Below are 144,179 nucleotides of genomic sequence, written 5' to 3' on the forward strand. Positions count from 1 at the left end.
GTGCAGATCATTTCCTCGTCTGGATTCACAGAAGCGCTGGAGTCGACCTCTGATTCCCAGGCTATAGTATGAGTAAACAGCTCTGCAGACTCAACCATCTGTTCTACCTCATACTCAGACGGGCAGCTGGAGATTTGGGAGCTGTGAGGAAGCAAGTGCGATTTGGGTGACACCTTTGAGGACTGGAGTATTTGTGATGTTGAAGTTGATGTGGAGGAGAGCCCACTTAAAGGAGCACTTGATATCCGTTGAAGCACCTGCTGTTTTTGTGCCTCATCTGGAATTTGTAGCGATTGGCGTGGCCGTAAGAAAGGGATCTTATCACATTGTCCGCTAAAAGAAGTAGACATTTTAGTTTGGCTGGAAGATGGTCTTTCTTCTGCACCTACCCCACGGACACAACCTTTTTTCCCCTTCCCAACACGCCTATTCCCCTTTCCACCAGCAGCAGGCCTTTTTCCACTCATTTTGGTGGTTAACTAATTCACAACTCTGGAGTTGTTTGCACAAAAAAACAATGGATGGTAACCGAGCAGAGCTGAGTGGCCAAACTGTGGTATTAGGCCAAAACTATTGGCTGGGTTAGATGCAGAAAAAAATTATTTTTAATTTGCAACCTGATGGAGGTCAGTATAGATGGACTAATAGACCAAGTCCCACACACAGCTAGAAGCCCAAATATTTTTTCAGAGCTAGATGCAGAAAATTTTTTTATTCAATTTGCAACCTGATGGAGGTCAGTATAGATGGACTAATAGACCAAGTCCCACACACTGCTAGAAGCCCAAATATTTTTTCAGAGCTAGATGCAGAAAAAAATTATTTTTAATTTGCAACCTGATGGAGGTCAGTATAGATGGACTAATAGACCAAGTCCCACACACCGCTAGAAGCCCAAATATTTTTTCAGAGCTAGATGCAGAAAAAAATTATATTCAATTTGCAACCTGCTGGAGGTCAGTATAGAAGGACTAATAGAACAAGTCCCACACACTGCTAGAAGCCCAAATATTTTTTCAGAGCTAAATGAAGAAAAAAATTATTTTTAATTTGCAACCTGATGGAGGTCAGTATAGATGGACTAATAGACCAAGTCCCACACACTGCTAGAAGCCCAAATATTTTTTCAGAGCTAGATGCAGAAAAAAATTATTTTTAATTTGCAACCTGATGGAGGTCAGTATAGATGGACTAATAGACCAAGTCCCACACACTGCTAGAAGCCCAAATATTTTTTCAGAGCTAGATGCAGAAAAAAATTATTTTTAATTTGCAACCTGATGGAGGTCAGTATAGATGGACTAGTAGACCAAGTCCCACACACTGCTAGAAGCCCAAATATTTTTTCAGAGCTAGATGCAGAAAAAAATTATTTTTAATTTGCAACCTGATGGAGGTCAGTATAGATGGACTAATAGACCAAGTCCCACACACCGCTAGAAGCCCAAATATTTTTTCAGAGCTAGATGCAGAAAAAAAATTATATTTAATTTGCAACCTGCTGGAGGTCAGTATAGAAGGACTAATAGAACAAGTCCCACACACTGCTAGAAGCCCAAATATTTTTTCAGAGCTAAATGAAGAAAAAAATTATTTTTAATTTGCAACCTGATGGAGGTCAGTATAGAAGGACTAATAGAACAAGTCCCACACACTGCTAGAAGCCCAAATATTTTTTCAGAGCTAGATGCAGAAAAAAATTATTTTTAATTTGCAACCTGATGGAGGTCAGTATAGATGGACTAATAGACCAAGTCCCACACACCGCTAGAAGCCCAAATATTTTTTCAGAGCTAGATGCAGAAATTTTTTTTATTCAATTTGCAACCTGATGGAGGTCAGTATAGATGGACTAATAGACCAAGTCCCACACACTGCTAGAAGCCCAAATATTTTTTCAGAGCTAGATGCAGAAAAAAATTATTTTTAATTTGCAACCTGATGGAGGTCAGTATAGATGGACTAATAGACCAAGTCCCACACACTGCTAGAAGCCCAAATATTTTTTCAGAGCTAGATGCAGAAAAAAATTATTTTTAATTTGCAACCTGATGGAGGTCAGTATAGATGGACTAATAGAACAAGTCCCACACGCTGCTACAAGCCCAAATATTTTTTCAGAGATAAATGAAGAAAAAAATTATTTTTAATTTGCAACCTGATGGAGGTCAGTATAGATGGACTAATAGACCAAGTCCCACACACTGCTAGAAGCCCAAATATTTTTTCAGAGCTAGATGCAGAAAAAAATTATTTTTAATTTGCAACCTGATGGAGGTCAGTATAGATGGACTAATAGACCAAGTCCCACACACCGCTAGAAGCCCAAATATTTTTTCAGAGCTAGATGCAGAAAAAAATTATATTCAATTTGCAACCTGCTGGAGGTCAGTATAGAAGGACTAATAGAACAAGTCCCACACACTGCTAGAAGCCCAAATATTTTTTCAGAGCTAAATGAAGAAAAAAATTATTTTTAATTTGCAACCTGATGGAGGTCAGTATAGATGGACTAATAGACCAAGTCCCACACACAGCTAGAAGCCCAAATATTTTTTCAGAGCTAGATGCAGAAAAAAATTATATTCAGTTTGCAACCTGATGGAGGTCAGTATAGATGGACTAATAGAATGATGCTATGCCCAAAAGATTTTACTTCACTAGGTGCAGTAAAAAAATTGGTATTCTATACACAGGTGGTATATCTTGCAACACAGATAGGCTACTCCACTGACTAACACACTCTGCAATAGGCCAAAAAGGATTAGCTTTGCTAGATTCAGCCAAATGCTGTGAAAAAAACTTGCACAGCACTGGCACAGACCTGCCTGGCAAAAACTGATAGGAACTGATGTAACCTAGTCCTGAAAAGGACTCCAATTACAATTAGTCTTTACTCCCACAATCTATCTATTTAAGAGCACAGACCTGCCTGATAAAAGTCGTAGGAAATGCTGTAACCTAGTCCTTAAAAGGACTGCAATCACAACTATTCCCTACTCCCAAGCTATCTGTATATTTGTGCGAAAATTGGCTTGAAATTAACAAGGTATAGCGCACACAGCAACAGCGGTGCCGTCTAACACGCAGCTGCAGCAGTGAGAAAATGGTGGCGACGGGGAAAATGGCTTGGTCTTATAGGGCAAGGACATGTGACATACACTGCCAATGACACATGCCCTTGCTTGTGTGAAAAAAAGCACTTCGCTCCGTGTGTGCGCTGCTGATAGGCTGACAGATTGCACCTCCCCACTGCAAATGCGGGAAAGAGAAAAAAAAATGGAGATCTTCATTGTTCCTGCAGAGATCCATCCCCTGCCCCTCCCCCCGCCCCGCTGTACACTCAAACTGCGTATTAACATTAATTTTCATCATTACTGAGAAAAAATCCAGTTATGATTTTGGTGCACGAACAGTTATCGAACATAACCTCGAACAGCCGAATTTTTCTCAAATTGTTCGTGTTCGCCGACCGGCTCGAACACCGCCCAAAACAGCTCGAATTTGAGATTGGCGAACAGTTCGAGTAGAACAACGCTCATCTCTAATTGAGACTCTGGAGTCCTGACATAATCTCCCTAGACTTATTTAAGGCCTATTAAAAAACACACTTGTGTCTTGAGATTGAGACTCTGGAGTCTTGACATCATCTCCCTAGACTTATTTAAGGCTTATTAAGAAACACACTTGTGTCTTGGGATTGAGACTCTAGAGTTCTATGTTAGTGTGCTCCACTATCTGTGCATTCAACTTGCATTCATCCTTGCTGGGTTTTCACTTCATATGTCCTACTGCTCCTGAGATTCCTTATTGTCCAAGTCCTCTCAGATCCACGTGTGTTTAAGGAAGCTGAACCGACGCCCGAGGTCCAAGTGCCCTCCCGGACCTGAGGCTCAGTGGATCCTCCTCACCTGGTGAGCCTTACAATTTGCAATATATCTTTATCAGAGATAGAGGATTCTCTCTACTCCTGAGTTCATCAGTCACTCTGAAAAACGGGTAAAAACACTTTTGGATGACAGCGACAGTGCTGTGATGTATGAGATTACTGCTGCAAATTGAAGTCTATGGTGGATAGAGGAGGAAAGTGGGAAAACAGGCAGAGGGAGACACAGACAGATGGTGCTGCAGCTTTTTAGTATATGTCAAACTCACCCCACTGCTGTATGTACACTGTTCAGTCACACTGTCTAGTACTGCTTCTTGTGAAAATGTGCTGCATACAGACAGGAGAGCAGAAGTCGCTCATGTCTGTGTGTGCTCTATGTATGGGAGACACCATATTAGCTAGTTTCCACCCACTAGCTCAGAGACCCCTTTATAATAAGGTACAAAAAACACATCCTATTCCAATTTTGGCACAAATTATTTATAATATAAAGTCACAAATTTACATGAAAAATGAAGAAAATACAATGCCATAATTTCGATGTAAAACTGTCTATTTGGCACCTTGTTATTTATAGCAACCAGTGAAAGGCTTAGTGTACATTTGTAACCACTACTTTTGGTTATATATCACTTGCCATAGGTGGCACTCCTGTTTTTTTTTTTTGCAGAATTTAAACAGTTGGCCGAATAAACAAATATACACAATGAGATATACTTTATACTACACTGCTCAAAAAAATAAAGGGAACACTTAAACCACAGAATATAACTCAAAGTAAATCAGACTTCTGTGAAATCAAACTGTCCACTTAGGAAGCAACACTGATTGACAATCTATTTCACATGCTGTTGTGCAAATGGAATAGACAATAGATGGAAATTATTGGCAATTATCAAGACACCCTCAATAAAGGAGTGGTTCTGCAGGTGGAGACCACAGACCACATCTCAGTACCAATGCTTTCTGGCTGATGTTTTGGTCACTTTTGAATGTTGGTTGTGCTTTCACACTCGTGGTAGCATTAGACGGACTCTACAACCCACAGAAGTTGCTCAGGTAGTGCAGCTCATCCAGGATGGCACATCAATGCGAGCTGTGGCAAGAAGGTTTGCTGTGTCTGTCAGCGTAGTGTCCAGAGGCTGGAGGCGCTACCAGGAGACAGGCCAGTACACCAGGAGACGTGGAGGGGGCCGTAGGAGGGCAGAAACCCAGCAGCAACCCGCCTTTGTGCAAGGAGGAACAGGAGGAGCACTGCCAGAGCCCTGCAAAATGACCTCCAGCAGGCCACAAATGTGCATGTGTCTGCACAAACAGTTAGAAACCGACTCCATGAGGGTGGTATGAGGGCCCGACGTGCACAGATGGGGGTTGTGCTCACAGCCCAAAACCGTGCAGGACGCTTGGCATTTGCCACAGAACACCAGGATTGGCAAAGTCGCCACTGGTGCCCTGTGCTCTTCACAGATGAAAGCAGGGTCACACTGAGCACATGTGACAGACGTGACAGAGTCTGGAGACGCCATGGAGAGCGATCTGCTTCCTGCAACATCCTTCAGCATGACCGGTTTGGCAGTGGGTCAGTAATGGTGTGGGCGGCATTTATTTGGAAGGCCGCACAGCCCTCCATGTGCTCGCCAGAGGTAGCCTGACTGCCATTAGGTACTGAGATGAGATCCTCAGATCCCTTGTGAGACCATATGCTGGTGCGGTTGGCCCTGGGTTCCCCCTAATGCAGGACAATGCCAGACCTCATGTGGCTGGAGTGTGTCAGCAGTTCCTGCAAGATGAAGACATTGAAGCTATGGACTGGCCCGCCCGTTCCCTAGACCTGAATCCGATTGAGCACATCTGGGACATCATGTCTCGCTCCATCCACCAACGTCACGTTGCACCACAGACTGTCCAGGAGTTGGCGGATGCTTTAGTCCAGGTCTGGGAGGAGATCCCACCGGAGACCATCCGCAACCTCATCAGGAGCATGCCCAGGCATTGTAGGGAGGTCATACAGGCACGTGGAGGCCACACACAATACTCAGCCTCATTTTGATTTGTTTTAAGGACATTACATCAAAGTTGGATCAGCCTGTAGTGTGTTTTTCCACTTTAATTTTGGGGGTGACTCCAAATCCAGGCCTCCATTGGTTAATAAATGTGATTTCCATTGATGATTTTTGTGTGATTTTGTTGTCAGCACATTCAACTTTGTACAGAACAAAGTATTCAATGAGAATATCTCATTCATTCAGATCTAGGATGTGTTATTTGAGTGTTCCCTTTATTTTTTTGAGCAGTGTATATTAATTCTATAGCAAATCTTCTTCCTTGTATTTCTGCTCCTTGTTTATTTTAAGTTAGACCCGTATGTGTATTTTTTAAATTATTGCATTTTTTAGGATAAAATGTGAAGTAGTTCTCTGTCCAGACATCTAATGAAGCAGATCTTCCTGCCTCTAGCGCAGCAGCAAGTCCCAGTAAGATCAAAAGCACCAATTACTATTGGAATTATAGTCAATCAGTGACCTAGAAAGAAGACCTCATTTTCTGGAAACTCCTTCAGGCTGGATATCACCAAGACAAAGGAGCCTTGTCAAGACAAGTATTCTGCTTCCTAACCCAGTAGTAGTACAAATAAAGCCCTATTAGTCAAATAATGCCCCTTAAAAATAACTATGCTTCCTGAGTGCCAAAACCAAGAGTAACAATTCCACCTTTGTGCCACAATGCAAAAAAAAGTAAAGTTTATACTCGTCTAATCTGAGTCCTCATTTTCCGATAAACGTGGTACAATGAAAAGGAAAGCTCACATTTTGTAGGTCTACGGCAGCTTGTGGACTACAGGACAGAGAGTGGTGGGACCTATTGCTCCCTGCTCTACCACTGGACCGAAAAGCAGTGTTTTCATGTTGATGCCGATATAGTTCAAAGTGGCACCCACCCCGAGATCCTGGGTGCCCGGTCAGAAGTCTGGGGCACCCATACCAAGATCCAGGGCACCCGGCCAGAAGTCTGGGGCATTCACCCCAAGATCCGGGGCACCCTGCCAGAAGTCTGGGACACCCACACCGAGATTTGGGGCACCCAGCCAGAAGTTTGGGACACCCACACCGAGATCCGGGGCAACCGGCCAGAAGTCTGGGGAACTCACCCCGAGATCCAGGGCACCCGGCAAGAAGTCTGGGGAACTCACCCCGAGATCCAGGGCACCCAGCCAGAAGTCTGGGGTACCCACCCTGAGATTTGGTGCACCTGGCCAGAAGTCTGGAGCACCTGCCCCAAAATACAGGTCACCTGGCCAGAAGCCTGGGGCACCCACCCTGAGATCCGAAGCACTCGGCCAGAAGTCTGGGGCACCCTCACCGAGATCCAGGGCACCCGGCCAGAAGTCTGGGACACCCACCCTGATATCCGTGACACCCGGGCAGAAGTCTGGGGCACTTACTCCGAGATCCGGAGCAACCGGCCAGAAGTCTGGGACACTCATCCCGAGATCCAGGACACCTGGCCAGATGTCTGGAGTACCGGCCTTGAGATCCGGGGCACCCAGCCAGAAGTCTGGGGCACCAACCCCGAGATCCGGGGCACCGGGCCAGACGTCTGGGGCACCCACCCAGAGATCCTGGACACCTGTTCAGAAGTCTGGGGCACTCACCCTGAGATCCTGGACACCCGGCAAGAAATCTGGGGTTTGTGTTCTGCTGTATCGACAGCCTTTCTATTTTACTTTAAAATGTGCACCCATATAATTTTGTGCCTAGGGCAGCTGGCCATGTTGCCCTTCCACCATTTTTGTGATCTGATGGCAATTTGACAGGAGGTGTAAGTTCCATTGTTCCGAAAGTGCAAGAATGCAACACATGAATGAATATTTTCACCTTAGTGCATCATGGAGCTGATTCTGCATCCAATAATTAAATTTTACACCCTGGAATTTTTGGGTTCCTATCACTCCCTCTATGTCTAACATTATATTATGGGATACAAAATGCAGTCGTGGATTTTTGCAGCAAAATTTTGTATTGCTTCCAAACCTCTCTGCACGATGAGACTACACAGGGTTTGCTTGTATCCTGTATATTTACCTAAAACGGTAGTATTTTTCTAATCCTATAATAGTATTTGCTCCAAAATGGTTGCAATGGTGGAAATAGCCTTTAAATATCCTGAATAATAATACAATATCATATAAAAAATAATATATAAAATCTGCATATATTAATAGCCAAAATCAAAATTGTCCTCCGTGCTCTCCTCCGGTACATTGCTATGTCTTGGCATTGGTACGTTGCTATACAGTGACCTGTATTCAGAGAAGGCCCTCCTGCCACTACTGGTAGGATATCCGGAATAGTATTGCTGCCTAGTGTCGGGTTGCAAGCTGCTCCTTAAGTTCGGTTGGTATACGGATGGGATCGGTGACTGTGGGTATCGGGGGTTTGTAAAAAGATGAGAAGGTCCGGGAACTGGCGATGAGGATGCGGCAGTCTCTGGACTGTGGCAGGGACTATGAAGTATAGGACTGGGACTGAGAAGTAAATGACTGGGTTGTACGCAGGGACTATGAGGTATATGGGTAGGCTGCGTGCAGGAACTATGAGGTATATGACTGGGCTGTGGGCAGGGACTTCGGACTCTAGAATGAGTGTCTAATTTTGCAACCAGAGGCTTTCCAACGTCAATTGTCTTTCTTTCGTCCATCATATCGTCCACGCCTTTATACGTGTAGGTCAAGTATACGGTGAAGGTCAAGTTTTCCTGAAAGTAAAAAAAAACACACAAAAGTTGAATATCAAATAAAGTAAAACAGTTTGGGTAACTGGCCAGTAATGGTGACCCAAAGTCCTTCCACACAAGTCAATAATTATCCCACGAGTGCTCATAAAAACACTCATTGGCCTGGGTAAAGATGCCACCAATCAGTTCATTGACCGATCAGATCGTTTATTCAGGACAATAAATCATCGTTGTCATCAGCTGCCAATCTTTCTGTCCCCATGCGGTTTGTGTTAGCCTGTTTTAAAGGGGCCTCTAAGCGAGCGCTGATCGACTTGTATATGGTTGAGTGACGCTCGTTATGGGCAAAAACTGTCCCATGTTAGAAGACCTTTATGGAAGTTTCCTATGCTATATTGTCCTCAGGTCTTGTGCAAGAACATCATCTTACCCTTTCCTAGGATGGGTTAAAGGTCTGCTCCCTTACACAAGGAATGATGTTCCCACAATTGCCACGTGACGTGACATCAACTTCATAATTGAGAGATGCTCCTACTATGTTACGTCACAATCATAGAAGTCTAGTTGGGTCCAATCCACCAATATGTCATGATATCGTAAGCACGGACCATATGATACTAATAATAATTGGAGGGGTAACTTTAAGGTCTCAATGACAAATCTGTAACTTGGCCCCCTACCACCTACCATGAAATATTGTGTTACACTCACGCCGCTAGGTTCAGATAGGGGCGAGACAGGTTTCATGAATTCTTTGGAATCCTGGGGGAACCGTTACTCAGGGTGACCATAGACCATGTGCTGCAGCTTCTCTCAGGCACACAGGGGTATTGACCCTCAGGCACAGACACATAGGTTGTTTCACTTGCTGACCAGACACACTTGACAAGAGTCCTCATAAATGGTAGAACAGTAGCATTTAATAAGAAGCCGCACAGCCAGTGCAAGTTAACTCTTATGAGCAACAGGCTCCAGTGACAAACAGTACAGTTTCCTTAGCAGCACAGCAGTTCACAGTCTTCCCAGTAGTACAGGACAGCACAGTTCTAATGCAAAGGTACATTAATGAACACAGCATTCCTTACAGCACAGTGAGATGGAGGAGGGGGGAGGGTTTGCTGAGGGAGATGATCCCTGTGACACCCATTTTTTCCAGTCCTTATCTTTCTGCCTGACAATACTCTGCCCTACTAGTTCAGGAACTCTACCTGACCTGTGCTTAGCTTCACTCCTGACTTGAATCCTTTTCACTCGCAGGGGCGCTTCTGTGAGATACAGAACACACACACCACCTTTCTCTTCGGCTCCAGCCAGACAGTAAACAACTTCCCCACAATCCCCCTGTGGTTCTGCTAAAACACTCCACTTCTCCTGTGACTGTGTTAACCCCTCTAGTTGCTGAATGCTTTTAAAGCAACAGTGCTACTTCTGCATGTCACAATTGGCAAATACTTATGTAGTAGGGGGCCTTTTGTTTCACCTTAGACACCATGGCTGGGGGAGCAACTCCTAATTTCGAATCAGCTCCAGCTATAGCCATATGCCAAATGTCCTATTTTGCAACCCAAACCCAGAACCATGCAGGGTAAAAGTTGATAAGTATTTCCCGTTAATTGGAAACCTACTTGTCAAAACTTTTTTGCAATGTCGAAATCTGTCAGCCATGGAAGAGAGGGAAGTATTGCAAGAATTGGCTTGCAGAATAGCCAAGGGTCAGACACGACTGAATTGATAGAATGAGAAGAATCATTAGGCTACCTGGAAGTTTAAGGAGGAAGCATACGTTTGTGTAAGGGGTAGAGGTAGAAAGATGAAATAGTATTTCCCCTGTACTCTTTCCTTTTTCAACCAAAAACCTTCCATCTAATTTCCTGACAGCTGTGGTCTCATCAGCAATTTTGCCCCATTGTCCAGCTGCCTGTGGCGGAGCACCTTCGCCCAGTAGTAGAGTTCAAAGCTTGACCAATAAAGTCAAGGTTGATCTAGATGCAGTTGTCAGACATTTGAGGTGCCACATTTACAGACTGTATCTAAAGTGCTAATGTTTTGACAAATTGGTGCCCCATATAAAGTGAAGCTGAGCCTACAGTCATCTATTCAAAAGTTTTCCAAAGTTCGTCTCTTAATTTAGAATCATTAGTAGTTATCATACTTAGTGGGCAGGAGGTTTGTATTGAGGACCACAACTGGTTTTGTCATTCTCAATAAACCTTGTTGATTGGTATTTCACAGTGTGATGGTTCAAAGATGTACGGGATCCTCCACTATTAGCCAAATGGAGAGCGGCTACAAAGAGCGTCACTGTCTCTGGAGGACCCGTCCTGTCCAGCATTACACACAACCATTGCTGTGAATGGGCGCTGTTGTAATACTTAATTGGAGCTGTAGGAAAACTGAACACTTTTTGCCAGGTTTCCCCACATTTTACCACTGAAGTTTCCATACCTACCTTTAGTTTTTGCAGAGAACTCAGACGGGTGTATAGACAATGTTTTGGGAGGTTCTTCGATACCAAGAAACTTCCTGTTTCTTCTGGTGTGTCTTTATTTGTTTCTTTAGGGTCAATGTACAAATCCTGTATGAAGACAAATGAGAAAGAAAGTAATTTTCTTTAAGTTGGTTTTAGATTCTTAAAGAAGTTGTCCTGTCTTAGGCTACTAGTCTGCAGTCACTCTATGTGACTTCAGACTTGTGAATCCTCACATTGCGCTTACTTAGGAGATCCCATTAAACATAAAGCAAGAACATGAGGATCGTGGACAGATACTCACCAGAGGAAAGTCACCAACATTGGCCGTACAGTGGGTGATGTCGGGGAGTTTGTTAATAATTTGAGAGTAGATGATCATCACATTGGAGAATTCAGCAGCAAACCCCAACTTGATTTTTACACCACAGTTAAATTCAATGCACATGCTCTCCGGGAGTTCTGCAGATGGAAGAACGTTGTGAGGCTTAATGTTGTGTCTAATAACTTGAGACAAAGATGGAGCAAATTTGATCCAGGAATGAAAAGAGATCATAAATTCCCTGTAATACTAATACTTTCTGTAAAATGATGATTTTGGAGGATCCAGTTATGATACAGTGCACTACAGAAGTATTACAGTGCATTATCACCTGAGAGATCGAGCACACAGTGGGACTAAAATTAAAAGTAAGAAAAAAAAAAGTAATAAAATATTTTAAAATGAAAAAAAAATAAAAGATTGTCAATTCCCTGTAATACTTTCTTTAACATGATGATTTATGGGGATCCAGGTATGATATAGGGCACGACAAAAGTACTGCAATGTATTATATGGGAGATTGAGCGCACAGTGAAACTAAAAAGAAAAGTAAAAAAAAGAAATAAAAAAAATTTCAAAATGTAAAAAATTTAAAATATTGTAAATTCCCTGTAATACTAATACTTTCTTTAACATGATGATTTATGGGGATCCAGACGTGATACAGCACACTACAGAAGTACTACAGTGTATTTATTATATGAGAGATCGAGAGCACAGTGGGACTAAAAAGAAAAGTATGGAAAGAAAAAAAGAAAATATTTAAAAATGTAAAAAATAAAAAATATTGTAAATTCCCTGTAATACTAATACTTTCTTTAACATGATGATTTATGAGGATCCAGGTAGCATACAGCGCACTACAGAAGTATTACAGTGTATTTATATGAGAGATCGAGCTCACAGTGGAACTAAAAAGAAAAGTAAGAAAAAAAAAATATTTGAAAATGTAAAAAGTAAAAAACCCATGATGATATAAAAATATAAAAGGAAAAAAAATTACATCATTGGTATTGCCACGTCCATTACGACCCAAACTATTAAGGGGTTGTTCAGATGACCTTATTCTGGATAGCTTATGGACAGCAAATTCACATGACCCTTTTTACATGGTCTGTATGTTAAAAAATTGCAGCATGTTCTACTTTGATTCATTGGTTTAGATCAGACAAAAATATGGATCACATATCGGATCACATAACGGTTGCAATTATTAACATAGGAAATTGTATTTGGCGTATTATTTTAGAGTGTTTTAAAATGTTGATGTACAGAACGGATGCCATACGGATGCAAAAAAACTAACATATGGATGGCAGTCGGATAACAATATGGATAAAAAAATTGTCTTTTTTTTTCTAGATGAAAAATTGACAATTTTACATATGCTTGTATAAGCCCAGTATAAATCATCATTATTTGGCCCACATGGTGTTAAACAACATTAAAAAATAAAATACAATGCCAGAATTGCTGTTTTGACTTTACATAAAAAGGGAAGAAAAAGTGATGAAAAATCCTCTGAACCCCAAAAATGGCCGGAATAAAAGTTACAGCTCGTTCTGCAAAAAAAAAAAAAAGTTTTACGGATGAAAAAATTAAAAAGTTATGCCGCTCTCAAAAAATGGCAACATAAAAGCAAAATTTTTTTTTTTTTGCACAAAGTAGTAAAACATACAAAAATAAAATTATATTTCTATCCCTGCTATCACAACGAACTGCAGAACAAATATAACATGTTCTATATGCTACATGGTGAATGGGGAAACATTTATAATGCAATAAAAAGTGCCAGATTTTCTGTTGTTTTTTTTGTGTATTTCCCAGAGAGTGAATAAAAGTTAGAATATAAGTCATATGTACCCCAATAAGGTAAAAATTTGGCATTAAAAAGCTACTAATCACCCTAAAAATAAGGCAACATACAGCTACATCAAAGGAAAAAATAAAAAATGATGACTTTTTATATTTATATTTCTAAGATAAGCCTTGGGGAGATTTTATAAAAAAAACAAAAAGTATTTTAGTTCGGGCCATCCAAGGTTCTTACAAGTTGATGCATTATTTTGTGTTTCTGAGATCTCACCATTTGCCTTTGCCCATTGCAGATTCCTTGCCAGTGACTCTGGAGAACACGCTTTGTGCTGTATGGGGTCAGTCAGCGCTCTCCTGGCGGACAAGCTGCTGCGGATTTCTAGCGCTTGCATCCCTTTGGTGAGCAGGCAACGTCCCATATCTACAAAATAGTAAATAGAATAAATATTAAATGTGCCAGTCTTATACATCCCTGCTCCACTGGTGACCATAAGTGTCTATTTCCTACTCTGTGGGCCGTAAGGGTCACTGTGCAGGAAAATACCGCGAGGGTGAAGCGGAGCAGAATTAGTGCTGTGGCTTCTTTATTCTCAGGATTGGTCAAGGTTGTGGTATTTTGACCCCCACTTAAGCAATTTTCCATAACTTTAACAATATGTAATGCTGCACAGAATCAAAATGTGACAGCCACTGTCAGCCACATTTTGTGGCACCTAGCATCATAATGTCTTACCTTTCCACACATACAAGTAGAATGGATCTGGCACCAGATCACGAGCAATGTTCACATGTGCAAATGTATTTTCTGTAGCAGAAATCCAAGGTGGACCTTCTGATTTCCAAGGGGAAGCCCCTAATTTCCAAGGCAAACCATTTAATTTCCAAGGCTGAGCATCTAATTTCCAAGGCAGACTCTCTGATTTCCAAGGCAAACCCCCTGATTTCCAAGGCGAACCCCCTAATTTCCAAGGCGAACCCCCTGATTTCCAAGGCGAACCCCCTAATTTCCAAGGCGAACCCCCTGATTTCGAAGGCGAACGCTTTAATTTCCAAGGCAGACCCTCTGATTTCCAAGGCGAACCCCCTAATTTCCAAGGTGAACCCCCTGATTTCCAAGGCGAACCCTCTAATTTCCAAGGCTGACCCTCTGATTTCCAAAGCGGACCCTCTGATTTCCAAGGCTTACCCTCTGATTTCCAAGGCTTACCCTATGATTTCCAAGGCAGGCCCTATGATTTCCAAGGTGAACCCTCTGATTTTTAAGGTCGAACTCTCTTATTTCCAAGGCTAACCCTCTGATTTCCAAAGAGGACCTTCTGATTTCCAAGGTGAACCCTCTGATTTCTCCTGTGGATTTGCAGTTTACACTGCAGCGGATCCACACTGGTATTTAGACATTTGTTACTCCGTAGGGCTAAGATCATGTTCACACAGTTTTTTTATTACATGGTGTGGTAAAGCGACTTGCTCGTCTCTCCGGAGGCAGACACAGGACACACGGTTTGGGTAAAGTTCCTGCGAGTTTATTGTGCGGCATAAACTCCAGCAGCGTCCCATAAAAATAAACAGTCCCTCTTGGAGTTAATGGGAAAACAAAAGATGAAGTTGTGAAAACAGAAGATGTGAAGTTTCAGCAACACCAGTCCAAGCACCTTTACCCCATTAATGGACACAGCACACGCTTGCGGCCCCTCGCTGAGTCGACAGTCCACACTGCAGGCTGGATAAGCATAATAGGAGACCCGTCTGCCTAGGCTGCAGTCCATGGGTTCAGGGGACATACAGTACAGACCAAAAGTTTGGACACACCTTCTCATTTAAAGATTTTTCTGTATTTTCATGACTATGAAAATTGTACATTCACACTGAAGGCATCAAAGCTATGAATTAACACATGTGGAATTATATACTTAACAAAAAAGTGAACTGAAAATATGTCTTATATTCTAGGTTCTTCAAAGTAGCCACCTTTCGCTTTGATGACTGCTTTGCACACTCTTGGCATTCTTTTGATGAGCTTCAAGAGGTAGTCACTGGAAATGGTCTTCCAACAATCTTGAAGGAGTTCCCAGAGATGCTTACCACTTGCTGGCCCTTTTGCCTTCTCTCTGCGGTCCAGCTCACCCCAAACCATCTCGATTGGGTTCAGGTCTGGTGACTGTGGAGGCCAGGTCATCTGGCGTAGCACCCCATCACTCTCCTTCTTAGTCAAATAGCCCTTACACAGCCTGGAGGTGTGTTTGGGGTCATTGTCCTGTAGAAAAATAAATGATGGTCCAACTAAACGCAAACTGGATGGAATAGCATGCCGCTGCAAGATGCTGTGGTAGCCATGCTGGTTCAGTATGCCTTCAATTTTGAATAAATCCCCAACAGTGTCACCAGCAAAGCACCCCACACGATCGCACCTCCTCCTCCATGCTTCACGGTGGGTACCAGGCATGTAGAGTCCATCTGTTCACCTCTTCTGCGTCGCACAAAGACACGGTGGTTGGAACCAAAGATCTCAAATTTGGACTCATCAGATCAAAGCACAGATTTCCACTGGTCTAATGTCCATTCCTTGTGTTCTTTAGCCCAAACAAGTCTCTTCTGCTTGTTGCCTGTCCATAGCAGTGGTTTCCTAGCAGCTATTTTACCATGAAGGCCTGCTGCACAAAGCCTCCTCTTAACAGTTGTTGAAGAGATGTGTCTGCTGCTAGAACTCTGTGTGGCATTGACTAGGTCTCTAATCTGAGCTGCTGTTAACCTGCAATTTCTGAGGCTGGTGATTCGGATAAACTTATCCTCAGAAGCAGAGGTGACTCTTGGTCTTCCTTTCCTGGGGCGATCCTGTTTCTTTGTAGCGCTTGATGGTTTTTGCAACTGTACTTGGGGACACTTTCAAAGTTTTCCCAATTTGTCGGACTGACTGACCTTCATTTCGTAAAGTAATGATGGCCACTCGTTTTTCTTTACTTAGCTGATTTTTTCTTGCCATAATACAAATTCTAACAGTCTATTCAGTAGGACTATCAGCTGTGTATCCACCAGACTTCTGCACAACACAACTGATGGTCCCAACCACATTTATAAGGCAATAAATCCCACTTATTAAACCTGACAGGGCACAGCTGTAAAGTGAAAACCATTTCCGGTGACTACCTCTTGAAGCTCATCAAGAGAATGCCAAGAGTGTGCAAAGCAGTCATCAAAGCAAAAGGTGGCTACTTTGAAGAACCTAGAATATAAGACATATTTTCAGTTGTTTCACACTTTTTTGTTAAGTATATAATTCCACATGTGTTAATTCATAGTTTTGATGCCTTCAGTGTGAATGTACAATTTTTATAGTCATGAAAATACAGAAAAATCTTTAAATGAGAAGGTGTGTCCAAACTTTTGGTCTGTACTGTATGACACCTGGCGGCTACGTGCCCAGGGTTGTGACACCGCCAACAGACAATATCTTTAACAAGAGTCTTTGTGGCACCTTCAGTGGGAGTGGGACGCCCCCCAGTGGTGGCTCTAGACCCCTTCCGTGGTGAACCCGCCCCCTTTTGGGTATCCCAGTACAGAGAAGTGGCTATATCCGGTTTCCCGAGGGATTTCTCTGCATATGAACATACCCTCCATCCTCAAGATTTTCCATCTGGAAGTAATTTTTCTTCGTGGCGGCACAAAAATCCAGGTGGAAAGTTTCTAACGCAAGAGAACAATGTTGTGGAAATCCCCATTCACGTGCATGAAGAATCTGTACCAAAATTCGTATAAAAGCCAACATGTGTGAACATACTTTACCCCTTTCTTGACATCCATGTATAGCGTCTTTATGGTGACCATATAAAAAACCGACGCCAGCACCTGCCTCTAACAGAAGCTTGGAATTGGCCATAGGACAAAATACGTTCTCACCTTCTCCAACCTCGTCCAGCAGGACGGTGATCTTCTTATTTTCTAACAAACGTTTCTTGAGAAACTTCATAAAAATGCCATTTGCTAGATCTGAATGTTGAATTTCGAACGCCTCTGCCCCCTGGCACCTAGAAAATAAATAAGAGGAATGACAAGAAGAACCTCATAAACTTTATGATAGACCTTATAGTGTGAGTACCTCCCTTGTTGGTCCTCCCATGCATGAGGTCTCTGGATATTTGGGCACTGTGGGATTGTACATGCTCTCAAAATTATAATTCCTCCAAAAAACAGATTTAGTGTTCATGATACCAATACGAACGCATCAGAGTGCCTTACATTATGGTGGAACGTCTTACTTCTTAGTTCAATGACTTCTGCGGCCCCCACCCATTTATTTTCTACAACTGTGGTTCCTTTGAGGAGGGTCATTTGCACAGGCTCGCCTACTTGCAAATAATATAAGACCATCCAAGGCTACATTCTCCTAAACTGCTCATCATGAAAATAATGCTAGAGCCAGTTGCATACTGAAGTTTTACATTTCTAGATGTAGACTCTAGTGCAGAAGCCATACCTGAAATGTCACTGCACAGGATCTATCTATAGCACAACATTAAGGGGGTGTTAATATGTTTAATTAAACATATCCTTTTATAGTTAATAAACTTACTAATACAGTTACTAATAAAAAAAAGCGTATTTGGTATTGCGCATCTGTAAAGTCTGATCTAAAAAAAAAAAAAATAATAATAATTTAAACGAAACAGTAAAACCACAAAGGAAAGAAATCAACTCTGGAATTCTCAGTTTTTTGTCACTTTGTAACACTCAAAAACAAAATAAAAAGCAAACAAAAAGTCATATTCACAACCCCACCCCAATAAAAACCTCAAGTCGCCCATGTAGAAACAGTTCTTAAAAAGTTACGGGGCATAAAAAATGGTGAAATGAACCAAATAATTTTTACAATTTTTTAAAAGCAGTAAAATATTTAAAACTTCTGGCCACATTCCGACTAGAGGTGTCCGGCCTCGCTAAATTCACTTGTATTGCGCAAGGCCGGAAAAGTCTAGTTGGCATGTCACCGCATGTTTGTAAATTGCATACTTTTGGTCACAAGCAGTGGCATAACTAGAGTCCTGTAAAAATGGAGTAAAGAGGTATCTGATATTATATATTAATATTCTAATATAATATTGATTTCTTCCTTTATTCCAGTCCCAAGGATCGTCTAGTTTCCCACCTTTTTCCTTGTAGTAAAATATTTCTGTTACTTTGCAATTGTTGTATGTCACATGCTGATTCACGACACTTTGTTACAGTAAAATATAACAAGTTTATTGGCTAACAAGACTATGCTTAATTCACAATAAAAGAATATAATATTAGTGCATTTCATCATATAAGCATCAATATGACATCTATATACTAAATTATACCCAATTGCAACATAAACGAAAAAGCCAGTAAAAGTACCATCACCCACCTACTTATAAAGACACATACACACAGGTTTGGACTGGCCCACAGGAGAACAGGAGAATCCTCCGGTGGGCCCCCTCTTATATGAGAAGTACTTGGCACAATATACTTGAATCACTATATACAGACAAAAGCAGCATCTTATTTATTTCACAATTTACCCAGTTCATTGTTATATAAATTTGTGATTGAGGATAATGTCACATTTATGTAGCTGCAAACTGAAAAATGGGGTCCTTGTGTTGGTTACTGGTGGGCCCACAAACACAAACACAAGCAGCCTGCCCCAACCTGACAATACTAACTGTCCCTGTTCCTAAGGGGATTCAGGTATATAAAAAAGAGGGTTATGGGTAAAAGAAAGGGTTAGGGTGTAAGCAGAGGAAGACAAAGGAAGAGGAGACGGGTTTAATACTTATAAGGATCTGGGTCTGCTTGTGGTCCAGGAGGTGGATCTGGTGGATTCTCTTCTTCTCGTCACCTTGTTCTGATAGAATGTTTTCGTGAATTTCCAAATAAGGAACATTTTAATATCCCATCATTGTATTCTGGCATTTATGGCTGTCCTGTCCCCAGGCTGCTACCACAGGTGTGATATGGGTGCACAACAGAACGAGTTTTGTGAATGATAAAGATCACCTTCCTGTGTATTCCACCACAACTACCTGAGAGTTTCACCACTGTCCTGGGGTACAAAGATGTCTATCTAGCTGTGGACACAGTATCCATGAGCCTCATACACTGAACAGATGTCCAAACACACACGCATATACGTATATACTATATATATACTGTATATATTACACATACATATGCACACTTGTCCCGAAATAATCCTTGTCTAAGTATTTGATGGTTGTGTTGTCGACATAACGTCTCTACATATAAACATCTCATACCAGTATTATCTGACCAAGCTTCCTCCTGGGACAAATGTAGGAATGTCACTGGAATTAACTGGGGTGTGGTGGACCAGCAAAAAACACTTACAGGTGCGGTGAAAAGTTGACCGCAAGAACTTGAGGGCAAATACCTATATACATGTAGTAGTATACAGTGGTGGCCAAAAGTATTGGCACCCCTGCAATTCTGTCAGATAATACTCAGTTTCTTCCTGAAAATGATTGCAATCATAAATTCTTTGGTATTATTATCTTCATTTAATTTGTCTTCAATAAAAAAACACAAAAAGAATTGTCCTAAAGCCAAATTGGATATAATTCCACACCAAACCTAAAAAAGGGGGTGGACAAAAGTATTGGCACTGTTTGAAAAATCATGTGATGCTTCTCTAATTCGCGTAATTAACAGCACCTGTAACTTACCTGTGGCACCTAACAGGTGTTGGCAATAACTAAATCACACTTGCAGCCAGTTAACATGGATTAAAGTTGACTCAACCTCTGTCCTGTGTCCTTGTGTGTACCACATTGAGCATGGAGAAAAGAAAGAAGACGAAAGAACTGTCTGAGGACTTGAGAAACCAAATTGTGAAGAAGCATGAGCAATCTCAAGGCTACAAGTCCATCTCCAAAGACCTGAATGTTCCTGTGTCTTCCGTGCGCAGTGTCATCAAGAAGTTTAAAGCCCATGGCACTGTGGCTAACCTCCCTAGATGTGGACAGAAAAGAAAAATTGACGAGAGATTTCAACGCAAGATTGTGCGGATGGTGGATAAAGAACCTCGACTAACATCCAAACAAGTTCAAGCTGCCCTGCAGTCCGAGGGTACAACAGTGTCAACCCGTACTATCCGTCGAGTCTGAATGAAAAGGGACTGTATGGTAGGATACCCAGGAAGACCCCATTTCTTACCCCGAGACATAAAAAAGCCAGGCTGGAGTTTGACAAAACTTACCTGAGAAAGCCTAAAACGTTTTGGAAGAATGTTCTCTGGTCAGATGAGACAAAAGTAGAGCTTTTTGGGAAAAAGCATCAACATAGAGTGTACAGGAAAAAAAAAAGAGGCATTCAAAGAAAAGAACACAGTCCCTACAGTCAAACATGGCGGAGGTTCCCTGATGTTTTGGGGTTGCTTTGCTGCCTCTGGCACTGGACTGCTTGATCGTGTGCATGGCATTATGAAGTCTGAAGACTACCAACAAATTTGGCAGCATAATGTAGGGCCCAGTGTGAGAGAGCTGGGTCTCCCTCAGAGGTCATGGGTCTTCCAGCAGGACAATGACCCAAAACACACTTCCAAAAGCACTATAAAATGGTTTGAGAGAAAGCACTGGAGACTTCTAAGGTGGCCAGAAATGAGTCCAGAGCTGAATCCCATAGAACACCTGTGGAGAGATCTCAAAATGGCAGTTTGGAGAAGGCACCCTTCAAATATCAGGGACCTGGAGCAGTTTGCCAAAGAAGAATGGTCTACAATTCCAGCAGAGCATTGTAAGAAACTCATTAATGGTTACCGGAAGCGGTTGTTCGCAGTTATTTTGGCTATAGGTTGTGCAACCAAGTATTAGGCTGAGGGTGCCAATACTTTTGTCTGGCCCATTTTTGGAGTTTTGTGTAAAATGATCAATGATTTGATTTTTTCTTCATTCTCTTTTGTGTTTTTTCCTTGCAAGCAAATTAAATGAAGATAATAATACCAAAGAATTTGTGATTGCAATCATTTTCAGGAAGAAACTGAGTATTATCTGACAGAATTGCAGGGGTGACAATACTTTTGGCCACCACTGTATATAGTTGTATATACATATCAAGTCTATATATACAGATCCACACATACATATAAATATTGCAGATTTCTATACTTCCCTTTACAAGTCCGATGGGTTCAGGTGCAAAATTTGGATCTGGGCCCCCAAATTTGGATCTGGGCCCCCACCTGCATGTTGGTCAGATGTATGGGCCCTAGTAGCGTTCTAGATCCTATAGAGACATACATGTTTGCCCTCCCTATCTAATAATGCCCCCCGTCCTGGCTCCTTCTTATAATAATCTCCCCCATCCTCGCAAATTTTTCTGAGGTTGTTCCACAATTCTTCCACTTTTGTTCTCAGATTAGTGACCTCTGACCATCTTTGCTTCTGTGAAACTCTGCCTCTCTAACACGCTCTTTTTACCCACAGTCATGTGACTAAGTTTAAAATTCACCCCTTACTTTTCCAATATTTTGTTATCCCTGTCCCAACTTATTTGAGATGGGTCGCTGCCGTCAATTTCTAAATTGGATGATTTTTTAAAATGAAATGAAAAAATGGCCAACGTTCAACTTTTGATCTGTGATTTATGTTCCGTTAAATTAAATATGGCTGTAAGAAACATCTAAATCATTCCATTCTTGTTTTCTTTACATTGCTGTATATACAGTACATTCTTCTCATATACAATAGTGGCCTAAGTACCACCTTATTATATACATTATAGTGCCCTAGGTACCCTACATAATTCCTTATTATATACATTATAATTTCCTATAAACCCTATGTAATGCCTTATTATATACATTATAGTGCCCTGAGTACAGCCTTATTATACAGTTGTGCTGAAAAGTTTACATACCCCGGCAGAATTTTTCCTTTCTTGGCCTTGTTTCAGAGAATATGAATGATAACATAAAAACTTTCTCTCCACTCATGGTTATTAGTTGGGTGAAGCCATTTATTGTCAAACTACGGTGTTTTCTCTTTTTGAATCATAATGACAACCAAAAACATCTAAATGACCCTGATCAAAAGTTCACATACCCTGGTGATTTTGGCCTGTTAACATGCACAGAATTGGACACAAATGGGTTTCAATGGCTACTAAAGGTAACATCCTAACATGTGACCTGTTTGCTTGTAATCAGTGTGTGTGCATAAAAGCTGAGTAAGTTTCTGGGATCCAGACAGACTCTTGTATCTTTAATCCAGCCACTGTTGTTTCTGGATTGTTAGTCATGGGGAAAGCAAAAGAATTGTCAACGGATCTACGGGAAAAGGTAGTTGAACTGTATAACACAGGAAAGGGATACAAAAAGATATCCAAGAAATTGATAATGTCAGTCAGCAGCGTTCAAACTGTGATTAACAAATGGAAAATCAGGGGCTCTATAAAAACAAAACCACGGTCAGGTAGACCAACAAAAATTTTGGCCACAGCTGCCAAGAAAATAGTTTGGGATGCAAAGAAAACCCACAAATAACATCAGCTGAAACTCAAGACTCTAAAAACTAGCAGTGTGGCTGTTTCAAGATGCACAGTAAGGAGGCACTTGAAGAAAAATGGGCTGCATGGTCGAGTCACCAGAAGAAAGCCATTACTGCGCAAATGCTACAAAGTATTTCGCCTACAATATACCAAACAGCACAGAGACGAGCCTCAAAACTTCTGGAACAAGGTCATTTGGAGTGATGAGACCAAAATTGAACTTTTTGGCCTATGATGAAAGGAACACCATTCCTACAGTAAAGCACAGAGGTGGATCGCTGATGTTTTGGGGATGTGTGAGCTACAAAGGCACAGAAAACTTGGTAAAAGTTGAAGGAAAGATAAATGCAGCATGTTATCAGCAAATACTGGAGGCAAATTTGCACTCATCAGCCCGGAAGCTGCGCATGGGACGTACTTGGACGTTCCAACATGACAACGATCCAAAACACAAGGCGAAGTTGACCTGTCATTGGCTACAGCAGAATAAAGTGAAGGTTCTGGAGTGGCCATCTCAGTCTCCTGACCTCAATATCATTGAGCCTCTCTGGGGAGATCTCAAGTGCACAGTTCATGCTAGACAGCTCAGGAATTTACAGGAACTGGAGGCTTTTTGCTAAGAAGAATGGGAAGCTTTACCATCTGAGAAAATAAAGAACCTCATCCACAACTACCACAAAAGACTTCAAGCTGTCATTGATGTTAGAGGGGGCAATACACGGTATTAAGAACTGGGGTATGTGAACTTTTGATCAGGGTCATTTGGGTGTTTTTAGTTGTCATTAAGATTTAAAAAGAGAAAACACAGTAGACAATAAATGGCTTCACCCAACCAATAACCATGAGTGGAGAGAAAGTTTTTTGTTATCATTCATATTCTCTGAAACAAGGCCAAGAAAGGAAAAATTCTGCCGGGGTATGTAAACTTTTGAGCACAACTGTATACATTATAGTACCCTATGTACAGCCCTATTATATACACTCTAGTGCCCTATGTACCGCCTTATATACATTATAGTGCACCAATTATTCCCTTATTATATACATTATAGTGCCCTATGTACTGCATTATTATATACATTATAGTGCCCTATGTACCGCATTATTATATACATTATAGTGCCCTATGTACCCTATGTACATCCTTATTATATACATTATAGTGCCCTATGTTCCACCTTATTATGTACATCATAGTGCCCTATGTACCGCCTTATTATATACATCATAGTTCCCTGTGTGCCGCCTTATTATATACATCATAGTTCACTGTGTACCGCCTTATTATATACATTATAGTGCCCTAAGTACAGCCTTATTATATACATTATAGTGGCCTATGTACTGTATGTACAGCCATATTATATACATTATAGTGTCCTATGTACAACCTTATTATATACATTATAGTGCAGTATGTACCCCATGTACAGCCTTTTATATACAGTGGGTACGGAAAGTATTCAGACCCCTTTAAATGTTTCACTTTGTTTCATTGCAGCCATTTGGTAAATTCTAAAAAGTTCATTTTTTTCTCATTAAAGTACACTCTGCACCCCATCTTGACTGAAAAAAAAACAGAAATGTAGAAATTTTTGCAAATTTATTAAAAAAGAAAAACTGAAATATCACATGGTCATTGTATTCAGACCCTTTGCTCAGTATTGAGTAGAAGCCCCCTTTTGAGCTAGTACAGCCATGAGTCTTCTTGGGAATGATGCAACAAGTTTTTCACTCCTGGATTTGGGGATCCTCTGCCATTCTTCCTTGCAGATCCTCTCCAGTTCCGTCAGGTTGGATGGTGAACGTTGGTGGACTGCCATTTTCAGGTCTCTCCAGAGATGCTCAATTGGGTTTAGGTCAGGGCTCTGGCTGGGCCAGTCAAGAATGGTCACAGAGTTGTTCTTAAGCCACTCCTTTGTTATTTTAGCTGTGTGCTTAGGGTCATTGTCTTGTTGGAAGGTGAACCTTTGGCCAAGTCTGAGGTCCAGAGCACTCTGGAAAAAGTTTTCATCCAGGATATCTCTGTACTTGGCCGCATTCATGTTTCCTTCAATTGCAACCAGTCGTCCTGTCCCTGCAGCTGAAAAACACCCCCATAGCATGATGCTGCCATCACCATGTTTCACTGTTGGGATTGTATTTGGCAGGTGATGAGCAGTGCCTGGTTTTCTCCACACATACTGCTTAGAATTATCACCAAAAAGTTCTATCTTCATCTCATCAGACCAGAGAATCTTATTTCTCATAGTCTGGGAGTCCTTCATGTGTTTTTGAGCAAACTCTATGCGGGCTTTCATACGTCTTGCACTGAGGAGAGGCTTCCGTTGGGTCACTCTGCCATAAAGGCCCGACTGGTGGAGGGCTGCAGTGATAGTTGACTTTGTGGAACTTTCTCCCATCTTCCTACTGCATCTCTGGAGCTCAGCCACAGTGATCTTGGGGTTCTTCTTTACCTCTCTCACCAAGGCTCTTCTCCCACGATTGCTCAGTTTGGCTGGACGGCCAGGTCTAGGAAGACTTCTGGTGGTCCCAGACTTCTTCCATTTAAGGACTATGGAGGCCACTGTGCTCTTAGGAATCTTGAGTATTGCAGAAATTCTTTTGAAATCTTGGCCAGATCTGTGCCTTGCCACAATTCTGTCTCTGAGCTCCTTGGGCAGTTCCTTTGAGCTCATGATTCTCAATTGGTCTGACATGCTCTGTGAGCTGTGAGGTCTTATATAGACAGGTGTGTGCCTTTCCAAATCAAGTCCTATCAGTTTAATTAAACACAGCTGGACTCCAATGAAGGAGTAGAACCATCTCAAGGAGGATCACAAGGAAATGGACAGCATGTGACTTAAATATGAGTGTCTGAGCAAAGGGTCTGAATACTTATGACCATGTGATATTTCAGTTTTTCTTTTTTAATAAATTTCTTTTTCCAGTCAAGATGGGGTGCAGAGTGTACTTTAATGAGAAAAAAATGAACTTTTTAGAATTTACCAAATGGCTGCAATAAAACAAAGAGTGAAAATTTAAAGGGGTCTGAATACTTTCCGCACCCACTGTACATTATAGTGCCCTATAAAGTGCTGCGGAATATGTTGGGGCTATATAAATAAAAATTATTATTTATTACCCTATGTACAAGCTTATTATATACATTATAGTGCCCTACGTAAAGCCTTATTATATATATTAGTGTCCTATGTACAGTCTTATGATACACAACATTGTACATTATAGTGCCCTGTGTAAAGCTTTATGATAGGAGGAAGAAGTAACGTTGAGGAGTTATTTTACGCTTTCTATTTGCCCCTTGATGGAAGGGGGGTCAGCCCTGTATAACTTTCCCTGTTTGCCATGATACTGTTATAATAGCTACCTGAAGTCACCACATGGGGGAGCATACAGATGACAGAAGCTCTCACTGAGTTCTAAATTAGGTTGTATTAATCCACTTATATCTAGCTCCCCCTAGTGGTGGTTTTGTGCAGTCTGATTTATATAATTTATCAAGTCAGAAAAATAGACCTTTCCTAAAAATAGACCTCTTAGTGATTGGTCAATAAGGTCCATTCATGAGGTACGAAAACAAAAATGTGATGATACACTTACGTGGCGTATCCAAAGACAATGTTGGCAGTCACTTTCAGGTTTTCTGTAATTAAGATGGTGTCGTCATACTGGTTCCTGTAATTAAGGATATTTTGATGAAAGGCTGTTAAAAAAACATGGTCGTCAGGTATAGAAATTTTTTTTTCAAAAGTCCCTATATTCAGGAGAACAGAAAAATACAAACTCTGCCAAAAAAACATAAGAAAATTTACCACAAAATAAAACCTAAAAAATGCTTCAGAAACATTTACACAATTTTTGCATAAAGCACTTCAGGAAATGTTAAGGGTCTGTTCACACTGAATCTTTTAGCTGAGGAAACTCTCCAAAATTCTCGAATCTTGTCAAAACTTTCAGTTTTCGCTCCAAAAACTTGTCAATAGACTCATTGTAAAAGCACCCAAAAATATATCACATGAAGTTTTTTCATAAGTTTTTTGGAGCGGATCCTCTCTAAAACCCTCCTCAAAAACTACTCCAAAAACTCTTGGAAAAGTTGTCCAGTTAATTTCTATAGGAGACATTACGGTAAAAAAAGAAGTTTTGAGGGTTTTTTTTTTCCCTGAAGATGTGTAGAATAATGCCTGGTGGAAAAACATTTCAGGGAAAGAAAAATTCCTCCAAAAACTACCTAAAAATTAAGGAGAATTTCGTGAATTGGTTGCTGCTTGATAAACATGTTTTTTGAACTCCTCAAAAAACTGAATGTGAACACAGACTTGGGGTATGTGCATACGATGTCTTTTTCAGGCAGGTGTACCCACCACATTTTTTAAAGAAGACGTTTCAGAAAAGTCTTTAATTCATCTCTTTTCTCTGCTCTACGTAGAAACAGGAAGTCTCTTGTCCTTGCATTTATCATTCCCCTCTTAAACTCCTGACCCATCTGCTCCCTCCTCCCCCTTGTCAGGGACTTTTGCAGTGACTCATGACTCATGCAGGGAAAATTGACCTCCTGTTTCTACATAGAGCTTATAAGGATTCAGCTAGTCCGTTTTTAATCACGTGATGTCATAGACCTAATGGAAAAGAGAAGAATTAATGGGTAGAAAAGCAAAATGAGCAATTGTAAGTACACAGTGCTGTATAATATGATGATCGCAATATATTAAAAAAAACTTTTATGGGAGGAGGAGGAGGAGGAGTGCGTCTTTAAACCAATTCAGCCATTTTTTTCCTCCAGTCATTCACACTTTGGCACCTTTTTAGCTTCATCTCTCGATGACGGGCACAAGAGATGAAATATTTCCTCACCTTTTGCGGCACATGTCCAGTAGAAACACATTGAGTCCGGTTTCCTTCTCCTGCATCAGCCTTAGGATGCTATGGACACACAAGCAGTGGGAAGATCCGTAAGGTTTCGGGGCGTCGATGGGAACCATGAAGCTGTTTCCGTAGTTTTCATAACCATGACCGGCGTAGTACAGCAATCCTGCGAGTGAGACGTCACATATCGTATCTCATCATATTACTATGTCCAGTGCAATGAAAGGTGACGGAATAATAACGTTTTATTAGTCGTTGTACAAGAGGGAAGATGTGAGCTGTGACATCACCTATTCTAAATGGCAGATCCGGTGTTATCTACTGTATATAGAGGTGTTATCAGTCATTGTACAGGAGGAGGTGAGCTATGACATCACCTATTGTGAATGGTGGATCCGGTGTTATCTACTGTATATAGAGCTATTATCTGTAATTGTACAGGAGGAGGAGGTGAGCTGTGACATCACCTATTGTGAATGGTGGATCCTGTGTTATCTACTATATATAGAGGTGTTATCAGTCATTGTACAGGAGGAGGAGGAGGTGAGCTGTGACATCACCTATTGTGAATGGTGGATCCGGTGTTATCTACTGTATATAGAGCTATTATCTGTCATTGTACAGGAGGAGGAGGTGAGCTGTGACATCACCTATTGTGAATGGTGGATCCTGTGTTATCTACTGTATATAGAGGTGCTATCAGTCATTGTACAGGAGGGGGAGGAGGTGAGCTGTGACATCACCTATTGTGAATGGTGGATCCGGTGTTATCTACTGTATAGAGAGCTATTATCAGTCATTGTACAGGAGGAGGAGGTGAGCTGTAACATCACCTATTGTGAATGGTGGATCCGGTGTTATCTACTGTATAGAGAGCTATTATCAGTCATTGTACAGGAGGAGGAGATGACCTGTCACATACGAGTCTTTGTGGATTTTGGATGCTGTTTTATCTACGGTATATGGAGGTGTTATCAGGCATTGTAATCTTGGACATGTATGAGTCTATTATTACATCTAGTGGACAGTGAGAAGATCTCTAATTTTTTTTATTACTTATTTTCTCATACAAAACCTGATTTTAACAATTAGGTAACTTCCTAATGATACATTCTCTTTAGTGCACCCATTAAACACTTCCCACAAACTGTACATCCATTTTGGTAGCGCATTCGCACAAGTGGGAGAACAGTTATGTCTAGTTGATGGTAAGGGCAGAGGAGCTGTGCCCGCGCCATGTACAGCGGATGCCACTGTAGCACAGCCGGCCTCTCCCTTTCACACCAGCAATCAATGTCTCACACTGCGATCGACATGACATTTATTTTAGCGATTTACACATTTTATTCATTTTTGAATCAATTTAAAAAAAAATTTTCTCTACTGAAACAAACTTGGAGGTTTCATAAAAAGGAAAGAGGATTCCAGGATCTGGATTTATACATTTTATTTCCTATCCCCGTAGACAACAAAGTGAAATTAAGATATCCGCACATCATGGGTTAGTCATTTGCTTCCTGACAACTACATTGATCAGCAGATAAAATTATTACAAAAACAGGAAACTACATTCTGAAAAAAAAAAGAACCGAAGACAGAGAAATAAGTAGGAGAGGACGCATTTAAAGGGGACTTTCGTAGAAATTAAAGATATATTGACAAAATAATAATGTGGTCTTATAATAATATGTACATATATTTATTAATTTGTGCCAATATAACTCATTTTTTATAACAATCCTGTTTTGCATATATCACCCTCCTAAGGATACCCATCCAGGCTCTATTGGTTTAGGGTTGCAGTAAGACACGTGCGACCCTTACAATTCCACTACTTTTGGTCGAGTGTGCGCAGTGGTGTCTCCCTCAGCTGGCTTCATGCTATCTATCCAGCAATGACCTTTAGAACATACTCTGTGCTTCTGTATAGTACCCTGCCTGACTAATTTTATCTTTTGCCATCTACAACAGTTTAGCTTTGTGTTTTACATCATTATTGGATGGTTTCTCTCAGAACTCAACTCCCCTGCACTCCTCTACACTAAATCTTGTAATAACAACAGCTGGGCTGTGTTGGTTGCCTGCTGCTGCCAGATCATTAATGTGAAATTGCAAATGTTGCTCTGTTGATGCATGTGACAGAAGATAATCCTCTGCCATAGGCATCAATAGAGCGACATTTTCAGTTTCACATCACTGATCTCTCAGCAGCAGGCAACAAATACAGCTCAGCCCTGCACTGCCTATTTATTACAAGCTATGTAGTGGATGAGTGCAGGAGAGTTGAGCTCTGCCAGAAACCATCTAACAATGATGTAAAACACTCAGGATGCTAAACTAATGTAGCTGGCACAAGATAAAATCAGCCAGGCAGGACTCCGCTTTATTGCAAACATTAAATTTCCCTACATTGTCCCCACAGGGAAAATTAAACATTGCACAGTGTCTTTTGAAATCAATGAACTGTTTGTGCAATGCACGATACATGGGTCCTCTAGGGAGAGAGATGCTGTTGTAGATCTTCTCTCAGGCTAAGGGTTCAATCAGACATCAGCGATTTTTCATCAGAGCTTGAACGCCAAAACCAGGAGTGGAACTTACAGAGAAAAACTATAATTGAGAGATTGACACTTGTTCTGTGTTTTGGTGACACACTCCTGGGTTTGGCATACAAATACTGCTGAAAAATCACTGACGTCAGCATGGAGAATCCCAATAATTTTTTAAGGGGTTGGCTCAACATGATTAATAAAAGTGTCGGTAAAGTCAAGCAACTATTTTCAATTTACCACTTATTAAAAATCATCTCTGTTCTCAATCAAGGAGGATATTTAATTCTATGGTTTACTGCTCGTTGCCTTTGACTGCAGTGGGGGCCAGTAACAATCAGTGGTGGCTGGATTCTTAGACAAGGAGTATGCGCTTGGAAGCTCTTTGCTATAGAGCTTGAAGGCGCTGTTCTGATGATGGCCAGATCGCTGGATCGGACAACTTAATTGTTCCTTACAGCTCGACAGAGCACACAGTCTGGATCAGTGGTGCAGCCATGCCGCTTGTTCGAACTGTCAATCAGGAACGCATCACTCCCAGCAAGCAGAGGAGCGGCCTGCTCCTGAAAAAAGATCTTAAGAACAACCATTTATTCGTTTTTTTCTAAACCAGATAGCCCCTTTACCAATCAGTATAATGGGCTCATCATTGGATTGATTCTATTGAATATGAGCAGGATTTGCCTGGGATAAAAAAAATTGGTTATATAATTTCATTATCAAATTCAGCATTCAAGACTTCCCTTGGACACATACTTTTACAATATGAGAGAGTGAGATCATTTATAGTTTGCATACCTAGTAAATATTGCTTTTAATGGAGTAGTCACTGGCGTAGTGTGCAAATTCAAGAATCAGTAAGTAAAAAAAAATAAAAGGCAAGAACAGAACAATTGTACAACCCAGCAGAAGGAAGCCGAATATTATCAGTCTACTGTATCTTGCAAAGCAAAACCACAGGAAGTAAGGGTGGCGGCGAGAGACACTATGCACATGACACCACAATTATTACAGCACGTGGTACTGTACATACAGAGAGATGTAGATGGAAGAATAGATAGATAGTGTACAAAAGCAAGAGGTAAGGTCCTCGATACCAGATATGTGTCACCAAGGTGGTTGGTCTCTGTAATGTAAAATCTGTACCAGTAACACTAGGTTACTGAGAGAGTTTTCATTTGATTGGATTTTGGGTCCGGGATTTAGGAGCAACCAAAAGAGTCTGGGTGGGAAAGGTTATTCCCCTAATCCAGGCCTAATAACAGCAGCTGAGTTAGCTGGCCTAATAACAGCAGCTGAGTTAGCTCAGCAGAGTGGAGTTGTGCTGAAGGTGAACCGAAATGTTTGTCTGGTGAACTCATTTAATACTATTTGGGCTAATTCTGCCTGGAATACTGAGATTTGTGAGGCTGCTACATTTACTTTGTTCATTGTACCTGAAGAAAGGACTATTTATGTTATGCATTTGTACTGAAGGAAGGCTATTTTCATTCTCCAGCTATAATGTTTATGATGGACAATAAACCTTTGGCTGTTTTGATATAAAAGCCCTGTGCATGTGCGTCTCCTAGTTGCTATCAGAGAGCTGAACCCTATAATAGATAGATAGATACAGCTTTTCTGACCTTCCATTCTAAATTCATAGATATTAATATGGAGTTTTCCCCTCTGCAGATATTATAGCTCCTGCTCTTCTGGGAAGGATTTCTACATGATTTTGGAGGTGTCTGTGGGGCTGAGGTCCGGGCTCTGTGCGGCCGCTCATGTTCTCCCCTCCATGTCTGTATGGAGCTTGTGCACTGGGCACAGTCATGGGGAACAGAAAGGGCCTTCCCCAAACTGTTCCCACAAAGCTGGAGGCTACAATTGTCCACAATGTCTTGTGCTGAAGGATTAAGATTTCCCTTTCCAGGAAATAAGGGGCTGAGGCCGCCCCCTGATAACATTCCATACATTATCCTCCTCCACCATCTGTACCCAGACTCCTCCACCAGATGCCAGATAGAGAAGTGCGATCCGTTACTGCATAGAACACACCTCCTCCAGAATCCAGTCCTGGCGACTTTACACCACTCCATCCGATGCTTGGCATTGTGCCTGGTGATGTACAGCTGCATGCAGCTGCTCAGTCGTGAAGCTCCCGGCAGGGGCGCAGCAGAGTCAGCAGAGCGGTGGTGACTTTTCTGCCCTCTGCTCCTCAGCACTCGGCCCCCTGCTCTGCAACATTACGGGGTCTCCACTTCGTGGCTGAGTTGCTGCGATTCCTTCCACTTCTCAGTAATATCACTCACAGGTGATGGGGGAAGATTTATGAGAAGAAATGTCATGAACGGACTTGTTACCCCGGTGGCTCCTATTACAGGACCGCACTGGTATCGGTGATCCCTGGACCACCGGCCGATCTGTCACATGTTAGTAAAGGCAGACGGCATGGTGGGCGGCCGGGGGTTGTACACCGGGAGGCGAGGAGCCGGAGGTTATACACTGGGGGGCCGGATGTTATACACCAGCGCCAATGGGGCCGGATGTTATACACCGGGGAGCGAGGGGCCGGATATTATACACTAAGGGGCTGGAAGTTATACATTGGGGGCGAGGGGCTGGATGTAATACATGGAGGGGCGATGGGTCGGATATTATACACCGGGGGGCGGATGTTATACACCAGGGGCAAGGACTGGATGTTATAGGCTGGGGGCAATGGGGCCGGATGTTACATACATACTGGGGGCAATGGGACTAAATGTAAAACCTAAATACAATGGTTAAAACATGTGGCCCAGTACTGTTCTCCATACACTGTAGTGTTTGCCGCTTCATTCAAGCCATGAAAAGACTGTGCAAGAAAATATATATCTCTAGGATACAGAACCGGAAAGACATAAAAGAAAATAGTCTGTAAATCCAGGGATTAGCAGGCTGTCTTCTGCTGCTGGTCTTCACTGGGTACACAAGGTTAGTGAGGTTGGCGCAGACAGGTACATGCACATACACGGAGCTCCGTCTACAGCCCATAGTCACATCCATAGCATGCTCCTTACCATACACGCCTTTGTCCAGTAATAGTAGGAATTCGTTCACAGTATTCCTCATTTCCACCTCGGTGAGATCCAGCAGTGATACCACCTTGAAGTCGAGTTGTCGCAGCAGGTTTGTAAGCTCATATACATCCACCATCGGGGCTTTGAGCTGAGAATGGTTCTTGTAGGACATGTTCCCGATCAGCAATGCAACTTTGTCCGTTGCTGGAAAGATACACAAGCTGATTATTACAATAGGACACAATGCAACATGGCACATGTAATCCTGGGTATAGCGCAACCTGACACGTGCTACATGTAATCCACGGTACAGTGTACACCGTCCAGCCTGTGCATGCTCTCTACAATGCCAGAGTCTTGGCATAGGAGGTGCAATAATATTACTAGAAGACGCCAGCTGCGCCAAACCTCATACAACATAGATTGGCGCAGGTCTGCTCTGCTCATAGTGGGATTGGAAATAGTTCAGTTGTTTTTTTTTTTTTTACCCCATTCTGTTGGGGGACCACTGTGTGCACATTATAAGGTGTGGGGGCATCATACGGTGTGGAAGCACTATTGCAGTATAATACTGTTTGGGGGCAATGTGGGCCATCATACTGTGTGTGGGAGTGACTGTGAGGGCATCATATGGTTGAAGGGCCCTGTGGAAGCTTTATAACGTCTGTGGGCACTGTAGGGGCATCATACTGTGTGGAGGCATTATATTATTTGGAGCATTGTGGAAGGTAGGGGCAGTTTATTGTGTGAGGGTAATGTGGACCATCATGCTGTGTGTGGGGTTGACTATGGGAGCACAGTATAGATTGGGATGTACTGTGGAAGCTTTATAAAGTGCAGGGACACTATAGAGGCATGATGCTATGTGGGGGCATCAAACTCTTTGGGGGAAATATGGGCCATCATACTGTTTGAGGGGTACTGTGAAAGCTTAATGGTGTGCAGGGGTACTGTAGGGGAATCATACTGTGTGGAGGCATGATACAGTGTTTGGGGGTGATTTGAGGGGCATCATCCTATTTGAGGGGCATTGAGGGAGCTTCAAATGTTGCAGTACTGTAGGCAAATTATACTGTGTTGGATATTATACTATGTGGGGGCACTGTGGAGACATTATACTGTATGGGGGCACTGTGGGGACATTACTGTGTGGGGGCACTGTGGGGACATTATACTGTGTGGTGGCACTGTGGGGACATTATACTGTATGGGGGCACTGTGGGGACATTATACTGTATGGGGGCACTGTGGGGACATTATACTGTGTGGGGGCACTGTGGGGACATTATACTATGTGGGGGCACTGTGGGGACATTATACTATGTGGGGGCACTGTGGGAGCATCATACTGTGTGGGGGCATCATACTGTGTGGGGGCATCATACTGTGTAAAAGAATGCACTGTGGTGGGGCATAATACTGTGTGTGGGCATTGGAAGGAAACACTATAGGGTTTCATTAGGTGCACTGTTTCTGTGTGAGCGCACAAAATAGACTAGAAGAGGTTAGGGGAGCATTGCGTTGTGCTGCAATACTTGTCCCTCTTTCGTACGTTTCACAGTTGGGACGTATGGCTACATGTAATCTCAAAAACATTCATCATATAAACTGCAACTAGCAAATAAATGAACAAAAGTACCAAAACAAATACTTGTAAACTCAGGCATTTTAGTGCAATTCTACTAACAATTAAAGTAAGTCAAGCTGCTAAAAATAGTAATTAGTTGTTTTATCATTATTGTATCTGTCCCTGAAAAATGTAAGTGGCAGCCGATATACAGTATACGCCAGGGATTATTATTTCCTATAAATTCTAGAACTCTGAGCGAAAAATCTGCCTAACTATGCACCAACGTATCGATCCCCTGCTGCAACAATGATGCATAATTCGGCAGATTTGCTATTCAGGGACAAAATTGAATGATAGTTCCTATAGTAATAATATAATAGCCACATAGCGTGTCTCCGTGTTTTATGGGTTTTTCAAGCAAAACAAACAACAGAGTGTCAGGGCTTTTGAAAATAATCCCAAATTCGGCTTTTTGGGAGTTTTTGTGGGAATTTCTGGGCAGATACGTTTTTTTACCCATCTTTTCCAAAATAAAACATAAAGAAAACATATGGACTCACTTTATATCTATATGTAGCACAGAGCATAACTCCTCGGACTTATTAATAGTACAATTAGCAAAGTCATCAGACATGTGTCATAACGAAGTAATATAGTGATTGTAGGAGGAACGTATTGTGCAAGCAGCACACTGAGACATATGTACCCTGTGCCTCATAGTATGCCAGTCACTGTACAGGCCACGTGCTCCGGACTGGCCGCTATTATCTACAATCAGTGGCATCCCGCGACATTTGCATGGTCGCTACTTTCCGATTCTTCTGCTGTAATACAATATGTAGATCTACAAATGCTGCGGACTGTGAAGCAAGTACTACAGTCTGAAACATGTCTTACCAAAGAGGGGCTCGTCAGTGTCTGCTGCAAAAGAATAACATAATGGGTTAGATTTATATATTCTACATGACAAAATATTGAGAAAAAAATAAGAAAGAAAGAGAAAATAAAAGGAAACTAAAGCAGGAAAGAAGTTAAGAAGAAAACAAAAATAGAGGAAGTTGAGAAAAGAGGAAGATAACGAAAAAAATAAACTAAGAAATCAAGCAATGAAAATGTTAAAAAAGATTTTCAAAAATGAGAATAGAAGAGAGAGGTACAGAAAGAAATAGAAAGAAAATGAAATCAGAGAAAGAAAGAGAAAGAAATAGAGAAGGGATGAATGAAAGAAAAGAGAGAACAAAGAGAACAAGAGAGAAAGAGAAAAAGAGAGAAATAAAATGAGAGAAAAGAAACTAAGAGAAAAGAGAAAATAAAATGAAACTAAAGCAGGAAAGAAAGAAGTCAAAAAGGAAACCAGAAATAGAGGAAGTTGAGAAAAAAGGGAGATAAAGAAAAAAAGAAACTAAGAAATTAAGCCGTGAAAATGTAAAAAAAGAGTGAGGTACAGAAAGAAAAAGAAGGAAAAAAAGAGAGAGAAAATAGAGGGAACAAAAGAGATAAAGAAAAAAGACATCAGAACGAAGAGTAAAGCAACATGAGCAAAGAGAGAAAAAATAAGAGTGAGGGAGAGAAAATAAAAGAAAGAAGGATAGAAATGAAAGAAAAGAGATGGCAAAATAAATCAAGAAGAAAATAATTCAATATAAGAAAAACAATCAAGAATAAGAGAAAAAAATGAAATTAAGGAAAAGAAGGGAAGAAACAAAAGGGAAGGCAAAAATGAAGTAGAATAAAATGAAATACTTGGCACCGTATATAGATAAGCAGATAACCGGATAGAGGATATGAATTAGACAAATAGTTGATGACATTCAGCCCGTAGGCAGCATACAGGACGTGGTGCAGCCTTGTGTTACACCCCCATTTCTATCTCTCTCTCCTTGTACTGATTGTGGGCCATGCTGGGAGTATAGTATAGGTGTCAGAGCGTGTAAGAACTTGTCTAGGAAATTCTCTTTCCTATGTGATGAAATAGTTCAGGCAAGTTTAGAAAGCTCCCTGGATTCGACCTCTATTACATGCTCTCTTACAGCTTCTCCTTTACTGTGTAGTCTGGGTCATAGTCATCAGAGTCACCTCACTACTAGTTGAGGATGAGGCCGTTAAAGGAAGCATGTCGGCACATTTATTCTACCCTAACCATGACCATCATGAAATAGTGACAGGCGATGTTTAGGTGTCATTTAGTCTGACTATATGTGGTGAAAACACATAACTTCAAGAAGGGCTACTCTAAATGTGAATCTGCCCCTGGTTATGGCAGGATGAACCTGCTGACAGCTCCGTGGTGCTGCCGGAGCCCCAGATAAAGCAGATGAATAGCACTATACACAGATAAGGCTCGGTATGATCCTCCCCGGTAATCTCCTGGTGTCTGGGGGAGAGCTGTCCCCTATCACTTCCCGGACACTGTAGTTATCTATGGACATGTCCCGGCCAATTGACCCCCATTCACTGCAGCTGCCTTAGAGCCCACTCCTGCTATGTACCGTCTATACAGGAAATATAGAAAAAAAGTGAACTTCCAATAAAGTTGCCCCCAGGAAAATATATACATTTTTTTTCTAAATTTAGAGAGAAGTTCCCCTTCAAGATCATAAAAAAAACAAACTGCAACTTACCTTTAACAATTATGTCACTCAATTCATCTAAAACAAAAGTGAAGAACGTAAAAATGTAAAAAATCCTAAAACTTCAAATAAACAGAATAAAAAAAATGTGATTATTGTGATCATTTTACTATTGTTGTTCTTCTTTCCATATTTGCCAACAGTCTCAATTTTGACGGCTCTGTCCTGTGATTTGGAATTCAGGAGGGTAAAGTTGAGTGTCTTCTTGTAAGGGGGATTGTTTTGGGGCAAAAATGTATACATTTTTTTTTAACAGGTATTCTTTATTTTTTAAAGAATATCTTTGGGTATCTCCCTCGCTCTGGAGGACTCAGAATTACAATATCAATTTATAATTTTCAGTTGTAACTGAGTAATTCTTCACTTCTCCAGCAGGGGCACTGCAGGGAAATGAAACACTTTAGGCAAGGTTTCCCCACAGATCACAGCTGATCAATCTGTCTTTCTGATCAGCTTAGTGTTAAAGAGATTGTCCATTACTTGGACAACTCCTCGTTATACCCAATGTTTGGCCCCGATAAAATAAAAAGCTTATACTCCCTTCCCGTGCTGGCGCCGTACTCGCTCTCCCCTGGGTTCTCTTGCGGTTGTTATGACACGTGACCCTAGCGCCCATTTGTGATCTGTGGAGACACTTGGCACAAAGTGTTTCATTTCCCTGCAGTGCCCCCACTGGAGAAGTGAAGCATTACACAGTTACAACTGAAAATTATAAATTGATATTGTAATTCGGAGTCCTCCAGAGCGAGGGAGATACCCAAATATACTCTTTGTACTGCCTTTAAATGTTGACTAATTGATGGAGGTCTCAAATAAGAGTCTGCTCTCTACTAAAACAGAGGACCTCACAGTCCTTGTGGTTCATCATGATACTATTTTGGCTAAATCTCCTCTGCTGCCTATATGCTTATGCATATTCTAAAGACAGACTCTATAGATATTAAATAAATCTTTGGTCTCTGAGTTTTAGTGATTGGTGGAGGTCTCAGCACCCAGACCTCCACTGATCAAAACTTCTGACATGTCAACACTTTTTTAAAAAAATGCAGTTACATTTTAAAGAGAAACTGTCACCATGTTTTTGCTACTGAAAGCAGCATAATGTAGGGGCAGAGACCCTGATTCCAACGATGTATCACTTACTGAGCTGCTTGGTGTCATTTTGATGCAATCACAGTTTTCTCTGCTGCAGATCTAGCAGTTCTCTGAATGCTGAGCTTTGTATAACCCCGCCCACACCACTGATTGGCAGCTTTCTGTGTACACTGTGCATAGGCAGAAAGCTGCCCGTCAGAGATACAGGTGGGGTTACATAGAGAAGGAGGACTAGATGGCACGAGACAACTAGTCCTGTAGTGATAATCTTCTGCTGATACAACACTGATTTTATTGAAATCTGCTACAGGCTGTCTAGTAAGTGACAAATCACTGGAATCATGATGCTCTTAGATTACATAGCAAAAACCTGGTGACAGATTCCCTATAAAGGGGGTTGTCTCATCTTCTTAAATTTGTAAAGTTTCAAAGTGCTGGTAAAACCGAGCAACTTTGCAATTTATCTCTTATTAAAAATCATAGGACTCCATAGAACTTGGGATTTCTAATTTTGTAGTTTACTGCTCATTACCTAGGTAACTGGCCACCTTCTTCAGTTTCTCAGTGGTGGGCGTTTTCCTAGGCAAAAAGTACAGCACTTACAAGCTCTTTGCTATAGAGCTTGTCAGCGCTGCTCTGAAACTGGCAAGGATCCTTGTACGGTATCCAGCCAGCAACAGTGGCCCTATAGTACTGGAAAACTGCAGTACTGGAAAGTGCACTTAGGCCCAGCGGTGCAACCATGCCCCCGGCCTGAGCTGTCAATCTTCAGGAGCGTACCGTCCTCCCAGAAAGCAGGAACCCGGGAGGCAGAGGAACGGTGCGAACTTGAAGACAGAACATGGGACTAACCCTTTAAGTCCTGCAGACTGAGAGCTTATAGGACACTAACAGCATTATGAATGCAGACCTGGATGTGATTAGAGCATTAGTAACTGCTATTCGATACAATATAAGCAAAGTATCTGCAAGTTAGCCTATATTATATGCAACGCTCTTTTGTGATATAGGTCTTGGGATGGGGGAGGGATACAACTAAAGTGGCGGTACTACGTGTATCATCAAGTGACATATCTTTTCCAAGCCTCTAATGGCACAATATCAGTTCAAGACTTGGAAAGCTGGGTGACAAACCCTACGGGCGCTGTTACATTTATCACGTCAGTTGTACTCTGATTTTCTGAATTTAGGAGAAAAACGAATAGGGGGATATGATCAGAGGACGACTGAGGGACAGTTTATATTAATGGGGATCTTTTCCTATTTCATGCTGTTGATGAAAAAATACATATGTGTAGTTACACTTTGGGTCTGAGGGTGGCGCTGTTGTCACAGACATGCTTTGAGAATTCTGGACCTGATTAGCAAGATTCGATTTCCAATATGTCAAGGCTTGAGTATGTTTACTTGTGACACAAAATAAATGTCACCGTACAACAAAGCTCATCACCGCTCCAGACGACATCAGACAGAAAGCAGAAATGAAATTGGAAGGATGATCGGATAGGAAAGCCGTGTTCACACCACCCCGAGCTACAGTTACCAATTACCATACGTGCAAATAAGGCAAAGCCAAAAAGTAGCAGCAAAATAGTCTTTGTATTTCCTCTTTCCTTCTATAGTATTTGTAGTAATCTTTGCTTTGTGCATCTTTTGAGGGTTTTTGCCCTTTTGAGCCTCTGACCAATGTGGCACTATAATATATGGAATCTCTCTGTAGGGTTTGTCTTTGTAAGGGCAAAGAATAAACATACAAGTCTCTTAAAAAATCTAGTAGACTGGAAAAGTGAGCACGACCAGATGAACATCTCCTATGTGTGCTCCTCTGGCTGTTGTGTCAGCATACTGATGTATACTTTGTCATTGCCCCAAATGCCATTGCTCCAGGTTTCCCTCCTTTAGTTTCCTAACTATGGGTTTCCTCTCTTTGTGATGCTGCTTCAGGTGCTCTATGTATCTAATACCATATTACCACCTTTTAGTAGCTTTGAACCAGGTGCCCTTCTAGTGCCTCTGCTCCAGATGACTTTGTTTAGTGTCCCTGCATCAGGTAAATCCATCCTTCTATGGTGCTAGTGCTCCTGTGTCCCCCTTAGTGCCCCTGCTCCAGGTGCTCTCTGCTTCAATTATCCCTTTAAAAGTGCCTATATTACCAGGTGCTCCTCTAGTCCCCTTGTTCCAGATGCCCCCTTTAGTGTCCCTGCTTCAGATAAATCCCTCTACCTTTAATAATTGCTCCAGGTACTCCTACTCCAGGTGTCCCCTCTTAGTGCCCCTGCTCCAGGTGCACTTTTCTTCAATTATCCCTATAAAAGTGCCTATATTACCAGGTGCTCCTCTAGTACCCCTGTTCCAGATGCCCCCTTTAATGTTCCTGCTTCAGATAAATCCCTCTACCTTTAATAATTGCTCCAGGTACTCCTACTCCAGGTGTCCCCCCTTAGTGCCCCTGCTCCAGGTGCTCACTGCTTCAAATATCCCTGTAAAAGTGCCTATATTACCAGGTTCCCCTCCTCTAGTGCCCTAACTTTGTTTCCTCTCTTTGTGATACTGCTTCAGGTGTTCAATGTATATAATACCACACTATCCCCTTTTGAGCATCTTTGCCCTTTTTAACATCTGTCCATCGGGGCACTATCATGTATGGAATCTCTCTGTAGGGGTTGACTTTGTAAAGGCAAAGAATATACATGACAAGTCGCCTAAAAAAGTCTAGTAGACTCGAAAAGTCAGCATAACTAGATGAACATTTCCTATGTTTGGAAGCTGCATCATTAGGCTCAACACACAGGCACCACTCCTCATTTGCTCCTCTGGCTGATGTGTCAGCATACTGATGTATACTTTGGCATTGCCCCAGGTTCCCCTCCTCTAGTGCCCTAACTTTTGGTTTCCTTTCTGTGATGCTGCTTCAGGTGCTCTATGTATGTAGTATCACACTTTAGTGGCTTTGTACCAGGTGCCCCTCTAGTGTCTCTGCTCCCGATGACCTTGTCTAGTGTCCCAGCTTCAGGTAAATCCAGTGGTCCTGTGTTCCCCTTTAGTGCCCCTGCTCCAGGTGCTCTCTGCTTCAATTATCCCTGTAAAAGTGCCTCTTACCAGGTTCCCCTCCTCTGGTGCTCTAACTTTGTTTCCTCTCTTTGTGATGCTGCTTCAGGTGCTCAATGTATCTAATACCAGACTACTCCCTTTTGGTGGCTTTGTACCAGGTGCCCCTATAGTCACTCTGTTCCAGATGCCCTTAGTGTCCCTGCTTCAGATAAATCCCTCTACCTTCAGTGCTATTCCTCGAGGTACCAAGTGCTCTTTGCTTCAAATTTCCCCCGTAAAAGTGCTTTGGTTCCAGTCGCACCCCGGTTCTGGAGCCCAAAAGGTCCCTTTGACACATATGAAAAGACCAATGCTATTGAATATGTGTGGAATCTAGGAGCCATGTTGCAGATTTTGCGTCTGGTTTCAGCTCTGTACACTGTGTACATCCGGCTGTCATACGTCGGTGGAGAGGCCAGGTGACAACCCCCACCATTCTGATATTTATGACCTATCCCGAGGATGAGTCATCAGTATACAAGTCTTGGACATACTTTTAAAGACTCAGGAAGGCAACAATGTTCCTCTCCTATATTCCGCCCGCCATATGACTGCTTATAAGAAGACACAAGCTTACTGCCGTGCAGGAAGGTGACAGCGCAGCAGCGACAGATCATCCACCATCACTATAGATGACCATTCGTGTGAATTTATTTGATTTTTCATGCAAAATCAATACATCCTCAAGCCAGAACATGCAGGAATCACACATGCACCCTACCTTCCGTGCACTCCATAGCGACATTTGTCCAGAGCTTCGCACTTCCTTTTATTTTGAAAGAAAAACAACATTTAATATTTATCTATTAGATTTTCGTTTAGCAAAACATGACCACAGCTTATACATCATATCAACATCCTGAGCCATCCAACCCCGACCTGATGAGTGAGGCCACGATCAGTGATATGTAAAGAGGATACAATGTATCCTGATCTGTGCAGCTGCTGGTGATGTGTGCCCTCACAGAGCATTGTTCACACTGGATACAATGTATCCTGATCTGTGCAGCTACTGGTGATGTGTGCTGCTCACAGAGCATTGTCCACACTGGTGGATCCATTGTATCCAGATCTGCTGATGTGTGCTGCTCACAGAGCATTGTCCACACTGGTGGATACATTGTATCCAGATCTGCTGATCTGTGCAGCTCACAGAGCATTGTCCACACTGGTGGATACATTGTATCCAGATCTGCTGATCTGTGCAGCTCACAGAGCATTGTCCACACTGGTGGATACATTGTATCCAGATCTGCTGATCTGTGCAGCTCAGAGCATTGTCCACACTGGTAGATACATTGTATCCAGATCTGCTGATCTGTGCAGCTCAGAGCATTGTCCACACTGGTAGATACATTGTATCCAGATCTGCTGATCTGTGCAGCCCACAGAGTATTGTCCACACTGGTGGATACATTGTATCCAGATCTGCTGATCTGTGCAGCTCAGAGCATTGTCCACACTGGTAGATACATTGTATCCAGATCTGCTGATCTGTTAAGCTCACAGAGTATTGTCCACACTGGTAGATACATTGTATCCAGATCTGCTGATCTGTGCAGCTCACAGAGTATTGTCCACACTGGTGGATACATTGTATCCAGATCTGCTAATCTGTGCAGCTCACAGAGTATTGTCCACACTGGTAGATACATTGTATCCAGATCTGCTGATCTGTACAGCTCAGAGCATTGTCCACACTGGTGGATCCATTTTATCCAGATCTGCTGATCTGTGCAGCTCACAGAGCATTGTCCACACTGGTGGATCCATTTTATCCAGATCTGCTGATCTGTGCAGCTCACAGAGCATTGTCCACACTGGTGGATCCATTTTATCCAGATCTGCTGATCTGTGCAGCTCACAGAGCATTGTCCACACTGGTGGATACACTGTATCCAGATCTGCTGATCTGTGCAGCCCACAGAGCATTGTCCACACTGGTGGATACATTGTATCCAGATCTGCTGATCTGTGCAGCTCACAGAGCATTGTCCACACTGGTGGATCCATTGTGTCCAGATCTGTGCAGCTGCTGGTGATGTGTGCCCTCACAGAGCATTGTCCACACTGGATACAATGTATCCACTTCTCTGCTGAGAGTCGGACTAGTTGTGGCTGCAGCAGATGGCAAAGTTCTCATTCCCTGACAGTAAACACATATGAGGAATTGAAATGGAAAATAGAATTAAGGAAGTGGTGATGCTTCAACCATCCATTTATCTGATTTCCTTAAGTTGCTCTTATGTTATTCGTGTAACCGATCTGCCAAAATTCATGATTACTAATTTGCAGAAAGCCTGTGCTATCAGAAGGAGGATTGTTTTGATTTTTTTTGTTTTTCATGTGTTATATACTGTATATATCAGTCATTATACAGGAGGAGGAGGTGAGCTGTGACATCACCTATTGTGAATGGTGGGTTCTGTGTTATCTACTGTATATAGAGGTTATCAGTCATTGTACAGGAGGAGGAGGTGAGCTGTGATATCACCTATTGTGAATGGTGGATCCTGTGTTATCTACTGTATATAGAGCTGTTATCAGTCATTGTACAGTAGGAGGATGTGAGCTGTGATATCACCTATTGTGAATGGTGGATCCTGTGTTATCTACTGTATATAGATGTGCTATCAGTCATTATACAGGAGGAGGAGGACGTGAGCTGTGACATCACCTATTGTGAATGGTGGATCCTGTGTTATCTACTGTATATAGAGGTGTTATTATCAGTCATTATACAAGAGGAGGTGAGCTGTGACATCACCTATTGTGAATGGTGGATCCTGTGTTATCTACTGTATATAGAGGTGTTATTATCAGTCATTATACAAGAGGAGGTGAGCTGTGACATCACCTATTGTGAATGGTGGATCCGGTGTTATCTACTGTATATAGAGGTTATCAGTCATTGTACAGGAGGAGGTGAGCTGTGATATCACCTATTGTGAATGATGGCTCCTGTGTTATCTACTGTATATAGAGGTGCTATCAGTCATACAGGAGGAGGAGGAGGTGGTGAGCTGTGATATCACCTATTGTGAATGGTGGATCCTGTGTTATCTACTGTATATAGAGGTGTTATTATCAGTCATTGTACAAGAGGAGGTGAGCTGTGACATCACCTATTGTGAATGGTGGATCCGGTGTTATCTACTGTATATAGAGGTGTTATCAGTCATTGTACAGGAGGAGGAGGTGAGCTGTGACATCACCTATTGTGAATGGTGGATCCTGTGTTATCTACTGTATATAGAGGTTTTATCAGGCATTGTACAGGAGGAAGAACTGAGCTGTGATATCATCTATTGCGAATGGTGGATCCTGTTATCTACTTTATATAGAGGTGTTATTATTACTCATTGTCATTGTAACCTTGGCTGTTGTGCCTATGAGACTGTTGAATAATCATCTGTACAGAACAAAATGTGTAAGTCTCCTATTAATGACCAGTGTATAAATTGCTGCTTTCCCTTTTTTTTTTTTTTTTTTTTTTTTTTTAGGAAATAATGATATGGAAAACTGAAAAAGGAACATTATTATTATTTTTAAACATTAAAAGAAATATTTAAAGAATATGTAACATTCTAATGACAGATCCCCTTTAATTTTTCCAGGGTTTTTTTTTTTGCATGTTTTAGTCAAACAGCTATAATTTTTATTTATTCTGGGCAACTTTTGCATCTTTTTTTAGGCGTGGGGCAAATTTTATTTTACCATTTGCAATAAAATCTCATTTTTTTTGCAGTATTAGACTGTGTGGAAATAAAATAGTGAAAATATTTTTTTTTTTCATGCTCAAACTATTTTGTTAAATGAAGTCAAATAAAAAAGCTCTTTTTATTTCATCATTGTGTAACAAGTATCATACATTAATTGGTCATCATGACCTAATTAAGGTGTGCAGAATTATTAGGCAAGTTGTATTTTAGAGGATTATTTTTATTATTGATCAACAACTATGTTCTCAATCAGCCCAAAAGACTCATAAATATCCAAGCTTAATATTTTTGGAAGTTGGAGTGTTTTTTTTTTCGATTTGGCTATCTTAGGAGGATATCTGTTTGTGCAGGTAACTATTACTGTGCCGAATTATTAGGCAACTTAATAAAAACCAAATATAATCCCATCTCACTTGTTTATTTTCACCAGGTAAACCAATATCAGTGCACAAAATTTAGAAATAAACATTTCTGACATGCAAAAACAAAAAACAAAAAAATTAGTGATCAGTATAGCCACCTTTCTTTATGATGACACTCAATAGCCTTCCATCCATAGATTCTGTCAGTTGCTTGATCTGTTTTCGATCAACAATGCGTGCAGCAGCCACCACAGCCTCCCAGACACTGTTCCCAGAGGTGTACTGTTTTCCCTCCCTGTAGATCTCACATTTTATGATGGACCACAGGTTCTCTATGGGGTGCAGATCAGGTGAACAAGGGGGCCATGTCATTTTTTTTTCTTCTTTTAGACCTTTACTGGCCAGCCACGCTGTGGAGCAGTTGGATGCATGTGATGGAGCATTGTCCTGCATGAAAATCATGTTTTTCTTGATCAATACCGACTTCTTCCTGTACCACTGCTTGAAGAAGTTGTCTTCCAGAAACTGGCAGTAGGTCTGGGAGTTCAGCTTCACTCCATCCTCAACCCGAAAAGGTCCCATAAGTTCATCTTTGATGATACCAGCCCATACCAGTACCCCACCTCCACCTTGCTGGCGTCTGAGTCGGAGTGGAGCTCTCTGCCCTTTACTGATCCAGCCTTTGGCCCATCCATCTGGCCCATCAAGAGTCACTCTCATTTCACCAATCCATAAAACCTTTGAAAAATCAGTCTTAAGATATTTCTTGGCCCATTCTTGACGTTTTACCTTATGTTTCTTATTCAAAGGTGGTGGTTTTTCAGCCTTCCTTACCTTGGCCATGTCCCTGAGTATCGCACACCTTGTGCTTTTTGATACTTCAGTAACGTTGCAGCTCTGAAATATGGTAAAACTGGTGGTGAATGGCATCTTGGCAGCTTCACGCTTGATTTTCCTCAATTCATGGGCAGTTTTTTGCTCCTTTTTTGGCCAACACGCTTCTTGCGACCCTGTTGTCTATTTGCCATGAAACGCTTGATTGTTCGGTGATCACGCTTCAAAAGTTTGGAAATTTCAAGACTGCTGCATCCCTCTGCAAGACATCTCACAATTTTGGACTTTTCAGAGCCCGTCAAATCTCTCTTCTGGCCCATTTTGCCAAAGGAAAGGAATTTGCCTAATAATTAAGCACACCTTATATAGGGTGTTGATGTCATTAGTCAACACCCCTCCTCATTACAGAGATGCACATCCCCAGATTTACTTAATTGGTAGTTGGCTCTCAAGCCTATGCAGCTTGGAGTAGGACAACATGTATAAAAAGTATCATGTGATCAAAATACGCATTTGCCTAATAATTATGCACGCGGTGTGTATATATGTGTGTGTTTGTATATGTATATATATATATATACATATATATATATATAAAAAAAAAAAAAAATATATATATATATATATATATATACACACACACACACATATACATATATATATATTTATCTATTTATTTTTTCTACTTATGGCTGAATCCATAGGGACTGTCCATCCTTGTGTCATCTGCTTGACGACTTACCAACAACAACTTCCACCTTCTTACTGTCCTCAGTTTCGTGACCATTAGACACTCGGCAGTAGTAAGTGCCTTGATCTTCTGCCGAAATGCAGGGAATCTAGATATAAAACAAATGCAGGACGGATATGCGTTTTAAAAAAAAGTTTTTGCTCCGACAACGTAAAATTCACAAGAATAAGACCCACAGATCTGTGCGGCGTTCTAGTTTCACAGAACACAGTGGTGGTCAATGGTAGATTGTGTGGAACCACAGAAATAAAGAACTTCAGACAAAATGCCTAAATATATAGTACCTGAGCTGTAGTTTACTGGCACAGAATAAGTTAATGGGACCGCATGAAACTAGAGGAACAGCAGCTTTACTTCAGAAACAGCGCCCCCTCTTGTCCACAGGCTGCATCTAATATTGCAGTTTTGTGCCATTCATTGAACTATACACTCTGGGGATAAAAGTGGTGCTGTTTCTGGAAAAAAGGGTATAGCTGCAATACCATACACGGCCTCTGGACAAGAGTGGCGCTTTTATGAAAGCTGCAATAACAGATGTGGTTATAGATGTTATAGACATGGTTATAAAAAAAAATCAACTGTTACTATTTTCTATAGCGGCCACTACAGGTGAAACAAAGTATTACAAGTAGCAATTTAATGAATGTCCAGCAACATAGAACATCGGCCATTGTTTAATTTTTAGAAGCTCTCCACGCATGGTGGGGATCTGCCTAAGGCGTCCCTAGACCTTGGTACATCATATAGACAGGTGATGTCTTGTGAGACAGCATTGTTTTTAGGTATCTTAGGTGTGTGCAGAATTCTTTTGTGCTACTTCGCTATGGACTATGGGATTTTGTTGGATTCTGCTCTTCAGGAAGGAACATTAGGGTTGTAAGCAGGTCATTTAGAGAAGACCTTAAAGAACTTAAAGGGATTGTCCTCCTTTTGGGACTTTTTTTATTTTTATTTTTTTACTTAAATGCATGTATTTCCAGCTAAAATAATTTTTGCGATTGGGTTTCATTAAAATTTTTGTTTCCCTGCACATTCAACTTTAATGTGGTCTGTGTCCATAAATCAGCTTAGAAGAGCTTAGAAAAAGACACATAAAATAATTACTAACTTTCCCATGACATCGAGTTCACTGAAAAATTCTTTGTTCACTCATTCTGCAGCCAGCAACAAAAATTGCAACATAGAATCTATAAAAGGACATTAGGTCAATTTTTTTTTTAAATAAAACTCAATTGAAAAAAAAATATTATTTTTTTTAATCCCCAAAATACAGTGGTGCTTGAAAGTTTGTGACCCCTTTAGGAATTTCCATATTTCGGCATAAATTTGACCTAAAACTACATGAGTCCTAAGAGTAGGTAAAGAACGATATCAAACAAACAAATGAGTCAAAAATAGTAGACTGTCATTTTTTTTAAATGAGAAAAATGATATGACCTTATCAATATCACATGTCTGTGAGTAACAAAAGTATGTGAACCTTTTAACATTAGCAGATTATTGGAAGATGAAATCAGAGTCTGGTGTTTTCAATCAATGGGATGACAATCAGTTCTGAATGGATAATCTGTTGTATTTTAAAGGCTGGGCTCAATCAATTTTTGATCTCTACAAAACGTTTGAGGAAATGTATCATGGCGTGAGCAACTCTGAGAAGTTGTTAAGTTCGGCTGGAAAAGTTTAAAAAACATCTCTAAAGAGTAAGACAGATTGTGTACAAATGGAGGACATTTAAGACCATTATTACCCTTCCCAGAAGTGGTCACCCAACAAAGATCACTCAAAAAACAAGGCTTGTATTAGTCCATGAGATCACAAAGGAACCCAAGGTCACCTCTAAGCAACTAAAGGCCTTTCTCACATTAGATGTTAATGTTCATGAGTCCACTATCAGATGGAAACTGAACAACAATGCTGTGCATGACAGGACTGCAAGAAGAAAGCCTCAGCTCTCCAAAATGAACGTTGCTGCTTGTCTGCAGTTTACCAACGATCATCTCGACAAGCGAAAATTCTTTAGGAACAATGATTTTTGGACTGATGAGGCCAAAACGTTATGTTAGGAGAAAGAACAACAACGCTTTATAGCATAAAAACCTCATACCATCTGTGAAACTCGGTGGTGGTAGTGTCATGGTTTGGGTCTATTTTGCTGCATCTGGGCCAGGACAGGGACCATCAATGATGGAAATAAGAATTCTACCAGAAAATTCTAAAGGAACATGTCAGGAGGACATCTGTCCATGAGCAAAATCTCAAGAGAACGTGGGTCATGGAGCAAGACAACGACCAAAGCAACAAGTCGTTCCACAAAGAATGGTTAAAGATGAAGAAAGTAAAGTTTTGGAAAGGACAAGTCACAGTCCTGACCTTAATCCTATAGAAATGTTGTGGAAGGGCCTGAAGTTCATGGGGGAAACCCACCAACATCACAAAGTTGAAGTTGAATTCTTCCAGAAAATTCTAAAGGTAAATGTCAGGACATCTGTCCATGAGCTAAGTCTCAAAAGAACGTGGGTCATGCAGCAAGAAGACGACCAAAGCCACAAGTCGTTCTCCAAAGAATGGTTAAAGAAGAGGAAAGAAAGGAGAAGAAATTTCAAGTTTTGGAAAGGACAAGTCACACTCTTGACCTTAATCGTAAAGAAATGTTGTGGAAGGACCAGAAGCGAGACATTTATGGAGAAAACCCACCAACATAACAGGTGAAGCTGTTTTCTAGGAAGGAATGAGCTAAAATTCCTCCAAGCCAAAGTGCAGGACTAGTCCACAATTACTGGAAATGTTTAGATCAGGGGTCCTCAAACTACATGCGGCCCGCGGAGGACTTTTATCCAGCCCGCCGGGCTATGAGCGGAGGAGAGGAGAGCGGTGCCATTGCCCGCCCTTCCCCCCGCTTGCTCAGGGCTCCAGCAGGCGGGTACTTACCTCTCCCCGTGCCTCTGCAGATCCACTGTCTTCAGTGCTCTGAGCTTCCTGTGACGTCTCAGGTCAGAGGGCGTCACAGGCAGCGCAGAGCGGGACAACGCCGCCGCGACGCTGGAGTCCAGACCAGAGCAGCGGCAGCAAGTGAGAAGTGAGGTGAGTATTGGATTTTTTTTTTTTTTTTTTAATGTATGGAGGCATAGATCATTATATGGAGGGTGACATCCTGCAAGGGGTATAATATGGGGGGGTGACATCCTGCATGGGGCATGATATGGGGGGAAAGGGACATCCTGCATGGGGCATGATATGGGGGGGTGACATGCTGCATGGGGTATAATATGGGGGGGTGACATCCTGCATGGGGCATGATATGGGGGGAAAGGGACATCCTGCATGGGGCATAATATGGGGGGGTGACATCCTGCATGGGGTATAATATGGGGGGGTGACATCCTGCATGGGGTATAATATGGGGGGGTGACATCCTGCATGGGGTATAATATGGGGGGGTGACATCCTGCATGGGGCATGATATGGGGGGAAAGGGACATCCTGCATGGGGCATAATATGGGGGGGTGACATGCTGCATGGGGCATAATATGGGGGGGTGACATGCTGCATTGGGCATAATATGGGGGGGACATGCTGCATGGGGCTTAATATGGGGGGGTGACATGCTGCATGGGGCATAATATGGGGGGGGTGACATGCTGCATGGGGCATAATATGGGGGGGTGACATGCTGCATGGGGCATAATATGGGGGGGTGACATCATGCATGGGGCATTATATGGGGGGGTGACATCCTGCATGGGTAATTATATGGGGGGGTGACATGCTGCATGGAGAATTATATGGGGGGGTGACATGCTGCATGGGGCATTATATGGGGGGGGTGACATGCTGCATGGGTAATTATATGGGGGGGTAACATGCTGCATGGGGCATTATAAAGACAGGGGAGTAATATCCTGCATGGGGCATTATATGGGGGGTGACATCCTGCATGTGGCGTTATATGGGGGGGTGACATGCTGCATGGGGCATTATATGGGGGGGTGACATGCTGCATGGGGCATTATATGGGGGGGTGACATGCTGCATGGGGCATTATAAAGACAGGGGAGTGATATCCTGCATGGGGCATTATATGGGGGGTGACATCCTGCATGTGGCATTATATGGGGGGGTGACATGCTGCATGGGGCATTATATGGGAGGGGTGACATCCTGCATGGGGCATAATATGGGGGGGTGACATGCTGCATGGGGCATTATAAAGACAGGGGAGTGATATCCTGCATGGGGCATTATATGGGGGGGTGACATCCTGCATGGGGCATTATATGGGGGGTGACATCCTGCATGGGGCATGATATGGGGGGTGACATCCTGCATGGGGCATTATATGGGGGGGGAAGGGACATCCTGCATGGGGCATTATAAAGACAGGGGAGTGATATCTTGCATGGGGCATTATATGGTGTGAGAAAGGGACATCCTGCATGGGGCATTATATGGGGGGTGGCATCCAGCATGGGGCATTATAAGGGGGGAACAGCCTGCATGGGGCATTATAAGGGGGGAACAGCCTGCATATGGCATTATAAGGGGGAAACAGCCAACCTATTGGGAACATTTACCTGCCCATTGAGGGCTGCCTATTGGGTACATTTACCTGCCTATTGGGGACCTATGCTGCCTATTGGGAACATTTACCTGCCTATTGGGGACCTATGCTGCCTATTGGGGACCTATGCTGCCTATTGGGGACATTTACCTGCCGATTGGGGACCTATGCTGCCTATTGGGGACCTATGCTGCCTATTGGGGACATTTACCTGCCTATTGGGGACCTACGCTGCCTATTGGGGACCTATGCTGCCTATTGGGGACATTTACCTGCCTATTGGGGACCTACGCTGCCTATTGGGTACAGTTACCTACCTACTGAAATACCGGTTGATTTAACTTTACTTGTTCTTCATTTTAAATATTGTATTTGTTCCTGTATTGTTTTTTTTTACTTCAAAATAAGATATGTGCAGTGTGCATAGGAATTTGTTCATGTTTTTTTTTAAAAACTATATTCCGGCCCTCCAATGGTCTGAGGGACCGTGAACTGGCCCCCTGTTTAAAAAGTTTGAGGACCCCTGGTTTAGATAGATGAAGTTATTGCTGCATAAGTGGTCACACCAGGTACTGAAAGCAAAGGGTTCACATACTTTTCCCACTCACCGACATGTGATGTAATAAAAGAAAAGACAAAGTCTAATATCTTTGACTTGTTTTGTATGATTTGTTTTTTTTTGTCTTCTTTCAGGACTTGTGTGTGAAATCTGATAAAGTTTTAAGTCAACTTTTTGCAGAAAGATGGAGAATTCTGATGGGATCACAACCGTCAAAACACTACTTATGTAAAAAAAAGAAAACTGTCCCAAAAGATGAACAACCCTTTTAATAAACTGAACTTTGGACCCAATATATTAAGAAGGGCGTTGTAATTTTGTACAATGAAGGGGTTTTACGCCAGTTTTCTAATTATTTGGTAATTATTTTATCGAATTAGAGGGTCTTGTATAAGATACAGTGCCGGCAAAAAAAATCTTTACAAGTTCAATGAAACCACAAAATCTTAATATTCAAGTGGATTCAAGTGTTTTATTGTGGATATTTGATTACAATTAGTATTTTGTCATGTCACCCTTACATTTTATCACCATCTGCAGTCGTTTAGGCATGGACTCAGCAAGGCTGGCTAAGTAGGTGGAGTCCATGTTTACCCACAGTGTCTTCAGCACCTCCTTTAGATTGTTGATGTTGCTGGGTCGTGTCTCTTGAACCTTGTTTTTCATTAAATTCCAGGCATTTTCTATGGGGTTAAGGTCAGGGGAATTACCTGGCCACTCTAAAATGTTAATGTTATGGTCACTGAGAAACTTTCTCACGGCCTTGGCTTTGTGGACAGGGGCTCCATCATGCATAAAGTAATCACACTGATGTATGACCCAAAAAGTAAGCATGTGTTCTTCCAAAACAGTAATATAATTGCTTGCTTTCATAGTTACAATCTTGGGAAGGAAGTACAAACCTGCCCTGCCCATGCTTCCACTGATTGCACCCCTCACCATCACACTGTCAGGGTGTTTAACAGTCTTAACTGTATATTTTGGGTCATAACGTGACACTGTACTCGGACGACGCACAACCTTTGAGCCTCCCCTGACCAGCCTGAAAGTGCTCTCATCACTAAACATCACTTTCTTCCACTCTTCAGATGTCCAATCTTGATATTTCTTACAAAAGGCCAGCCTTTTCTTCTTCATTGCTGCTGTGAGCAGGGGCTTCTTTGCGGCACGGCAACTTGGTAGACCCAGGTCCTTCTGCAGGCGGTGACGAATTGTCCTAGTTGCGATGTTCTGGAGGAGCATAGAGTACTTATTTTTTATTTCAACGGCAGTTATAGAAGGATGTGACATCACTTCACGCTCCAGAAGCTTATCAGTCCTTGGTGAAGTCTTCTTAGGTGCGCCAGAGCCTGACTTCCTCTGCGGTACCATCCCAGGAGGCAATAATGCCGCCGACCGCTTCAGTTGAAAATTGCTTCTCTTGACACTCCCAGATCTCTAGCTACAGCAATCACTGAATCCCCCTTCTCGAGCAGAGTCAAGGCACGGGATTTCTCTTCCATTTTAAGCTTCTTTCGACCCATTGTGGGAGATAATATAAAACTGAGGGAGATAATAAAAGACTGCCTAATAGCAAAACTGGCTGAGCTGCACATAACAACCAATCAGAGTGCAGCTTTCGCTTGAACAGAGAAGTGAAAACTGAGCATTGATTGGTTGATATTTGCAACAAAGCCAGCTTTAATATTAGACAGTTTTTTATCATCTCCTCCATTGTGTACACTTTTAAAAAGTGAAATTATGATGTGGATTTTATATGTAAAGATTTTTTTTGCCGGCACTGTATTTGGAAAGCTGAGTGGAAACTCCTGTTGGAGCTAATGATGGTCTGCAGACAGTTGACTGACAAACATTGTAGAAGATGTGACAACTGCATTAATTAATTGTCACTCTATGAAGTGCATATAATATAATGAGCACGTATACCGTATACAGCCTGTTTGTCGCTTCCACAACTGCTGTGCCATTCCTGTACCACTGGTAACACGGCAGGGGTTTTCCTATGGCGGCACAGTCCAGCACCAGCTTGGCCCCTGCCTCCAGCGTTTGGGACTCTGGTTGGTTACAGATCTGAAGCCTGTAGTCTGGTAACATAGAGATTCCTAGGAAAAAGGAAATGATGTGTCACTCAGCTCAGAGCCACCGAACCCATTCACAGCATTTTTAGCTAGATTTTACTCATGCCCAGACTCATGTCGGCACAGCTGGTAATACACTAGAGATGCTGCATGTTTACACAGGATTTAAGAGGCAAGGCACATTACCTGTAGGAAGGGGGCAGCCAATAATTTTATTTAAAAGGTTGTTGAAGTTTTTGTTATAGCACTTATATTCTTGTACATAGGAGCAGTATTATAGTAGTTATATTCTTGTACATAGGGAGCAGTATTATAGTAGTTATATTCTTGTACATAGGGGGCAGTATTATAGTAGTTATATTCTTGTACATAAGGGCAGTATTATAGTAGTTATATTCTTGTACATAGGGACAGTATTATAGTAGTTATATTCTTGTACATAGGGGCAGTATTATAGTAGTTATATTCTAGTACATAGGGGCAGTATTATAGTAGTTATATTCTTGGACATAGGAGCAGTATTATAGTAGTTATATTCTTGTACATAGGAGCAGTATTATAGTAGTTATATTCTTGTACATAGGGGCAGTATTATAGTAGTTATATTCTTGTACATAGGGAGCAGTATTATAGTAGTTATATTCTTGTACATAGGGGCAGTATTATAGTAGTTATATTCTTGGACATAGGAGCAGTATTATAGTAGTTATATTCTTGTACATAGGAGCAGTATTATAGTAGTTATATTCTTGTACATAGGGGCAGTATTATAGTAGTTATATTCTTGGACATAGGAGCAGTATTATAGTAGTTATATTCTTGTACATAGGAGCAGTATTATAGTAGTTATATTCTTGTACATAGGGGCAGTATTATAGCAGTTATATTCTTGTATATAGGAGCAGTATTATAGTAGTTATATTCTTGTACATAGGAGCAGTATTATAGTAGTTATATTCTTGTACATAGGGGCAGTATTATAGCAGTTATATTCTTGTATATAGGAGCAGTATTATAGTAGTTATATTCTTGTACATAGGGGACAGTATTATAGTAGTTATATTCTTGTACATAGGAGCAGTATTATAGTAGTTATATTCTTGTACACAGGGGGCTGTATTATAGTAATTATATTCTTGTACATAGGGGCAGTAATATAGTAGTTATATTCTTGTACATAGGGGGAAGTATTATAATAGTTATATTCTTGTACATAGGAGCAGTATTATAGTAGTTATATTCTTGTACATAGGAGCAGTATTATAGTAGTTATATTCTTGTACATAGGGGCAGTATTATAGTAGTTATATTCTTGTACATAGGAGCAGTATTATAGTAGTTATATTCTTGGACATAGGAGCAGTATTATAGTAGTTATATTCTTGTACATAGGAGCAGTATTATAGTAGTTATATTCTTGTACATAGGGGCAGTATTATAGTAGTTATATTCTTGGACATAGGAGTAGTATTATAGTAGTTATATTCTTGTACATAGGAGCAGTATTATAGTAGTTATATTCTTGTACATAGGGGCAGTATTATAGCAGTTATATTCTTGTATATAGGAGCAGTATTATAGTAGTTATATTCTTGTACATAGGAGCAGTATTATAGTAGTTATATTCTTGTACATAGGAGCAGTATTATAGTAGTTATATTCTTGTACATAGGGGCAGTATTATAGTAGTTATATTCTTGGACATAGGAGCAGTATTATAGTAGTTATATTCTTGTACATAGGAGCAGTATTATAGTAGTTATATTCTTGTACATAGGGGCAGTATTATAGTAGTTATATTCTTGGACATAGGAGCAGTATTATAGTAGTTATATTCTTGTACATAGGAGCAGTATTATAGTAGTTATATTCTTGTACATAGGAGCAGTATTATAGTAGTTATATTCTTGTACATAGGAGCAGTATTATAGTAGTTATATTCTTGTACATAGGGGCAGTATTATAGTAGTTATATTCTTGTACATAGGAGCAGTATTATAGTAGTTATATTCTTGTACATAGGAGCAGTATTATAGTAGTTATATTCTTGTACATAGGAGCAGTATTATAGTAGTTATATTCTTGTACATAGGGGCAGTATTATAGTAGTTATATTCTTGGACATAGGAGCAGTATTATAGTAGTTATATTCTTGTACATAGGAGCAGTATTATAGTAGTTATATTCTTGTACATAGGGGCAGTATTATAGCAGTTATATTCTTGTATATAGGAGCAGTATTATAGTAGTTATATTCTTGTACATAGGAGCAGTATTATAGTAGTTATATTCTTGTACATAGGGGCAGTATTATAGCAGTTATATTCTTGTATATAGGAGCAGTATTATAGTAGTTATATTCTTGTACATAGGGGACAGTATTATAGTAGTTATATTCTTGTACATAGGAGCAGTATTATAGTAGTTATATTCTTGTACATAGGGGGCAGTATTATAGTAGTTATATTCTTGTACATAGGAGCAGTATTATAGTAGTTATATTCTTGTACATAGGGGCAGTATTATAGTAGTTATATTCTTGTACATAGGAGCAGTATTATAGTAGTTATATTCTTGTACACAGGGGGCTGTATTATAGTAATTATATTCTTGCACATAGGGGCAGTAATATAGTAGTTATATTCTTGTACATAGGGGGAAGTATTATAGTAGTTATATTCTTGTACATAGGAGCAGTATTATAGTAGTTATATTCTTGTACATAGGAGCAGTATTATAGTAGTTATATTCTTGTACATAGGGGTAGTATTATAGTAGTTATATTCTTGTACATAGGGGCAGTATTATAGTAGTTATAATCTTGTACATAGGGGCAGTATTATAGTAGTTATATTCTTGTATATAGGATCAGTATTATAGTAGTTATATTCTTGTACATAGGGGCAGTATTATAGTAGTTATATTCTTGTACATAGGAGCAGTATTATAGTAGTTATATTCTTGTACATAGGAGCAGTATTATAGTAGTTATATTCTTGTACACAGGGGGCAGTATTATAGTAATTATATTCTTGTACATAGGGGCAGTAATATAGTAGTTATATTTCTGTACATAGGGGGCAGTATTATAGTAGTTATATTTCTGTACATAGGGGGCAGTATTATAGTAGTTATATTTCTGTACATAGGAGCAGTATTATAGTAGTTATATTCCTGTACATAGGGGGCAGTATTATAGAAGTTATATTTCTGTACATACAATACTATCTTACTTACATAAGGTTGTAAGTAACACTGTTGAGTGTTGAAAAAGGACAAATAAAGAAAAAAACTTTGGATAGTTAAAAGATGTCCCCTAAACCCCACCAAATTCTGAGACCTGCTGCTGTTATATCAATTGGCACAGTGCATTTTGATATGTTATCTGAAAATTACATAGGAGTGCTGGTTAATTGCTTTACTTTTTATCTCATGAAGTTATGTGTGAAGCTGCATGCTGCTGTGAGAGGGAGGGAAGAGCTGCGGCAGTGATACATCAAACATAGAGAAGGACAAGATACATTTAGATCAACCAATTTTCTAAGAATTGATGAGACCCACTGGGGCACACAGTTACTTCATTACACGGTGCAGCCTTCTTCCCCTCTGGATGCCTTGTATAACTTACCATGACATGCCAAGTTGCTTTCAATTACTTCCAGCTGAGCCCAGTTGCTGTAATCAAATGTGTGAGAGTCATTGACTCGGCAAATGTAGAAGCTGGCATCATCTACATCCACAGGGTTAAATGTCAGCTCTGATGAATTGCCATAGGGAACCTGTATAAAATAAAGCATAAGTGGTGATGGGGCTGAAGATTAGCCAACGACTTAAAAATCAATGTCTATTCTTGATGAACTAATCAGTGTATAGATCTAAATGCCTGATAAAAAAAAATGTTAGCTGCCTTTGTCTAAAGCTAGGAGGAGCTCAATCCATACTGTTTATACATAGAACTCAATACTAAAGCAGTATGCAATCAGCTCTTCAGCTCCCTCTGGTGGGTGCAGTTAGAATTTCATTATTTAGAGTTTATATCCAATTTTGCTACCAGACTTTTTTTTTCCTTTTTTCTTTTCAACCATGCATGTATACATGTCCATGATAGTCCAGGAAATCTGTCAATTCTGCACTTGTTTCCACTGCCAAACTTCAATATAGGCTGAAGACTATTCTCTAAATCTGCACCTATGCTGGAGATATAGAAGAAAAGAATGCACCTCCTTATCCATTTTGAACCACTGGTAATTAACAACAGGGTGTTCGGCGGCTACACAGCACAGCTTCACCATTTGTCCAGACCGCACCGCCATCGATGCTGGGTGTACGACAACTTTAACCCCTAAAAGCAAAAAAAGTAATTAAAGTCACGCTGTAATTATACAAGCTAGATAATAGAACGACCAATACGCAGCATACGACTTTGCAGCAGTCTGTCCACCAGATTCATAGATCCTAATTAGGAGATACTTTATCTTGGGCTAACTGGTGACCTAATGGCCCCGGTGCCATATAAGATACATGGCATGTCTAGGGTGATATTTGCATTGTATCCCAATAGAGTTGAGCATCAACATTTGCAGGACCCTGGTCCAGTGGTCATGTTGGTAGTCCATGACCACTGGGCCAGAGGGAATATGTGACATCCTCAGGCCTCTTTTGGTTAGGAGGATCTGCAATTTCATTATGTTGTGGGGCGAAGAAGGTATAATGTCACTGGGACCAACTAATCAGGAGATGCTAGCAGGTTGGAGAAGGTTATAATTAATTATTTTTTATGCACCATTGATTCCATGGTGCTATATATGTGAAAAAGGTTTACAAACACAATACATATACAAATTACAATGAACTAACAGTGACAGACTGGTATAGAGGGGAGAGGACCTTGTTCTCGCGGGCTTACAGTCTACAGGGTAATGGGGCAGGAGACAGTAGGTCAGGGGTTGCAGCAGCTCCGGTGGTGGTGAGGAGGCAGCGGGGTTATTTCCGGCCGCGAAGCTTCCTAAAGAAATGAGTTTTTAGGTTCCGTCTGAACGTTCCAAATGTGGGAGACAAATGTGGCCTGGAATTCCAGAGGATGGGGGATTCTTGCAAGAAGCCTTGGAGGCGATTGGGTGAGAAACGTACGAGGAGGACTGAAAAGGTCTTGTGATGACCGGAGATTACTTTTGAGAAAGTAAGTCATTGTTCATAGTTTAATCTGAATTTGTTGGGGAATTGGAAGCCAGTGAAGCGATTTGCAGAGGGTAGAGGTAGAGGAGCAGCGAGGGAAGAGGTAGATTAGTTGGGCAGAAGAGTTACGGATGGACTGGAGAGGTGCGATAGTGTTAGCTGGGAGGCCACAGAGGAAGATGTTGCAGTAGTCGAGGCGGGAGATGATGAGGGCATCTGGTAACATTTTAGTAGACTGAGTGTTGAAGAAAGGACGAATTCTGGAAATATTTTTGAGTCTGAGGCGGCAGGAGGTGGTAAGAGCTTGGATGTGAGGTTTGAAGGACAGGGCAGAGTCAAGGGTTACTGTCACGCAAGGTGAGGGAAGAACCAAGTGCACAACGACGGGAAGTGGGGAAGAAAGCCCAAACGCTAGGGAAAGGGGGACTGGAGACCCTGACTTCCCTATCGTCTCTAAATAGGTTCCGCACCTATCGCTGAACAGGAAACCTAATCCCTGACTGCCCCTTGCGATAGGCCCTAGGTAAGGAGGGGACAGAGTGAGCACTAGTCAATCCCCACTGCAACTAAAGACAAACAGGTAAACAGACAAGGGAATACACTTAGCTTGAGAAGACACCAGAGAGATCACAACAACTATCCTCCAAGGAAACTCCAAGAAGAAACTAGCCGACTACTAGTACTTCAGTCAGACAGAGGAAAATAGAGCTATCACCGGCGACTCTCTGGATCGACTGAAGGTATTTAAACATCCAGCAAGGGTGTGTCAATTAGCAGCAGAAGGTGGAGGTCACTGCTAGGTCCTAGAAGAAGAAGGATATCACTACACTATAGAGATGAAAGGATCAAGAAGGCGTCTGCAAAGCCAAGCGCAGTGACCTTCTACAGCTGGATCTATAATGACTGTATGTCACACCTGACACACCCATGACAGTTACTCCGAAGCAGTGGACTTGTGAGACAGGGGATAGTGTGAAGTCATTTAGTGTGATAGATCGGGTAGGGGGGTTGAGTGGGATTGAGGAAACATGATAAATTGGATTTTGTCCCCATTGTGTTTTAGAAAATGTGATGAGAAGAAGGATATGGCCAATAGACACTCTGAGATTACAGACAGCAGAGAAGTGATGTCTTGGACAGAGAGTTAGTGTGAGAGATATAGATGTACAGCCAGAATAAGTAATAGGATGATATCATTTCAACAGCCAAATTGGCGCAAAAACGGATCAAAGCAATGCACATAATTCTGCATTGCTTTATTCCTTTTCGGGGACAAAGAGGAAGATCTGAGTGTCATCAGCATAAAAATGATACTGGAAGCCAATGGACTTTATGAGTTGTCCCAGGGCAATGGTATAGATTGAGAAGAGTATGGGTCCCAGAATAGAGCCATGAGGAACATCAACAGAGAGAGTCGGATGAGGAGGTAGTGTAGGAGATGCTAAATGTGTGGTTAGTGAGGTATGAGGAGATCCAGGAGAGGGCAAGATCATTGAGAAGAGAGGACCTTATAGTAGGAGGAAGTGATCAAATATGAGGAAGAGAGCGGACAAGTCTAGAATGAGGAGTATAGAGAATTGTCTGTTAGCTTTGGTGGTTAGTAAGTAGTCAGTAATTTTGGTGATGGCAGTTTCGGTGGACTGGTGGGGTGCAAGCCGGATTGTAGATAGTCAAAGAGTGAGGTGGATGATAGGTGGGAGGAAAGTTCAGTGTGTACGTGCTGTTCGAGGAGTTTTTTTTGGCGAACCGGAGCAGCAATATGAGGCAATAGCGAGACGTAGAGGTTGGGTCAAGGAATGGTTTCTTCAGGATAGGTGTGATTGTGGCATGTTTGAAAGCAGATGAGAAGACACCAGAGGTGAATGATAAGTTGGGTTAGTGCCAGGATAAGTGTGCTAGTGAGGTTGGGGAGGTGGTGGGATGAGATAAGGTCAAGTGCACAAGGGGTGAAGTGGGATTTGGAGAGATGATGAGTAAGCTCTTCTTCAGTGATGGTGGGAAGAAAGGTTATGGGGGAAGGACATTGGTCTGTTATATGGAAGGATGGAGGGGTTGTGGGGGGTTGAATAGTAAAGACTTGTCTAATTCACAAAGTTCTAGTTCAGTTCCCAAGGACTATCAATATGGGTCCTGTGAATGTTTTTGTTTAACTCTAGGTCCCAATCTTATCTCATAGCTATCTGTCTATCTACTATCCACATCCAGACATACAAATCCAAAGTAAGAAAAAAAATTAAGCCTTAAAGACGTTGTCCAGAATTGTGATATTAATGACTTTTTTCTCCTGGGAAAGTTCATCAATATCAAATAAGGATAATCAGAGGTACGGCACCCAACCTCCAAACTACCAGCTCCAAAGATGGCCGGAGATAAACACATTGAACCGTAACCGCACTGCTCTGTACACAGTGTAGTGGCCGCTCTTGAGTACTGCAGCTCACATCCTATTGAATTGGGGCTGAGCTGCAGTACTAGAGACTGGCGACTACATAACGCTGCTCTGGATCTCTACACTGTTTTCTTGCTCCAGGGATGATAGTTTGGGTTCCGAGTGTTGTGACCTGTTGATCTGATCTAGGACCATTCAGCTGTCAGGAATCTGTGGGTATGGCGAGCGTTAGTAATCAATATATCATAATGTTCGGGAGAAGTGTAATGCCGGTCATTACATAATGTTACATTAGCTGTCACCTGACAGTCGCTCCTGACCATCCGCTCCAAAGTAGAAAGTGGTGAAGTAGATACTTGTTTCATAGTGTTTCACCCAGGAAATCTGCTTCCCCAGGGGCCGAGAATTACTCATGTACAGCAGGCGGCATTGACAAACCCACAAGGAAGTGGCCTCACTATGACACATCTACTCAGCAGTGCAAAACCAATTCATCAGAAAACATCTTTACGTTACAAATACAAGTATTTTTATATATCGTACATTTTTTTACTTTTCCCTTTAATTTTTCGTATTTCATAATATTATCCACATCCTGGTTTCCAAAAGTAATTTGATATTTTGCTGATAATGAGATGATATCACTCTGTTCGGGCCACCAATGATCAGCTGTCATCAGTGAAGGCATGGCAGCAAGTGTTCAATTATTCTGCAGTGCCTCCACAGGGTAACTGAAGCATTACACTTTTTTTTTTTATCTACTTTGTTTTTGTGCTTTTGTTTTCGCCTTTCCGTTTGCAAGAGCCTTAACTTTATTTTTTGTGCTTTTGTTTTCGCCTTTCCGTTTGCAAGAGCCTTAACTTTATTATTTTTCCATTGACGTGAGGCTACATTCCCACGATGAGTTTTTTTATGCTGCGTATTTTCGAAAAAAATGCAAGCAACCTATTTTACTTAATGGGTGCAGAAATGATGCAGAAAATCTGCAACATCAAAAACTCACCAAAAGCTCTTTGTGGGAACGAAGACTTATGAGGGTTTTTTTTTTTTCAGGGGACATGCAGTTTTGAATGACACCATTCATTTTACTATACAATGTACTGGGGAAAAACAGTAAAATAAAAAAATTCCAAATAAAATGCAAAAAAAAAAAATATATATTTTGCCATTGTTTTTTGCGTCTTGTTTTCACAGTATTCATTGTGCAGTAATAGGGACCTGGAAAAGTGATTCTCCACATCATTACGATTACAGCGATATCAAATTTGTATTTTTTTTATTTAAGTAGCAAAAAAAAAAAATCAAAAATGTAAAAAAAGCTTCATTTTTTAGTCCCCTTTTGAACTTAAACGTACAATTGTCTAAATGCCTATATATGCCGCAAAATCACAATATAGCAGTATATAGAGAATATCATAGTCTCCTATGAAGCCCAGCCTGTGGCTAGGCTTCATAGAAGTACCAACATGGCAGGCATGGGTGACTTCAGCTGAGCCCGCTACATGGATATGGAGCTGACCTTGTACGTTCTGGTGAGGGGTTAAATCAATAGGATTTCTGCGTTATAAACAAACATTCTGGGTTGAGATGAATGGATCTGATGAGATTCGAATTCGCCAAATCGCATGCATTTACTTGGGAAATTTGATTTCCAGCTAATTTATTTCCCACAAATTGAATGTCCCTTATTGTGTTCTGGAGAGACCCCAAAAGCATAATAAACATAACATATAGAAAAAAAACTAATTCCCTCCCCACCGCTCACCTCTGCTGCTCAGTGTCCCCACTACAGCACCTCTTCTGTGGAGATATCTACCTAAAAGAGGACCTGTCACCTGCTCAAAAGTTGCCAGTTTTTGCTCATAGTTTATTCCCGCTGTTCCCCTGAGTATTCCGTTATTTTAGTTTTTAAAATCCGATATACGGTTCCAGAGATATGGACCTTTTAATTAAGTAATATTTTTATGGCGTTCGCCAGGGGGCGTGGTTCACAGGCTCCTTGGGGGCGTGTGTTTTAAGCTGCTCTGCATAAATTATCCTGAGAGCCACGCCCCCTTGTAAAGACCATAAAAGGAAGCACTAAATATAAAAGTCCATATCTCTGGAACCGTCTGGCGGATTTAAAAAATCCAAAAACTGGAATATTCAGGAGAGCAGAGGGGATAGAATAAGGGGAAAAAATGGACACTTTTGTCCTGGTATTAGGTCTTCTTTAAAGAATCACATGGTGATGTTGCCTTATGCAAAACACATCCCAAATAAACTCATCACATCTGTATATTACTTATGTCTAGAAACACATTTCGAAGCCTCAGTTCTCTCACAAGTATACAAAGACCACTTTTAAGGATCCATATGTAGGGTTGGAATGGCCCAGCTCAACACCGGAGGACCCCCCAGTGGTATGCCTTGGGTCTGGCATACTGGTGGACACAGACAGAAGAGGCCCCCGTGCAAGAACAATATGTGGGCCCTTTGCAGTCCAATAGCTCATCATGCATAATTCCACCTGCTTTGGAGGTGGCAGTGGCCCCCTTATATCTTGGACTCTTGTGCAGATGCACAGGTTGCACCAATGGTTTTCCGTCCATGGTCCGGCACAATAATGGACCAAGAGGTCACCCCATTTCATAGGTGACGTTGGTGCCAATCATTTGCCACTAAGGTCTATTTTCTAGGGAATGATATAAATGATCTACAAAAAGACCAAAAAAGACTGAAAAACAAATTTCTGTCTACTCACCACGGGGGCTCAGGATCTGGAGAGCATTTGACTGGCCGATATTTTGTAAAAATTCTACCAGCTCCTTTACTGTACACCCCTGATCGCCCATCAATCTCAGCAGACTGCGGGCAGGGCTTCCTTCCGGCTCCATCACCTTCAGAGAACATTGATGAAGTTCTTGGGAACTGTGGAGAAACGGTAAATCATAAGCTCAGTATTTATGATATTGTGAGATCCCGTCTTCACATGTCTGTATATGTTACATAAGAAAAACACAAAATAAGTTCAACTTCTCTCAAATTGAGGCATAAGGTCTAAACACCCTAGTATTCTATGGAAATGCCTTTAGCCTACATTCAAAAAAGCCAAATCAATATTGTTCCAACTCAGGAATGGAGCCAACGCTCTAGTAATTGTTCATGAGACTGCTGGAAACTGCTGAGCACTATCTCAGCTGTCTCCGACACTATAAAGAGTAAAAAGAGCAGTGTTCAGCATGTGCAGCCAGTGAATCCAAGCCACTGAGCAACATTATATTTAGCCTGGACAACCCTTTTAATTGCTATTATTTGTGGTTTATTTAATTATTTTTTTTTTTTAAATTTGTTCATTTTACATTTGGAGTTTAGGTTTGATGGCAGCACCCTAGTTGTAGTTGTATTTCAGCATTTTTTTGCCTCGACTTTTAAAAGTCGGGGAAAAAAAGCAACGTGTGAATGCAACCTTTGCATTCCAACCATTGCAACCACTGCAACCATTGCAGTGCAGAAGTGCGTTTTTGCTATTTGCTGGCAGAATCGTGAACGCATCAGTTCTTCTTCTGCTCCAGCTTTGGTGATGCAAGTGCAGAACTGGCTGCTAGGTCTCCGGGCGCAGGCTGACTAAGTATTTTTTGAAAGGCAGATGCCTCGTTTCAAAGATGGATGTGACAGGAAAAATAGGGGGCACATTTGTGGAGAGGAGCCTTGGTGTGATTGCCTAGTTTGCCCGCCAACCCCCCAAAACTTGATGCTGCTTGCTAAGTTGGGACAACCTCCTTTAAAGAGTAAACCATTCCTTTAATTATTTTTCATAACTCAATAGTATGTATGAAAATAAGAATATATCTCATCAGAGAAATCTGCTTCTTTCTCCTCCTGGACTGATCTTTCATTCTTAAAATTCTCCATTCAAATCTGTTTTCAGTGAAGACAGACTTTCCCATTACTGAGAGAAGAGATGACAGTTGGTGCTTATAAAGTTCTATGGAACTAGCTCCTCCCCTTTCCAAAGAATCTTATAAGCACCAACTGTCATCACTTCTCTCAGTAATGGGAAAACCTGTCTTCACTTAATACCGCTTTTACCCATGAATTGAGAATGAAAAATAAATCCAGGAGGAGAAAGAAGCGGATTTCTCTGATCAGATATATTACAAAGTTTTTTTATTTTCATGTGTATTATTGATAAAAATTAAAACGATGGTTACTAACAGTAGATGTTACATAGTTACATAGTTTATAAGGCCGAAAAAAGACAAGCATCCATCCAGTTCAGCCTATTTCTTGTGCACTGCAGCTATTCCGCAGCGTTGATCCAGGGGAAGGCAAAAAAAACAAAAAAAAACCATGCAGTATAGGCCAATTTACATCATTGAGGAAAAATTCACTTCGCGACTCCAGTCTGGCAGTCAGATTAAATCCCTGGATTAACTAACTATCACTAAGCATAAGATGTAATTTTATTGTTCTCCAGAAAGGCGTCCAGGCCTCTCTTGAACTCATTAAGTGAGTTGGACATCACCACTTCCTCTTCCAGAGAGTTCCAGAGTCTATCCCCTTCTATGCTGGTGCAGGAACCTCCTTTCCTCCAGACGCATAGTGTGCCCCCTCGTCTTTGTCACCATCCTTGGTATAAACAGGTCATGGGAGAGATCTCTGTACTGCCCCCTGATGTATTTATACATGTTTATGAGGTCTCCCCTAAGCCTTCTCTTTTCCAACGTAAATAGGCCTAATTTTGACAACCTCTCTGGGTATTCTAGTCCCTCCATTCCCTTTATTACCTTAGTCGCCCTCCTTTGTACCCTCTCTAGCTCCAATATGTCTTTCCTGAGCACCGGAGCCCAGAACTGTACACAATATTCTAAGTGCGGCCTTACCAGCGCTTTATACAGAGGAAGAACAATGTTCTCATCATATGCCCCTATTCCTCTTCTGATGCATGCCATGACTCTATTTGCCTTCGCAGCTGCTGCCTGACACTGGGCACTCCAATTTAATTTGCTATTAACCAAGACGCCCAGGTCCTTCTCCATGTCAGACTTCCCCAACGGTTTCCCATTTAATATGTATGGGTGACTGCTGTTTTCCTTTCCCATGTGCATGACCTTACATTTATCGGCATTGAACCCCATTTGCCATTTTTTGGCCCAACTCCCCAATTTATCTATATCCTCCTGTAGCTGTGCCCTATCCTCATCTGTATTAACTACTTTACAAAGTTTAGTATCATCTGCAAATATTGCTATTTTACTATGCAACCCTTCCACTAGATCATTAATAAATATATTAAATAATATAGGGCCCAAGACAGACCCTTGAGGCCCCCCGCTAGTAGCCCTGACACCCCCTGAGCTTACTCCATTGATAACCACCCTCTGCTTTCTATCACTCAGCCAGCTATTTACCCACTTGCACACATTATCCCCCAGACCAAGCATTCTCATTTTATATACCAACCTTTTGTGTGGCACGGTATCAAACGCTTTGGAGAAGTCAAGGTATACAACATCCACTGACTCCCCCCGGTCCAGCTGTGAGCTCACCTCCTCGTGTTTGTACTAGTTGTGATAAAGCTAATTTACAGATTAAGAGGAACGCAATGCTTTCAATTTCTAAAAAGTACTGAAAGTTTCAAAGTGATGAGTACTTCCCTTTAAAAGGTTATTCTCACCTTCTTAGATGGATATTATAGGCTAGTGCGACTCTACTGCTTTTTGGTTGTAATATCCCTTTGATAGCTGAGGATTTTGCGGTCTATGACTATCAGAAAGATACACGTAGATGTTTACTGTATCCTCCTGTTTACGATTTCAAGGTTACTCATTGCCCCTGTTTCCCGCAGAAAGTCTGTCCTGATGGTCCTGTCTACTCTGACTACAACCCGACTTCACCACTTGTCCTTCGACATCTCCTATCTTCATCCTCGGCTGTGAAGAATTGACCTGTGTGTCTGTTTCTCTCCCTCCACATTGCAGCATAACGTTGCAAATGACAATTAAACTTTAAATTGATATGAAACTCCTATTTAAAGGGGACCTCCGCTGCCGCCTGGCACCGGACAAGGTACAGTACACCCTTCCTAAGCTCCTGATCATCTGATGCTATTGCTATTATTACATCTTTCTACAGACTCAGATCCTGAGCTTGATTATGGTCTTGTTCCTGACTGCAACCAAGCCTTGTTTTTCCACCTAATTCCGACTTCTACCTATGTGCTGACTACGTTTCCAGTATATTGTCTGACTTAATACTTTCTGAGTGATCCCCTGGTGTTGACGCTCATCTAGGTTTCTGACCATTCTATGGCTCCATTTGTGCTACCACAGTCATCAACTATCAATGGAAGTCCTTGAGCCTTCAACATTAGACCCCCCAAATGGTTTGGAGAAGAACGCAAGATTGAGAAATGCATTGCTAAGACCCCTGAGGTCTCTGATCGATGTATCACCACACGATCTCCAAGGAACTACTATCAGTCATCTTCCACATACCGCACTCCAGTGAGCTACCATTACATCATGCCTTTCAGCTCACATCTGAGGGACTCCCCTTGTATCTCTCAACACATTCTTAAGGGCCAAGCCACAACATAATCTACTTCTTGGTCAGCCTAATAGTTGCATATTAACTGCATATTTTTTCCATTCTTAATGCAGAACCAAAAATATTGCTGCTGTGGCACCCTCCTATTACAGGTACCACAGGACCCAAAAGGGTGCATGGACGGACTTCTCCACAAGAGGCCCTCATTACATCACAGACACCTCCACCCTTCTACCTCATACCACCAGAGGGAGCACTGGTAGGGATATATATACTGGAGGGTGGAGTTAGGCAGTCAGAGTGTGCTGGCACGTCAGATCAGTGAAGAAGCAGCATGTGAGCTGCTGTGCTGAGGGCCAGCCAGGGCCTAAAGCACGTGCTGAAGCCTTGGGGCCTAGAGCGGGGCCGGAGGCAAGGATAAGAGTGAGAGGAGTTCTGGGGGCAGAGGAGCATCTTAGGCTCACCCCAGAACACAAGCCGGACACTGGGTCCGCGCCTACAGGGTCCTCTACGCCCAGTAGGAATAACCGGTATACCAGGAGGATTCTAGACCCCTGGTCCACCTGAAGCTACAATCATTTAACCACGAAGGCCCCAGCGTCCAGGGATAGTGGTAGCCAGAAGAAAGTTCTTACCACCAAGCATGCAGGTGAAGAGAGTGAAAGAGTACAGAAGCTAGGCCTAGTTTCAGGCTGGTCAGAAGCTTCAGAGTGAGAGGAAGAAACAGATCAGGAGGCCTTATACCCGCTCACTTGGGAGAGTCCAGAAGTGCACCCTTCCTATCAAGTACCCTGGACCGTACCTGCCGTCTACACCAGTAAAGGTACTGAAGCGAATCCCCTGTGTGCATGTCCGTCATTCCCCCTGACCTGGCCACCTCTCTCCTGCATCCCTTTCATCAACCCTGTGCCGGGGGCCCGCTCCGCCTGTGGGGAGCAGAAACATCCCAGCTGCCATCCCATCATCCCCTGGAGGTCTGCAGCAGCGCTGGTACTCATTACCAGGAGCCACTGGTGGCGTCATGAGACAAAACTGTTAACAAAACCCCTTTTTAAAGAGTGACCCCAGGGTACGGGCCCGGGAGCCGACTGCCGTGACATCCCACAGAGCGTCAAGGCCCGGGTACCGAGTGCCCCATATCCCCCTGGGCGAGTCACTGCAACAAAAAAAAGTAAACTCAGTGTCTGCCACCCAAGTTGTGTGTTTCACAAACTACTGTACTGTTATTATAATGTGACTGTCTATCTCACAAAATGTGCATGTCACAAACTAATGTTTTTTTTTGCACACCAAGTTTATTAATCAAATTTGATGTCCTTACATGCCACACCAATAGCGCGACCAGTTGCCGCTGCTCTTTTATGTACAGTGGGGAAAAAAAGTATTTAGTCAGCCACCAATTGTGCAAGTTCTCCCACTTAAAAAGATGAGCGAGGCCTGTAATTGACATCATAGGTCGACCTCAACTATGAGAGACAAAATGAGAAAACAAATCCTGAAAATCACATTGTCTGATTCGGAAAGAATTTTTTTTCAAATTTTGGTGGAAAATAAGTATTTGGTCAATTACAAAAGTTCATCTCAATACTTTGTTATATATCCTTTGTTGGCAATGACAGAGGTCAAACGTTTTCTGTAAGTCTTCACAAGGTTGGCACACACTGTTGCTGGTATGTTGGCCCATTCCTCCATGCAGATCTCCTCTAGAGCAGTAATGTTTTGGGGCTGTCACTGGGCAACACGGACTTTCAACTCCCTCCAAATGTTTTCTATAGGGTTTAGATCTGGAGACTGGCTAGGCCACTCCACGACCTTGAAATGCTTCTTACGAAGCCACTCCTTCATTGCCCTGGCGGTGCGCTTGGGATCATTGTCATGCTGAAAGACCCAGCCATGATTCATCTTCAATGCACTTGCTTATGGAGGGAGGTTTGCACTCAAAATCTCACGATACATGGCCCCATTCATTCTTTCATTTACATGGATCAGTCGTCCTGGTCCCTTGGCAGAGAAACAGCCCCAAAGCATGATGTTGCCACCCCCATGCTTCACAGTAGGTATGGTGTTCTTTGGATGCAACTCAGCATTCTTTCTCCTCTAAACACGATGAGTTGTGTTTCTACCAAACAGTTCTACTTTGGTTTGATCTGACCAGATGACATTCTCCCAATACTCTTCTGGATCATCCAAATGTAATGGCTTAAGCAGGGGGACATGTCTGGCACTGCAGGATTTGAGTCCCTGACTGATGGCAGCCTGTGTAACGTTGGTCCCAGCTCTCTGCAGGTCATTCAGTAGGTACCCCCGTGTGGTTCTGGGATTTTTGAAGGTAAAGGGCGGTCACCAAATATTGATGTGATTTAGATTTCTCTTTTGTTCATTGACTTTGCATTTTGTTAATTGATAAAAATAAACTAACAACACTTTACCTTTTCAAAGCATCTTATTTTGCCACACCGAGCCCGCATCTTTCCCGGCACATGACGACTGATTTAATAAGTCGTCATGTGCTCCTATTAGCCTATTAAATCCTGATGTCAATCTCTGATAGTGGCATTCAACACATGCCAGCAGGGGGGCGCGTCATTCCACGCTCCCATAGGCACGCTTGTGATGTGATCGCTGGGGAACTGATGGGTTGTCTTGACAGCCAGGGGTCTACTGATGACCCCCGTGCCTGTCATTACGATCCTCCTGTGAAAGCCAGCCCGTGGCCGGCGTTCATAGTAGATCGTGATTTTCACAATACATAGCAGTGTTGATGCACTGCTATGCATAGCACAAGCGATCAGACGATCGTAGCTTCAAGTCCCTTAAGGGGACTAATAAATAAAGTAAAATGTGAAAAAAAGTTTTTAAAAATCTGAAAAAAATTAAAAAACAAAATAAAAATGTTCAAATCACCCCCTTTTGCCCCTTAAAAATAAAACAATAAAAAAATACATGTTTGATATCGCTGCATTCAAAAAAGTCTAACCTATCAAAATATAAAACAAATTAATCCGATCAGTAAACTGTGTAACGTGAAAATAAATCAAAATGACAGAATTACGTTTTTTTGGCCACCACAACATTGCAATAAAATGCAGTAAGGGGCGATAAAAACATCGTATCTACCCCCAAACAGTATCAGTAAAAACATCAGCTCAGGGTGTAAAAAATAAACCCTCATCCGGCCCCATATCCTGAAAAATCAAAACGTTACTGGTCTCGGAAAATGACGACAAAAGCAAACTTTTTTTTTTCTTACAAATTTTCAGATTTTTTTTTTTACCACTTGAACTAAAAAAAATACACTATACATCAGAGGTCCCCAACCGCCGGTCCGCGGACCAGGACCGGGCCGTTGGGGTTTTTCAGCCGGTCCGCGGGGAGAGGGGGCCCCTCCAGCCTCCAGCAGGGCCGCCATCAGGGCATGACTGCCCTGACTCCAGTATGGGGCCCGGCCGGTAGGAGCCCCCTCGGAGCCCCCCTCTTGTGCGTCTCTCTCCTCATGGGGCCCCCGGCCGCATGCTAAGCGCCGGGTCCGGGACATCTTAGCGCTGCGCTGCTGCGGCAGCACCTTCATGATTCCCCTGACTTCCGGTCATGTGACGGCGCCGTCACATGGCCGGAAGTCAGGAGAACCTGGTGTCAGCGATTTGGACGAGCGCCAGGATTCTGCAGGGATCACATGGGGGTAAGTATAACAAGTTTTATTTTTTTTTAAATACAATTAACTAGGAGTGGGGGGAATGGGAGATGCACATGGGGGGAGGGGAGAGATGAGAGATGCACATGGGGGAGGGGAGAGATGAGAGATCCACATGGGGGGGAGGGGAGAGATGAGAGATGCACATGGGGGAGGGGAGAGATGAGAGATCCACATGGGGGGGAGGGGAGAGATGAGAGATGCACATGGGGGAGGGGAGAGATGAGAGATCCACATGGGGGGGAGGGGAGAGATGAGAGATGCACATGGGGGAGGGGAGAGATGAGAGATCCACATGGGGGGAGGGGAGAGATGAGAGATGCACATGGGAGGGAGGGGAGAGATGAGAGATGCACATGGGGGGAGGGGAGAGATGAGAGATGCACATGGGAGGGAGGGGAGAGATGAGAGATGCACGGGGGGGTGAGAGATGCACGGGGGGGGTGAGAGATGCACGGGGGGGACGAGAGATGCACGGGGGGGTGAGAGATGCACGGGGGGGATGAGAGATGCACGGGGGGGGTGAGAGATGCACGGGGGGGTGAGAGATGCACGGGGGGGGTGAGAGATGCACGGGGGGGTGAGAGATGCACGGGGGGGATGAGAGATGCACGGGGGGGTGAGAGATGCACGGAGGGGATGAGAGATGCACGGGGGGGTGAGAGATGCACGGGGGGTGGATGAGAGATGCACGGGGGGTGGATGAGAGATGCACGGGGGGTGGATGAGAGATGCACGGGGGGTGGATGAGAGATGCACGGGGGGGTGAGAGATGCACGGGGGGTGGATGAGAGATGCACGGGGGGTGGATGAGAGATGCACGGGGGGGATGAGAGATGCACGGGGGGGATGAGAGATGCACGGGGGGGTGGATGAGAGATGCACGGGGGGGATGAGAGATGCACGGAGGGGATGAGAGATGCACGGGGGGTGGATGAGAGATGCACGGAGGGGGATGAGAGATGCACGGAGGGGGATGAGAGATGCACGGGGGTGAGCTGCACATGGGGGGGTGAGAGATGCACATGGGGGGGTTATGTTTACATAACTTTGTTGCCTTATGAAGGGCGGGGGGGGCCCCCAAAAATTTCTTGCACAGGGGCCCACTACAGTCTGTGTCCGCCCCTGGGATGAAGTAAATGCAGCTGAACAGCAGCTGTCAGGACAGCTGCCCTGTCCTGCTGCAGGGCGTGATGGGGCCTCAGTGATGCGGCTCCTGGCACAGCACATTATGTGGGGCTCCTGGCATAGCTCCTGGCGGGGACCTGGTCTACACTATATGATAAGTATGCACTAAACTCCAAATCCCTCCATTACCCCGCCCCCATATGACCAAAGCCCCGCCCACCCCACCCCCTCCTTGCTGGGCCATGGAAAAATGATCTTGCTTCAAGCCGGTCCCTGGTGCAAAAAAGGTTGGGGACCACTGCTATACATGATTGAATACACTATACATGATTGGTATCTGTGTACTCGTACTGACCGGGGAAATCATATTCCTAGGTAAGTTATACCATACAGTGAACATGGTAAATAAAAACCCAAAAAACAATTGTGGAATTGCACTTTTTTTGTAATTTCACTGCACTTAGAATTTTTTTTTCACATTTTCCAGTACACGATATGGTAAAATCAATGGTGTCTTTCAAAAGTACAACTCATCCCACAAAATCAAAAATTCTCCACATTGGTATTCCACTGTCTAAAGTGTTTTTTTTTAGAGGGATAGTTCATATTAAATCAGACAAATATCCACAGCTAAAATATACATTTTGTAAATACTTTTTCTACTAATTTAGGGTTTTATGATATTTTTATTTCCATTCATGGGTATAGCTAAACTCTGGATTCAGAGAGAAGAGCGTTGTGGCAACTCCTAAAGTTGTAAAATAAGAGTCAGGAAAGTTTCAGTGAAGAATTACATTGTGAAATTTTTCTCGAAGAAACCTGAAGACCCAATTTTTGTAGAAGACACTTCAGTTGTTACATAAGTAATCTGAGATGCTCCTAACTACTGAGATGTTCCTCGCTATTGTTGCAGAACAAGTTGTTTCCTTCCTCTTTTTTGCCACGCAACACATGTAAATCTTCATCCCTGACTGTCAGCAAAAGCTTTTCTAGAACAAAAAGTAAAAATATCCTGAAGGCAAGACCATAACTAGTTGGTTAGTTTTTCTCGTTGAGCTTTGCTGGATCTCCCAAGTGGTGATCATTACATTATGGATGTGTTCACATTTAGCATTTTTGGTGAGTTTTTTTTTTTTCTACATGAAAAATGCAGACTATGGACAGAAAACTGCAGCAGAACTTAATGGGTTAATCTGACACCTTTTTTTTTTGCTCAGTACATGCCTGTTCATCAGCTTCATGTCGACAGAGCAGCAGCTTCTTTTACACTCCGCTCTGAGCCAGTGCCGGGTTCAACAGACAGGTAGTTTCCTCTGTTAGTTTTTAGGCCCATAGTTAAAAAAAAATCCTGGATAACGTCATTAACCTCTTAACGAGGTGCATTTATGCATAGTTTTTCGAAGTCCCATTGGTTTTCAAAGTCCCAGCACAGTTAGACATGGCAGTTGGATGGGCAGGAGACAGGTAAGACATGCAAGACAATTAAACAAACTTGCTGCCAAACCATCTGTTTTGCAAACAGTACTCACCATTTGTATTAACCCCTCTCTACTCTCTTCTCCTATGTACAGCTGTCATGCTGTCTTCACAATGTTATACCGGACAGACCCATTCACTCCCACCATACAACACAAGAAACGCTCTCACAAATCACTCAACCATCTGCTCATTCTCTCTATTTTCCTTCTCTTAGTCGCATGTGATATTTCTCCTAATCCAGGACCCTACAGTAATAATAACACTAACTCTTTCCCTGCTACATTCAGAGACCCTGCCAATCTCATTAATATTCCTTGCATATCTTCTGTCTCATTCAACTGTGCCCTTTGGAACGTGCGGTCAGCATGTAATAAATTCTCCTACATCCATGATTTCTTCCTCTCAAATTCCCTTAACCTTCTGTCTCTCAGTGAAACCTGGATCCAGCAGCTGGACACCACTGCAGCTGCTGATCTCTCATATGGTGGCCTACACTTCTCTCATACCCCGAGACCTGACAACTGATCAGGTGGAGGTGTTGGTCTGCTCCTTTCAACAAAATGTACTTTTCAGCTTATCCCCCCAGTTCCCTCACTTATTGTGTATCACCCTCCGGGCCCCTCCCGTCTGTTTCTGGACCACTTTGCCACTTGGCTTCTAAACTTTCTATCCTGTGACATCCCCACCCTCATCATGGGGGACTTGGCGATCCCCTCTCCCCATCTGCAGCTCATCTTTTATCACTAATTTCCTCCTTTGGCCTTTCACAGCTTACTAATTCTCCTACACATAAAGATGGAAATACTCTTGACCTGATCTTCACCCGGCTCTGTTCAATACATGACTTTACTAACTCTCCTCTTCCTCTCTCTGACCACAACCTTCTTTCTTTCTCTGTCAAAAACTGTCTCCCTGCTCAAGACACCCCCACTTTCCACACCTATAGAAATATACAGGCCATTAACACCCTGAAATTTATGAAAACGTTGCAATCATCATTGGCCCCGATCTCCTCCGTCTCATGTCCTGACTCTGCACTGAAGCTTTATAACGAAACATTGCTATGCGCCCTGGATGAAGCCGCACCTCCTACACAGAGAACAACTCGGCAAAGATGGCAACAATCCTGGCACACGCTTCAAAACATTTTTTCCAGCGGTGCTCTAAATGTGCCGAATGGCTGTGGAGAAAATCTAATCTGTCCGAAGATTTCCTCCACTATAAATTTATGCTTAAAATCTATAACTCCGCCCTTCACCTCCCCAAAGAAACCTACTTTAACAACCTCATCATCTCACTGTCCATTAATCCTAAATGCCCCTTTGACACTTTTCACTCTCTCCTTAATCAAACAGCACAGGCCCCGACCATCAACCTCAGCGCTGACGATCTAGCCAATTATTTCAAAGAAAAAATTGACCATATCTGACAGGAAATTTTCTCCCAATTTTATGCATGATCCTCCCTCCCATAGAGAATCTTGCTCACTTTCTGACTTCGAACTAGTCACGGAAGAAGTGACCAGGCTCCTTGCTTCCTCTCGCTCTACCACCTGCACCAGTGACCCTATTCCCTCACATCTCCTTAAGTCCCTTGCTCCAGCTGTCACCACTCACCTAACTAAAATATTCAACCTCTCCCTCTCATCTGGTATCTTTCCCTCTTCTTTTAAACACGCCAGCATACATCCATTACTTAAAAAACCATCCCTCGACCAGAACTGTGATGCTAGCTACAGACCTGTTTCCAATCTTCCCTTTATCTTTAAACTCCTGGAACGCCTGGTCCATTCCTGTCTAATCCGCTATCTCTCTGACAACTCTTCTTCTTGACCCTTTACAATCTGGTTTCCGCTCTTTACACTCCACTGAAACTGCCCTCACTAAAGTCTCTAATGATCTACAAACAGCTAAATCTAATGGTCACTACTCCCTGCTGATTCTCCTGGATCTCTCTGCAGCATTTGACACTGTGGATCACCAGCTCCTCCTCACTATGCTCCGCTCTATTGGGCTCAAGGACACTGTTCTCTCCTGGTTCTCCTCTTATCTCTCTGGCCGCTCCTTCATTGTGTCTTTTGCCGGCTCCTCTTCCTCTCCCCTTCCCCTTATTGTCGGGGTCCCTCAAGGATCAGTCCTAGGCCCCCTTCTTTTCTCCTTATACACCACTCCAATTGGACAAACAATCAGTAGATTTGGTTTTCAGTACCATCTCTATGCTGATGACACCCAATTATACACCTCTGCTCCGGACATCACCCCTGCATTACTACAAAAGACCAGTGATTGTCTTTCTGCTGTGTCTAACATTATGTCCTCCCTCTATCTAAAATTGAATCTTTCAAAAACTGAACTACTCGTCTTTCCTCCCTCCATTAATCTACCTCTGCCCGATATTGCCATTCCCGTTTGAGGCTCAACCATTACTCCCCAGCAACAAGCTCGCTGTCTTGGAGTCATACTAGATTCAGATCTTTCCTTCACTCCTCACATCAAATCACTCACTTGCTCGTGTCATCTACACCTCAAAAACATCTCTAGAATCAGAACTTTTCTAACCTTTGACTCGGCAAAAACTCTTACTGTAACTCTTATTCATTCTCGTCTGGACTATTGCAACTCTTTACTAATCGGTCTCCCTCTTACTAAACTTTCTCCTCTCCAGTCCATCCTGAATGCAGCAGCTCAGATCATATTCCTCTCCAACCGATACACCAATGCCTCTTCCCTGTGCCAGTCATTGCACTGGTTGCCCATCCAATATGGAGTTCAATATAAACTTATCACTCTTACCCACAAAGCTCTCCACAATTCCGCACCGCCATACATCACCTCCCTCATCTCAGTCTACCACCCTACCCCTGTCCTCCGTTCTGCTAATGACTTAAAACTAAAATTCTCCTTAATCCAAACCTCCCACTCCAGTCTCCAAGATTTCTCACGTGCTGCGCCAATTCTTTGGAATGCACTACACAGGACAATTCGATTCATTCCCAATACCCACAGCTTTAAGCGCGCCCTAAAAACTCATTTGTTTAGACTGGCATATCGCCTCAACACACTTGTCTAACTGTCCCAGTTTGGCCCATATCAAAATTTTCTTCAAAATCATGTTCATACCATCCATGCACTGATTAGCCTCTGTCTGTACTGTACACATACTGGCTGGCGACTAGTTCCTGTAGTGCTATGTACTTACCCTATTTAGCATATTATGGCTGTATTATACAATATTTGTATATTTTACCTTTTCTGTCCCCCCTATTTCCTCATAGACTGTAAGCTTGCGAGTAGGACCCTCACTCCTTTTAATATCTGAGTTCTGCTTATTTTGTAATGTCTTTTTGTCTGTTCAAGCCCCCCCCCCCCTAAAATTGTAAAGTGCTGCAGAATATGTTGGCGCTATAAAAATAAAAATTATTATTATATTATTATAACGATCGCCAATACGCTTTAAAACGGCGGCTGTTAATAGGCTGTAAATGAGGGTTAGGAATAATTGAGTAGCGCCCCCCGCAGGCGTAATTCTCGCAGGTGACAGCTGTACATGACAGCTGACACCCTGCAGTACTGGCCACGGCCAGTTTTGCAACCGATCGGGGCCAAATAACTCTTTAAATACCGCTGTCAACCTAAGTGGCTAAAAGACCCTCTCTGGCAGAATCGATCCCCCGTGATCTTAATCACGAGTGCCGATCATTACCATGGTACCCTGAGGTCATCTGATGACCCCAGGGTACGGTGGTCAGTGAGATCCAGTTATAAGCCGGGTCTCACAGGCACAGTCAGTGAATCATGAGACCGGTGATCAAACTAAAAATTATACATGTTCCACAGTGGGACAAAGTGAAAAAGTTAAAAAATTACATAAAATGGATAAAAAGGTGAAAAAAAAAAAACCCACAAAAAAAAGTGCACACAAATCACGAAAAGCTGTTTCGCCACTAAAAATGCAGCGTTTATGTGAAAGCAAAAATAAACATAAAAAGTAGACATAATTAGTATCGCTGCATCCGGAACGACCCGATCTATAAAACTGGCAAGTTATTTATACCGTAAAGCGAACACTGTAAAAAAATTAAAACTCTGAAAATGTGGCTTTTTCATCATACTGACACACAAAAAATTAATAGAAAGCGATAAAAAAGATATATATAAAAAAAATGGTATAGATAAAATTTCCAAACTGTCCCGCAAAAAACAAACCCTAATTTGGCTCATTCAGAACAAAAATAAGAAAGTTACCGCTTTATATGGAGATGCAAAAACAAATCCATTTTTGGAAAATATTGTTTTTAGTCTGTAAAAATAACAAAGCATAAAAAAATATAAATCTGTTATTGCAGTACCGAACCGATGAACAAATCTGTCTTATCTCTTTTACCGCACGGTGAACAGCGCAAAAATAAAAAATAAAAACAATAACTGAATAAAAAGTGATCAAAAAACATTATTGTGCTGAAACAGATTCTTATCTTAATCAGCCAGACGTCTATATTTGTTAAGCCAAGAGAAATACACTATTATCTTTGTGTTGACCTTTGAATGTATGTGTTTCTTTGGCTGGTCAAGAAGGACAGTGACTCAGTGTTTGGGAACAATGATGTTTGTTACTATGCTAATTGCATATTGTACTAAGCTAGCTAGTTTATTTACAAGAGCAGGGGAATTAGCTCAAACAATGAGACCTGAGTGAGCCCTGCATCTTTACCTCTGACCTGTGACTGATGACCTTAGCCACATATGTAAATATAAAAAGGGTTTTTCTATCCTGCTGAAAAGAGAATTGAATCAGAGAATCAAAGATCAGTCAGACTCTTCAGGACATCAGCCTTATAAAAATAAGAACTATTTTGTTACTGCTGTCTATTTGTTCATTCGGTCTCCCAAAAATCAGAACAAGGCTCTGCTCACACTTATCCTCCGCTCTCCGCTGAGCGCTTACATCGGTGTTTACATGTAATTCCCAAAAAATGCAATTCAGACAAAACCACTCACTTATGAGGCAGATGGAGGCACTTTAGACTCCGTCTAGCCTCTGTTCCAGTTGTGTCCCATCATTTTGGCGTAAAAAGATGGATACCACCGGAATCGGACGGCAGAGTCCAAATCTGCCTCATTATGGTTGGTGGTTCCATTGGGGTTTCGTCTGAATCACAATTTTGTGCAGTTTACACAGAAACCCCTTAAGTGCTCAGGGTAGAACACAAGATTGTGACCTCAGCCTTATACTGAAAGCGATCTAAAAATCTTATGTACCCCAGAATATTACCAATAAAACCCATAATTTATCCCACACAAAACCAGCCCCCTCTCAGCTCCGTCATTGGTCATTGGAAACATAGGGGGTCCCACGTTACTGGTAGAATAAAGATTCTGGAAAAGCGACAGCTCCCACCCCCTCAAATAAAATCCAGTGAATTCTGCGCTCCAAAATCCCCATGCCCCCTCCTACTGAGCCCCACTTTGCCTAAACTGCAGTAAGCTGCCACTTGTTAGGCATTATTGTAGCAGGGAGAGCGCACTTAACAATTTACAGAGTGTGTGTCACCAGAAACACAAGCTGGGTACAATGTATGGGGCACTACAATATATGGGGACACAATATATGCGCACTAAACTGGCATATTTTAAATTCTCCAGAATAAAGCCTGGCGTGGATGTTACAAAATAGTCAAAGCAGCCGTAGATGAATTCATTGAGAGGTGCAATTTATACAATGGGGTCACTTTTGGGGTTTTTCTGCTGTTCTGGGCTCCGCAAAGGTCACCCCACAAACTATTCTACCAAAATCTGTGCTCCAAAAGCCAAATAGCGCTCCTTCCTTCTCAGCCCTGACGTGTGGCCTAACAATAATTTCTAATGACATATGAGGCATCACCGAATTCGGGAGAAATTGCGCAATAAATTGCAAGGTCCAGTTTTACCCATTAACCCTTTTGTAAGTGACAATTTTTTTTTGCGTTCAGAAGAAATTGCGTAACACATTATGGGGTCCGTTTTGAACTATTATATGTGAAAATTACGAATTTGCTATATTTTAGCAGAAAAAAAAACCATTCTTTGAAGCAGCTACGGCTTCAACAAGCTCAACACCCCCCCAGATGAATTCCTTGATGGGTCTAGTTTCGAAAATGGGGTCACTTGTGGGGGGTTTCTGCTGTTTTGGTACCTCAGGGGCTCTGCAAACAAAACATGTTATCTGAATTCTATAGCAGCCAAATTTACATTCCAAATACCAAATGTCGCTTCTGCCCTCCTGAGCCCGGCCGTGTGAACAAACAGAACTTTTCGGCTACAATGGGGTATCGCCGCACTCAGAAGAAAGTGGGTAACAAACTGTGTAGTCAACTTGTTCATGTTACCTCTTGCAAAAGGAAAAGTATGGGGCTAAAGCAACATTTTCATGAAAAAAATTAAAATTTTCAATATGACGACCTAATGTTATCAAATTCTGTGTAGTATTAGTGAGTTCCAAATACTCACTGTACCCCTGGATGAAAACCTTGAGGAGTGTAGTTTCCAAAATTGGGTCACTTGTAGGGGTTTTCTGCTGTTTGGGTGCCTTATTTGTGTTCCAAAATTTAAATAGTGCTCCTTCGCTTCCGAGCCCGGCCGGAACAGAGGTTTCTGACCACATGTGAGGTATTGGGGCGATCAGAAGAAACAGGGTAACAAATTGTGGGGTCCATTTCCTTGTGCTATTCTTTGTAAAAGTGAAAAATTTGAGCTAAATTAACATTGTAGAGTAAAAAATTACAATTCATTGTTTTTCATTCGACTTTGTATTAAGTCCGGTGTAGCAAGTGGCCTCACTTTTGGGGGCAATTCCAATATATAGGCCCCCAATATATAGGCCCCGCAAAGTCCATTTAAATCTGAATAGGTCTCTAAAGGTTTTGTAAATTTCTTGAAAAAATTTGAAATTGCTGCTAAACTTTTAACCCCTCTAACATCCTAACAAAGTAAAATTAATGTTTGAAAAATGATGCAGGTGTAAAGTAGACATATGGGAAATGTTATTTATTAATTATTTTGTACAGCAAGACTAACTGGTTTAAGAATATAAAGATTCAAAGTTTGAAAAAATGGAAAATTTTTCAAAATGTTTGCCAAAATTCCGATATTTTCACATAAAACAAAACATATCGACCTAAATTTACCACTAACATAAAAGACAATACGTCATGAAAAAATAGTCTCAGAGTCATTGGGATGTGTTGAAGCGTTCCAGAGTTATTGACACATGAAGTGACACTGGTCAGATTTAAAAAAATTTGGCCTGATCAGATGTTAAGGGCTCGTGCACATGGCCATATTTTCGCACTCGGACCAATGTTAGTCTATGGGGCTGTGAACATTTCTGTTTTTTTCTTTGGATCACACCAGTCTGAGGAAAACTATCACTGTATGCCCGAGTTTAATCTGATATTTGGGCCGCACTCAGCCATGCAAGTCAATGAGTGCATGGGAAACATTGGACTGCACTCGAATGACATCTGAGTGCAGTCTGATTTATCGCACTGACAATGGAGAAGATGGACACATTTTGTTTTCCATCCGCTTCCCAATTCTCTCCAATGAGAGAATCTATGGCTGTCTGCACGAGCCCCATGTGCATTTTTGATTCTAAGCCACTTTGATATCAATGGGTAAAAACTGCAGTAATGCCGCTGAAAGAATTGACATGCTATGGTTTTAAAAAAAAAATGCAACACAAGTCAAAAAATGCAAAGAAAAAAAAACTGCACTGTATGAATGAGATTTTCATTTTACGCCTCCCCGTATAAACAGCAAAGTGAGTTATTTTGTGAGTATCTGAAGCGCTTTTTGATGTGCATTTTGGAATAGAATCCTCTCCAAAATCCACATTAAACAACTCAGTGTGAACATGGCCGTTGGGTATTTGTACAAGGAGTTTATTCCATTAAAGTTTTCTGCAGTGAAATCCTGTAAAGTGAAATAAAAAAAAATCTAGCAACCTTCAGCCACCACTAGGGGGAGCTTCATGATTTTTTTTTTTTAATACTAACATAAGCTCTCAAGCTCCCCCTAGTGGTGGCTGCAGGCTGAAGAATTATATTATTTAAAGGGAATCTGTCATCAGGTTTTTGCTATGTAATCTGACAGCAGCAAGATGTAGGGACGGAGACCTTGATTCCAGCATTGTATCATTTAGCTTATTGGTTGCAGCAGTTGTGATAAAATTACAGTTTTCTCATCTGCAGATCTAGCAGAGCTCAGAATGCTAAACCCTGTATAACCCCGCCCACACCACTGACTGGCAGCACCAATACATTACGTAGTGACAGAAAGCTGCCAATCAGTGGTGGAGGCGGGGTTTTACCAGGAAGCACTAGACACCTAGTCCTGTAGTGATAATCTCCTGCTGATAAAACACTGATTTTATTGAAACAGCGAAACACAGCCTGGTAATTGACACATCGCTGGAATCAGGGTCTCTACCCCTACATCATGCTGCTTTCATATTACATACCATAAAAAAACCTGCTGACAGATTCCCTTTACATGTATGCTGGGATTTCAGCACTTTCTATTAAAATTTGAAATTAATCAGTTTGGAATTTTGAACATTTTTTAAAAAAAGTTTTCAGGTATGGACATTTTTTTAAGGGCTTGTCTACTACTCAGGCAACCCCTTCTTAATAACTATGGGGGAAACATAGGGGGAACGTTGTGATTGAGAAGGGATTGTCGAGTAGTGGACGACCCCTTTAAAGTAACAGGTTCATTTTATTTAGGGGTTCTACGTGAACTTGTGGATTCTGTTAGTTGTCTTCTGCCAGGAGCTATGTGGGATGCGATGACGAGAACACATGTAGATAAGACAACAACATAATAAAAAAGATACTAGTTTTCAGCCTGACAATTTAGATCTCACTCTTAAAAAATCCCTAAAAGAACTTCCACTTTCACAACTTCTACTAACGCTATTAGTCAGGGTGTCTGTAGTCTGGAAAGTCTCTGCGAATGACTCCAGCATGCATGATATACAGTATGTACGGAGATGCTAGTGTTCTTACACCTCTTTAGGCTGTCTCTGCTTCTAATTTTTTTAGGCACAGATAGTACTACTAGCCTGTCTCTGCTTCTATTTTTTTCAATTACATATTGTACTACGTACTGACCTGTCTCTACTTCTAAATTTAGTTGGCACAGATAGTATTACTAGCTTGTCTCTGCTTCTAAATTTATTGGCCCAGAAAGTACTACTGACCTGTCTCTGTTACTAAATTTTGTAGGCACAGATAATACTACTGGCCAGTCTCTGCTTCTACATTTTTTTTCTTCTATTGGGTTTACTATCTATTTCTTTATCTATGTGATCCAATTGTAAAAACTAATTATTTATCGGTGGAGACTTTTTATAGGTTATTCTGCTTCTAAATTTGTTGGCACAAAAGTGCTATTGGCCTGTCTCTGTGTCTAAATTTTGTAGGCACAGATAGTACTACTGATCTGTTCACATTTGCTTTATTCTGTTTGAACGGGCTGGTCAGTTTTTTGGATTTTGTAGCACACTATTGGAGGTTGTGACTGCCTCCTTTTCTGACTGTGCACCCCTCCCATCAGCCTAAGTCTATTTCCAGATAGTGCTGGATCCTACCTGCTCTTTATATTCGTAGGCTTTTAACCTGGGAGAGGCATGCATAATAAATATTAGGTTTAGGGTCCCATCAAAGAAAGGTGCGCCTTGTCGCGGTTGGTGGGCCCTCATAAATTGGCCAATTTGTGCACTAGGTACCTACATTTTATAAGTATATTGTATATAACAGTTTGCATACATCTTAGCTCTTACAGAGGCTGCTGTATGCTTTTTCTTGTATATTATGCAGTCATAGATTATGTAGTCATAGCAGCTTGCACCAGTTCACACTTGTTTTGTGTTGGTCAGTTTTTTCTTTTTTTGTAGCGCTAGTGGCCTTTCTTTGATCTCACATTTTGTTGGCAAAGATAGTACTGCTGGCCAGTCTCTGTTTCTAAATATTGTTGGCACAGATATTACTACCTCCCTGTCTTTCCTTGTAACTTATATAATCATAAATCTTTATAAATACATATTCACCACTTCTTGGCACCAGCTCTAAAAGCCAAATCCTCACTAAAATTGGTGATCTGCCTTTACTTGTAAATAATGTTGGCACAGATAGTACTGCGTCCCTGTCTTTTGCTGTAAATTATGTGGACATAGATTATACTGCCTTCTTGTTGCTCCTTAAAAATCATGATGCAGCAGATAGCACTGCAACTCACTTGTCTTGGTAATGGAAGGATTATAATGGTAGGATTATATATTATATAGGCACTATAGGGCGGTATAATATAGTCACCATGTGGAATTATTTAGGTACAGAGCAGCACTAATTCCAGGTAGTATTACTAATCCTTCCATTAACAAGACCTATATATGGTCCTTTTCTCATGCATTTATAAAGCACGAAACAATACAGGCCCAGAGGAGGATCGTGGGGAGGTCATGTCGTAATGCTATATTTATTCAGTCATCTTAATTTTTGCATACAGCAAATACACAGGACAATTAACAAAGGCTTCCATTAATCCTGTCCTCCGATAACAGACGCCTCTTACACACTGGAAAATAATCCCAATCACATTCCAGCTCTTGTAGGACATTAATGACAATACAATTAGTTCACGTAGAAAGAAATTTAATATTCATCGATTCATGTTCTTCAAATCTCAAGTACACTTACTGAGGATGTGCTTTGATGTTGGGTCATAAGTAGTGTTGACCATTCCGATACTTAATTCCGATACTTTTACAATATCGAATACCGGAATCTGAAGTTCCCATAATGCCTGCGCTCTGCAGTGTCTCTGAAGGATGACAAGCTGGATGGCAGCGCTCAGCTGCGATCCAGCCTGTCATCAGAATGCCATCCCAGCGTGGGAGAATTCTCCTGATAGTTTAAAAGCCGGCGGGCGGTAACAAGCCGCCGGCTTTTAAACAATCACACAGCCCCATACTGCTTCCCCGCAGCCTCCCACCCCGATCCTCCGCTCCCCCCATTCTGATCGTAAGTTAGGACCGGGCAGGGAGTGCAGCACCAAGGAGCGGGGAGCGAAGGACCCGGGTGGGGAAGCCGGCAGTGAAAAGACTTCACCGCCGGCTTTCCAGTTCTGTGCTGCGCTTTCCCACCGGTTATTTCAAATGAACAGCTGAGGTATCAGGTGATGCCGATCAGCTGTTCATTTGAAGTCGCCGCGGTGCCCTCAGAGGGTTCATGTGAGTTCATGCTTGACTGCATGAACTCACATGAACTTTCCCACGGCCGCACAGGTCAGCCTCACCTTCTAGACCATCAGCCCATCATGATTAGTGTGTGCGCGGTGTCTGTGCGATGTCTGCGGGTGTGCGCGGTGTCTGTGCGATGTCTGCGGGCGTGCGCGGTGTCTGTGCGATGTCTGCGGGTGTGTGCGTGCAGGCAGACATAGGCCGATGTGACACTACTACTCCCATCGGCCTATGTCTGTCCCCCGTCCACTCGTGCCAGCAGGATCAGCTCGATGGGAGCAGTAGTTCCCATCAGCCTGATCCTGCTATTTAAACAGCCCCATATGTTATTTTTGCCCCTATACATCTTTTATTCTTTTAGGCCCCCATATATATTTGTTTTTGGTCCCCAATAAATTTTAAATACATGTCATTGGTGGCCAGTGGTTACCTAAAATAAATTAGTTTATACATTACCTGTCCCCGCCGATCGCCACCTAAAATAAAGTAAAAAATAAAAAAAATACACCTATACTCACCTAGACACCTAATTCCCCGAAGCCATCGATCTCCTGTAATAAAATCTAAAATAATAAACCACAGCCGTATCCTTACCCCTCAGTAGTAGTCCACGAGTGTCCCACGAAGATCTCCAGTTTAGAGCAGCCACATAGAATGTGACCGCTCTGAACCGCTGCCGCCGCTAGAATGATGGGGCCGTAAAGCAGCCCCGTCGCTGCATAAGCGGGTTCGCCGGAGTTCAGGCAGCGCTGCTCCTGACCGTGAGAAATTCCCACGGTACAGCAGTGCCGTAAAGGAGGTCTCCGGAGCTGTGCTGCCTGAATGCACTCCGGTGACCTCAGTCAGTGGCTCCCGCTGCCGGGAGCGGACGTGTTCCCGGCAGTGTGAGCTTACAGCAGCCATGCACAGCTGTCACCATCTCCAGATGTGACAGCTGTGCATGGGAGATCAGCGCAGGAACGTGGACAGGTAACTATTTTTTTTTAGTAAACTAAGAATTAAATAAAATGGTGTGTTTTATTTCAAATAAATTATTTTTTTCTGGGTGTAGTGTGTGTTTTCTTTTTAACACTTTGTAGGTTAGTAATGGGGGTGTCTTATAGACGCCCATCATTACTAACCTGGGCTTCATGGCAGCTGGCGCTGACATGAACTCCACCACTATTACCCCTTGCCACCGCACCAGGGCAGCGTGGAAGAGCGAGGCTAAGGGCCAGAATTGGCGCATCCTATGGATGCGCCATTTCTGGGGCGGCTGACGGCTGGTGTTTCTAGCCTGGGAGGGGGCCAATATTCATGGCACCCTTCCTGGGCTATTAATATCAGCCCCCAGCTGTCTGCCTAGCCTTTGCTAGCTATTAAAATAGGGGGGACCCCACGTCATTTTTTTGGGGGGTCTCCCATTTTAATAGCTAGTAAAGGCTAGGTATTCAGCTGGGGGCTGATATTATCAGCCTGTGAAGCTCCGTGGGTATTACCCCCTTCCCAGGCTTCAAACATCTGCCCCAGCGGTTAGCTTAACCTCCGCTAGAGACTAAAATTATGGGGGATCCCACGCCAATTTTTTTTTAATAAATCCTTTATTATAACACTAAATGACACTTGAGGAGTTAATAAAGATGCAGTCCCTAAATTATTATTTATTTTTTAATAAATTTTTCCCAAAAATTTTGACGTGGGCTTTGCCATATTTTTGTATGCCAGCCAGGTACAGCATCCAAGAACGGGCTGCCCCCAACTCCCAGCTGCCTAATTGTACCTGGCCGGACACAACAATATAGGGAAGCCCTTTTTTTTATTATTATTTCATGAATTTCATGAAATAAGTACAAAAAAAAAATACGTGGGGCTTCGCCCTATTTTTGTGTCCAGCCAGGTACAACTAGGCAGCTGGGGGCTGGAATCCACAGCGCAGGGAGGCCCAAGCTTTGTGGGCCCCCCCTGCTGCGAACTGCAGTCCGCAGCCACCCCAGAAAATGGTGCGTTCATAGAAGCGCCATCTTCTGGTGCTGTATCCAACTCATCCAGGGCCCTGGTGCGGTGGCTCAATGGGTAATAAAGGGGTTAGGGCCAGCTTGGTATTATCAGCTGGCCCTAAGCCCGAAATTCATGGGGTCACGCCAATATTAGATATGACCGCCATGAATTTCTAGTAAAGTATTTAAAAAAAACACAACACCCAGAATAAAGTCCTTTAATTGAAATAAAGACACAATTCTTTATTGTTCTAAATTAAACCATACTTACCATCACACCCATTCCAGCTGAAGCCAACGATCTCCTGCAATAAATGAAAAATAATAAAGCAACATCATCCTTACCTTTCCATGGTTCCCATGACAGCTTCAGCTCTGCTACATCGAGATGACTGGCTGGACCGCAGCAGAACGCTGCCATCCAGCCTGTCATACCGCAGACACTGAGAAGCGCAGGCATGCTTGCACTCCTTAGTGTCTCTCTGTGACGGCATAAAGATGAGCCGACAATGAACTCAGCTCACCTCATGCACGTCACTGACAGCGAGGGAGAATTCTCCTGTGCATGCGGTGAGCGTGAGAGACTCGGCTCATCTGGATGCCGTCACAGCCTGACACTGAGGAGTGCAAGCATGCCTGCGCTTCTCAGTGTCCGCGGGATGACAGACTGGATGGCAGCGTTCTGCTGCGGTCCAGCCTGTCATCTCGATGTAGCAGAGCTGAAGCTGTCCTGGGAACCATGGAAAGGTAAGGATGAGGTTGCTTTATTATTTTTCTTTTATTGCAGGAGATCGTTGGCTTCAGCTGGAATGGGCGTGATGGTAAGTATGGTTTAATTTAGAGCAATAAAGAATTGTGTCTTTATTTCAATTAAAGGACTTTATTCTGGGTGTTTGTGTTTTTTTGTAACTTTGACTATGGGGTTAGTAATGGGGGTGTCTTATAGACGCCTCTCCATTACTAACCTGGGCTTGATGTCAACTGGCATTATAAGCTGACATCAACCCCAGCCCTATTACCCCACTGCCACCGCTACAGGGCAGTGGGAAGAGCGAGGCTAAGTGCCAGAATTGGCGCATCCTATGGATGTGCCATTTCTGGGGCAGCTGACGGCTGGTGTTTCTAGCCTGGGAGGGGGCCAATATTCATGGCTCCCTTCCTGGGCTATTAATATCAGCCCCCAGCTGTCTGCCTAGTCTTTGCTAGCCATTAAAATAGCGGGGACCGCACGTCATTTTTTTGGGGGGGGTCCCCCATTTTAATAGCTAGTAAAGGCTAGGTATTCAGGTGGGGGCTGATATTAGTAGCCTGGGAAGCTCCGTGGGTATTACCCCCTTCCCAGGCTTCAAACATCTGCCCCAGCTGTCTGCTTAACCTCCGCTAGAGACTAAAATTACGGGGAACCTCACGCCAATTTTTTTTTTAATAAATCCTTTATTTTAACACAAAATGACAAGTACAGTAATCAACACTGTCACTGTACTTCATATATATGTGACTGACATGTTTCTATCTATCTAATCTATGTGTGATGCTCTATTATTTCTGTTATAAATTGTCGGGTACAGATGCTGAATTGCCGGCCGGCTTTTTTAAAGAGACGGTGCATGAAAACACTAATATTTTTTTAAATAAATCCTTTACACTAAATGACAAGTACAGTAAGCAACACTGTCACTGTACTTCTTATATATGTGACTGACATGTTTCTATCTATCTAATCTATGTGTGAAGCTCTATTCTTTCTGTTCTAAATTGTCGGGTATCGGTGTATGCCGCTGCTGAATTGCCGGCTTTTCATGTTTCACTGTGAGCACTGTTCCCATCGATTTGGGCAACCACCTCCCCCAATACATTCTACATTATTGTTAGTTGTTTTCCTTCATGTAGAATTAACCTACAAGGAAAGAAAGGGTTTATTTTCATTCCGATATTTGTGTCCTATTGACTTGCATTGGTTTCCGGTATCGGAATCGGCGATATCCGATACTTTTTGGGTATCGGCCCGATCCAATCCGATCCGATATTTCCTGATATCGGAAGGTATCGCTCAACACTAGTCATAAGACTTGACCCAGAAGGAACCCGATAGCTGCTTCATGGTGCGCACACTGGCAGACTGGCTCCCTCGCTGCAGAAATCTGCGTTGTACTCTGGAAAGCTGCTTAGGTTGATTGACAGGTCTCTCCCTCTACACGAAGCAGGGAAACCTGTCAATCAAGCCGGGCAGGGAGAAGTCAGAGGGGACAATCCAGCAGACTTCTCTCCCTGTACTCATCTTGTTTCTCAAATTACGTTTTCCCTAAAATGAAGTAGCCTTTGAGAGTAAAGAAATAGCTATGAATAGTAAAAATCTCACTTGTGTCGGGGCCTCTTTACTCTCCGACATCAGATATCAGGAGAACAAAGGATGATGGTGCCACATTATAAATGTGATTTCATACAAAAAGAAAGTCCTCATAGATATGAAATCAAATAAAAATATTGCGGCAACCTTAATGTCATACCATAGTACATGATATGGCAATTCCCCAAACAGTATTATGCACCCAAAGTGAACACCCCCACAGCATGATGTCCTAACAATTTCCCACATGGTATTATGTTCCCACAGTGGCCCCCCACAGTATGATGGCCATCTGCCATCTCCACACAGTATGATGGCCCTCACCTGCCATCTTCACACAGTATGATGGTCCTCACCTTCCATCTACACACAGTATGATGGTCCTCACCTTCCATCTACACACAGTATGATGGCCCTCACCTGCCATCTCCACACAATATGATGGTCCTAATCTGCCATCTCCACACAGTATGATGGTCCTCATCTTCCATCTACACACAGTATGATGGCCCTCACCTGCCATCTCTACACAGTATTATGGCCCTCACCTGTCATCTCCAAACAGTATGATGACCCTCATCTGACTTTTCCACACACTATGGTGGCCCTTACCTGCCATCTCCACACAGTATCATGGCCCTCACCTGACTTTTCCACACAGTATGATGGCCTTTACCTTCCATCTACACACAGTATGATGGCCCTCACCTGCCATCTTCACACAGTATGATGGCCCTCACCTGCCATCTCCACACAGTATGATGGCCCTCACCTGCCATCTCCACACAGTATGATGGCCCTCACCTGCCATCTTCACACAGTATCATGGCCCTCACCTGCCATCTCCACACAGTATCATGGCCCTCACCTGCCATCTCCACATAATATGATGGCCTTCATCTGCCATCTCTACACAATATGATGGTCCTCACTTGCTATCTATGCACAGTATGATGGTCCTCACCTGCCATCTCCACATAGTATGATGGCCCTCACCTGCCATCTATACACAGTATGATGGCCCTCACCTGCCATCTCCACATAGTATGATGGTCCTCACCTGCCATCTATACACAGTATGATGGCCCTCACCTGCCATCTCCACATAGTAGGATGGCCCTCACCTGCCATCTTCACACAGTATGATGGCCCTCACCTGACTTTTCCACACAGTATGATGGCCTTCACCTTCCATCTACACACAGTATGATGGCCCTCACCTGCCATCTTCACACAGTATGATGGCCCTCACCTGCCATCTCCACACAGTATGATGGCCCTCACCTGTCATCTCCACACAGTATGATGGCCCTCACCTGCCATCTTCACACAGTATCATGGCCTTCACCTGCCATCTCCACACAGTATCATGGCCCTCACCTGCCATCTCCACATAATATGATGGCCTTCATCTGCCATCTCTACACAATATGATGGTCCTCACTTGCTATCTATACACAGTATGATGACCCTCATCTGCCATCTCCACATAGTATGATGGCCCTCACCTGCCATCTATACACAGTATGATGGCCCTCACCTGCCATCTCCACATAGTATGATGGTCCTCACCTGCCATCTATACACAGTATGATGGCCCTCACCTGCCATCTCCACATAGTAGGATGGCCCTCACCTGCCATCTTCACACAGTATGATGGCACGCACCTGCCATCTCCACACAGTATCATGGCCCTCATCTGCCATCTCCACACAGTATCATTGCCCTCACCTGCCATCTCCACATAATATGATGGCCTTCATCTGCCATCTCTACACAATATGATGGTCCTCACCTGCCATCTATACACAGTATGATGGCCCTCACCTGCCATCTCCACACAGTATGATGACCCTCACCTGCCATCTCCACATAGTATGATGGCCCTCACCTGTCATCTTCACACAGTATGATGGCCCTCACCTGCCATCTCCACATAGTATGATGGCCCTCACCTGCCATCTTCACACAGTATGATGGCCCTCACCTGCCATCTCCACACAGTATGATGGCCCTCACCTGCCATCTTCACACAGTATCATGGCCCTCACCTGCCATCTTCACACAGTATCATGGCCCTCACCTGCCATCTCCACATAATATGATGGCCTTCATCTGCCATCTCTACACAATATGATGGTCCTCACTTGCTATCTATACAAATAGTATGATGGTCCTCACCTGCCATCTCCACATAGTATGATGGCCCTCACCTGCCATCTATACACAGTATGATGGCCCTCACCTGCCATCTCCACATAGTATGATGGTCCTCACCTGCCATCTATACACAGTATGATGGCCCTCACCTGCCATCTCCACATAGTAGGATGGCCCTCACCTGCCATCTTCACACAGTATGATGGCCCGCACTTGCCATCTCCACACAGTATCATGGCCCTCACCTGCCATCTTCACACAGTATCATTGCCCTCACCTGCCATCTCCACATAATATGATGGTCTTCATCTGCCATCTCTACACAATATGATGGTCCTCACCTGCCATCTATACACAGTATGATGGCCCTCACCTGCCATCTCCACATAGTATGATGGCCCTCACCTGCCATCTCCACATAGTATGATGGCCCTCACCTGTCATCTCCACATAGTATGATGGCCCTCACCTGCCATCTTCACACAGTATGATGGCCCTCACCTGCCATCTTCACACAGTATGATGGCCCTCACCTGCCATCTCCACACAGTATTATGGCCCTCACCTGCCATCTCCACATAGTATGATGGCCCTCACCTGCCAACTCCACATAGTATGATGGCCCTCACTTGCCAACTCCACACAGTATGATGACCCTCACCTGACATCTCCACACAGTATGATGGCCCTCACCTGCCAACTCCACACAGTATGCTGGCCCTCCCCTGACATCTCCACACTGTATGATGGTCCTAATCTGCCATCTCCACATAGTATGATGGCCCTCACCTGCCATCTCCACACAGTATGATAGGCCTCACCTTCCATCTCCACACAGTATGATGGCCCTCATCTGACATCTCTACACAGTATGATGGCCCTCACCTGACATCTCCACACAGTATGATGGCCCTCACCTGACATCTCCACACAGTATGATGGCCCTCACCTGACATCTCCACACAGTATGATGGCCCTCACCTGACATCTCCACACAGTATGATGGCCCTCACCTGCCATCTCCACACAGTATGATGGCCCTCACCTGCCAACTCCACATAGTATGATGGCCCTCACCTGCCATCTCCACATAGTATGATGGCCCTCACATGCCATCTCCACATAGTATGATGGTCCTCACCTGCCATCTATACACAGTATTATGGCCCTCACCTGCCATCTCCACACAGTATGATGGCCCTCACCTGCCATCTCCACACAGTACGATGGCCCTCACCTGCCCCTGCCATCTCCACATAGTATGATGGCCCTCACCTGCCATCTCCACATAGTATGATGGCCCTCACCTGCCCCTGCCATCTCCACATAGTATGATGGCCCTCACCTGCCAACTCCACATAGTATGATGGCCCTCACCTGCCATCTCCACACAGTACGATGGCCCTCACCTGCCCCTGCCATCTCCACATAGTATGATGGCCCTCACCTGCCAACTCCACATAGTATGATGGCCCTCACCTGACATCTCCACATAGTATGATGGCCCTCACCTGCCATCTCCACATAGTATGATGGCCCTCACCTGCCAACTCCACATAGTATGATGGCCCTCACCTGCCATCTCCACATAGTATGATGGCCCTCACCTGACATCTCCACACAGTATCATGGCCCTCACCTGCTATCTCCACACAGTATGATGGCCCTCACCTGCCATCTCCACACAGTATCATGGCCCTCACCTGCCATCTTCACATAGTATCATGGCCCTCACCTGCCATCTCCACACAGTATGATGGTCCTCACCTGCCATCTCCACACATTATGATGGCCCTCACCTGCCATCTCCACAGCCCTCCTATGCCACTGCTATAGACTCCATGCATATGCTTATGTCAAGCCCATGAGGCTTTACAGTTATCACCACTCTTCTGACAATTCTTTTTTTATTTTTTATTTAAAAACTTGTATTTAATGCTAAAAATAATTTTTACAATTTGCCTTCTTTAAAAAAAAAGTCACCATTTTGCACTTAATGATTCTTTGTGTCCATGTGCATTCAATTTTGATGACGTTTGTGGTCATAAATCAGCTGAGGGGAGCACAGAAAAAGGACAGACAAAAGTTAGAAAGTCTCCCATTTGACTGTCAGACCGAGATCACTGACAGATTATCAGTTAACTTATTCTGCAATGCAGACACTATAGGAGGGAAACGGGGCAACATTTTTAATGAAACCCAATTAAAAAAAATTATTATTTAGTGAAAAATACATGCATTTAAGTAAGAAAAAAAAATCATTTGTCCCCAAAGGTGGACAACCCAACGTACCCTCAGACCTGCAATGCATAGATATACATATATCAACCCTTTAGGCAAGATTTTCATTTTGTTTCTGGTTACATCATTACTTCCCGGACTCATCTAGGAATATATCGCTTAATATTCAGGTCACGGTTGATAACAGGAGGGTAATTTCCCTAGATAAATGGTGGCATTTATGGGCATGGAGTCTTACTCTCAATCTGTAACTCTGCAAAATTCCCTCAGTAAAGGAAATGTCGGTGACCGGGGCGGCAGGTCACCATGATGAATTATTAACACACAGAACGTTGCACCTAACATCAGCTCATAAACTTCTCTGCTAGATACAGTTTATTTTTCGGAAAGTCAAGTGACAACCATGGAGGTTTGCACCCAGGAGATCTCCTGCAGACTTTCTTAGAAGATTAGCTGAGTGGCTTTAGGCAAAGTGGGCTAAGTGCAGGCAGACATTGGCACAGAAGTTTGGTTCATTTATGGCTGCTCCTCTTCTTTATTATTAGTGTACAAAATGGATGCAAAGCCCATATCTCCAGGCGCAAAACACAAATGTGCCCCCGCTCGGCTGAACAGTGAGTAGACACAGGTGGCCCACTAACAACCACCTGAAAATACTGTAAAAACTTCTATAAATACCAAACTCTCCTATAGAGAAGCCAAAAAAACACTCCGTATATAGAGAATGATAAAAACACCACAAAATAATAGGGCTACAGGATTTTGGGATAAGGATAAATATCTGAAAAAAAAAATCACAAGAAAGCATAGTTTTCCCCAAAAGTGTGTGTGCGCTGAGTGTATTTGTGTGTGTTGTATGTGTGGTGTATATGTGCATATGTCTTTTTTGTGATATGTGTTTGTGTGTCTGTGTGAGTGCAGTGTGTGTATGTCTGTGGGTGACTTCATTGATATGTCTGTGTGTTGTGTGTATGTGGTATGTAATGTGTTTGTGTCCATGTGTGGTGTGTGTATATGTGTAGGTGTGTCTGATGTCTGCATGTCTGTGTATGTATGCAGTGTTTGTGATGTGTAGTTGTATATATCTCGGTGTTGTGTATGTGTGTGCGTATGTGGGGTGAGTGATGTGTTTGTGTGTCTTTATGTATGTGTGGTTGTCTATATGTGTGTTGTGTGTGATGTGTATGTCTGTGTAGTGTGTTGTGTGTGTGATGTGTATGGTGTGTGTATATATGGGGATGTGTGTATGTCTGTGTGTATGTGATGTGTAGAGTATATTTGTCTGTGTGTATGTCTGTGTGTGCAATGTCCGTATGTCTGTGTGTGTGTGTGTTTGTAGTGTGTGTGTGATGTGTAGTTGTACATGTCTGTGTGTTGTGTGTGTCTGTGTGGTGTGATGTGGAGTGTGTACTGTATACTGTATCTGTGTGTGGTGTGATTGATGTGTTTGTGTGTGTCTGTATGTCTGTGTGTGTGTGTTGTGTGTGATGTGTGTATCTATGTGTGTGTGATTTGTATGTGTATATGTCTGTGTGTGGTATGTTTGTGTGGTATTGTGGTGAGTGTATATGTATGTAATGTATGAGATGTGTGTGTGTATTTCTGTGCATGGTGTGTATGTCTGTGTGTGGTGGATGAGTATGTATGTATGTATTAGTGTATGTGTTGTGTGTGTTGTGTGATATGTGTGTATGTATGTCTGTGTGATTTGTATGTGTATATGTCTGTGTGTGGTATGTTTGTGTGGTATTGTGGTGTGTGTATATGTATGTAATGTATGAGATGTGTGTGTGTATTTCTGTGCATGGTGTGTATGTCTGTGTGTAGTGGATGAGTATGTATGTATGTATTAGTGTATGTGTTGTGTGTGTTGTGTGTGATGTGTGTATGTATGTGTGTGTGATTTGTATGTGTATATGTCTGTGTGTGGTATGTTTGTGTGGTATTGTGGTGTGTGTATATGTATATAATGTATGTGATGTGTGTGTGTATTTCTGTGCGTGTTGTGTATGTCTGTGTGTGGTGGATGAGTATGTATGTATGTATTAGTGTATGTGTTGTGTGTATGTTGTGTGATATGTGTGTATGTATGTGTGTGTGATTTGTATGTGTATATGTCTGTGTGTGGTATGTTTGTGTGGTATTGTGGTGAGTGTATATGTATGTAATGTATGAGATGTGTGTGTATTTCTGTGCATGGTGTGTATGTCTGTGTGTGGTGGATGAGTATGTACAGTATGTATTAGTGTATGTGTTGTGTATGTTGTGTGATATGTGTGTATGTATGTGTGTGTGATTTGTATGTGTATATGTCTGTGTGTGGTATGTTTGTGTGGTATTGTGGTGTGTGTATATGTATGTAATGTATGTGATGTGTGTGTGTATTTCTGTGCGTGGTGTGTATGTCTGTGTGTGGTGGATGAGTATGTACAGTATGTATTAGTGTATGTGTTGTGTATGTTGTGTGATATGTGTGTATGTATGTGTGTGTGATTTGTATGTGTATATGTCTGTGTGTGGTATGTTTGTGTGGTATTGTGATGTGTGTGTATATGTATGTAATGTATGTGATGTGTGTGTGTATTTCTGTGCGTGTTGTGTATGTCTGTGTGTGGTGGATGAGTATGTATGTATGTATTAGTGTATGTGTTGTGTATGTTGTGAGATGTGTGTATGTATGTGTGTGCAATGTCCGTATGTCTGTGTGTTTGTGTGTGTGTGTTTGTAGTGTGTGTGTGATGTGTAGTTGTACAAGTCTGTGTGTTGTGTGTGTCTGTGTGGTGTGATGTGGAGTGTGTACTGTATACTGTATCTGTGTGTGGTGTGATTGATGTGTTTGTGTGTGTCTGTATGTCTGTGTGATTTGTATGTGTATATGTCTGTGTGTGGTATGTTTGTGTGGTATTGTGGTGTGTGTGTATATGTATGTAATGTATGTGATGTGTGTGTATTTCTGTGCGTGTTGTGTATGTCTGTGTGTGGTGGATGAGTATGTATGTATGTATTAGTGTATGTGTTGTGTATGTTGTGTGATATGTGTGTCTACCATCTGATTGTACCCGGAGGCAGAAATCTCTACTCTACAGTACCTTGATATACTTTAATACAGCCATCTGATAATCTAGAATATTTGATAATCCGGAAATATTATTGGAATTAACAATTTTTTAATGTCCACATGAGGGCGGACTTGTTCTTTACAGGATGAGGTGTATTTTTATAATGTCATTACTTTGGGGTTACATATGGGGTCCGGATTCATCATTTGCATTTTCCACATCGCTTTTCTTTTCTGTTTGTCTTGTGGCATTATTCATTTATTGTGTTTTGCACCAAATTCTGCAAAATGGCGCACGTGGTTCATGAATTTTACGCACAATCCAAAATGCTCTTTGCGTTCGCATTTACCTTTTTGGCATGCACTATTTTTCCTTTACAATGACAGACACAAAGTTGAAAACCTAAGAAAACCCATTAGAAGCCAGTGTGTCTGTCGGGCGATATTGGTTTGTTTTATAATGTGGATTGTTACTTATGCAGCAAAATGAAATAAATACTGTATATAGTTTATTTTATTTTTTTTACAGAAATTTGTGCAAGAAAAAAAGGCATTTTTTTATTTTGGATTTTGATCTATTATTACAACTTTTTTTTAGCCCCGCTATTGCATAACCATTCAATTATTTGATTGGTTGTATATTAACCTGCAATACTCCTGTATTGCAGGGCACTGTGCCAGTGAGTGATATAGTGACAGGCAGCCTATCCAAGAAGCCCCTTGGTTAAGCTCCCGGTGGGTGTAACAACCTATCAGCACCCGGTGAGCATGTTTATACAACGATTAAACTTACATAACATTAAAATTAATAATCCCTTTGACCTACTTGGAAATGACCCCTGGAATCTGGGACCCTCTTTATATGGTCCCAGGCTTGGACTGGTTCACAGGCGAACAGGAGAATCCTCTGGTGGGCCCCCTCTTATATGAGCAGTACTTGGCACTATATACTTGGATCATTATATACAAAGGCAGCATCTTATTCATGTAACAATCTATCCAGTTCATTGTTATATACATTTGTGATTGAGGAAAATGTCACATTTTCATGTAGTTGAAAAGTGGGGCCGTGGAGTCGGTTACTGGTGGGCCCTTAGCACCTCAGTCCGACACTTAATGGACCTATAATAATGGAAAGTGACGATAACATGTAGCGATCAGTAACATGTTTCAAGGAACTTATCTGATTGTCATAGGTTGGAATTAGTCATTTTCGCACCCCTGATATTTTGGTTTTAGGTGCAAAGGCGATAGTCTATCGTGGCGCCACACGGGGAAACTTCATTGGCTCCAGTTGGTAACGTGCAAGTAAATGCTGAGAAATCTGAGCCCCGCGTCCTACATCTATAGGGAAGATCTGTAAGGTTTTACCTTAATCTGAAGCGTCTGTTCTTGGCGATGATGGCGGCCAGTTTCCTCCATCCTTTCTCGCTGGTTTGGTCCAGGAGTTCACACACTTTCTGAAGGATTGGCTCCTGTAAAGAATTTATATTTAGGGAGTAAAACTGCTGATGAGAGTCCGACGACATCTCTGTTCTGCAGCCAGCACTAATAAGGTGATGTATTTCCTTGTATCTCCTTCCTGCTTACGCGTCTTGTGCATGGTGTGACATCCCGCTTACGCCATCTTCTGGAGACTGACGATTATACACTCTCTCTGTGAAAGACGAGTGAAAGTGAAACTGTGCGAACGTCTTACATGACATTTGGAACAACATTTGTAGCAATTTTACGTTTCCTCTTTTTTTTATTTTTCAGGATCAATGTCAAAGCTGTATTCAAAGAGTCAAATATTATCCCCTATCAATTGGATAGAGCATAACTTACAAATCCCTGGAGACCCCCCCAATGATCCCAAGAATGTAGCCTTGTCTTGAATGAAGCACTGGTGCACATGCTTGATCTCACGCTCAGCCTTTTCCAGCAGTTCCATAGTTAATGAATGGAGTGGAGATGCACATGCTCGACCTCGTGTTCAGCTATTTCTAGCAGTCCCATAATTATTACGTGGAGCGCATGCTCAACCTCATGTTAAGCTATTTTCATCAGTCCCATAGTTAATGAATGGAGTGGAGATGCGCATCCTCCACCTCATGCTCAGCTATTTATAGCAGTCCCATAGTTAATAAGTGGAGTGGAGGTGCGCATGCACGACTTCATGTTAAGCTATTTCCAGCAGTCCCATAGTTAATGAATGGAGTGGAGGTGCAGTCCCATAGTTAATAAGTGTAGTATCGGCGTCTCTGCCCCCTGACAGGCAGAGACGCCGTCCCTCTTACCGCCGTGCTCCCTCCCTCTTAAAAGGGCCGCACGCGCCGTTCTAAGGAGTCCCCAGCCAATGGCTGGAGGACCTCTCATCTAAAAGGCACCTCCTCCAAAATGGAGGTGCCCGTGCAAGGTTGTAGCTTTGTGTGTAAAACTCTGCTTCAGCCCTCAGGTCCAGTCCGCCAGCCTGACTACCAGTACAGTCCGCCAGCCTGACTACCAGTCCAGTCCACCAGCCTGACTACCAGTCCAGTCCGCCAGCCTGACTACCAGTCCTGTCCGCCAGCTTGTCTACTCTCCAGCCCGACAGTCTGTCTACAGTCCAGTCCACCAATCTGTCTATGGGCCCTGCCCACCTGCTTACCTGGAAGCACCTGCCTGTTACCTGCCGTGCCTACCAGCCAGCCTACCTGGAGGCTCCTGCTTGTTACCTGCCGTGCCTACCTGTCAGCCTACCCGGAGGCTCCTGCTTGTTACCTGCCGTGCCTACCAGTCAGCTTACCTGGAGGCTCCTGCTTGTTACCTGCCGTGTCTGCCAGTCCATCTACCCGGATCACCCGTCAGCCTGCCTGCCGTGCTCATCTGCTGTACCGGTCAGTCCCTGCCTTCTGACCCGTGGGAGTCACCTGCTCTCATACAAGGTTGGTCCCAGAGTAGCACCTGGTCCCTCTGCTCGGTCCTTCCCTGGTCACGGAGTCGATTGAGCCGCCGTACGACCTTGGTCAGTCCGAGTTGATACCTAGTTACGCCCCTCTGGTCCCTCCTTGCACCGCAGCATAGAGGTTCCACCTCCCGGATACGTAACAATAAGTGAAGTGGAGGTGCGCATGCTCAACCTTACATTAAGCTATTTCCAGTAGTCCCATAGTTAATGAATGGAGTGGAAGTGTACATGCTTGACCTCATGCTCAGATATATCTAGCAGACCCATAGTTAATGTATGGAGTGAAGGTGCGCATACTCGAACCCACATACAGCTATTTCCAACATTCCATAGTTAATGTATGGCGTGAAGGTGTGAATGTTCGACCTTGGATACAGCGATTTCAAGCAGTCCAGTTGTTAATGTATGGCGTGTTTAGGAGAGATCTGGGTAAGGCTATGTGCACACTTTGCATTTTTGTTGCATTTTTTTACACAAATTTGGTGTGGAAAATACTCAGCATTTTATAGTACCAGCAAAGTGAATGAGATTTCTGAAGTCTCATGCACATGTTGGTTATTTTTTCCTTGCAGATTTGCAGCAGATTCAAATTAAATTCTTGCAGTGTTTTTGCAGCATATTTCACCCATACTTAGCTGAACGCTGCTGGGAGAAAATTAACTTTTTCCCCCTGACAGCGTTCGGGTTTCAGTCACAGGGGCGATACCGTAGTGGGTTCAGTCACCGCTCTGTGTATAGAGAGTGGAGGCTGCACTGACTGTCAGCAGCTCTGCATTGTGGACAGCTGTCAGTCAGTGTACTCAGAGTGGTGACTGAATCCACGCCGATGTCGCCCCCGTGACTGAAACCCAAATGCTGCTAGGGGGGCGAATAAAGTTCATCTTCTCCCGGCAGCGTTTGGCTAAGTGCGGGCGCAAGGTAAGTTAATAACGCTATTAACCTGCAGATTAACCCCATATCTTAAGTCTGTCAATGAAGAAAGCAGAAGACCTCTTTCCTACATGGATACATAGGCACCATAATTGATATTGGATAGATATCCCTTATTTACTTAGCAAATAAACTGTTATATTTCTAGGTTATATAACTTGATTATTGCACCCAGAAATGCCATAATAACACTACTACTACCACTACTAATAATAATAATACAAATATTAATAAGGTTACTTTTAATATTTCTAAATGTCCCACCCATCAGCTTACCAGCAAAAATAATATATAGTAAATATGATTATAAAACAAGCCATATTAAAATCCAGGCCATTAATTTTCTTTGTCTATCTCAATTTTAGGACCCCTACTGGCTCTTCATGGCTCATGAACTAATTGGCATAAAGTGGGGTGTGATGTGCTCCCATTACGGTCCCCTTTTAAATTGTATGTCGGCTCTGCTATATTTAAGTGAATGGCATAGCTACATATGTGGACAAGCTCATGTACCTTGTTAACAAAATGAAAGCAACATCATACTTAAGAGAGAATTTCATGATTTAAAGTCAGCAAGGAAAGGACTCTACAGCCACCTAGTGGTCATATATGGAATTTCAGAATATGATAACTCTCACTTATTATTTGACATGCATTTTGTAACTTTGCCAACACATTACTTTTTCTGCACTGATCCTGACAGCTGTAGATGCAGCACACATCCAGTAAATAGTACGTGTATATCCGCATTGACTCTTCACCTCCAAGTGTCTTGTGTTTCCTGCAGTCGTCTTCTTGGCTAGGACAAGCATGATATTGGATTGCATCTCCGAGTACCATGTACAGCTTCCATATTTATTTCATAAGAAATCCTTATGACATTCAGTGTGACTTTTGTGTTTGCTCTTCTTGAGACCTTCAGGCCAGGAAAGATTGAGGTGAGAATTAGACTTGCACTATATAGTCTCTTTCAGTACTACCAAAGTCCATCAAACCAAGAGACACTTTTTGTGTCTGATCCCTACTGGGGCTAATAGATGAGGGTCTTTAATTGGGGTCTGACCTTTATTAACACAGATTTCCCTAGCAGAGTATTTAAATAACAGAACCATTTTTCATCTGTATAAAATCCTATCCAATATGCACAGGTATAAAGATAAAAGTACAAAACCAAGTGAGAGGAGGAAAAGAGCTTAAAGTGGCGTAAAGGGAATGTTGGTTTGCAAATAGGCTTTGAAGACTATTATAATCAGTGAATGTGAATAGCTGTATCAGAGCGCCAATAACAGGGCAAAAATTAATTAAAATGACTGATTTATTAATACACACAACGCGTTTCAGTGGACAAGGCCACCTTCATCAGGTGCAGCAAACAAATGATCCTTATATACATTTAACCAGGTATACAATTACTTCAGAGGGGCGGGGCTAAATACAGAGTGATATCTCTATATTAACCCCTTGAGTTCATTTATGCCCAATAGAGTAAACAGGATTTTTATAAATTAGTACCTAATGAAACATAAAGGGTTCTCATAAATAGGATTCGCAGTATAAGAACTTGCGAATCCTATAATCATAATACTTAATAGGATATATTGTTATCTAACGCCCTATATTTTATATTATAAAAAATTACATACAACATAGAACAATATGTGAATATAAAATTTTTTACAATCACCAGATATAGGTAGGGGAAAAGTGGTAGGAGAAGAACCAAAAAGCTCCCTTACTGTTTCTAACTTTACAAGTAGGAAAATATAATAACGAAAAAAAAAAAAAAAAAAAATAATTTTTTTTTAACCCCTTTACAGCCTATGACGTATTAATACGCATCTGTGCCCTGGGACTTAAGAGCCTGACCCGTATTAATATGTCATCGCGATCGCGCGCGCACACAGGCTGTGCGGGCGCGATCGCCGCCGGGTGTCAGCTGATTGTCACAGCTGACACCTGGTACTATGTGCAGGGAGCGGTCCCGCACGGCTCCCGGCACATTAACCCCCGCAATGCTGCGATCAAAATCGATCGCAGCATTGCTGTGGCTAAGGGGAGGTGACCGCAATACTCACCTCCTCTTCCGGCCTCCAGCGCTGTCTGCCGCGGCTTCCCGGGTGTTGCCATGATGACCCGATGTCGTCATGACAACATCCGGGTCACCAGACAGAAGGAAGATTGTTTGCTCATGCGCAGTGCATGAGCAAACAATCGTCTCGCTGTGCAGCACTGACTGCCTGCAGAGCACAGGGATGGTGCTCCATCCCTATGCTATGCAGGCGATCAGAATAAAAAAAAAGTGAAAGTCCCAGAGTGGGACAAAGTAAAAAAGTGTAAAAACTCTCAGAAAGTGAAAGAAAAAAAAAAAATTGTAAAAAAAAAAAAAAAAAAAAAAAAAAAAAATAATCCACCAAAAATAAAAATATAATGCACCCATCAATAAATATTATGAAAAAAAAACAAAAAAAACAATAAAAGTACACATATTTGGTATCGCCGCGTCCGGAACGACCCGACCTATAAAACTGTCCCACTAGTTAACCCCTTCAGTGAACACGGTAAAAAAATAAAATAAAAAACGAAGCAAAAAACAATGCTTTATCATCATTCCGCCAAACAAAAAATGGAATAACACGTGATCAAAAAGACGAATATAAATAAAAATGGTACCACTGAAAACGTCATCTTGTCCCGCAAGAAACAAGCCACCATACAGCTCCATCATCCAAAAAATCAAAAAGTTATAGCTCTCAGAATAAAGCAATGCAAAAAAATGATTTTTTCTATAAAATGGCTTTTATTGTGTAAAAGCGCCAAAACATAGAAAAATTATATAAATGTGGTACCGCTGTAAATGTACTGACCCGAAGAATAAAGCTGCCTTATCAATTTTACCACACGCGGAGTAGAATAAAAAAAAAAAAAACAATTCCTGAATTGTTGGTTTTTGTTTATTCTGCCTCCCAAAAGCTGGAATAGAAAGCGATCAAAAAATGTCAAGTGCCTGAAAATGGCACCAATAACAACGTCAACTCATCCCGCAAAAAACAAGCCGTCACATGACTCTGTCAGCCAAAATATGGAAAAATTATAGCTCTCAAAATATGGCGATGCAAAAACTAGATTTTACAAAATATGTGTCTTTTAGTGTGTGACAGCTGTCAATCATAAAAACCCCATATGATTCTGGTATCTCTGTAGACGCACCAACCCGAAGAATAAGGTCGTCTAATCACTTATACCGCACTAGGAACGGCGTAAAAAATAAACGCTAGGGCTGCGGTTGGGGTTAGGGTTGTGCTAATGTTAGGGTTGGGGTCAGGGTTGGGCTAGGGTAGGGTTAGGGTTGTTTTTTTTTATAAAAAAATAAATAAAAAAATGACGATATGGCAACTAGTGTTGAATGCAAGTGCTCGCTACTTGAGTTTGCATCGAGTGCTTGGGTATGCATTGAGTATCGTGGGTGCTCGAGTCTCCGCCCATATGCTTCGCAGCCAAAAAAAACCTCGTGGGGATTGCCTGCCATGCTCGAGCGATCCCCGCATGTTTTTTTGTTTTTTTTTGGGTGTCTAATAACCGTGAAACATGCGGGCGGGGACTCGAGCATTTCACTTGAGCACCCGTCATACATGGTGCATACCCGAGTACCCGATGCAAATTCAAGTAGCGAGCACTTGCGCTCAAGACTAATGACAACTTATTCAATATGATGACCTAATGTCATCAAATTCTGTGTCGTACCTCTGGGTTCAAAATGTTCACTATACCCCTTGATAAAATCCTTGAGGGGTGTAGTTTCCAAAATGGGGTCACTTGTGGGGGGTTTCAACTATTTAGGCACATCAGGGGTTCTTCAAACGCAACATGGCATCCACTCTCGATTCCAGCCAATTTTGCGTTCAAAAAGTCACACAGTGCTCCTTCCCTTCTGAACTCTGCCGTGCGCCCAAACACTGTATTTTCCCCACATATGGGGTATTGGCGTACTCAGGAGAAATTGCACAAAAGTTTTTGGGGTCCATTTTCTCCTCTTACTCTTGTGAAGATGAAAAAATTGGGGCTAAAACATCATTGTTGTGGAAAAAGTTTGATTTTTTTATTTTCACGGCTCCATGTTATAAACTTCTGTAAAGGACTTGGGGGTTCAGGGTGCTCACCACACATCTAGATAAGTTCCCTGAGGGGTCTAGTTTCCAAAATGGTGTCACTTGTGGGGGGTTTCCACTGTTTAGACACATCAGGGGCACATCCGCTAATTATTCAAGCAAATTTTACATTCAAAAAGTCAAATGGCACTCCTTCCCTTCCGAACCCTGCCGCGCGCCCAAACAGTGGTTTTCCCCCACATATGGGGTATCTGCTTACTCTGGAGAAATTGAACAACAAACTGCATGGTGCAATTTCTCCTGTTACGATTATGAAAATGCAAAAGTGGGGGCTGAAAAACATTTTTGTGGGAAAAATGTGAAAATTTTATTTTTACGGCTCAATGTTATAAACTTCTGTGAAGCACCTGGGAGTTCAATGTGCTCACCATACATCTAGATAAGTTCCCTGAGGGGTCTAGTTTCCAAAATGGTGTCACTTGTGGGGGGTTTCCACTGTGTAGGCACATCAGGGGCTCCCCAAATGCAACATGGAGTCCGCTAATTATTCAAGCAAATTTTACATTCAAAAAGTCAAATGGAGCTCCTTCCTTTCCGAACCCTGCCGTGCGCCCAAACAGTGCTTTTTCCACACATATGGGGTATCTGCTTACTCAGGAGAAATTGCACAACAAATTTTGGGGTCCATTTTTTCCTGTTACCCCTGCGAAAATAAAAAAAATTGGGTCTAAAGTAACATTTTTGTGAAAAAAGTTAAATGTTAATTTTTTTCTTCCACATTCCAAAAATTCCTGTGAAGCACCTGAGGGGTGCAGTTTTTAGAATGGTGTCACTTTTTGGTATTTTCTGTCATAAAGACCCCTCAAAGTGACTTTAAATATGATGTGGTCCCTAAAAAAATGGTTTTGTAAATTTTTTTGGAAAAATTAGAAATCGCTGGTCAACTTTTAACCCTTATAGCTCCACAATAAAAAAAAAAATTTGGTTCCAAAATTGTGCTGATGTAAAGTAGACATGTGGGAAATGTTATTTATTAACTCTTTTGTGTGACATACTGTATCTCTCTGATTTAAGGGCATAAAAATTCAAATTTTGAAAATTGCAAAATTTTCACAATTTTTGCCAAATTTCTGTTTTTTTTCACAAATAAACGCAAGTGATATCGAAGAAATTTTACCACAATCATGAAGTACAATATGTCACGAAAAAACAATCTCAGAATCAGGGGGATCCGTTGAAGCATTCCAGAGTAATTACCTCATAAAGTGACAGTGGTCAGAATTGTAAAAATTGGCCCAGTCATTAACGTGCAAACCACCCCCGGGGGTAAAGGGGTTAAAAATAAAAATAAAAAAAATAAAAAATAAATTTATTTTTTTTTTTTTGTAAAAATTATATAATGAAATTGCTAAAACATAAAAACAATTGTTTAAAAAGTTGTCTTTTCTATATTAGGATTCAAACCCTCAGGAGACAAGGTTCCCATTTTGAAAATCCAATAATTTTCGCGTGTAATAAGGCGATTTAATCTATCATGATGTGTATCAACTATATGATCAATGATAGTTAGTTTCAGATTATTAGGATTTTTCTGATGTTCTTTTAAGAAATGATTAGAAACGCTATGTAAAGGAAAGCCGTTTCTAATATTTTGGCGATGTTTATTTAGTTTGGAGTGCATCTCCTGGATAGTGCGGCCAATGTATTGCAGATATATCACATATGAGGACTGACGTGTAAGTCTAAAGCAGATGGGATATATCTCTCCAGTGACCGCAGAGACAAATGTTTTAGCTCCGTTATCAATGGATTGACAGCATAAGCATTTAGGAACATTACATTTATAACATCCATTGCTACTACTAGGAGCTAAACTTGAATGGTTAAGTCTTCTACCAATAGTTGTGTTGCTAGGGGCTATATAATTTCCTAGATTTTTACTCCTCCGATATATGACATGGGGAAATTCCGGTAAATGACCAGTCAATATCGGATCGTTCCTTAAAATGAACCAGTATTTTTTTAATAAACTGGATAACACTTGCGCAGGTTTACCATAGGTAGTAATCTGATTTAAACTGAAATCATCACTTGGTTCTTGACTGGTATTCTTAGATTTATTGATATACAAGTTCTGTGATAGGGATCTAGTTTTGGAGAAAGCATCCTTTAATAATTTCTGGGGGTATCCCTTAGCTCTAAAGCATTTTTGTAAAACCTTAGATAATCTATATATGGGGGCATTAGAGTCTGTCCACATTGCGCAATTCCTCGGCGCCGATAAACCCATCATCATGTACCGCCGCTTTATAGATGATTTGTTTATCATATGGAGGGGGAATACTGTAGAGGCTGCCAAATTTATTGATAAATTAAATACCAATGACTGGGGTCTTTCCTTTACCTCTACCATATCCGAGAGTAATATCCAATATCTTGATCTTCAGATAAATATAGACAATTCGGGCAAAATATCCACATCTACCCAATTCAAGGAAGTTGATGTAAATAGTTATCTTGAATTTGACAGTGGCCATTTGCCCAGTTGGATTAGAAATATTCCATACGGTCAATATTGGCGTGTCAGAAAAAATTGCACACATGATTCTGATTTTTTTCTGGAATCTAAGGTTTTACAAAAACGCTTTAGAGCTAAGGGATACCCCCAGAAATTATTAAAGGATGCTTTCTCCAAAACTAGATCCTTATCACAGAACTTGTGTATCAATAAATCTAAGAATACCAGCCAAGAGCCAAACAATGATTTCAGTTTAAATCAGATTACTACCTATGGTAAACCTGCGTAAGTGTTATCCAGTTTATTAAAAAAATACTGGTTCATTTTAAGGAACGATCCGATATTGACAGGTCATTTACCGGAATTTCCCCATGTCATATATCGGAGGAGTAAAAATTAGGAAATTATATAGCCCCTAGCAACACAACTATTGGTAGAAGACTTAACCATTCAAATTTAGCTCCTAGTAGTAGCAATGGATGTTATAAATGTAATGTTCCTAAATGCTTATGCTGTCAATCCATTGATAACGGAGCTAAAACATTCGTCTCTGCGGTCACTGGAGAGATATATCCCATCTGCTTTAGACTTACATGTCAGTCCTCATATGTGATCTATCTGCTCCAGTGCACCTGCGGCCTGCAATACATTGGCCGCACTATCCAGGAAATGCACTCCAGATTAAATAAACATCGCCAAAATATTAGAAACGGCTTTCCCCTACATAGTGTTTCTAATAATTTCTTAATAAAAGAACATCAGAAAAATCCTAATAATCTGAAACTAACTATCATTGATCATATAGTTGATACACATCATGATAGAATATATCGTCTCATTACACGTGAAAATTATTGGATTTTCAAAATGGGAACCTTGTCTCCTGAGGGTTTGAATCCTAATATAGAAAAGACAACTTTTTAAACAATTGTTTTTATGTTTTAGAAATTTCATGATATAATTTTTACAAAAAAAAAATAAATTTCTTTTTTTTTTTTTTTTCGTTATTATATTTTCCTACTTGTAAAGTTAGAAACAGTAAGGGAGCTTTTTGGTTCCTCTCCTACCCCTTTTCCCCTACCTATATCTGGTGATTGTAAATTTTTTTATATTCACATATTGTTCTATGTTGTATGTAATTTTTTATAATATAAAATATAGGGCATTAGATAACAATATATCCTATTAAGTATTATGATTATAGGATTCGCAAGTTCTTATACTGCGAATCCTATTTATGAGAACCCTATATGTTTTAATTAGGTACTAATTTATAAAAATCCTGTTTACTCTATTGGGCATAAATGAACTCAAGGGGTTAATATAGAGATATCACTCTGTATTTAGCCCCGCCCCTCTGAAGTAATTGTATACCTGGTTAAATGTATTGCTGCTTGTCACACCTGGTGAAGGTGGCCTTGTCCACCGAAACGCGTTGTGTGTATTAACCCCTTAAGCCCCGGAGCATTTTTCGTTTTTGCATTTTCGTTTTTGCTCCCCTTGTTCCCAGAGCCATAGCGTTTTTATTTTTTGGTCAATATGGCCATGTGAGGGCTTATTTTTTGCGGGACGAGTTGTACTTTTCAACGCCATTACTAGTTTTATCATATCCTGTACGGGAAAACAGGAAAAAAATTCCAAGTGCGGTAAAATTGCAAAAAAAGTGCAATACCCCAGTTGTTTTTTATTTATTTTTTTTACCATGTTCACTGAATGCTAAAACTGACCTGCCCTTCTTATTCTACAGGTCATTACGAGTTCATAGACACCAAACATGTATAGGTTCTTTTATATTTAAGTGGTGAAAAAAAATTCCAAAATTTGGTAAAAAAAAAAATAAAAAAATAGCGCCATTTTCTAAGACCCGTAGCGTCTCCATTTTTCGTGATCTGGGGCTGGTTGATGGCTTATTTTTTGCGTGCCAGGCTGATGTTTATATTGATAACATTTGGGGTAGATCCGATGTTTTGATCGCCCGTTATTGCATTTTATTGCAATTTTGCGGCGACCAAAAAACGTAATTCTGGCGTTTAGAATTTTTTTCTCGCTACGCCGTTTACCGATCGGAATAATTCTTTTTTTATTTTGATAGATCGGGCGATTCTGAATGCGGCGATACCAAATATGTGTATGTGGGTTTTTTTTTTATATATTTTATTTTGAATGGGGCGAAAGGGGGGTGATTTAAACTTTTATATTTTTTTATTTTTTTTATATTTTTAAAAACTTTTTTTTTTTTACTTTTTGCATGCTTCTATAGTCTCCATAGGAGACTAGAAGCAGCAACTGTCCGATCGCCTCTGCTACATACAGGGGACCAGCAGATCCCCTGCATGCAGCAGAAATGGTCCTGTGCTATGAGCGCCGACCACTAGGTGGCGCTCATAGCGACAAGATCATGACAACCACAGGCGTCTGCTGCAGACCCTGGGTTGTCATGCACGCCCATCGGCGACCCGCGATCACGTGACGGGGTCGCCGGTGGGCGGGGCTTATGACGCGCTACCCGGAAGCGCGCGTTAAATGCTGCTGTCGGAGATTGACAGCAGCATTTAACTGGTTAACAGCCGCGGGTGGATCGCGATTCCACCCGCGGCTGTTGCGGGCACATGTCAGCTGTAAGAATCAGCTGACATGTGCTCGGTTCAGTGAGGGCTCAGCGCCGGAGCCCTCACTGAACCGGCGGTACGCAGATATGCGTACTAATACGTCCCCGGTAAGTAAGGGGTTAATAAATCAGTAATTTTAATTAATTTTTGCCCATTTATTGGCGCTCTGATACAGCTATTCACACTCACTGATTGTTTTTTTTCCCCCTGGTTGAGGTGCGGTAGCGCTGCCTTTATTTACTTGTTCATCCACCTGTGGGATGAAGTTAACTTAGAGTTACTACCCTGGTTTCCAAGCTGCGCTGCCCTAACCCCTCTGGAACACTGCCGTGAGTGTTGGTGAAGCTGGGCGTCCATCTCGGCGGTATGCGCAACTGACCTGATCACGTGACCCACCACCGTGAGATCAGGATCTGTGAACGCCGCTGCAAGCAGATGACAGCCACCAACCGAGCGGAGCTTATGGAGCTTTACACTGGGGTTGTACAGAGGTGCACAACTCCATAAGGTTAGTAGCCATTCCCACACCCCTCTACAAATTGCATTACTGAGCCACCCATTGCGCCCTGTTCACTCCTTTTTTACATATTGAAGACTATTATAGGATGAGATGGTACGCCCTTCCTATATTGCACATTGTGAACTCCACACAGCATACAAGTTTTTACAGTTTATGCACAGTGTAAACTAAGCCACTCTGTGATTTTAACATGCTGCCATCTGGGGAAAATAAATTAAAATTGTAAATGCAAAGCAAAATTTATATAACTGTATGGACCTTCTAATGGTCTACAGTGTCAAACATTTTTAAAACTGATACTTGCAAAGTGTGCAATAATGGGTTTAAATAGTATTTAGGATGTAGTTATTCTTGGTGGTAAAGTGATGTACCACTCAGGGATGGAGGAAGCGTTGGACTGGCCTGGCGGGACATCGGGGGATTCTCCAATGGGCTTCGGGTCCTAGGCGGCCTCCCAAAAAGGGAGAGAGGGAGCCCACCAGTAATCACACTGGCGTCAAGTGAGTTTGCTGGCTGGAAGAAGTAATAGCGGTCGGCGCCGGATGAAGAAGAAAGCTGAAGATGAAGGACTTCAACTGCAGACATCACTGGAAAGTCACTGTATTACCTGTACACTTACACTATACACTACATACTATTTACAGAGCTCCTGTCTATAATGTTCCTGATGATCACTGTATAATCTGTACACTGACACTATGTTCAGAGCTCCTGTGTATAATGTCACTGGTGATCCCTGTATTACCTGCACGCTGAAACTATATACAGAACTCCTGTGTATAATGTCACTGGTGATCCCTGTATTACCTGTACACTGACACTATATGCAGAGCTCCTGTGTATAATGTCACTGGTGATCACTGTATTACCTGTACACTGACACTATATGCAGAGCTCCTGTGTATAATGTAACTGGTGATCCCTGTATTACCTGTACACTAACAATATATGCAGAGCTCCTGTGTATAATGTCACCGGTGATCACTGTATTACCTGTACACTGACACTATATACAGAGCTCCTGTGTATAATGTCACTGATGATCACTGTATTACCTGTACACTGACACTATATACAGAGCTCCTGCGTATAATGTCACTGGTGATCCCTGTATTACCTGTACACTGACACTATATGCAGAGCTCCTGTGTAATGTAACTGGTGATCCCTGTATTACCTGTACACTATATACAGAGCTCCTGTGTATAATGTGTAATGCACACGCCCGGGCTGAGTGGAGTGTTTGTGTATATGTAGTGATTCCACTTGACCGTGCCGGAGAGTGAATGCCTGGAGGGGCGTAACTAAGTATCCACCCGATCCGACCAGGGTCGCACGACGGCATACGACGCCAGTGCACCAAGGAGGAACCGAGCAGAGGGACCAGGTGCTACTCCAGGACAGACCCTGGACACGGCTGTTGACCCACACAGGGGAATACAGGAACAGGCAGGTTAGGCTGGCACACAGACTGCTGGGTATAGGCAGACACGGCTGGTATGCAGACTGGCGGATGCTGGTAAGCACGACTGGTATGCAGGCAGGGAGGTACTGGCAGGTACGACAGGTTGGAGCACCGAGTGGATAGGACCCAGTACAGACTGGGACTCAGGAACAGAACCGCAGATGCGGTGGACAAACAGCAGAGTGAGGCCGCCCAGAACGGCGAGCAAGAGCAGAACAAGACGAGACCGCCTGGAGCGGTGAGCGAGAGAAGAGCAGGACAAGGCCACCTGGAGCGGTGAGCGAGAAAGGAGCAGGACGAGACTGCCGAAGCAGCGAGCAAAGGGTCAGAGCAGAGCGAGACTGCCGGAGCAGCGAGCAAAGGGTCAGAGCAGAGCGAGACTGCCGGAGCAGCGAGCAAAGGGTCAGAGCAGAGCGAGACTGCCGGAGCAGCGAGCAAAGCGAGACTGCCGGAGCAGCGAGCAAAGGGTCAGAGCAGAGCGAGACTGTTGGAGCAGCGAGCTAAGGGTCAGAGCAGAGCGAGACTGCCGAAGCAGCGAGCAAAGGGTCAGAGCAGAGCGAGACTGCCGAAGCAGCGAGCAAAGGGTCAGAGCAGAGCGAGACTGCCGGAGCAGCGAGCAAAGGGTCAGAGCAGAGCGAGACTGCCGGAGCAGCGAGCAAAGGGTCAGAGCAGAGCGAGACTGCCGGAGCAGCGAGCAAAGGGTCAGAGCAGAGCGAGACTGCCGGAGCAGCGAGCAAAGGTGTAATACTATTGTAGGAACTCGAGGATTCTGATAGCGTGGGGCAATGAACAAGCAGAGACGGGTTTCTTTAATGCAAATAATGTATTTGTGCAACAGCAATAGCACCCAAAAACAATATACAGATAACCCGTAGTGACATACAATGAAATAAGTCCAGCGATATTAAGTCTTTGAAACCTATATAGCAAGTCTGCAATGTTCTTACGACGGAGTCCTCACACAAATGTGATCAAAAGGAAAGTCTAACAGACTGGTGACGTGGCCACAGGGAAGTCCAAGAACAAGTTCACAAGTTAATCCTAGATGAGGCGTAGATTCAGGGAAGTCCAGAAACAAGTTCACATTTAAGTAATATTCCAGTAAATAGTTCCAGCAGCCCTCACCGGAGGGAGTGAACGAAGGGTTAAACAACAACACAGTTCAGAAACACAGTTCTTACTGGGTGGAGTGAGGCAAGGGTTAAATTCCAAAGTCAACAGGTTAATGATAACACAGTGAGTGTAGCTTACATAGGCAGAGAATGTCCAGAGCCACCGGCATGAAGATTAACCTGGTAAATACACACGAGATCTGGGAGATAATAGTAGGACAAGGCAGCTTGACTGAAGGGAAGCAGAAGCAGAATACTCCAGCAAGGAAGCCAGCACCTGAGCCGGGTTTTAATCAAACGAACAGGAAGTAAGGCATACAAAAACAGCAAACTCCATCTTAACAAAGGGCAAAATCATTCACAAGGTTACCTAGAAAACCCGGAATACTGACATTACTCCCCCCCTAAAGACGGCCTCCGGACGGTCCAGGACCAGGCTTGTCCGGGTATCTCTGATGAAACTGAGCGACCTTCAGGGGAGCATTGATGTTACTTACTGGTTCCCAAGAATCGTTTTCGGGAGAGTAACCTTGCCATCTGACTAGATACTAAAGCCGGTTCCTATGAAGTCTCGAATCAACAATATCCTGTACCATAAATTGCTCTTCACCATCAACCAACACTCGTGGAGGGGGAGATACGATATGTCCCTGAAATGTGTTAGGAGAGACCGGTTTTAATAAAGAAACATGAAATACTGGGTGTACCTTTAAAGTCCGTGGTAGCTTCAGCCGACAGGCAACAGAGCTCACAATCCCAGTGAGCTTGAATGGACCGATGAATTTCTGTCCCAGTTTCTGCGAAGGAACACCCAATCTTAGATTCTTGGTAGACAACCAAACCCCGTCTCCTACCTTATACATAGGTGCCGGTTTCCGGAACCTATCGGCCGACTTCTTGTAACGCTCCTGTGCTACGGTCAGGGTGTCCTTCAAAACTTCCAGATTACGTTGCAACACCGCCACTCTATCTTCAACCGCCGGTACCGAAATAGCAACCGGAGACCTAGGCAAAATATTTGGATGATATCCCAGATTGGCAAAAAAAGGCGTTACCTTCGTAGAACTGCTCTGAGAGTTGTTGTATGAAAATTCCGCTAAAGGAAGTAGCTTCAGCCAATCGTCCTGCAAATGACTGACGTAACAGCGTAGATATTGCTCCAAGGTTTGATTTGTCCGTTCGGTCTGTCCGTTGGTCTGAGGATGGTATGCAGAAGACAAGCAAACATTAATGTGGAGCGCAGAACAAAATCCTTTCCAGAATCTAGAGGTAAATTGTATTCTCCGGTCAGAAATGATCTCATCTGGTACCCCATGCAGCCGGAAAACGTTCTGGATAACCAGATCCACTGTCTCTGTAGCTGAGGGAAGACCGGTACACGGAATGAAATGAGCAGCCTTCGTTAAACGATCTACTACCACCAAAATAGTATTTTTACCGCCAGAGGTGGGTAACTCCACAATAAAGTCCATCGAAATAGACCCCCAAGGGCGAGACGGTACAGGTAGCGGTTTAAGAAGACCAGTAGGTGACACGCGAGGAACTTTGTACCGGGCACAAACCTCACAAGAGCGGACATAGTCATTCACATCTTTCAAACAGGTAGGCCACCAAAAAAAACGACTTAAAAATTCCTGCGTCTTCTGTACCCCCCTATGACCAGCCAATACAGAGTCATGGACCAATTTGAGAATTCGAAGTCTCACAGCCTCTGGGACATAAATACATCGATCTCTAAGCCACACACCATTCCGAAGGACAAGATTCACGTTGTCAGGTGGAGCAGCAAGAAATACGTCACCGTCATAGGCCAGCTTGATCTCCTGCCAGAAGTCCGGGTCCTGGAGCACTCCTACGAAATTGGCATCAGACAAGATGGTCTTAGACGGGGTCCCAGGCACGGAGTCCACCGTATGGATTCGGGATAATGCGTCAGCTTTCCCATTACGTGAACCTGAGCGGTACGAAATAATAAAATTAAACTGGTTCAAGAACAAACTCCACCTAGCTTGTCGAGGAGAAAGACACCTGGCAGACTTAAGGAATTCCAAATTACGATGATTCGTGAGTACTACTACCTGTTGCTCCCTGCAAATGGTGTCTCCATTCCTTAAAGGCGGAAATAATTGCCAAAAGTTCCTTATCTGCAATATCATAGTTCAGTTCAGCAGAAGATAATCTACGAGAAAAGAATGCACACGGGTGCAGCAAACCTTTGTCTCCGGTACGTTGTGAGAGGATAGCTCCCAATGCACAGTCAGAAGCGTCCACCTCCACGATGAAAGGCAGTGCAGGATCCAGATGCATCAATAACGGAGCCGTGGTAAAACAAACCTTGAGGCGATCAAAGGCTCCCTGAGCTTGCGAAGACCATACAAACTTCTTCCCCTTCTTGGTGAGGAGAGTGATGGGACGGACAACTTCTGAGAAATTTCGGATGAAACGTCTATAAAAGTTAGCGAAACCAATGAATCGTTGTACCTCTTTAATGTTTCCAGGTACCGGCCAGTCTAAGATTGCCTGGATCTTGCTAGACTCCATATTCAATCCCTGAGGAGAAATAATATAGCCTAAAAATTGGATTTCAGAGCAATGAAATTCACACTTTTCGAGTTTGATGTACAAATGATTATCTCTCAGACGTCTAAGCACGGTCTTAACATGTTCCCGATGTTCCTGTAAGGAATCAGAGAAGATCAAAATGTCATCCAGGTAAATTACCACATATTGGTCCAATAAATCCCTGAAAATATCGTTGGCTAAATATTGAAAAGCAGCAGGAGCGTTACAGAGTCCGAATGGCATCACCAAATATTCATAATGTCCATACCGGCATCTAAAAGCTGTCTTCCATTCGTCTCCGGGACGTATACGAAGTAGATTATATGCCCCGCGAAGATCTAATTTGGTAAATACTTTGGCCTGGCGAACTCTTTCCAACAATTCCGGAATTAGCGGCAACGGGTACCTGTTACGAATGGTTACCTTATTTAACTCCCGGTAGTCAATGCAGGGTCTTAGAGTCCCATCCTTCTTCTTTACAAAGAATATAGGGGCTCCCGCTGGTGAAGAAGATGGTCGGATAAACCCCTTGGCTAAATTCTCATCTATATATTCTCGTAATGATTTTAATTCCGGAGCCGCCAGCGGGTAAACATGGCCGAAAGGAATCGCTGCCCCAGGAAGCAATTCTATGGGGCAATCATACGGTCTATGTGGGGGAAGTTGATCTGCCTTCCTCTTGTCACAAACGTCCGAGAATTCCTGGTAAACCAGAGGGAGAGTGGGTACCTGTATTGCCTCTTCCAAATTCTGGGTGACTGGAACCGCTACCGTTGGACTGATGGTAGGACTACACTTCGGGAGGAAGGATATCTCCTTGGTTTCCCAATTGATGTTTGGATTTTGAGACCGTAACCAGGGAATTCCTAAAATTACAGGAAAATGAGGAGAAGATATTAACATGAATGAAAGTGTTTCTTGATGGTCTGGTTCCATCTTACACTCCAGAAGCACTGTCTCCCGATCTACTGGTCCAGAAACTAATGGGGAACCATCCACCGTTTCCATAGTGACTGGTGAAGCTCTTAGTTGCGTCTTTATACCATGTTCCCTGGCAAAAGAAGAATCCATGAAATTCCCACCTGCTCCAGAGTCTATCATGGCAGAACTTGATATCCACTGTCCCTCCCACTGAATCTGAATAGGAAGAGAACAATGTGAATATTTCTCCCCTTGGTCTTTAGGGGAAGTCGGCATCAATATAGGGGGAAAAACAGCATCTAGATGTAGACTGGTCTCCGAAACTTCAGACTCAGCGTCAGTGTTATCATAATCCCCTACTACCGCCAACACCTTGTTGGGTCGCCTGGGACATTTAGGACAATTGATAAGGAAATGGTCTGATTGGCCACAATAAAAACATAAGCACTTACGGAGACGGTATTCGCGGCGTTCATTACTCTCACGTTTTTGTAGCAAGTCCACCTGCATAGGCACCTCCTCGGCCTCCCGCAAGTTTTTGTCTGTGATTTCCCTAGACGGAAGAGAGAAATTAGTGATGCGATTTACAGCTGCCCATTTTTCTTGTCTGCGTTCAGTTAGACGGATATCAATACGTACACAGTGTTGTAAAAACAACTCAAACTCCTGTGGAGACTCTGAACGAGCTAGCTCATCCTTGATTGCACTGGACAAACCCTTTCTAAAGATTGGCAATAAAGCATTGTTATCCCAGTTGGTGTCCACCACTAACCTTTTAAATTCAGTAACATATTCTATGACTGAACGTTTCCCCTGGCGTAAGGAAAGCAAGGCAGATTCAGCGGTAGCACGGCGGTTGGGATCGTCGAACATTTGTGCCATGGCTGTCAGAAAATCATCCAAATTATTTAGACGGGTATCATGACTTTCAACCATAGGATTTGCCCAAGCCAGTGCCCGTGAGGTCAACAACATGATAATACATAGAACCTTAGATCTATCAGACCGGTAATAGGAGGCATGTACATCAAAGAATAATATACATTGGTTAACAAACCCACGGAATTGACTTCGGTCACCATTAAACCGGAATGGAGGCATTTTGGGCATACTAGTGGATGATGTAGGCTCAGTAGGTAAGGCCTCCCGGACTTCTAACTTAGTACGTAGATCTTGGAGAGCCTGACCAAACACCTGTGCATTGTGGTCAACCTGGGATGCCATGTCTCTAATCTTATTGTGTAAAACCTCTATCTCCTGCTGCAAGGAGTTAATTATGGTGAACACCTTGTCTGCCCGTGTCTCCGTCATTGCCCCAGCAGAATCCTCTTTTTGGCTGGAGTATCCTGTAATACTATTGTAGGAACTCGAGGATTCTGATAGCGTGGGGCAATGAACAAGCAGAGACGGGTTTCTTTAATGCAAATAATGTATTTGTGCAACAGCAATAACACCCAAAAACAATATACAGATAACCCGTAGTGACATACAATGAAATAAGTCCAGCGATATTAAGTCTTTGAAACCTATATAGCAAGTCTGCAATGTTCTTACGACGGAGTCCTCACACAAATGTGATCAAAAGGAAAGTCTAACAGACTGGTGACGTGGCCACAGGGAAGTCCAAGAACAAGTTCACAAGTTAATCCTAGATGAGGCGTAGATTCAGGGAAGTCCAGAAACAAGTTCACATTTAAGTAATATTCCAGTAAATAGTTCCAGCAGCCCTCACCGGAGGGAGTGAACGAAGGGTTAAACAACAACACAGTTCAGAAACACAGTTCTTACCGGGTGGAGTGAGGCAAGGGTTAAATTTCAAAGTCAACAGGTTAATGATAACACAGTGAGTGTAGCTTACATAGGCAGAGAATGTCCAGAGCCACTGGCATGAAGATTAACCTGGTAAATACACACGAGATCTGGGAGATAATAGTAGGACAAGGCAGCTTGACTGAAGGGAAGCAGAAGCAGAATACTCCAGCAAGGAAGCCAGCACCTGAGCCGGGTTTTAAACAAACGAACAGGAAGTAGGGCATACAAAAACAGCAAACTCCATCTTAACAAAGGGCAAAATCATTCACAAGGTTACCTAGAAAACCCAGAATACTGACAAAAGGGTCAGAGCAGAGCGAGACTGCCGGAGCAGCGAGCAAAGGGTCAGAGCAGAGCGAGACTGCCGGAGCAGCGAGCAAAGGGTCAGAGCAGAGCGAGACTGCCGGAGCAGCGAGCAAAGGGTCAGAGCAGAGCGGAAACCGCAGGAGCAGTGAGCAAGGCAGAGCAGAGCGGAAACCGCAGGAGCAGTGAGCAAGGCAGAGCAGGCAAGAACCGCCGGAGCGGTGAGCAAGGCAGAGCAGAGGGGACAGGGCTCTGTTCACACGGAACAGACTGGAAGGGAAAGGCAGAACCAGGTACACACAGGATACTTGCAATGAAGTAGCGAGTGGACTCTAAACTCACAAACGGGAGTACAGGGACAACGAGTAGGAGTTAGGTACGGGATCAGATTCTGCAGGAAAAGGGAAGGTACGGACATAGAGAAAAACAGGTAACAGGCTAGGAGAGTATTCAGACAAGAACAGACACAGCAGCAAGATACAGGAGCGGGTCTAGGTATGCGGCCTCTAGAAGGCGGAACGAAAAGGCAAGGAGCGTGTTCAGACAGGAACAGGCAAGATACAGGAACGGGTCTAGGTATGCGGCCCCTAGAAGGCGGAAAGAACAGGCTAGGAGCGTGTTCACACTGGCCTGGAAATACAGCCTCCAGGATAGGCAGAAGACAACAGGCTAGAAGATAGTTCAGACAGGACACAGTTCAGACACGGGAACTGATACCGCAAGGCAGGAAGCATAGACAGGACCTGGCACATCAGTGACAGGAAGCCAACTGACAGAACACAATGCTCAGGCATGGATTCCAGGGAGGAGCTGGGTTAAATACCAGGTGACAGACAGCAATAGGCTGAGGACGCACAAGGGGTGTGCCTGCAGCAGCTACAAGAAGCAGGAAGTGATCGGGCACCGCCCTTAAGCAGCAGAAACAGAGGCAAGCAGACAGCATGGAGGGAAGCCAGGCTAGCAGACCGGACCTCAGATCAAGTGCGCGCTCTTGCACAGTGGGAGATTGACCACTATGCAAGGACGCTGCCCGGTATGTTACATAATGTCACCGGTGATCACTGTATTACCTGTACACTGACACTATACACAGAGATCCGGTGTATAATGTCACTGATGATCACTGTATTACCTGTACATTGACACTATATACAAAGCTCCTGTGTATAATGTCACTGGTGATCCCTGTATTACCTGTACACTGACACTATATACAGAGCTCCTGTGTATAATGTCACTGGTGATCCCTGTATTACCTGTACACTGACATTATATACAGAGCTCCTGTGTATAATGTCACTGGTGATCCCTGTATTACCTGTACACTGACACTATATGCAGAGCTTCTGTGTATAATGTCACTGATGATCACTGTATTACCTGTACACTATATACAGAGCTCCTGTGTATAATGTCACTGGTGATCCCTGTATTACCTGCATGCTGAAACTATATACAGAGCTCCTGTGTATAATGTCACTGGTGATCTCTGTATTACCTGTATACTATACGCTACATACTATATACAGAGCTCCTGGGTATAATGTCCCTGATGATCACTGTATTATCTATACACTAACACTATGTACAGAGATTCTGTGTATAATGTCACTGGTGATCACGGTTTTACCTGTACACTGACACTGACACTATATACAGTGTCAGTGACCCCTACAATCCAACAGTATGTGGCCTCTACTGGTGGTGCTACTCAGCATCATTGTAAGTATGATGAACCTACTGTCCCCTATACAGTATGCCTCCCACAACCGCCATACATATAATGCTCCATAACACCAATACAAAGTATTATGAACCCCCCAGCTCCCCAAACAGTATGATATCTCCCACAGAACCCATGCAATATTATTCCCCATAAACACCCATATAGTATGAAGGACACCTGGTGCTCTTAAAAACAAATACCTCACTGGTGTTTCCCTGGAGAAAAGATTTGGTATGTGCATTTTTTTTCATGAAGTGACATCATTGTGCCTGTTGCAAGAGTAAAACTCCGTTATACAGGGCAAATGGAGACACAGAGAGCTTTAGGCTCCCTGCTCCATCAATATATTCAACTGTATCTGCGTCCTAAGGATGCAGACATCCAGGACTGTAACTGGGGTATCAGGGGTAAGAGGCAAGGTGCAGCCAACAGGCGGGCATTGTCGGGCCGTCTAATGAGGTGGTTCGAGGTCTTCCGGGCAGTGGGATTCGGCCGTCCTCCAAGCCAGTTGTCAAACTGACACCCGGCTTAAAGAAAATGTAAAATGCTGGCTTCCTGCATTCTATTGTATTTGTGTCTTTCAGCCGTGAGTACAATTGAAGCTCTGACCGCCGGCACTTCCAGGGTCTAGGCGATGTCAGCAGCGTGATCAGGTGACCTAATCATGCTGCTGATGTTACTCCTGCACCGCAGAGGAGGTTTGTGATAATGTGAGTGCTCCAATGGAACTGAAGAAACAGAAGTTTTATTGGGGAGGAGGGATCCTCTGAGTGGACAAAAGTGTAAGGGGACAGCATGGGTGGAGAAAAGAGAGAGCACAGTATGGAGGAGAAAAGTGTGAGTGGACAGTATGGGGAAGAAAAGTGTGAAGGAACAGTATGGGGAGAGAAAATTGTGAGGGGGCATTATGGGGGAGTGATGTGATAGTATGTGGGGAGAAGTGTTATGGTAGGGAAAAGTGTACGGGGAGAGAATGAGGGAGAAAACTGTGAGTGGACAGTTTGGGGGGGAAGTGTGAGGTGACAACATGGTGGAATTGTGAGGAGACATTATGGAGGGTAAAAGTGTGAGGGGACAGTATGGAGGTGGAAAAGTCTAAGGAACAGTATGGTGGAGAAGCATGAGAGGTCACAGTATAGAGACTGGGCAGTGTGGGGAGGCACTGTGGAGAAGGGTGGAGAAGGGGCAGTGTGGGTGACAGTGTGAGGGCACAGAAAGGAGGCGAAAGTGTGCAGAGGGGGGAGTGTAAGGAGGGGACACAGCACAATATAGTGACTGGGCAATATAAGGGAGAAACAGTCTGAGGTAACACTATGAAGAGGGGGGCCCAGTATGAAAATGGGACAGCATGGTGGGGAACAGTAAATATAGGGACAGTATGGTGGTTATAACTAATCAGGGCAGACAGTGAGGCAGTTATAGCTAATAAAGGCGGACAGTGTGGAGGTCATAGATAATAAGAGTACAGTGTTGAGGTTATAGCTAATATTGGCGGAAAGTGGTGGTTATAGTTCATAAGAGCACATAGTAAAAAGGCAAGAGGGACAGTTTGGGAGTCACATTTTGTGCAGGGAACACAGTGAGGGGCAATTATTTATTTAGGAACACAGCATGAGCAGCTATTCTTATTCAAGAGCATTATAATGACACTGTTATTTTTAAGGGCACTGTGCCGGGGTGTATTGTAGAAAACCAGAGAAGATTGAAGTCTGTAGATATGAATTATGGATGTCTAAAGTCATCAAGGCGTCTGGACAAGATGCAGAACAACAGAAAGAGAATGACTCCAAGAGAAGATGTCACCTGTAAGGTACCTGGATGTAAATGTTTATTTGTAAAACTGCATGAAGCTAATCAGTACTGTATGGTCCGCAGTCTGATAATGGCTGTTAACAACCACTCCTTGTATCTCCTTACCATTATTAAGGACATACATGGACTTATAGGTTCATGTGATACAATTGTATAATGGGACTGACCTGGCACTACAATTGATCACTGTACTAAGCTTGGTGATGTATTCATTAGGGATGGTGTTTGTAATCTTGCATTTTTGTAATGTTGGTGTTCTGGTACTGTATTCATGTATAGTTGGGGCTTCTGGTGATGTTAATGGTACTAGTGATGTATTTCTATACTGATGTTGGGTGTTAAGCTTAATTCATGTACTGATGGTGCTTCTAGTGATGTATTAATTTACTTATGGTAGTTATAGTGATTATTCATGTACTGATGGTGGTTTTGATGCTGTATTCATGTACTGATGGATTTTCTGGTACTGTATGTGACGCGCCCCTGGGCCTGTGCTGAGTAGCGTTGCGCACGCGGGAGCCTACACGGAGCCGGATCTGATAGGGGTAGTAGTCTCGTGGCGGTGACCCGGTCCGTGCCCAGGGAGTCAAGCTGATTGGCAGTATATTAGCAGTAGATGTAGGACGACTACGCCACCCGTTGAATGCAGCTATGGAGCTGCCGCTGCAGGGCAGACCGCTGAGGCCGGTGGAAGGATGGTGCAGCGTGGATGGTATAACCCCCAACGGGAGGGGTATGGCCTCAGGGCAGCCGACGTGGATGATGGGGGTAGCAGGAACCACTCGGAGACGGTACGGTGTAGTTCAGGGTCTTTACTGGTGACAAAGATAGACCCTCCCGGAGTACTGGCTAGCGATTGGGGCCTGGTCAGTCCTTGAGCAGATGGGATCTCCCCTGGCCAGGCGGAGTTGTAGGCCTCCCAAACTAACTGTACTCTTCTGGCTACCTTGCTAGAGGCAGGTAAAAGTAGCCCACGTCCCTGAGTGTGCCGTGTGGTGCTCACCCGTATGGCCGGTGACTCGGGGCCTTCTAGTAGCTTCCGCTCCACGACGGCGGTGCTGGTCCCATGCGTGTGACCGTGCCTTCGGGTTTCTTGGCCAGAGGACCTGGAATCCCCTGCCTGACGGATTCTGCTGCTGGGTAGGAGTTAGTCCCCACAGCCTCGGACTCCGGGTCCGGTAAGAAATCTTCTCAGTCAGGGCGAGCTCTGCAGCTGCCAGCCCCTGACTCCTTGTAACACTGCTCCCACAGAGCTCCTGTTGTTTCTTCCCATAGCTGCTTCTCTTCTCTGTCTCTACTTCTGGCATGGCCCAGGAGCTGGGCCCAGCCGGAGCCACAGCTCCCTGTCAGCCCTCCTGGCTGAACTCTCCCTCTGAACTCCCTAACCCTGCCTCAGCCCCAGGTTTATATAGGGGAAGTTCTTCCCCTCCCAGGACTGGGCAGGAGGTGTGGCATGCATAGGATTCCTGACCAAGAGACCTCCCACCTGCTCTCAGACATAACATTGCTGTTACTGTGGAAACCAGACCCCTGGGGTGCCACATTTGCATGTACTTTTGGTGGTTCTAGTGATGTATTCCTGTACTGATAGTACTTCTGGTACTGTATTCCTGTACGGTTACTGGTTCTGATTCTTCGCACATGTAGAAAACCATAACTTGTCACATAGCATGATACATGGTTATGTCAATAAACTATTATGCCTACTGAAAAGTTAAGGATTACTACATCTGTATAATGGTTAGAAAAATTAATTAAAAAATTAAGCACTGTAGCATGCCAAATCCTTAATCGTGTAATATACTTACTGTAAGGATTCCACTCCGCTTGCCGATTCCAGCTGTCATCATGTAACCACTCATATGCGATTTTCATACTTATGGTTATGTGCCGACTAGCTTCTCTTTCTGCTTCTCTCAGTGAAGCAGAGGGTATAGTTTTTCACTGAACATTGAGGGAATCTGGAAGAGCAGCTTGTCGGCACATGACTTCAAGTATGAAAATCGCATGAGCATACACATGACTACTCAAACCATTTAAGCTGTGTACAGGAGGGAGTACCAATCTGAATTTTTGCCCTGGGTGCAGTAAAACCTAGATTCACCTTTGCAAATGCCTTTGATTTAGAATGCCCAGCAAAATGGGGGGTGGTTCCACTTGGCACCAGTCCCCCCTCCCAGCTCAGAGATTCATATTGGCCTCATATTATGCAGCTATGGCCTCCTGACTCATCCCCAATAGATGATATGGAGGGACAGAAGGATCCAGCATGTCTGACTTCAGATGGCTGATCCTTTTGTTCTCCAAGAGATAAGTCTTCTAAGAGAAAACACAGAAGCGTTCGGCTGATCAGAGTACTCCTGTATATGGGGGGCTTTAAGCATCACGTTCCAGACTCCTTTAATGTTGCAAAAATCTCACCCCTGAACTACACAACACTGATTATGTACAGTGTAAGGTGCACTATATTTTAGGAGCTTTAATACTGGCACAGGTTTAAAGTCCAGGGCCATACACTATGCATTTACAGCCCATGGTCCTTTACAGGTTAATTTATTTGAAAGTGTAATGGCTCATCGTTCTCATCCATGGCCCTCCATATTCTGGAGACTTGGAAACTATGTAGAACATAACTTTGGGTTGGCCTTATTTTTCATCAGCATTCTTCGGTGTCAGTGTCGCATTTTTAGTCCCCAATTCGGTAAGGGCAGTATACAAGGACACATGGTGTATTCGGCATGCGCGATGAAAGTATCCGAGCTATGTTGATAAATACTTCATTGAGATTGTATGACGATGTAAACTTTCAACATTACACAAACAAGTTCATTAGTCCTTCTCTAGTTTCATATAGTCTGAGAGTGAGAGCTCACCGCTCCCAACAACTGCGATACCAGCAATTCTACAAAAGTGCATGTAACAGATGACAGGGGAAGGGATCCTCATCATCATCGCTAGGAAAAAGGTGAGATTAGGCTGTGTGGATAAAGAAAAGGTAGGTGGACAGACAACGACTGGAGATTTAATAAACATTTTATATATAATGATATGAAGACTTTTATTTTTCTATAAAGTGGAGGTCTCTTTCATAGAAATTGCATAAGAGAGCTTTTTCAAGATTTTTTTTTATTGTGGAAAGGTCCCTTTCCAACAGCTGTGAAACCTACAAAAACCCGCAGTAAGTAGTAAATGCCAATATAATGAAGAATACAATAACCACTATACAACTTCACAGAGGAGTTAAAGGGGTTGTCTATAATTCTTTATGGATGGCCTATCTGTAAGATAAGTCATTAATGTCAGTTTGACACTCTGAACCCCAATGATCACCTATTTATTTTTTTTTAGCTACTTTGTCTGCCGGACATAAGAACTGGAAAACCTAAGCTCAATACTCTGTGTAGTGGCCATTCTCAGGTACTACAGCTCAGTTGCAGGATCTGATAGCAGTTGATGTGTGGGGGTGCAAAGTGTTAGATCTCCACCAATTTGAAATATCCTAACTATAGGTCAAAAATATTTAAGTCCTGGAAAAGTCCTTTAAATACTGTAAACATTTGATAAACAATGACCTACAGACACGTTTTGGAACAGAGTGCTCAACCACAGCTTTAATCTTATAAGGACTAGTGATAAGAGAGTATGTTTTGTTAACCCTTTCGGCGAGTATGCTCGGGCTGAGCATCGAGTAGTTACAGCTGCTCGGTGTTATGTTTGAATCACTCCCATGTGCATGATTTGCGACTGTTTGACAAATTTAATACATGTGAGGAATGTGTAAGAAATAGACATTCCTTACATGTACTAAAGCTGTCAAACAGTCGCAAATCATGCACATGGGAGTGATTCAAACATAACACCGAGCAGCTGTAACTACTCGGTGCTCAGCCCGAGCATACTCGCCGAAAGGGTTAACAAAACATACTCGCTCATCACTGATAAGGACAAAGTGCCAAAAATGTACTTCGCTTGGTCCAATGCTTTAACTGTGCACTATTGTAAATTTATAGCTGGTGTCAGGTTGTCAGACACAGACAGGAGACCCAGAGCAGAAGACAGAAGTGGTTTATTATCTCTTCTAGCCTCTATTTTGCCAGCTACATTGCACTCAGTGAGCACTATCCAGTGTACAGAAGCACTGGTATTTCTTAATGTGACGACCATCATACTATGTGGGGGGCTTTAGTGAGCAACGTACTATGTAGGGGACTAGGGTGACCATCGTACTGTGTGGGGGTTTTGGTGACCATCATACTGTTTGGTGGGGCTGTGGAGACCATTTTACTGTGTTGTGGAGCTGTGGTGACCATCTTACTGTGTGGTGGGGCTGTGGTGACCATCATACTGTCTGGTTGGGCTGTGGTGGCCATCATACTGTTTGGTGGGGCTGTGGTGACCATCTTATTGTGTTGTGGAGCTGTGGTGATCATCTTACTGTGTGAGGGGTTGTGGTGACCATCATACTGTGTGGTGGGGCTGTGGTGACCATAATACTGTGTGGTGGGGCTATGGTGACCATTTTACTGTGTGGGGGGATGTGATGACCATCTTACTGTGTTGTGGAGCTGTGGTGACCATCTTACTGTGTGAGGGGCTGTGGTAACCATCATACTGTGTGGTGGGGCTGTGGTGACCATCATACTGTTTGGTGGGGCTGTGGTGACCATCTTACTGTGCGAGGGGCTGTGGTGACCATCATACTGTGTGGTGGGGCTATGGTGACCATCTTACTGTGTGGGGGGATGTGATGACCATCCTACTGTGTGGTGGGGCTGTGGTGACCATCATACTGTGTGGTGGGGCTGTGGTGAACATCTTACTGTGTGGGGGGCTGTGGTGACCATCTTACTGTGTGGGCAGGGGTGTAACGACCGGGTCCGTGCTGGAGTGGGGCCCACCGATGCTTATTTCAGCTGGATAGCTGAAATGTATTGCAGCGCAGAGACCTTCCGGGTCCCTGCACTGCAATACATGCCAACTAGAGGCCGACAGCTGATGTCAGCTTGCTAGTCACAGGTGGCGCATGGCAGTGCCGTCATGTGCTACCTGTCACTTGCATGCTAAAGTCATTTTGTTGGCTTCTGTGCTGGCTATAAAAGAGGACACTGCATGTGTGGGAGCAGAGGAAGGTAATAAAAATCTTTTTTTTTACATTTGTTGGAGAAGAGCTGCAGAACAGGAACATTATTTCTGGAAAGGGCCCATGATGGAAGAGATTATACCAGGGAAGGGAGACATTATACCAGGAAGGGGCCCAGGATGGAGGGCGCTATACCAGGATGTTGGACATTATACCAGTAAAAGGTGCAGGATGGAGGATAGTATACCTGGAAGGTGCCCAGGATGGGGAAGCCTATACCTGGAAACTACCAAGGATAGGGGACATTATACCAGGGAGGGGCCCAGGATGGGGAACTGTATACCTGGAAGGGGCCAGGATAGAGGACATTATACCTGAAAGAGGCCCAGGATCGGGGACATTATAGCAGCAAGGGGCCCAAGATGGGGGAAATGTCCTCCATCCTGCCTCCTACCTGTAATAATGTTTCCCATCCTGGGCCCCTTCCACACATAATATCCTTCATCCTGGCCCCTACCTGTATGTTTCCCATCCTCGGCCCCTTCCACATATAATCTCCTCCATCCTGTGCCACTTCCTGGTATGTCTCCCATTTCTGGTATAATTTCCCCCTTTCCTGGTATAATGCCCACCATCTTGGGCCCCTTTCATTAATATATGTTCCCCATCCTGGTATAATGCCCCCCATCTTGGGCCCCTTCCAGTAATATATGTCCTCCATCCTGGTATAATTCCCTCTATCCTGGGCCCGTGTCAGTAACCGTTATACCAATGGATCCTGAAGCTAGTAGTCTGAAAGGAGCCCAAGTCCTATCCGTTTCTGTGTACCTGACCCCTAGGCAGGGGCGTAACGACCGCTGACGCCATGGGGTGCATTATACGTTATGGGTAACTATGAGGGTTCATCAGTCTTTATGGATGACTATGTGGGTGCATTATACTTTATGGTGGAATATGAGCTGTGCATTATACTATATGGAGGACTTTGGGCTGTGCATTATATTATATGAAGGATATGGGCTATGTATTATACTAATATGGATGACTATGGGCTGTGAATTGTACTTTATGGATGACTATGGGGTGCATTATACTTTATGGATGACTATGGGGGTGCATTATAATTAATGGATGACTATGGGGTGCATTATACTTTATGGATGACTGTGGGCTTTGCATTATACTTTATGGATGACTACGGGCTGTGCATTATACACTGCTCAAAAAAATAAAGGGAACACTCAAATAACACATCCTAGATCTGAATGAATGAAATATTCTCATTGAATACTTTGTTCTGTACAAAGTTGAATGTGCTGACAACAAAATCACACAAAAATCATCAATGGAAAGCAAATTTATTAACCAATTGAGGCCTGGATTTTGAGTCACCCCCAAAATTAAAGTAGCAAAACACACTACAGGCTGATCCAACTTTGATGTAATGTCCTTAAAACAAGTCAAAATGAGGCTCAGTATTGTGTGTGGCCTCCACGTGCCTGTGTGACCTCCCTACAATGCCTGGGCATGCTCCTGATGAGGTTGTGGATGGTCTCCTGTGGGATCTCCTCCCAGACCTGGACTAAAGCATCCGCCAACTCCTGGACAGTCGGTGGTGCAACGTGACGTTGGTGGATGGAGCGAGACATGATGTCCCAGATGTGCTCAATCGGATTCAGGTCAGGGGAACAGGCGGGCCAGTCCATAGCTTCAATGCCTTCATCTTGCAGGAACTGCTGACACACTCCAGCCACATGAGATCTGGCATTGTCCTGCATTAGGAGGAACCCAGGGCCAACCGCACCAGCATATGGTCTCACAAGGGGTCTGAGGATCTCATCTCGGTACCTAATGGCAGTCAGGCTACCTCTGGCGAGCACATGGAGGGCTGTGCGGCCCTCCAAAGAAATGCCACCCCACACCATTCCTGACACTGCCAAACCGATCATGCTGAAGGATGTTGCAGGCAGCAGATCGCTCTCCACGGCGTCTCCGGACTCTGTCACGTCTGTCACATGTGCTCAGTGTGAAACTGCTTTCATCTGTGAAGAGCACAGGGCGCCAGTGGTGACTTTGCCAATCTTGGTGTTCTGTGGCAAATTCCAAGCGTCCTGCACAGTGTTGGGCAGTGAGCACAACCCCCATCTGTGGACGTCGGGCCCTCATATGGCCCTCATGGATTCGGTTTCTAACCGTTTTGTGCAGACACATGCACATTTGTGGCCTGCTGGAGGTCATTTTGCAGGTCTCTGGCAGTGTTCCTCCTGTTCCTCCTTGCACAAAGGCGGAGGTAGCGGTCCTGCTGCTGGGTTGTTGCCCTCCTACGGCCCCCTCCATGTCTCCTGGTGTACTGGCCTGTCTCCTGGTAGCGCCTCCAGCCTCTGGACACTACGCTGACAGACACAGCAAACCTTCTTGCCACAGCTCGCATTGATGTGCCATCCTGGATGAGTTGCACTACTTGAGCAACTTCTGTGGGTTGTAGAGTCCATCTCATGCTACCACGAGTGTGAAAGCACAACCAACATTCAAAAGTGACCAAAACATCAGCCAGAAAGCATTGGTACTGAGATGTAGTCTGTGGTCCCCACCTGCAGAACCACTCCTTTATTGAGTGTGTCTTGATAATTGCCAATAATTTCCATCTATTGTCTATTCCATTTGCACAACAGCATGTGAAATTGATTGTCAATCAGTGTTGCTTCCTAAGTGGACAGTGTGATTTCACAGAAGTTTGATTTACTTGGAGTTATATTCTGTTGTTTAAGTGTTCCCTTTATTTTTTTGAGCAGTGTACTACATGGATGATTATGGGCTGTGTAGTATATTATATGGAGGAATATGGGATGCCACAGTGGTAGTAATACCATGTCTGGGAGCAAAACAGGGGTTTCCTGGTCAGGGACACACAACATACAACACCTCCTGCTCCAGACCAGAAAAGGGAGGATCCTGCCCTTTATAACTGGGTCTGGAGGCGGGGTTAGTCAGTAAAGTCTGAGTCTAGTCAGTGTCAGGAGTCAAGCAAGACACAAAGGAGCAAGGAGCTGAGGACTGGAGCTGGCAGAGCTCGTCCTAGCCAGAGCACACACCGAGAACCGGACACCTAAGTCCGAGGCTGTGGGACCCTTCAAGCCCAGCAGCAGAAACAGCATGGCAGGAGATTGTAGGTCTCCTGGCCAACAGAACCCCGGAGGCTCAGCCACACGAAAGGACCAGTACCACCATAGAGGAGCGAGGAACACACGGGATCCGAGTCGCCAGCCATACGGGTGAGCAGCACGTTACACTCAGGGACGTGGGCTACAACACGACTATAAGCGGGATAGCCAAAAGAGTACAGTCAGAACGGCAGGCCTACAACTACACCTGGCCAGGGGAATTCTAAGATTGCTCCCAGATTGACCAGGCCCTCATCCCTAGCAAGTACTCCAGTTGGGCCTATATAATTACCACCAGTAAAGACCCTAGGACTGCACTGCAAATACTCCGTGTTATCATTACTGATCCCGGCACTATCACCACCATCATCCATACATGCTGCCCTGAAGCTTCACTCTTCCTGTGGGAGTCACATCACCTTGCTGCACACACCATCAGCTTCAGCGGACTGCTCCGCAGCGGCGGCCTCATTAGCCGCACTCCACAGGTGGCGTAGTCAGACTATACAAACAGATTCACATAACCCTGGTTTGACCGCCCTGGGTCACGGACCGGGTCACCGCCACGGTGACTACAACCCCCAGCAACTACAAGGCCCAGCACCGGGTGTCCCCACGGCCCAGGGGGCGCGTCATTATACTACACTGTGTGCAGAATTATTAGGCAAGTTGTATTTTAGAGGATTATTTTTATTATTGATGAACAACTATGTTCTCAATCAACCCAAAAGACTCATAAATATCCAAGCTTAATCTTAGGAGGATATCTGTTAGTGCAGGTAACTATTACTGTGCCGAATTATTAGGCAACTTAATAAAAACCAAATATAATCCCATCTCACTTGTTTATTTTCACCAGGTAAACCAATATGTAATGCACACGCCCGGGGTGAGCGGCGTGTGCGTGTGATTCCACTGGACCGTGCCGGAGAGTGAATGCCTGGAGGGGCGTAACTAGGTATTCACCCGATCCGACCAGGGTCGCACGACGGCATACGACGCCAGTGCACCAAGGAGGAACCGAGCAGAGGGACCAGGTGCTACTCCAGGACAGACCCCGGACACGGCTGTTGACCCACACAGGGGAATACAGGAACAGACTGGTTAGGCTGGCACAACTGGTATGCAGGCAGGCGGGTATGCAGGCAGGGGGGTACAGGCAAGCACGGCTAGAGTGCAGACAGGAAGGCACTAGCAGGTAGGAACACAGGCGAGATAGGACCCAGTACACACTGGGACTCTGGAACAGAACCACAGATGTGGCGGACAAACACAGCAGAGTGAGGCCGCCCAGAGAGGTGAGCGAGAGCAGGGCAGGACGAGACCGCCCGGAGCGGTGAGCAAGAGCAGGGCAGGACGAGACCGCCCGGAGCGGTGAGCAAGAGCAGGGCAGGACGAGACCGCCCGGAGCGGTGAGCAAGAGCAGGGCAGGACGAGACCGCCCGGAGCGGTGAGCAAGAGCAGGGCAGGACGAGACCGCCCGGAGCGGTGAGCAAGAGCAGAGCAGGACGAGACCGCCCGGAGCGGTGAGCAAGAGCAGAGCAGGACGAGACCGCCCGGAGCGGTGAGCAAGAGCAGAGCAGGACGAGACCGCCCGGAGCGGTGAGCAAGAGCAGAGCAGGACGAGACCGCCCGGAGCGGTGAGCAAGAGCAGAGCAGGACGAGACCGCCCGGAGCGGTGAGCAAGAGCAGAGCAGGACGAGACCGCCCGGAGCGGTGAGCAAGAGCAGAGCAGGACGAGACCACCTGGAGCGGTGAGCAAGAGCAGAGCAGGACGAGACCGCCTGGAGCGGTGAGCAAGAGCAGAGCAGGACGAGACCGCCTGGAGCGGTGAGCAAGAGCAGAGCAGGACGAGACCGCCTGGAGCGGTGAGCAAGAGCAGAGCAGGACGAGACCACATGGAGCGGTGAGCAAGAGCAGAGCAGGACGAGGCCGCCTGGAGCGGTGAGCAAGAGTAGAGCAAGGCTGCCGGAGCAGCGAGCAAAAGGGTCAGAGCGGAGCAAGGCTGCCGGAGCAGCGAGCAAAAGGGTCAGAGCGGAGCAAGGCTGCCGGAGCAGCGAGCAAAAGGGTCAGAGCGGAGCAAGGCTGCCGGAGCAGCGAGCAAGGCAGAGCAGGCTAGAACCGCCGGAGCGGTGAGCAAGGCAGAGCAGGGGGGACAGGGCTCTGTTCACACGGAACAGACAGGACGGGAAAGGCAGAGCCAGATACCCACAGGGTACTTGCAGAGAAGTAGTGAGTGGACCACAAACTCACAAACGGGAGTACAAAGACAACAAGCAGGAGTTAGGTACGAGTTCAGACTCTGCAGAAAAAGGAAAGGAACGGACATAGAGAAAAAACAGGTAAAAGATAGGAGAGAGTTCAGACTGGAACTGAGTGTACGGAGGAGACCGACACTGCAGCGGAATACAGGAGCGGGTCTGGGAATACGGCCCCCAGAGAGGCGGGACGAACAGGCAAGGAGCGTGTTCAGACAGGACAGACAAGATACAGGAGCGGGTCTAGGTAATCGGCCCCTAGAAGGCGGGAGGAACAGGCTAGGAGCGTGTTCAGACAGGCCTGGAAATACAGCCTCCAGGATAGGCAGACAAGAGAACACAGAACAGGACCTGGCACCTTCAGAGTGCAAGCACACACTGAATGAAACACAATGCTCAGGCAGGGATTGATTGGGGCAGCTGGGTTAAATACCAGGTGACAGACAGCAATAGGCTGAGGACGCACAAGGGGTGTGACCCACAGCAGGTACAAAAAGCAGGAAGTGATCGGGCGCCGCCCTTAAGCAGCAGAAACAGACACAAACAGACAGCATGGAGGGAAGCCAGAGAGACATTCTGGACTGGAGATCAAGTGCGCGCTCTTGCACAGTGGGAGATGGACCACTATGCAAGGACGCCGCCAGGTATGTTACAGTACCCCCCCCCCCTTACGCCCCCTCTTCTTCAGGCCTGCCAGAATCTTCCGCAGGGAATTCGAGGGCCAATCCTTCACTTCAAGGAGATCACTTCCACTGTCCACAGGAAAAACTGGTCTCATCTGGTTAGCTAGGATGCTACCTCCTATCCAGCCATCCTCAGCAACAGATGAAACGGGTGGAGTACCAGGAACAGCACACAAGGAAGTCTCTCTCCACATATTTTCATGTGGCACCCCAGAGGGTACAGGAGACAACTGGAAGTCCTCCACCGGGTTGGAGGGGAGCAGAGACTTGGGGGTAATCTCTGCTTCGAGGTACATCTTGTCAAACTCACAGGAAGAAATAGACGGGTTATCAGGTACAGGGTGAGAAAAAGTCACTGTCTCTTTGTTATCTGGTGGTACCCCGGAGTAGTCAGGAAACAACTGGAGGTCCTCTGCTGGGTCAGAAGAGTGCAGAGGCTCGGGGAAAACATCTGCTTCAGAGTACACTAGGTCGGACTCACTGGACGAAGCAGGCGAGGTATCGGGTGCCGAGTATAGGAAAGTCTCTGTCCATACACCACCAGGTGGCACCCCGAAGGGTTCTGGAGACAACTGGAGGTCCTCCACCTGGTCGGAGGGGTGTAGAGACTCATGAATAACCTGTGCTTCGGAGTACACTAGGTTAGACTCACTAGGCGAAGCGAGCAAGGTATCAGCTCCAGGATATAGGAAAGTCTCTGTCCATTCACCACCAGGTGGCACCCCGAAGGGTTCTGGAGAGAACTGGAGGTCCTCCGCCTGGTCGGAGGGGTGTAGAGACTCGGGAGTAACCTCTGCTTCGGAGTACACTAGGTGGGACTCACTGGACGAAGCGAGCAAGGTATCAGGTACAGAGTATAGGAGAGTCTCTGTCCTTTCGCTACCAGGTAGCACCCCGAAGGGCTCAGGAGACAACTGGAGGTCCTCCGCCAGGTCGGAGGGGTGAAGAGACTCATGGGTAACCTCTGCTTCAGAGTACACTAGGTCGGACTCACTGGATGAAGCAGCCGAGGTATCAGGTACCGAGTATAGGAAAGTCTCTGTCCATTCGCTACCAGGTAGCACCCCGAAGGGTTCAGGAGACAACTGGAGATACTCCGCCTGATTGGAGGGGTGTAGAGACTCAGGGGTAACCTCTGCTTCGGAGAACACTAGGTCGGACTCACTGGACGAAGCGGGCGAGGTATCAGGTGCAGGGTATAGGGAAGTCTCTCTCCAATTGTCCTCAAGTGGTATCCCGGGGGATTCAGGAGGCAACAGGGGGTCCTCCGGTGTGAATTCTGGGTGGGCAGCAGTCTCTTCGGGCAAGAGAACTGGTGCACTACCCACGCACATTACTCGTTGGGGCTTCTCCAGGATACAGGGAGATGAAGCTTCAGTAGGGACTTCAAGGTTGGGGTCAGGAGGTCTCAGGGAGGACAGACCCTGGCGTGACGGCTTGCCTCTACGTCTAGCACGTCTGGACTGCCTCTTGAGGTTGGGAGAAGTATTCCGGAGAGTGTAGTTACCCTGTGAGGATTCTGGGTGGGTAGTAGTCTCATTGGGCTGGAGGACTATTGCGCTACCCACACACATTACCCATCGGGGCTGCTCCGGGATACTGGGAAGTGAAGCTTCAGCAGGAGCCTCCGGGTTAGGATCATCGAAGACCATTAGAAAGGCCACCAGGAAGGCCATTATGTCAAGGACGATAGGATCCTGTGCGTCCCATAGGGGGATGATCCAATTCAAGGCATCACCCGCTAGGTAAGACATCATGAATCCCACCTTAACCCGATCTGTGGGAAAACATAGAGGGTAGAACTTGAAGTGTAGCATGCATTGCTCCACAAATGCACGACTCTGTCTTGGATCCCCATAGTAACGTGGCGGATCCGCAGGAACGAGAGCTGATAGATCCATCTGGACGGGTGCGTAATTCGCCTGGAACTCAGCTAAGGAAAAAAAAAAAATATTTATTTATTTTTAATGCACGTATTCGCTGGAAAACGTCTCAGAGAGCGAAGGCCGTGGGGCTCAACGGGAACCATGGCCTGAGCATGCTGTAATGCACACGCCCGGGCTGAGCGGCGTGTGCGTGTGATTCCACTGGACCGTGCCGGAGAGTGAATGCCTGGAGGGGCGTAACTAGGTATTCACCCGATCCGACCAGGGTCGCACGACGGCATACGACGCCAGTGCACCAAGGAGGAACCGAGCAGAGGGACCAGGTGCTACTCCAGGACAGACCCCGGACACGGCTGTTGACCCACACAGGGGAATACAGGAACAGACTGGTTAGGCTGGCACAACTGGTATGCAGGCAGGCGGGTATGCAGGCAGGGGGGTACAGGCAAGCACGGCTAGAGTGCAGACAGGAAGGCACTAGCAGGTAGGAACACAGGCGAGATAGGACCCAGTACACACTGGTATTCTGGAACAGAACCACAGATGTGGCGGACAAACACAGCAGAGTGAGGCCGCCCAGAGAGGTGAGCGAGAGCAGGGCAGGACGAGACCGCCCGGAGCGGTGAGCAAGAGCAGGGCAGGACGAGACCGCCCGGAGCGGTGAGCAAGAGCAGGGCAGGACGAGACCGCCCGGAGCGGTGAGCAAGAGCAGAGCAGGACGAGACCGCCCGGAGCGGTGAGCAAGAGCAGAGCAGGACGAGACCGCCCGGAGCGGTGAGCAAGAGCAGAGCGGGACGAGACCGCCCGGAGTGGTGAGCAAGAGCAGAGCAGGACGAGACCGCCCGGAGCGGTGAGCAAGAGCAGAGCAGGACGAGACCGCCTGGAGCGGTGAGCAAGAGCAGAGCAGGACGAGACCGCCTGGAGAGGTGAGCAAGAGCAGAGCAGGACGAGACCGCCTGGAGTGGTGAGCAAGAGCAGAGCAGGACGAGACCGCCTGGAGCGGTGAGCAAGAGCAGAGCAGGACGAGACCGCCTGGAGCGGTGAGCAAGAGCAGAGCAGGACGAGACCGCCTGGAGCGGTGAGCAAGAGCAGAGAAGGATGAGACCGCCTGGAGCGGTGAGCAAGAGCAGAGCAGGACGAGGCCGCCTGGAGCGGTGAGCAAGAGTAGAGCAAGGCTGCCGGGGCAGCGAGCAAAAGGGTCAGAGCGGAGCAAGGCTGCCGGAGCAGCGATCAAAAGGGTCAGAGCGGAGCAAGGCTGCCGGAGCAGCGAGCAAAAGGGTCAGAGCGGAGCAAGGCTGCCGGAGCAGCGAGCAAAAGGGTCAGAGCGGAGCAAGGCTGCCGGAGCAGTGATCAAGGCAGAGCAGGCTAGAACCGCCGGAGCGGTGAGCAAGGCAGAGCAGGGGGGACAGGGCTCTGTTCACACGGAACAGACAGGACGGGAAAGGCAGAGCCAGATACCCACAGGGTACTTGCAGAGAAGTAGCGAGTGGACCACAAACTCACAAACGGGAGTACAGAGACAATAAGCAGGAGTTAGGTACGAGTTCAGACTCTGCAGAAAAAGGAAAGGAACGGACATAGAGAAAAAACAGGTAAAAGATAGGAGAGAGTTCAGACTGGAACTGAGTGTACGGAGGAGACCGACACTGCAGCGGAATACAGGAGCGGGTCTGGGAATACGGCTCCCAGAGAGGCGGGACGAACAGGCAAGGAGCGTGTTCAGACAGGACAGACAAGATACAGGAGCGGGTCTAGGTAATCGGCCCCTAGAAGGCGGGAGGAACAGGCTAGGAGCGTGTTCAGACAGGCCTGGAAATACAGCCTCCAGGATAGGCAGACAAGAGAACACAGAACAGGACCTGGCACCTTCAGAGTGCAAGCACACACTGAATGAAACACAATGCTCAGGCAGGGATTGATTGGGGCAGCTGGGTTAAATTCCAGGTGACAGACAGCAATAGGCTGAGGACGCACAAGGGGTGTGACCCACAGCAGGTACAAAAAGCAGGAAGTGATCGGGCGCTGCCCTTAAGCAGCAGAAACAGACACAAACAGACAGCATGGAGGGAAGCCAGAGAGACATTCTGGACTGGAGATCAAGTACGCGCTCTTGCACAGTGGGAGATCGACCACTATGCAAGGACGCCACCAGGTATGTTACACAATATCAGTGCACAAAATTTAGAAATAAACATTTCTGACATGCAAAAACCAAAACCAAAAAAATTACTGATCAATATAGCCACCTTTCTTTATGATGACACTCAACAGCCTTCCATCCATAGATTCGGTCAGTTGCTTGATCTCTTTTCGATCAACATTGCGTGCAGCAGCCAACACAGCCTCCCAGACACTGTTCCGAGAGGTGTACAGTTTTCCCTCCCTGTAGATCTCACATTTTATGATGGATCACAGGTTCTCTATGGGGTTCAGATCAGGTGAGCAAGGGGGCCATGTCATTATTAGTGTTGAGCCACCCCCGTAGTGTTCGAGTTCGGTTCGGTTCGTCGAACACCTGTGTGTTCGCCGAACTGTTCGTCGAACTGTTCGTCGAACACCTTCGAACACCGTTAAAACCAATGGCAGGCAAACAAAAACACATAGAAACACATAGAAAACACCTTCAAAAGCTGACAAACTGCTCAGAAGACACAACTAACACATGGAAAAGTGACAAGTACATATAGTCATGCGAAAAGAAAAGAGGTGGAGGAATAAAAGGAGGGGGAGACACAGATATAAAATCCAAAAAGTGAGAAGCCGACACGGCCAGTCCGCTCCTGCCCGTGCCACCTCCGTGTCGCCGGGTTTGTGCTAGAGCCGCGGTGAACCCTGACGGCCAGCCCCCCTCTCCCAATACTGGTGCCTATCCGCTGGTGGGTCGAGCGAGCCCCCCTGTGGTGGAGGCAGCTCTAAGCTTTTTAATTTAAATTGTCTCTCTAATTTGAATGAATACACTTTAAATCCTTTTACAAGGATCTATTGGAGGGCAAGTCTCATGCCAGCAGCCGCGTAATTCCAGCTCCAGTAGCATCCACTAAAGCTGCTGCAGTTAAAAAGCTTTTATAAGGATCGAGCTTGGCTGTCCACCGCAAGGCATCCTACTGCCAGTCCCAGCCCCTATGCCTTGGGGTGCCTCCTGATGCTCTTCACTGAGTATCCCGTGGTCCCGAAGCATTTCCTTTGAAAAAATTAAGTGTCCAAACTACAGGTGGTGTAGCTTGCTTAACAGCCGGGATAATCCGCTGACTAGCAGACACTGCTACTAGGCACAAAGTATTTCCTGGGCTAGATGCAGTTAAAAATTTGTAATTAGATACTCTCGTTGGATGCTGAGAAAGCATTCCATAGAGTCTCCTGGCACGCCATATATGATTCTCTTAAAAGCTTGGGGTAGGGGTCTAGGGGACCCTTTTATAGCCAAAATCACGGCCCTGTATCGCAATACGTCACCTAGGCTGAAGATAAATGGAACTGTAGCACCCTGAGGGCTCGGTTGCTACAGAGGTATTGCACCTCACCCAGAGGTGTGATATCTCACTCTCAGGTAAGGATGGAGTGTGGATCAGGACCCGACACCTGCATGCATTACACCACATTGCCGTGGGGCAGGGCGACCAATATGCCCCTGAGATGGGCACGACAGTCCCTGTCCCTGGCTGGAGTGGGGGGAGGGAACACTGAGGAAGGGGAACCCTGTAGTGCAGGAGCAGGGAGGAAGCAGTTCCTGGGTGCATTGAGAAGGGAGTATAAAAGGTTGGCACCATCTTAGTTCAGTGCAGAGAAGTCTGAGCAGAAGTGACAGGGAGCAGGGGCTCTGCATGAGCTCTGCTCCGGAGGCGGGCCTAGTAACAGAGGCCCAGGCCTGGAAGAGGGAGAAGGAAGGAAGAGGAGCAGAGAAGACTCCAGGAAAGAGGAATGAAGGGATCCCAGGGGTGCGGACGGGCGAGTCGCCACCGCACGCCCAAATCCACCTGCGTGGAGGGGTCAGGCCAAAGGGGGAGACCGGTCCCCGAAACTAGTGGAGGCAGGAAATGACCCTCAGTTAGAAACCGGAGGCTGTGACATTTTATGTGGCGCAGCCCCTCGCTACACCCGCTAGGAAGGCACCACATAGGGTCAGGGAAACTGGCGCCAAGTTTACCAAGAGGAGGCCCGAGGCAGCCGGACAGAAGGGTTGGTAAGAAAGGCCAGACAAAGGACACACAAAGGGGGTCCTGTGAAGCGCTCCAAAGTTATCTGGGAATTGTCTGAGCCCCTCACCTGGTGAGCACAGTACGACGTGGGCAGCCGTTACCTGCAGACGTCGTCTGGATAATAAGAACTGTGAGTAAAGGCCCTGGACTGCATCACTGACTCCGTGTCGTTACTGCTGCTGCCCTGCACCATCACCCCCATCCTCCGCATACACTGCCCTGAGGCTATACTCCTCCCGTGGGGAGTTATGCTACGCTCTGCTGCACCCACAACACCAGCCTTAGCGGTCTGCCCTGCAGCGGCGGTTCACTCTGATCGCAATCCACGGGTGGCGTAGTCGGACATTTAAACATCAAAACCACATAAATAGTTCCGCCACTGGTTTGACCGCCCTGAGCCACGGAATTGGGTCGCCGCCACGGAGACTACAACCACCAGCATCTACCAAAAAGGGTCCGGCTCCGGGTGTCCCAAGGCCCAGGGGGTGCATCAGAACATTTTCATCACCTTTCACAATCACCAATGGGACAAGGCAGGGATGTCCTCTGTCCCCTCTCTTATACATCCTAGTGATGGAGCACCTGCTCTCATCAATTCGCCATAACCCCAATATTAGGTGGATTGAGGTGGGAGGCACCGAGTACAAGTGCTCTCTATTTGCTGATGATGTCCTAGTATATATCACTCAATCACATATATCCATCCATGCTGTTATGGCTGAAATAGATCACTTTGTTACATGGTCAAATTTTAAAATCAATGCAGCGAAGTCTGAGGCCCTCGATGTCTCCCTCCCCAAATCCATACAGGATTCCATCCAGTCCAACTTTCCCTTTGCCTGGCCCTCACAGGGTATCAAATACTTAGGAATTCCTATTCATAGAGACCTCTCCCATCTATGTTATCTTAATTTTGGGCCCTTTATTGAACAACTCCATACAGACCACGGTTGGCAAGTTAGAACTGTAAGATTCACTACGTGAACCATTGGTGTTTTGTGGAAAAGCACATGTACACTGTGTTCCAAATTATTATGCAAAAAGTGTTTAGGAGTGATAAGGGAAGAATTTGTTTGTTTGTCAGTTAAACTCATTGATGGTGATGTGTGTCAGGGCTCTTTATATCACTGTAAGCAATTGCAGACACCTGTGCTAATTAGTTTGGCAGGTGTGTCCAATGAAAGGCAAGACTACTTAGAAAGGTTGTCCCACATTATTAAGCAGCCTACATTTTCTGCCAAAATGGGAAAGAAAAAGGATGTGTCGGCTGCTGAGAAGCAACAAATTGTGGAGTGTTTAGGTCAAGGCATGACTACAATCAACATTGTGCGATGATCAGGATGAAGTGTCTTGGCAATCAAGAAGTATGTAGCTGATTCACAGTACACACGTGTGCGTGCTGATAAGGGCAAATTGAGGACTCTTTCCTACAGGCAATTACGTCAGGTTAAAAGAGCAGCGGCAAAAAAGCCTTGTCATAGCAGCAGACAAGTTTTTGAAGCTGCTGGTGCCTCCAACGTCCCCCGAACAACAAGATGCAGGGTCCTTCAGAGGTTTGCAGCTGTGCATACGCCATCCTGTCGACCTCCTCTATCCACTCCACACAAGCAGAAACGGCTCCAGTGGGCCAAACATTACATGAAGACTGATTTCAAAACTGTTTTGTTCACGGATGAGTGCCGTGCAACGCTTGATGGTCCAGATGGATGGAGTGGAGGATGGCTGGTTGATGGACACCCCACGCAAACACAGCTACATTGCCAACAAGGAGGAGATGGAGTAATGTTTTGGGCTGGAATCATGGGGAGAGAGATTGTCGGCCCCTTTAGGATCCCTGAAGGGGTAAAGATGAACTCCATAATGTATGTGGAGTTTCTCAAACAGCACTTCCTGCCATGGTTCAAGAAGAAGAACCGTGTATTCCACAGCAAGATCATTTTTATGCATGATAATGCACCATCTCATGCTGCACATAAAATATCTGCATCTCTGGCTGATATGGGCATAAAAGGGGACAAACTTATGGTGTGACCCCCATGCTCCCCTGACCTCTACCCCATTCAGAACCTCTGGAGCATCATCAAAAGGAGTGTCTATGATGGCGGGAGGCAGTTCACATCTAAGCAACAGCTCTGGGATGGTATTCTGTCCTCATGCAAAACAATTGAAGCAGAAACCATCCAAAACCTGACAAATTCAATGGACGAGAGAGTTCAGAAGCTCCTTTCGAACAAGGGGTCCTATGTGAAAATGTAACATCACCTAGAATAAAGTTTTGAGTTGAAAACTGTTTGATTTCAGTTTCTAATAACCTGCTAATGCTTATAATTTCAAAAATGACCATTTTTTTGGTCTTTATTAAAATGAAAAGGTTGATCGAAAAGTTTGGGGGATCTAAGAGTGTGGCAACCCAGTAGTCAGGATTACTTCGAATTCTGACAATATGAGGGTCATGTTGTAGGTAGTGCAGCAAGAAGGCACTTATGTGTATTGCGCATCTCGGAGCCCCAAAATTATTTTCCGGGCTAGATGCAGCTAAAAATTATTATTAATTTTAAATCTGGTAGAGCTTAGTATAGATGGCCTAATAGAATCAGTGCTGCACACTGCTACAAAGCCCAAATTATTTTCCAGCCAAGGTACAGATAAACATGATTAGTAATTTTAAATCTGGTGGAGCTTATTATAGATGGCCTAATAGAATCAGTGCTGCACACTGCTACAAAGCCCAAATTATTTTCCAGCCAAGATACAGATAAACATGATTCGTAATTTGAAAGCTTAAAACGGTTGGTGAGGTGATTTTAACCAATCATCAAGCTTTTACTCTCCCCAGGATGACACAGGGGTAGAAAAGTCGTTTCGGATCCATGATTTGTTCATCTTTATGAACGTGAGTCTGTCTACATTATCAGTGGAGAGCCGCGTGCGCTTATCTGTCAGCACACCACCAGCAGCGCTGAACACACGTTCAGACAGAACGCTGGCTGCGGGGCATGACAAGATCTCCAAGGCGTAAGTGGCTAGCTCCTGCCATTTATCCAGATTGGAAGCCCAAAAAGAGCAAGGGTCCAGTGACACAGTCATGGCTTCAATGTTTACTTGGAGATACTCCTGTACCATCGTCTCTAGGCGTTGACTATGTGTCAGACTTCTTGTCTCCTGTGGCCTTGCAAAGGATGGGCTAAAAAAGTGGTGAAATGATTCCGCAAAATTGATGTTACCAGCAGATACTGTGGTTCTGTTACGGTTTGAGTGCTGAACACTCGACGGTCCCACGGTTGGCAAGTTGGAACTGTGAGATTCACTACGTGCACCACTGGTGTTTTGTGGAAAAGCACATGTAAGATTCTGCAACAGTCTCTGCTGATACTCCTGCATGCGTGCATCCCTTTCTATGGCAGGAATAATTTCTGCAAATTTACTTTTGTACCGGGGATCTAACAGTGTGGCAACCCAGTAGTCAGGATTATTTCTAATTCTCACAATTCGAGGGTCATGTTGCAGGTAGTGCAGCAAGAAGGCAATCATGTGTGTTGCGCATCCAGGAGCACCAAGTACCTGTTGTGTTGGTGGCGAGGTAACAATCATGCTTCCTTCCTCTGTCCTCTCCCCCCAACCTCGCACAACAGAAATGTGATCAAGGTCTCCCTCATCTGATGAGTCTTCCATCAGT

The 144,179-nt window shown here is 43.8% G+C and overlaps 1 protein-coding gene across 3 annotated transcripts; it reads right to left on the reverse strand.

The window, feature by feature from the left end:
- Positions 1–3,537: 3,537 nt before the first annotated feature.
- MALT1 (MALT1 paracaspase) lies at positions 3,538–99,511 on the reverse strand. Of its 3 annotated transcripts, none has more exons than XM_073680804.1 (17): positions 99,286–99,511; positions 64,769–64,935; positions 58,682–58,803; positions 58,090–58,240; positions 54,310–54,485; positions 47,257–47,353; positions 42,318–42,362; positions 37,403–37,429; positions 35,679–35,699; positions 33,212–33,415; positions 27,610–27,787; positions 26,356–26,430; positions 17,122–17,249; positions 13,499–13,648; positions 11,395–11,552; positions 11,073–11,198; positions 3,538–8,644 (listed from the first exon to the last, which is right to left on the reverse strand). In XM_073680804.1, exons 1-17 carry the CDS (start codon positions 99,441–99,443, stop codon positions 8,105–8,107), a joined length of 2,523 nt encoding a protein of 840 aa, XP_073536905.1. In that variant the 5' UTR covers positions 99,444–99,511; the 3' UTR covers positions 3,538–8,104. The 3 variants fall into 3 exon arrangements, with proteins under 3 accessions (XP_073536905.1, XP_073536898.1, XP_073536913.1); XM_073680797.1 differs by having other exon boundaries at positions 35,679–35,702; XM_073680812.1 differs by lacking the exon at positions 42,318–42,362 and having other exon boundaries at positions 35,679–35,702.
- Positions 99,512–144,179: the final 44,668 nt, after the last annotated feature.

Source organism: Phyllobates terribilis, unplaced genomic scaffold, assembly GCF_046119375.1.
Source record: "Phyllobates terribilis strain yellow unplaced genomic scaffold, ASM4611937v1 Scaffold_1__5_contigs__length_1240528914, whole genome shotgun sequence".
Classification (NCBI taxonomy): domain Eukaryota; kingdom Metazoa; phylum Chordata; class Amphibia; order Anura; family Dendrobatidae; genus Phyllobates; species Phyllobates terribilis.

Excerpts from the sequence above, each read along its gene's own strand:
- MALT1 (XM_073680797.1), bottom strand. The coding sequence starts at position 99,443 with ATGTCGTCGGACTCTCATCAGCAGTTTTACTCCCTAAATATAAATTCT. Across the intron at positions 26,431-27,609 it reads CTGGACATGTGCCGCAAAAG|GAACCAGTATGACGACACCA; the intron begins GTGAGGAAATAT and ends CCTTAATTACAG. Across the intron at positions 11,553-13,498 it reads GCAATGGGCAAAGGCAAATG|AACTCCCGGAGAGCATGTGC; the intron begins GTGAGATCTCAG and ends TTCCATCTGCAG.